Below are 144179 nucleotides of genomic sequence, written 5' to 3' on the forward strand. Positions count from 1 at the left end.
GACGAGCAGTGCATCAATGTGTGCCTGGGATCTGAACCTGCGAACCCTGGACTGCCAAAGCGGAGTGTGTGCACTTAACCACTATGCTACCGGGCCGGCCCCTTTTGCCCATTTTTAAATTGGATTATTATTATTATTTGTTATTGAGTTGTATGATTCCTTATGTATTTTGGATATTAACCCCTTATCAGATATATGGTTTACAAAGATTTTCTCCCATTCTGGATGTTGCCTTTTCGTTTTGTTGATTGTTTCCTTGCTGTGCAAAAACTGTTTAGTTTGATGTAGTCCCACTTGTTTATTTTTGCTTTTGTTGCCTGTGCTTTCGGTGTCATCAAAAAAAATCATTGCCAAGACCAATGTCAAAGAGCTTATTCCCTATATTTTCTTCTAGAAGTTTTTACAGTTTCAGGTCTTATGTTTCAGTCTTTAATATATTTTGAGTATGGTGTAAGATAAGTGTCCAATTTCCTTTTTTTGTATATGGATATCCAGTTTTCTCAATCCATTTATTGAAGAGACCAACCATCCTTTTCCCATTGTATATTCTTGGCTCCTTTGTTAAAAATTAATTGACCATATATGTGTGGCTTTTTTTCTGGGCTCTTTATTATGTCCTATTGGTCTATGTGTCTGTTCTTATCCCACTACCATATTGTTTTGATTGCTATAGATTTGTAATATAGTTTGAAATCAGGAAGTGTGATGCCTCGAGCTTTGTTCTCCTTTCTCAAGATTGCTTTGACTGTTTGGGGTCTTTTGTGGTTCCATACAAATTTTAGAATTTTTTTTATTTCTGAGAAAAATGCCATTGGAATTTTGATAGGAATTACATTGAATCTATAGATGGCTTTGGTAGTATGAACATTTTAACAATATTAATTCTTCCAATCCATGAACATAGGATATCTTTCCATTTATTTGTGTCTTCTTCAATTTCTTTCATCACCTTGGTTAAATTTGTTCCTCAGGATTATATTCTTTTGTGTGTGTGTGTGTGAGGAAGATCGGCCCTGAGCTAACATCTGCCAATCCTCCTCTTTTTTTGCTGAGGAAGAATGGCCCTGGGCTAACATCCATGCCCATCTTCCTCAACTTTATATGGGGCGCTGCCACAGCATGGCTTGACAAGTGGTGTGTCAGTGCACACCCGGGATCCAAACTGGCGAACCCTGGGCTGCCGCAGCTGCGCGTGCGCACTTAACCGCTTGCGCCACCAGGCTGGCCCCAGGATTGTATTCTTTTTGATGCTGTTGTAAATGGGATTGTTTTCTCAATTTCTTTTTCAGATAGTGCCAGTACTCTCCCAGTACATTATTAGTTCTAACAGTTTTTGGTGGAGTCTTTAGGATTTTCTACATGTAAGATTATCCTATCTGCAAACAGACAATTTTACTTCTTCCTTACTGATTTGAATGCCTTTTCTTTCTTTCTTTTTTTTTTTTTTAAATTTTTTCCCCCCAAAGCCCCAGTAGATAGTTGTATGTCATAGCTGCACATCCTTCTAGTTGCTGTACATGGAACGGGGCCTCAGCATGGCCGGAGAAGCGGTGCGTCGGTGCGCGCCCGGGATCCGAACCGGGCCGCCAGCAGCGGAGCGCGTGCACTTAACCACTAAGCCACGGCCGGCCTGCCTTTTATTTCTTTTCTTTGCCTAATTGCTCTGGCTAGGACCCCCAGAACTATGTTGAATAAAAGTGGGCATCCTTGGGCCGGCCCCGTGGCTTAGCGGTTAAGTGCGCATGCTCCACTGCTGGCGGCCCGGGTTCGGATCCCGGGCGTGCACCAAGGCACTGCTTGCCTGGCCATGCTGAGGCCATGTCCCACATACAGCAACTAGAAAGATGTGCAGCTATGACATACAACTATCTACTGGGGCTCTGGGGGAAAAATAAATAAATAAAATTATAAAAAAAAAAAAAAAGTGGGCATCCTTGCCTTTTTCCTGATCTAAAAGTAGTGTTTTTAGCTTTTCACCATTGATTATGATGTTAGCTCTGGGCCTGTCGTATATGGCCTTTATTATGTTGAGGTACATTCCTTCTATACCCAATTTGTTGAGAGTTTTTATCATGAATGGATGTTGAATTTTGTCAATGCTTTTTCTGCATCTATTGAGGTTATTGTATGATTTTTATCCTTCGTTCTGTTGATGTAGTATATCATATTTATTGATTTGTGTATGTTGAACCATCCTTGCATCCTAGGGATAAATCCCACTTGATCATGATGTATGATTCCCCCCACTTTATTGAGATATAATTGACATATGTATGATCCTTTTAATGTGCTCTTAAATTTGGTTTTCTGGTATGCTGTTGAGGATTTTTGCATCTATGTTAATCAGGGATATTGGTTTGTAATTTTCTTTTCTTATAATATCCTTGTCTGGCTTTGGCATCATTTCTTAATATACAAAGAGCTCTTAGAAATAAGAAAAAGACAGTAGACTACAATAGAAAAATGAGTAAGGGAAATGTATGACTTGGAATGTTATTTAAAAAAGAAATATATATGGTCAATAAACCCATGAACAATGTTCAATTTTAGCAACAAGCAGAGAAATATAATTTTAAAGATAGATACTGTGTTTATCTATTAAACTAGAGAAGATGAAAAAATGATGAAACCCCATCCATGTTAGAGAGAGTTGAAGAAATGGGTACTCTCAGGTATTGTTGAAGGAGTGTAAAGTTACAACATTTTGGGGGGCAGTTCACATATTATAAACAACTTTAAAAAAAGAATAATCCTGAAAGACAAAAAATATCTACAAGAATGCTCATTGTAGCATTGTTATAATAGAGAAAAACTGGAGAAAACCTCCATGCCCAATAATCAGGAATCCATTCAATGGAATACCATGTCGTCATTGATAATAACGTAATAATAGTGTAAAAGGATACTTCACTTGGAAAAATGTTTACTGTTTATTCAGAGGAAAAAAATTCAAAATGTTATAGTAGTATCACATTTTTGTAAAAGAAAAAAATAAACATATGGTCACGAGTAGAAAAAAGACTATTTAAGTAAAGTTACCAAAGAGTTGATGGGATTAGCTCTGGTTGGGGGGATTGAGGGATGGACTATTTTCTCTTTGTATTTTTAAAAATTTCTAAAAGACACTGCTTTGTGATAAGAAAAGATTGTTATTTTAAAACTTCTGCAAAAGTGACCAGGTGTGACGTGCTCTCCCAGGTGTCTGCAATCTTGGCTCCTGGTCTCTGGGCCCCTTGCCCTCCTCTGTGGCTTCAGTCGTCTCATCTGTAAAATGTGGGTTGGATGAGTTTAGCCTCTCAGATGTCTGCAGTTCGAAGTTGCTGCAGCGGAAGCTGACGGGCCCTGTGAGGATTGGTGCCAAAACATTCGCTCATTCTTCTTATCCATTTATAGCTAGCAGCCTGCGCCTCACAAGTTTCTGACTGATAATTTACCTACAAAAGACTTAACATGTATGTTTCTTCCCTCACTGGGACTTTGCCCCAAGGTAAATACAAGGTAAAGAGGCGACAGGGCCCATTTCAGAGCCCAGCAAACTCAATTCCAGGGAGAGGGTCATCACTTGGGTTTGGTGCTTTCCTGCCCAGGGCCATGTTGATTGGACTCTGCTAACCCCAGGGCCTCTGTGCGTACAGGAAACCCAAAGCTCCTTTATTACTAGGTCACTGAGGAAACCTGGGCAGAGTCGGAAGGGGAGAAAAAAATCTGTGAGTGGCAGAAAGAAAAGCAGTTTTATCAAAGTAACAGCTAATTTTAAAAAGATAATTGGAAGTGGCTGCTGGGATAGAAAAGTCCCCAATCTCCTGGGGAGAGAAAGGATTCTTTTGCTGGTTGATCATCAGGGGATATCACTTCATTTCCTCCAGGTCTCAGTTTCTTTATCTGCGTTGGGTGCGGTGGAGGGGTTTGGACTACCTGACCCTTTCAGATGAAAAATTCCAAGACTTACGTGTTTGACAGGGATTTTTCAAGCCCTGCTGGGTGCGTCCACATTCTGCAAGGTGCAGGAGGAAGAAGGAACAGATGAAATAGAGTTGTGGTGACTCTGTCCATCTGCATAGCTCTTTACCGTGCCTTCTGGAACTTCTCAACTAGCACTGTCAGAGAGAATTATAATGCAAGCTAACATGTAATTATTCTAGTAGCCACATTTTAAAAAGTAAAAAGAAACAGGTGAAATTAATTTTAATAATGTATTTGATTTAACCCAATATATCAAAAATACTATTTCAACTTGTAATCAATACAAAAATTGTTGAGAGATTTTATATTTATTTTTTGGTGCTGGGTCTTTGATACCTGGTGTGTCTTTTACGTGTAGGGCACATCTCAATTCGCACTAGCCACACTTCAAGTTCTCAATAGCCACACGTGGCTCGTGGCTACCATATTGGACAGTGCAGCTCTAACTCTACAAAGTAGGCAGGGCTTTTATCCCCCCTTTTACAGATGGAAAAAGAGAGGCTCAGAGGGCCTGCAGGTGTCCCCAGCAGAGCAGGGACAGGACCCCAAGCCTTCTCTTTCTTCCTCAGCTGATCCTCGCATTACGCTGCACTCTCCTCCACAGCCCAAAGTGCAGTCCAGCCTCCTTGGAGCTCGCAGGCAAGCGGAGAGACAAAACCAATTCAGTTCTAGTGCAGCGACACCCTAGATAGTGCAGTGGGGTTCAGAGTAGGGAGGGGGCCCTGAGGGCTGGAGGAGACAGGTCAAGTTATCTCTCAGCAACAGGACGGCCTGGGCTGTGGGTCTAGGGTGGGTAGGTTTCCCTGATAAGCTACCCGGACAACAGATTCCAGGAGACCTTCTCGAGGACCCACCTGCCAATCTTCCATGACCTGTGGCGTTCATCTCTGCACAGCATTTCGCATTTCTGTGAGGCTCGGCCCCTCCAGAGAAGCTTAAAATGCCCAGTGGAAAGAAAAGAAAGCATCCATAAAAATAACGTTGATGCTATTAATATTATGCGATGATAGTTTGTGTGCACTTATGATATGATGATACGTATATCGTATCATATGATGATGATAGCAGTGTGTATCTACCCAGGGTAAAGTGGTCTGCCCCTGGGCAGTGCAGTATTTCCCCAGTGTCCCCGGCAGGCAGGTTGGATACACGTTATTCCCCGTGTTGGAGGCTTTCCTACTATTCCCAAGTCCCATGCTGACCTTTAGGGGGACTGCTCCCACACCAGGGTCCTGCTGTCCAGCTGGAGTCTGCAGGCTGTCTTTCCCTGGGTGTGGCCCCCAAGAGATTATTCGATGTGATCCGTGAATTTAGATGATTTTTCTACTGAAAACTTTATTACAATAAAAGTACCTACCTACCCAACATGAACTCTTATCTCTATAGACAAAAATGTAAGCCAGGGGACAGAGTGGGGCATGGGTTACACAGGAAGAGACTGTGCTGCCGGGTGAATGAGGGGGAGGACTGAGATGAAAAGACCATGTCTAACCTGGCCCTGCCACCCACCATAGAGACCTTCAAAGATGTCTCCATGAACATCGCAAAGATCCAAATAAAACTGGTCATTTTAATAACGTAGCCGATTCTACCTAACAATGTCAAACACTTATGTCAATGAATTAGATCTTCAAAGTGCATTTCTGAATTGATATAAAATTTTACAGCATGACCTTGAGCCTGGATAGTAATACATTTCCTGTCTTTCGAGTTGCTGTGAGGATCAAATGTAATAGTTCCGACGAAAGCGGCTGCAAATACATGTAGGTGGTTAATTGCGATTAATTATCATTATTAATTTTCTTTTAACTTCGCTGCAACTGATATTAATCTTTGGGGCTTCTGAGAATCTTATCATCAAAAAACTCTTGTAGTCTTAAATTCCTTGGATAAAAATATGAATTTGCCCTCAGCTCAGAGCCTACCTTCTCCTTCCGACACACGTAAATCCACCTCAGGCTGTCAGGAGTGGGCTGGAGCTTGAACTCGCTGTAATCTCTCCCTCTTGACTGCTCCGCTGTTTACAATCAGAGTAAGGAAGCCGTTCCTCACAGCCCTCCTGCCTTTTGAAGTCAGATAATGACAGTCCTGTTGGGCTGCCCTGCCTCTCACCCCAGCACCTGGAGATCAAGGATGCACAAGGACTGGGTGCAGGACTCCTGCTCTAGAGTGAAGAGCCAGCGAGTGAGTTGAGGGCAAAAGCTAGGGGTCCCCATGGCCTCTCTCCCCACCCCCAGAGCAGGGTCAGGCCGGTCACCCAGGCCTCTGACTGCACAGGGTGGAGGCACTCACTGGGTGAGTCACCCTGGGAGATGGAACATGGAGCCAAGTCAGGCCTTCACTGGTGTTACTTTCTTGGGTCTGCTTTTCGTGAAGTTGCCTGTCTCTTTCCCCACAGAGATGATTCAAGTTTTCAAATCTTGATAATACAATGGAAGCTCCAGCCTGCCCACACACCCGGTGCTTTCCTGACGAAGATGTCCCGAGCTCAGGGTTGGCCAAAGCCCTGGGCTGGGCAGCTGGCCCTGCTCAGAGTGGTGATCAAGAGAATGTCTCACCCTCCTTTCCTGCAGGGAGGGCAGGGAGTGGAGGGTTACTTGGCCTGCTCACCTTTGCCTGGTATCCCTTGGTGCCTGGACCGAGGATGTGGAGAGATGGATAGAGGCTCTGCTTGCTCTTCTGATGCTTGAGAACTCTGCCTCAGTCTAGTCGTGCCCTGAATCCAAATGGGCAACAGTGGCGGACGTACTCTTCCGTCATTGATTCACAAATACACCAAGCATACACGTGAGTCCATATAACCTAGCATATAAGGTTCTTACTCAAAACCTCCTCCTCTATTTTTTTTAAATCAACTTTATACTTTGCATGCAATAGAAATGCACCCATTTTAAGTATACAATATGGTGAGTTTTGACAAATGTAGACACCAATGTAAACATCAGCATAAAGTTAGAGAAAATGCCTATCAAAATGCCCTCTTGCCCCTTTGCTGTCAATCTCTTCCACTTCTGCTTTGTCATCACAGTTTTGCTTTTTCTAGAACTTCAAGTAAATTTAGTCAAGCAATGTGTATTCTTTTGTGTCTGGCTTTTTCTCTCAACGTAATATCTGTGAGAGTTTTGTACATTGCTGTGGGTATCAGTAGTATTTTTCTTTTTGTTGCTGAATAATATTCCATTGTATGGGGATACCACAATTTTTTAAGTGTTCTCTTGTTTTTGACTTTGCAAGAGATGGTCTTTTCAGTTCCTCCTCCCAATGAGGGTGACCCTCTGGGCCACTGGAGGTCTTCCGTGTATGTACTGGATTTGTTTTTTTGAAATATTACCATTTTATTTTATTTTTTATTATTTTATTGAGATCATATGGGTTTATAACTGTGTGATTTCAGGTGTACATTATTATGTATCAGTTTCTGTATAGACTGCATCATGCTCACCACCAATAGTCTAGTTTTTAGCTGTCACCATACACATGTGCCCCTTCACCCTTTTCCCCACCACCCCTTTCACCTCTGGTAACCACTAATCTGTTCTATTTATCCATGTGTTTATCTTCCACATATAAGTGAAATCATACAGTGTTCATCTTTCTCTGTCTGGCTTATTTCACTTAACATAATACCCTCAAGGTCCATCCATGTAGTTGCAAATGGAATGATTTTGTCTTTTTTATGGCAGAGTAGTATTCCATGGTATATATATACCACATCTTCTTTATCCATTCATCAGTTGATGGGCACTTGGGTTGTTTCCACTCTTCTGCTATTGTGAACAATGCTGCAATGAACATAGGGGTGTATAAATCTCTTGGTATTGTTGATCTCATGATCTTTGGATAAATATCCAGTAGTGGGATAGCTGGATTTTTATCTTCTACTTCTGCTTGCTAACCTGGGCCCTTTCTCTCCCCATCCCTGCCCACTCCTTTGCCTTAGGTCTGCTGCAGAGCAGAAATACTTTTCTGCTGATTGTTTGAGATTATGTTAAAAATAATCATTTATTGAACAAGTAATATAAAGTAACATCAAGAGATGCCAAATAGAAAACTAAAAAAAAAAAAGGTGTGCAGTTCTGACAGCCCACCAGATGAAGATTCAAAACTGACTCTAGCACTGCCTCACCAGCTGCTTCTGCAGAAGGCTACGCCTCTTGCCAGAATGCGTATTTTACTTTCTCTTTCTCTTATGTAGACACTCTGATATATTTGTAGATGTACCACATTTCTTTTAAAATAATTATTTCAAACTTAAAAAAATTTAAAATAGTATATGAATACAGGAAAACAAGATTCCAACAGTACAGAAGCATGTCAAATGAGAAGAAAAAGTCTTTCTCCCTATGTCATTTTCATTTCTCAGGGCAGCCACTGGGAACGGGTTGGTGAGAATCTCCTCCAACATGTACAATGTCCGATATGTATGTTGTATGTAACCCAAATAAAACCGGGCCTCCATGTTCCTGCCTTAGCACAGTGATATGTCAAAAGAAACATAAGTCTGGCTTCACTTTTGAAAATAGTCCAGGACTTTGCTAGGTCTTTACTGAAGGTCTCTTGAGAGCACTAAGGAGAGAGGCATACCGCACACATGTAAGTGTCTCAGTCAGAGTTCTTGGTTGTAAGCAACAGAAAATATGTTTTCTGTTAGACAATATTGGGTGCTCACATAATCTCTGGATAGCTCACAGCTGGGACGCTCTGCAGACAAGACCAATCCCCAAAATCATATCATAGTGTTGGTCTCATTAAAATATCACAACCACCGACAAGGGTGCTGGTGGCTGCAGCTTGCGACACTGCAATGCCCACTCCGGACCCTGGTTACTAGCTGCCAGGACTGCTACAACTGCTGCCCTGGAGAAGAATGTACTGCCGCCACTGCCGCCCTGCTGACTGAGTGGGTTTCACAGAGCACTTCATGTCACTAATTTCTGATTCTGACACTGGGTGAGTCATCTGATTGGTGGAGCCACGTGTCCATACCCTACCTGCAAGATGAACAGGGAAGGTGAAACTCAGGCATCTTCAGCTTCTATTGTGAGGGGGATTCTCTCTTCTAAAGAGGGGGTTCCCTTAACATAGACAGTGCTTCAGATGCTGGATGGCCCAAAAGAATGAAAATTGCCTTCTACGATACCACCCTAGCAAAACTCCTTGAAAATGTCTTATTTCATCTGTACCCCAAAGTATGTCTCTCTCTTTTTCTTCTAGACTCTGTCTTCTTGACTGTCAATCTCGCTCATCCCTCTTCTCCAACTGCCTTGTGGAGCTCTCTTCCTGCTTAGAGGGTGATGGGGAAACTCTGAATACTTATACTTTAATAATTTTGTCCTGGCCGTATATACTTGTGAGAGGGACCAAAATATGTGAGCATTTTTGACACAAGTGATGTCATACTCTGCACCATGTTTGGCATCTTGCTTTTTATAGCACAGATTGGAGATCATTCCATTTTAATACAGATAGAGAACTGCCTCATGCTTTCTGATGGTTGCATAGTGAATGAACCATGATTTATTTAATATGTCATCTCCCAATGAACATTAAGTTGTCAGTCTTTAGGAATTCAAATAATGCTGCATCCTTGTGCCTGTATATTACTCCTCTGTGTAGGTAGGAACATTGCTTGGTCCAGCTGGGGAAGAATTCTAGTCCTTCACACCCGTGGGTGTGAAGGGACAGTGGGCTGGGTGGGCCTCCCAGGGGCTGCTTCCAGAGAAGCCTGTGGGTGGGTATAGAAACTTGAGTGAGGCTTGGCAGGAAATCTACAGTGAGAAATGTCACAACCCAAACAGTAACTGTATACACAGAGCTTTACATTTATTTTTTTCACTACAACCAGCAGCCATTACTGGGAGCCATAAGACTTGATGAAATGCCCAGAAATGGTTAAATGAGAGGAAGTATTTGGGATTTGTTGGCAATTTGGTACAATATCTTTTGGACGTTTTTATAGCCACTGAGCAATTCAAATCATCATTTTTGGGATAGATTCAGAGGTTGGTCCTTCCACTCTCTGACTGGAATGGAGATTTTTGGTTGCTTGACCTCTCAGCCTTCAATCCTCTGGATCCAGCAGCCCTGTTTGCTTCCAGAGAAATATGAGTCCAAGTCAGGTGTTCTCTGGGGAAGCATCCCTCACCAGCCAGGTGTGAAGGCATGTGACCCCATCCAGGCCAATGAGAACCTCTCTCCTGGACTTTGACTCCTGTACTGAGTGAGACTGGAAACGTTACTGGAAACGTTGCTGATGCTGACTCATGCTGGAGGCATCCTGAGAGATGTCAGGTCAGTTCTAGGTCCCTTGGCCCCTGCAGCTGCCCTTTCTCCTGCCTGTCTGGCTTTAGTTTTTGCTGTTTCATTCTGTGATCCCACCTTCTCATCAATGCCTTTTTCCACTTAGGTTGCCCACGTCAGCTCTGTGGCTTAGAGCCCAGCAAGCCTGAACTTGACCTCTGGCTTCTGCAGGGAGGCAGCAACAGTAACCTCAGGAACCCCCTGCCCCAACTCCTCAGGGCCTGTGTCTGCCCAGCTTCTCTGCTTTGGTCCAGCAGGGTCTGCACTCCACCTCTGCTGCCCGCCCAGCCCCACCACTATCACAGCTTCTTCCTCCCCTTGGCGGGCCCTGCTTGACCGTCCCATACCTCCCTCCCTCCATCACCCAACCCGGGAGCTGCAGCCACGGCCAGCCTTGGCCTTTCTCCTGCGTCTCTCCCTGCTCAAACCCATCTTTGCTCTCCTGCCAGAGCCTCACTCAGATTAGATGCTGGTACCATCCAACTCCCAGAGATCGGGCTCAATTTCTCCTCAATCTTGTGACTTTTCCTCTGGTCGCCCTGAGGGCATGCGGGAGGGCCCTGGTGTCGTAGGGCTGGGTGGGGAGCTGATAAGCATGACTGAGAAGAGGGAAGGTCGAAGGAGGGAGAGTGAGTCATTGGGAGCCCCTGAGAAGGGAAATGAGTGCATCAGTGTGGGCCTAAGGCTCAGCTGGTGAGCACTGAGATTCTGTGATCCTAGGGTCCCAGGAAATTCTCCCTATTTAGCACTAGCTCTTTTACCAGCCTGGGTTAATATGGGATCTTTGGATCCCTTGTGAAATGAAAAGAGTGAAAGTTTGAACCCATTAAAATCCAGACACTGTCATTTGAATTTGTTTATAATTAAGACGTAGCAAAGAACAAGCACAAGAGGATGAGACACAGGTGTTTTAAGAAAAAAGAAAAACAAATCAGAAAATCTGGGTTTGAGACCAACCTCCCCACTTACTAGTGAGCAACATTACACAAGGTATTTGAACTTTCTGGACCTGGATCTTCTTATCTGTAAAGTATACTGTCGTAAATATCTTTATATGCCACATTAATTATCTTTTATATAGCTGTGGGACTATGTCTGTGGGTAAATTCCCAGAAAAAAGATTTCTGGTCAAAGGGCATGTGTGTTAAAAGTGTTGATAGATATTGCGAAATTGCCCTGCAAAAAGGGTGCACCAATTTACATTCCAACCAACGGGCTCATTGGCCTTCCCCCTTCCTCCTCCTCCTCCCTCCCTCCGTCCCTTCCTACTTTCCTTCCTTCTTCCTTTTTTTCCTTATACCTAACAAATAGGCAAGCAAAAACTTTACTTTTTCCATGTAACGTAACAGGAATAAAAATAAAATGTACATTACAATTTCTCATAGTTTGTCGGTTCAGGTGGTTCTCCGGCATCCAGCTACTGGGTGTATTCTTCATTTTCCTTTAATTCACATCACCTTATTACTCCAGCATTGTGACTTAAATTATCTCATGTTTGGGTCTTATGCACACTTTTTCTGTTGTCAATACCAAGTTAAAAATACATGTTTCGTTCTAAGGAATGACTGTTGTACTCAGGGTATAATTTTGGTTTTGGCTGTAATCACGCTTTCTTTATATGATGATTTCCCTGTAGTTTTTAATTTTTTGAATAAGTAAGACATTGACACGGCTCACAACCCAAAAATATGAACCAGAGTACTGTGAAAAGCCTCTCTCTTTCCCTTATTCCCCATCGCTAGTTCCTACCAACTTCCCTGTCCTCTGAAACGCTGTTTCTAGTTTCTTATATATTGTTCCAGAGTTTCTTTATGCAAATACAAGAAAATGCAAATATAGATTCTTATCCTTTTACACAGAATGTAGTGCACTATATTTGTTCTTCAACCTTTTTTTTTGGTATACCTTGGAGGTTTTTCCTTATGAGTAGCTGGAGAGCTTCCTCATTCTTTCTCATTGTTGCATATATATAAGATAGTCCATTATGGAGGGACATTGTTTATTGAACCAGCCCTCTATTGATGAGTATATAATATTTATTTTACTATTATAAACAATGTTGCAATGAGCATACTTGTACATGTGGTCATTTTATTTATTTATTTATTTTATTTTTTAAATTTTATTTATTTATTTTTCCCCCAAAGCCCCAGTAGATAGTTGTATGTCATAGTTGCACATCCTTCTAGTTGCTGTATGTGGGACGCAGCCTCAGCATGGCTGGGGAAGCAGTGCATCGGTGCACGCCCGGGATCCGAACCCGGGCCACCAGCAGCGGAGCACGTGCACTTAACCGCTAAGCCACGGGGCTGGCCCACATGTGGTCATTTTAGATGTACAAGTCAACATGAAGTATAAAAGTGAAATTGCTGGGTCAAAGGAATTATCTTAATTTTTTTTTTTTTTTTGCTGAGGAAGACTGGCCCTGGGCTAACATCCATGCCCATCCTCCTCCACTTTGTTTGGGACGCCGCCACAGCATGGCCTGACAAGCAGTGCGTCAGTGAGTGCCCAGGATCTGAACCGGTGAACCCCGGGCCGCCACAGCGGAGCGTGTGCACTTAACTGCTTGTGCCACCAGGCCGGCCCCAGAATTATCTTAATTTTGACAGATGCTGCCAAACCGCCTTCCCGAAGGGGTTGTACCAATTTACACGATCACAAAGAATGCGCAAAAGTTCCTCTTTCTCCATAGCCTCACCAACAGCGTGTGTTATAAACTTGTTGGATTTTTGCCAATCTGATAGGTGAAAATTGGTATCAGTAGTTTTAATTTGCACTTCTCTTATGAGTGAGTTTAATGATCTTTTTTATACATTTAGGAGCCATTTGTACTTCTTTCTTTGAATTTTTTGTTCTTTTTTTCTTATTGGGTTATTGATATTCATCTAGAAGCTCTTTATATATTATGGAGGTTTGACCTTTGTCTGTGACATGAGTTGCAAGCCTCCTTCCCTGCAGTTTGTCACAAGTCTTTTGGCTTTGCATGTTGTGTATTTCATTGTTGCTTTTTCATTGTCAAAGCTTTACAATTTTTTTAAAATTTTGAAATAATTTTAGACAAAGAAGTTACAAAGTTAGTAGAGAGTTCCCTTATATGCTTCTCCCAGCTTCCCCTAATGCTAATATCTTTCATATTCATAGTACAGTTACTGAAATCGGGAAATTAATATTGACTGAGTACTGTTAGCTAATCTATAGATTTTATTTGGGTTTCCCTAGTTTTTCACCTAATGTTCTTTTTCTGTTCCAGGATCCAATCCAGGATCCCATTTTGCATTTAGTTGTCATATCTTTTTTTAAAAAAATTATTTTATTGAAGTCACATTGGTTTACAACATTGTGTAAATTTCAGGTGTACGTTATTATATTTCAGTTGTCATATCTTCTTAATCTTCTCCCATCTGTGACAGTTTTTCAGTCTTCTCTTTTATGACCTTGACAATTTTTAACAGTAATGGTCAGGTATTTTGTAGAATGTCCCTCAATTTGAGAATATCTAAAGTTTTCTCATGATTAGATTAAAGTTATGGATTTTGGGGAAGTATAACCCAGAATTGACGTGCCTTTCTCAGTGCGTTATATGGAGTACGTGGTGTTAACTTTGATCATTTGGTTAAGATAGTGTCTGCCTGCTTTCTCCATTGCGAAGATACTGTTTCTCCTCTAGTAATTAACAAGTATTTGGGTGGAGATACTTTAAGGCTATGCAAATATCCTGTTTTTCCTTAAACTTTCACTCGCGAATATTAGCATTCTTCTGTGGATCTTGCCTGCAGCCAGGACCAGCTACATGATTTATGGGGCCGAGGGCAAAATGTAAATTCAGGGCCCCCTTTTCAAAAATTATTAAGAATTTCAAGATAGTGACAGCAGAGCATTAAACTAAGCATGGGACTTTAATTAGTACTGTGGAGTTCTAACGGTGATTTTTCTATTTCTCTCATTACTTCTGCTTTTCTTAATTGGAATTTTTCTGTAAGGAAGAGCTGTCCCTTCCCCCCCATTTATTTATTTATTTATTTATTTATTTATTGAGTCATTTATTTCTATCAATAGACATTCATGGATATTTATTTTATTCTTTGGGTTGTAAGCCAATGCTATTGTTTATTTTGCTGCTCAAATTGTTTCAGCGTTGGCCATTGGGCACCCTTTCGGATTGTCTCTTGTGTTCTTTTAATATGCCCCCACGGCCCCATCACGTGTGTGTGTTTTTTTAGAACTTTCTTACTTTCTAGTAACACAAGGTGCTCCAGGCTTGTCTGTCCTTTCTCTGTCTCAACCCTGGAATCAACCACTCTCTGAGGATCCCTGATTTGTTTTATTGGAGAATGGTATTAGAAAGCAAGATCTGGATGCTGGGGTGTGTCGTTGCTTCTAGACCCTCTTGATGGATGGAGCTAGGAAATACTAACTCATATACATATAGACATATTCTATTTCTGTATCTATTTGTCTATCTGTTAACAAAAATGAGTTCAGGGGGCTGGCCCCGTGGCGCAGCGGCTAAGTGCACGTGCTCCACTGTGGCGGCCTGGGGTTCAGATCCCGGGCGTGCACCGATGTACCGCTTGTCAAGCCATGCTGTGGCGGCGTCCCATATAAAGTGGAGGAAGATGGGCACGGATGTTAGCCCAGAGCCAGTCGCCCTCAGCGAAAAAGAGGAGGATTGGCGACAGATGTTAGCTCAGGGCTAATCTTCCTTACAAAAAAAAAAAATGAGTTCACACTGATAACTCTGAAGGCAATCCAACATCACAGGTTCATTCTTGCCTTCCCTCTTGCTTATTTGTAACTTCTTTCCTGAGACATTGCTTTTTAAAAAACTTATTATTAAGGAAAATTTCAAAAAGACACAAAAGTATAAAGAATAGTATAAAGAACCCCGTGTTCTTATTACACAACTTTAACAACTATCATTTTGGCAATAATTTTGCCATTATTCCATCTGTCACCTAGAGTTTTGTTTTGTTTTTCTGGAGTACTTTAAAACAAACTCCAGACATCATCATATTATTTCACCTAGAAATTTTTCAAATATCATTGCTTTAAAAAAATTAATACACTATTTTTGGAGCAGTTTTAGGTTCACAGCAAAATTGAGCACCGTCTCATATACTCCCTGCCCCCCACACATGCAGAGCCTCCCCCACTATTAACATCCGCCACCAGAGTGGTACATTTGTGACAATTGGGGGACCTACATTGACACATCATTATCACCTAAAGTCCATAGTTTACATCAAGCTTGACTCTTGATGTGGTACATTCTATGGGTTTTGACAAATGTATAATGATGTGTATCCACTATTGCAGTATTATACAGAATAGTTTCACTGCCCTAAAAACCCTCTGTGCTTTACCTGTTCATCCCTTCCTTCCCCCTTAACCCCTGGCAACCAGCGGTCTTTTTATTTTCTCCATGCCTTTTCCAGAATGTCTTTAGTTGGAATTATACAGTCTGTAGCCTTTTCAGATTGGCTTCTTTTACTTAATATATGCATTCCTCCAAGTATTTTCATGGTTTGATAATGCATTTCTTTTTTTTTTTAAATAATTTTATTTATTTATTTATTTTTTCCCCCAAAGCCCCAGTAGATAGTTGTATGTCATAGCTGCACATCCTTCTAGTTGCTGTATGTGGGATGCGGCCTCAGCATGGCCAGAGAAGCGGTGCGTCGGTGCGCGCCCGGGATCCGAACCAGGGCCGCCAGCAGCGGAGTGCGCACACTTAACTGCTAAGCCACGGGGCCGGCCCCGATAATGCATTTCTTTTGAGCACTGAATATTATTTCATTGTCTGGATGTACCACAGTTTGCCTATCCATTCACCTACTGAAGGACATCCTGGGTGGTTCCAAGTTTTGGCAATTATGAATAAAGCTGCTATAAACATCTGTGTGCAGGTTTTTGTGTGGACATAGTTTTCACTTCATTGGGGCAAATACCAAGGAGCGTGATTGTTGCATTGTATGGTAAGAGTATGTTAGTTTTATAAGAAACTGACAAATTGTCTTCCAAAGTGGCAGTACCACTTTGCATTTCCACCAGCAATGAGTGAGAATTCCTGCTGCTCCACATCTGCACCAGCATTTGGTGTTGTCAGTGTTTTGGATTTTGGCCATTCTAATTGGTGTGTAGTGGCATCTCATTGTTGTTTTAATTTGCAATTCCCTAATGACATATGATGTTGAGCATCTTTTCATATGCTTACCTGCCATCGTATATCCTCTTTGGTGAGGTGTCTGTTCAGGTCTTTTGCCCATTTTTAACTGGGTTTCTTGTTTTCTTATTGTTGAGTTTTTTTTGTTTTGCTGAGGAAGATTCGCCCTGAGCTAACATCTGTGCCAATCTTCCTCTATTTTGTATGTGAGCTGCCGTCACAGCATGGCCACTGACAAGTGATGTAGGTCCCTGCCCAGAAACTGAACCCGGGCAGCCAAAGCAGAGTGCACCGAACTTAACCACTAGGCCACCAGGGCTGGCCCTTATTGTTGAGTTTTAAAAGAGTTCTTTGTGTATTTTAGATAACAGTGCTTTATCAAATGTGTCTTTTGCATATATTTCCTCTTAGTCTGTGGCTTATCTTGTCCTTCTCTTGATGTTGTTTTTCAATATCATTGCTTTTTAATTCATCACTTTAAAACTCCACAGAAGTGTTTTTAACTTCATTTTTAAAAGCTTGAACCTGGTTTTTCCTTGTTCTTGAGCAGATCGTCAGTCTCTGCCTTCTTTCCTCCTATAGCTGCTGTCTCCACCTTCTCACAGCTTGCTTCATTTAATGAACGTTTAATGAGGACCTCCTATGTGGCTGTCACTGTAGACTCAGTGCAGACAGTATTGAACGAGACAGATAAGATCCATGCTCTCTTGAGTCCACCTGAAGGGTCAAATCCACTATATATGTATAAATTTTAAAAGAAATACATGTTTGTTATTTTAAAAAAGAACAAAATGGAAGTGTATAAAGTAGGATGTGAATATTCTCCCCCACCCTAATCCCACTCCTCTTCGATCGCTACAGTTAACAGGTTGAGGTGTAGACTCTGATGGTACCTTTGGCTAAGCCAAACCTGCGTGGTGTGCAGGGCTCAGGATGTGTGTGGGCAAACCTGGCCAAAGTATTTCCAGATGGAAATTGGCACTGGATGGAGTGTAATAACCAAGTCAAAGCATCCCTGTTCCAAAAAGTTCTGCCTTCGATAGGCCTGCCTGACTGCTGTCTGCTGACCTTGGAGGTACTTGAGGCTACATTTCCCAAAGTGTGTTCCTTGGAACTCTGGTCTGGGATACCGTTCTGAAATAAAAGATTCCATGGTCGAAGGAGTTTGAGAAACACTCTCTACTGTATTTCCCCCTTGGGGGCTCATTATACATATCAGAACATTAAAGCTCTGAGAAGCCCTGCAATCACAAATCCTCTTTATTCCAGTGTGTCTCAAATTTATTTAATTATGTCTCTTTTGCTCCCTAGTAACCCTAGTAACACGTTGTTGATCTTAGGTTCTGTGGGACACACCAGAGAGCCCAGGAGCTTGTGCTAGTCCAGCTGGATGTGGCTCCTGCACCAAGAGCTTAAGCAGGTAACCAAGGAAAAGTGTCCCAGGTCAGTGACTCAGTGACACAGTGTCCTGTGCAAATGTGCTGTAAATACAGCACTTCTCCGGGGCCTTTTGGGTCTTGCCAGGGGAGAAGGCCTCCGAGAATGTGAGCTTCCCCTAACCATCCCGGCAGCAGGTTCCAGATGGTGTAGACCACCCTCACTTAGGCAGGGCTGTTCTGTATTCAGCACCTTTGCTTGTGTCACACAATGATCTTTGTGGGCTCCAGGCTTATCTAGACATAAGTTGGTTTGAACTCCAAATCTCATGCCTCTAGAAATCTGAGGTACTCCCCTAGATCCCCACCATTTCCCAGGGGATGGTGTTCTCATGTCATCTGTGACTTCAGCTCCTGCTCCCCCGGGTGCTGTCCTCGGTCCATGCGTCCGGATGGTAAATGCCAGCCCTTTAGGTTTCTACAGGGGGACCTGCTCACACCAAGCATGTGGGGTATGGGAGGCTTTCTGAAGATTTGGAGCAGACGTGGGGATGTGAGGAAGGCAGGGGTGGCGACTCGTCAGCCCGTGGCAGAGGGGGCGGCTCCATCTTTAGCGTGCCCTATCTTGGTCATGTTGCTGCTGTCCTTCTGTCTCCTCCTCTTCTTTTTTTCTCTTTCCTTTTTTTTTTTGAGGTCAGGAGTTGGTGTCTCCTCCTTTTCTCCCCATCTCTCCACTTCCCTCACAGGAGCAAGACTCCTGACTCATGCAAGAGAAGTTCAGCTCTGTCTTTTGATCTCACCTTCCTTGAAGGGGCTTATCTGGCGGGCGGTAACAGGCATGAACTGCACAACCATACGCAATGGCCTGGCCTGCTGGAGCATGAGATTATTATTTTTTTTCTTTTTTGCTTTGTAACTGTTGCTGTTTGTTCTTCTTGGGTTTTTCAGTGCCTTCTGGAAACTCTGCTTTCTCGGGCTTTGGTGTGGGAGTCAGGGCATGTCCCGATGTGGGAGCAGTGGCGGAAGAATAGAAAGGGAGACTGTGACATGAGTGAGAAAGGACAATTTGAAAATTTTTTAATTAAAAAAAATTTTTTGGAGAAGGCAATATAAACACAAGGAAAAAAAATTCAAACTGTGAAAAAAAGAGTATGGAGTGAAAAGCAAGCCTCTCCCCTCCACCATCAGTCTCTCAGTTCGCGTTCCTAAAATAACCGCTGTTACCAGCTTCTTACTGATTTTTTGGAAATACTTTATGCATATATAAGCATAAATTATATGTATTATGTATATGTATTCTGTCTCTTTTAAAAATAAATGGTGGCCTGTTATACGTAAGGCTTTTCTTTTTTAAAATTTAACAATGTATCTTTACTATTTTAATGGGGCTATTTATAAACGTATATACATAAATACACACGCACACACACAAACATATTTATTTTTTCTTGTATTTGCACAAAAGGCAAACCCAGGTGATCCCCTTCATCAGCTACCGGGGAAGGCGTCAAGGGCAGGGGAATTTCCAAGATGAGGAGGGATTCTGGTTGCCGAACATTCCTGATGTCAGGTTCAGTACTGGGATGTGATGATGAACACTAAGCATTGTTTCTGAGGGCTCATAGCTGTGGTCGGTTATATTCTTGTTCCCAGTTATTTGCTGTCCACTCTGTAGAGGGGTCTCAACCCCCGGATGTGACCTGCAGTGCGTCCCTGTGGACGGAGTGTACTCCCTCCCCTCACTGGCATCAGGCTTGGCCACATGACCTCCCTGGGCTGACAGAAGTGAGTGGGAGTGACACCTGCCATGTCCAAGTCACAGCCAGGGTGGGCTTCTGCTCTGTCTCTTTGTCCTTGGCCATGAGAATGGAGACAGGGGTTGTTCCTTCAGCCTGGGTCCCAGAACAAGAAGACATTTGGAATAAAGCCACAGTTGACCCACATGTTAAGAGTAGTGGCTGAGAGGTAAACCTTGCTTGTTGTAAGGCCCTAATATTCTAAAATTGTTTGTTACAGCAGCCTAACCCAGTGAAAGCTGACTAATGTTGGGGCTATGCTTACTCACAAAGTCCCGGATGGCTCTGAGGAATGGTGCCTGCTAACAGTGGCCTCTGTGTTTGATCTGGACCTACCACCAATTGATAAAGAAGTTCTAGTTGTTATTACAGGAATCAAGATATACCACGGGTACTATGATACCCCATGCTTTGCTAGTTAGTGGCAGTCCCAATTGCTTTGAACGTTCAGAAAGCCATTTGGCAATGTATATTAAGGGTCCCAAATAATGTTTACTTCTAGAAATCTAGCCCAAGAAAATAATCAGGGATATACAGGGAGGTTCATTGTAGAGTTATTTGAAAAGTTGGAAACACCATAAATGCCCTATCACAGGGAAATAGTTACACATTATTCTCTATGATGGATACTATGCAGCCATCCAAAATCAAGTCGATGGATATTTAATGAGATGAGGGAGATGTTTGTGTTTTAACACTGAGTGAAATAAACAAGATACAGAGCTATATCCATATGGCAAATCTAATTTCTATAACAAATTTGTGATTGGGCTGTTCATAATTTTGTGTCTTTTTTCACTTACATTATGTGAATAAGCATTTCCCTTGAGTGTCAAACATGTAAATATGTGTAAAAAAAGACCGTGAGGAAATAAGCAAAAATAATGGTTATCTCTGGGTAGCATTTTCTTTTCTGTACTTTCTACATTTTCCAAACATTCTGTGATGAATATGTACTACTTTTATAATCAGAAGTAAGTAATTGCTGTTTAAAAATAAGAATTATGCCGGTCACCTCCAGGGCTGTGCCTTTGCGCTGCGGCTGCCGAGGGGCCTTGATTGGGGCTCCTTGTCTGAGAATAAGCCTGTGTGTTTAATTAGGTCACTCTCCTGCCGACCTAGAATCTTAGCACAGGGCTTGGCTTGTGCTGCCCAGAACCCCCAGGAGACAAGCTTTGTCTGGAGCTCTGAGCCTCCCGGGCCGGCCCTGCGCTTCTGCCTACATTTAGCTTAGTCTGAATTTGAGAAATGTGTGAACAGTCACCCTGACCGAGCTACTACCCTCGTGCCCTCTAACATATCTTTAAAAATTAATGTGGACCTAGCTAGCTATTTTATTGAAGAGAAAATGAACACTCATGAAGTAAACATTCTAACCATTTTTGGTTGATAATAATTTTGGCTAATAATAGCTGCTACGCCAGGCAACTATTGTTCATTGTTCCCTGAGGCCTTCTCGTATGCTCTGTGTCATCTGAATGCAGGCCCTGAAGTGGCTGGCTAGCGGATGGGGGAGAGGCAGAATTCTCAGAAGACTCATTTGCATGAGAGCCGGAAGTCTCCTGGGAGAGAATTCAAACCCAAGGAAAAAGGAGCCCAGCACAACCAGCCTGACCCTAAACAGGGCCTCAGGTGTCAGCAGCCAGCAAGGGCCACTCCCCTCATATGGCTTCACTAAAACCTTTATCTGAGTTTGGCCCTGGGGAGGGTGTGTGGTGTGTGTGGTGTGGTGTGTGTGACCGAGTGGGGGATGGGCAGTGTCCCCAGTGTTGCCTAGTGGAAGCTGCAATAGAGTTGGGGGGCGGAATTGGGGACAGTCAGGAAGGGACAGCTGGGACTGGCAGCCTCCTTAGAACAGAGCCTGTGAATAAACTAGTACAACACCATCCACTTTCAAACACGGTTTTTGTAGCTGTTTTACAATCATCTGTGTCAACCATTGCATGACTTCCATGTCCATGGAGCACACGGGTCCCATCAACCTCTCTTGGATCCGCTTCAGCCCCACACTGCAAGGGGACACTTGACCTTGCCTTCCCTAGATTGCTCCACATCTGAAACCTTAAATTCCATCATCCTTAATTTTTTTTCTTGAGGTATAATGTACATGAATTCTTATGCTCAATATTCTGTCTGTAAGATTCACCCACGTTATTGTAGGTAGCAGAGTTCGTTCTTCTTCCTTGCTAATTCCATTGGATGGCTATGTCACCATTGATTTATCCATTCTGGTGCTGATGGACATGTGGGTTGTTTCCAGTTTGGGATTATTTCGAATAAAGATGCCACAAATATTCTTACACACGTCTTTTGGTGGACGCACATCATCTCTTTAACCCACTTTCCTTCCTTCACCTTCTTTGTCACTCACTGAGACCCCCGGTCCTGCAGTCCTGCCATGTTTTCTTGCTTCTCAACCTGGCTACTGTAGCCCAATCTCATTTCTTTTTTGGCGAAGACTCCTGCAAGGGGAGTCTTTCACATGCTGCTCCCACTTCCCTGCCCTCTGCTCCCACTTGACTGCTGCCCCACCCTGCCACCGACATCCCACTGTCAAGGTCTCTATGACCTATCTGTTGCCATATGCAGGGCCTTCTCTGACTTGGCCTTTCTGCAGCATTGTCCCTTCTCACGGCTTCCTCTTTCTTCCCATGCCTTTGAGGACAGCCCTTTCTTTAACTTCTCTCCTGCAAATCTGGCCGCTTCCTCTTAGCCTCCTCTGCTGGATCCTCTCCTGTCTCTGTCCCCACTTGGTTGTTTCTAGGGCTGCGTTCTCAGCTGTCTTCTGCTCCTGTCCCTCTGAAGGGCCCTCCTACTGCTGGATCTTCAGCTACCGCAGAAGCTGATGCAACATTCCCCATCCTCAATCCCAGATCCCAAAACCGAAGGGATTTTCCAAACTCATTTGGTGGCAAGCCTTGATGGCCCTGACACGAGGTTGTTTATTGTCTCTATGTACCCGCTTCGTGTGAATGAATATTCATGTGTTGGCTGCAGGAATGTCAATGTGTTTGCTTATGGGCTGTTGCCCCAGACCTCACCAAGGGTGTGACCATGCATATATACAGTAAATCATGTATTGCCTTCTTAAACTTAGAAAATACTGAATTCTGAAATATATCTGGCCCCAAGGGTTTCAGGTTAGGGATTGTGGAGCTGGAATTCTCTCCCCAGCTCATGAATGGTGCCTTTGCCCTCCCAACAAGCCCCTTCCCTTCGGCTCGCATCTCTGGGGTTGGTGAGCCCATACTCCTCCGGCGTGTCAGCATCTCAGCCTCATTCCTCTCCAGCTCGCCTCTGGTTAATCAGTCGCCAGGCCCTGGTTAACCCAATGGCTCTGGCCAGCCCTCCCTCTCCATGTCCCATTAATTCAAGCACTCGACAGCTCCTGCCTGGGCTGCTGCAGTAACTTCTCAGCAGCTTTAGAAACAAGATGGATCGCATCCTCATCCTGCTCAAAATGCTGCCAGGGTTCCCCGCCACCTGCAGGGTCAAGTAGGACGCAGGAGCCTTTCCTGATCGGCCTTGCTCCCCTCTCTCACCTCCTGTGGGTCCCCTGGGAACAGTTGTGGGCTCATTACACCCCTTCTTCCCTTCACACCTGTGTGGTTGCTCTGCCAGGAATTCTTCTCCACGTGGTCGGCCCAGGGAGAGCCCAAAAGAGGCTGGTGGGCGTCACCTTCTTCTGGAACTGCCGTCACCCCAACAGATGCGCTCCCCTGTCGCTCTGGCTGGCTGTCTCTGGACCTCATGGGCAGGCCCGTGCTGTGCTCAGGACATGGGTGCCAGGTACCGGTTTATGCAGTGGGTGGTACAGTCAGTGCTGAGGGGCTCATCCCTTAATGCCCGGCACCCGGCTCCGGGCGGGCACTCCTGAAATGCTAAAAAAAGTTTTATTACAAAAATGAATATTAATGTATATATCATTTTGTATTCTGCTATTCTTATTTAGTATAAACATTTCTTAAAGTTTCTATGGCATTTGATGTACTTTAATTTTCGTTATTGAACCACATGTCAGAAAACTTAGATACTGAAGTCAAGAAATTATTATTATTATAATTTTTTAATAATTTTATTTATTTATTTTTTCCCCCAAAGCCCCAGTTGTATGTCATAGCTGCACATCCTTCTAGTTGTTGTATGTGGCACGTGGCCTCAGCATGGCCAGAGAAGCGGTGCGTAGGTGCGCGCCCGGGATCCGAACCCGGGCTGCCAGCAGCGGAGCGCGCGCACTTAACCGCTAAGCCACGAGGCCAGCCCCGACAAGAAATTAAATATAATCTTTCATTTTAACCAGAGCCCTGGGTGATTCATACGCACATTAAGCTGCTGTTTATTTTGAGTTATTTTCTCTAGTTCTTTTGTGTAAATGGTTGACATGCTAGTGCAAATACAATTTTGTGTTCTGCTTTTTTTTCCCCCACGTGGCATTGTATCTTAAGCAGTTTTTGAGTTCATCTTCCTAGCCGCAATTAGCAAAGTTTGTATAATGGTTTAAAAATAACAGATTTGCTCTTTTCTAGTTGGACATTGAAGTGCCCTATGCTTTTTCATGAATCATCTTCCTGCATTTAGCTTTTTCTATTTTCTATATTACTTCTTTAAGGATGGATTCTCAGAACTGGATGGTTCAAAGGAAATGGACATTTGCATGACTGGATCTGCACGAGCCAATTGGTTTTCTAAACGGAAGCCTCACTCCCCTTGGGGGAGTCGCTGATGACTGCAAACTCTGTGTTTGGGGAGGAGATGGTCATTCTAGGAACGTGGCCCCTAGGACAGGCCCAGGTCCCATCCGCTCTGATCCTCTTTGACAAATCCTACCTGATTCAACAAGAGACGTGGGGCCTGGCCAGTCTTGCAGAGGATCTACAAACCCAACAAAAACATCTGGATGCTAACCCTCCCCTCTTGCTCTCCACTCATTCGTACCTTGGGCTGAGCTCCTGGCCCACTGCAGCTGCTGGGAATTTCTGTTCTTACCCCTGCCCTCCATCTGGCTACTGAGCCAAGTGGAAGAGGGACCAACGACCCCAGAAAGGAGGTGACTGTCTCCCTCCGCTGTCTCCCTCCGCCCCCATAAACTGGGATGGGGTGGGTGACTGAGACCCCAGGGCAGACTGCAGGGAAAACAGCAGGAAGGAGATGTTTCCCCGCTGACTCACCCTGGGAAGATGGTGGTGGAATTGTTTGTGGTGGTGGCAGGGCTTTCTGAGGAGGGGCAGTGAAAGGAAAGGTGAAGACCCCAGGGAGTGACAGAGTATTCTAGAGCACGTCCTAACCCAGCTCAGCCTGCGTTTCCTTCTCTAGCAAGAGAAGACGATGATAATACTAGTAATAATGTCCTCACCACAGGGCCAAGATGAGACTCAAATGAGCAAATGAATTAAGGACACAGTCAGATCTCAGTTAATGCTGAATGTTTCCAGGAAAGAGAAGATTCCCAAGGCCTGGGATAGGGTGAGCCTCATTCTCCACGAGCACCCACTAGACCTAGTGCAGGCTTGATTTTTCACACGTCTTTTTAAAGCAAATGTCCTGAAATTTTCGTGTACACTAGAATCACCCAGGGGGCAAAAAAATGCCCAATGCCTAGGTCCCACTCTGCACTGGCCATGGCCCTCCTCCGCTTGAATGCCCCCCCACCCCACCTGCACTTGCCTGATTCTCACTCACCAGGAGGTTTCACAGCACCCCAGGTGGTTCAGTGTGCGGACTATCGCTCCACTCTTGCCACTCACACGTGGTGCCGACTGGCATCCTGCCCCTGATGATGTGGGCACTTGTTAGAAATGCCGAATATCAGGTTCCACCCCAGACCTGCTGAATCAGAGGTTGCATTTTAGCCACAGCCCCCGGGTGATTCACGTGCACATTGAAGTTTGAGAAGCTCTGACCAGGACACTGCCCTGTGAGCGTTTGTGGGTCTGGGAGATACAGATTCCAAGCAGGTGCAAGTTCCTGGCCCGCTGGAATTCAGGTTCTAGGGCCCATCAGGTACCTCCCTCATGGAGTTTGGAGGCTCCACGGCTGTGGCCTTTGAGGCGCCTCCTCCTGGGGCCTCAGGCCCGATATGCCATTAATCCACCCATGGTGTCACCAGGAGAGCACACGGAGGCAGCCACACCCACACGTGGCCACCAGGGGAAGAGCTATCTCTGGAAGCCCAGAAGCCCAAGGTCACTGGCAGGGGAAAGGCTGCCCTGGCTGAGCTAGTTCCGAGTCTGCACAGCCAACACAGATGTGGGCTACATGTCCTGTTTGGTTTCATAGTTCCTGTGGTTGACTGGGATTTTCACTGCAGTAGTGCTGAGGGCAAGAACAGTCCCTGTCCCTACAAAGGTCTGTCCGTGGGGAAATACAACTCTCCTGTTGTCCTGCTTCTAAATTTTGCTCCCAAAGCCCCAGGTCTGTGATAGAATAGTCTAGTAGGAGCTGAACGTCCTCTGTCAGTGTCTCTTCACCTGAGCCCCGTGGGAGTGACATCTTCCTGCCCTCCACACTTCTTCCCTGCCACCCAACACTGCTCCCAGAGCCTGGGTTAGTTCACTCTTGTCCTTACAACAGTGTCACTGTCCTATCCTAGAATTATTGATTGAGCTTGCGTCCAGTACAGCTTCCCAGGCTCTGTCACCCCTTCTCATCCAAGCTCACACCCGCAATTCATGAATCTCATCTCCAGTCCTGGCTTGAAGCCTGTTTATCTGACGGCCTCTCAGTCTCCTCCATCTCACCTTCTGTGTCCCAAGTAAGACCTCCTCCTCCTCCTCTGCTCCGCCCCAGGAGTGGTACCGCCATGCCTCGGCATGGACAAACGGGGCTCCATGCCTAATGCTTCCTCGCCCTCATCACTGATCGGTCACAAGCTGATCTGGTTTATTTCCTAAATATTTCTCCAACCTCTCCCTCACCAGCATCATTCCCACCGAGGGCTGGTTTGGCGCTCAGCAACCCTTGCCTGAATCACTGCACCAGGCTTGGAGCTGGCCTCTGCCTCCCAACCAACCTCTCCAACACGTCCTCCTCTGCCCTGGGCCAGGGAGATCGACCCTCTGGTGCACACAGGACCAGGTCACTCTTCTCCTACAACCCTTCAAATGTGACCCATCACCTCCCGGTATGCCCCTTCACTGCACTCCCGGCCACGCGCTTGCCCCTCAGCCAGGCCCGTCTGCCTATGACTCCCGCACACTCACCAGGCTGCCTCTCAGGACCATGGTGGCGGCCCTTGCCTGGCTGAATCTGACTCACTCTTTAAGGCTTCCTCCTCCAGGAAGACTTCCCTGACGTCCCTGGGTTCTCAAGGGCATGGATCTTACTTTTCACGGTTTCCTACTAATGCATGGTGTCTGTCTCCTTGGACTGTGAGCAACTTAAGGCAGGTAATATGTCTTCTTCATAGTTTTAAACCCAGCTTCTAGCATAGGCTTGGTATGAGGCAATGCTTAATGAATGCATGGTGTCTGACTAGATAGATTTATGTTCAGGGGGCGACTGAAATACGCACGATTTCTGACTCCTGTGCAGCTAGCCTTCGCCCCGGGACCCTCTGCTCTGGCCTGTCCTCGTCTTGCCCAGACCCTGGTATGTAGCTGCCCATCCCCTCCTGACTCTTACGGTTGCAGCAAGGGGAGTTGTGGGATCCTGTCAGGGGAGATACTGCCCCCCCAGCTTTGGCTCTCAGGCCCTCCCCTGGCCAGGCCCCAGTGGGAGCTGAGTGGGTTTAGCCGGCCTCGGATGACTTTTGTCCCTGCGCCAGATCTCCTGTAGCTCCCGCCCTCTGCCCGACTAGAGTGCCTTCCCCACGGCGTCTGCCACAGTCCTCAGGGACAGGACAGAACTGCCTCCCATGCTTCCTGCACCCTCCAACTCCTGCCATCCTCAGATTCTTCCGCGGGGTCCCATGGCCCGCCAGAGCTGCACGGCTGCTTAGCTGGGGAGCCCCTGGTCTTCCAGTTTAGGAGTAAATGAGGCCTTACCCCCTCAGGGGCTGATTTTACCTAAAAGAGGATCCCCAACGAGCCTTGCATTGATGTCACGTGGGGGAGCCTTGGCCCCTGACCTCCCCTGCCCCCAACCTGTGCTCTGGCAGGACGGGCAGGACGGGCTGTGTGGGCAGCATTTCTGCCCTGCCCCCGTCCCACCCTCCCAGGAGCTGCAGGCTCCCAAGTGCTCCACCCTGAGCTTGGGCATCACTGACTAGCACGCCCGCTGCCAGGCCCTGGTCCCAGCATGCCGGCACACTCACATACACACTCAAACTCGCGCACACATGCACACACGCTCACACATGCACACACCCACCCACAAGCACATACACACTCACCACACCCCACAAACTCCCAGCAACTTCCCTTATTTTGATGGAAGGAGAGACAGGTTCTCGGAAGTTTCCCAACCTGTCACCCCAAATCTGTCCCTCCATGGTCCCCCACCCATGGAGGGGACCAGCCTTTGCCCTGGGTGAGGCAGAATTGTGTCTGGGCCTTGGTGCCCATTGGCCCTGACTCAGCCCCAGGTCTTTCTAGCAAGTGGAGTTCACCCTCTGGTCTCAGTCCCTCTCCATCCACCCATGGCCATTGGCAGTGCAGCCACATCAGAGGGGACGAGACGGCTGCGGGCTCTGATGGCCACTGCCTCGGGACAGCTCCCAGCCTTTGCTGTCCCCTGGGGGCCAGTTGCCTTTCTGCCCCTCAGCTCTGGGCTCATTGCTGGCTGCATGAAATTCCTTTTTCTTCTAAATTATTAAAAATCCTACATTTCCCTAAAGACCTCATCCAAAACTCCCCTCTGTTAAAAAGCTCCTGTCCCCGCCACAATCCCTCTGAACCAGCCACCCCCATGCTAGGGAGCCCCAGTCTAGGACAAGTTTCTGGTGGCGTCAAGAGGGTTTCTCCAGGCTCAGGGGAATGGAAGTCCCCTCAAGTACCAGGCCACAGGTCCCGTGTTGCTAAGGCAGCTGTGGACCAGCTGTGGTGATCTCATATGGTCCGAATGAATGGAGGAATGCCTCCAACTGAAGGTGGAGGGTGAAGGGTGAGGGGTGACACGCGCACCCCATGCCTGGCCCTGGCCCTCCAGACACCGCTGATCTGCCCACCTCTCTGAGTGTCACGCAGCCACGGGGACAAAACCAGCACGTGCTGGGCCTGGACACATTTTAAACAGACACAGTCGAGGTGTAAGAATCAAGAGGAATGCTGGCCCGCTGGTCCTGTTTCCCCTCCACCCCTCAGCGAATGGGTGGGAGGAGAAGACAGCGCTCTAGGAGGGTCACCTGGGGGCCCTGGGACACAGACCCTCTATTTAAAAAAGATTTAAGTTGGAAATAATTTCAAATTTATGAAAAGTTGCAGAAATAAAACAGTACAAAGAACATCCTTATACCCCTGACCAGGATTGACTTATTGTTACCATCTTACTCCATTTGCTTTGTCACGGGTCCCACTCAGAATGTACACACCCACACACGTATGTACGTATGTGTACGTGCATCATTTTTTTCCTGAACCATTTGAAGGTAAGTTACACACATCATGGCCTTTGCACTAAACACTTCAGTATTTTCCAAGAATCGAGTTTTCTTACATTACCCACAGCACAGTATCAGCTTCATAGATTACACCGAGGCAGCACTTTAATCTACTCTCCATCATCCTGTCTTATTTGTTGACCTAATAACGTCCTCAGCATTACATCTTCCTTCCTGATTCAATATGCACACGCAGATGTTCCATTCGCTTGTCATGTCTCTTCAGCCTCCTTTAATCTGGAACATTTCCTCGGCCTTTCTTTGTCTTTTATGACATTGAAAAGTCTAGGGACTTTCTGAGGGACCTTGGGCAGAGGCGGTTTCACTCAGTGGTGGAGAGTACACACGTTGACACCTGGCCTCTGGGTTCAGTCCCTGCTCTGCCATTTATTAGATTTGTAACAGTGGGTGAGATGCTTAACTCTTTGGTGCCTCAGTTTTGTCATCTGTAAATTCAGAATAATAGTAGGCCTACCTCATGGGGTTATTATGAGGCCTGGCACACGGTAAAAGCAAGGCAAGGATTTGTTTATTGTTTCTATGACAAATCTTCTCTTCCTGAAGGGGCCTCACAAGTGTTCCAGTGGCAGAGAGGTCCAGGCCCAGAGGGCCGTTTGACAGCCTGAGGTCCTCCCTGGCTGGACCTGCAGTTAGCCAAGGGCTCTGGGGTCTGGACAAGTGGCCGTATGCTGGGATGGCAGCAGAGACTGACCAGCTGAAGATGCAATGAGGATGTGGCCACCTTAGCAGACAAAAACATAAAAGTGCTGGCCCCCCAGACATGCCAGTGCAGGTCACACCAGGCCCCACCAAGAAGTGATGGGCAACTACCAGCTACTAACTACCAGCATGGCTGAGCAAAGACCCTACGTTCTTCAGTCCACCCCAGGAGATGGCTGGGCGTGTACCTGGAGAAGACCTGAGAAATCACTGAAGTGATCATTCCTGAACGTTGCTGGGTGACTTCCTTGTCCTCAGGTGGAAGGGAAGCTGAGGCTAGACCCCCCAGGTTCAGCTATAGGAAAAGCAAGCTACATGTTTGCACACTTGCCATGTGAACCCCCAATGGGAGAGCTCAGGAACTTCCCCGTGATTTCCCAGAGCCAGGTGTTTCTCCTCCTTCTCTCTCCCTGACCTAGAGAGGAACCATGCAATATGGGAAAGAGTACTTTTTAAAAGGTTTCCCTGAGATGAGCAGAAAGCACAGAATCATGGGTGAGAGGAACTTTGGAAATCCTCCTGATTTCTGAAGCTTGATTCTTATCTGACACTCTCAATAAAGGCTGCCATTTATAGTTCATCTGTCTGTCCCACTAATTGTCCGTCTGTCCATCCATCCATTCATCCACCCACCCACCCACTCTTCCATCCAACCATCCAACCATCCATCCATCCAACCATCTGTCTGTTCATCCATCCGTCATCCATCAATCCACAGATCCATTGATCCATCCATTAATCCATTGGTTGATCCATCCATCCATCCATCCATCCATCCATCCATCCATCCATCTATCCATCCATCCACCCCTCTGTCTATCCATCCATCCATCCATCCACCCACCCACCCACCCATCCCTCTGTCCATCCATCCATCCATCCATCCATCCATCCATCCATCCATCCATCCATCCATTCAATGAAGGAATGCAGCAGCCTCCACACTCTTGCCTCATCATCCTAATAGTTGCTCCTCTGGCATTGTCAAGGAAAGAACTACTCCATTGAAATACTTTTTTCTCACATAATTTTTATCCCTTCAAGAGTGCTTAACTTCATTTAGTTTAGCCATTTTGGAGAGGAAGTTTTCTAAAATGCATCATAAACTTGTCTTCCTTTTTAAAAGAGGACACTCCACATCTTGTAAATCTTTCTGAATGATCCAGGTCAAAGCTTTGAATGAAAGTCATAGTGCTTTGTTGTAAAACCAGCACTGTGGGCCCTCAGGGGCTATTGACAGCTCTATACTAAATAGTCCTGATTGCTCTACTTTTGGATACTCACTTTTGTACTTTTTTCCTGATTCTGAGATTCTAGTCATTTGCCACTTCTTATAGCTCTTGGCATGCTTCTAAGCAATTACTTCTTTAAATGGCCCAGTGCTGGGAAAATTGATAACCAAGTGTGTTAGAACTGTGTGTAAAGCAAGAGTCCTGAGTTCTTTATGTATTTATTAAAGACGCTTTCATTTTTAAAGTACATGAGTCTCCTACCCTGTTTTCTTCATTCTGGGTTCTGTGCTACACTTCTAGGTGGTGGAGGTCCTTGGATGCATAAGCCCTAGAAATGGAAGTGGCTAATATAGATGAATTGTTCCTCTTTGATCGTAACTGCTTTCTTTCTGGAAGAAGGGCGAGGGTATCAGAGACTGATCTGGCTGACTCCTCCCCCAAAGGAGGAGGAGATGGAGGCCCAGGGTGGGGCCAGCTGGGTCAGTGGTGTCTGAAGTGTTTGAGGGAGAGGAGAGCTGCTGGGCCCCACTGATAGTGTGCAGGTGGCTGGGGAAGTGACCATTGCCTCCTCCTCACTCTTGGCGGCAATGGACAGTATGGAGCCCAGAGGGAAGCCACGGGGCCTGGTTTCTTCTCAAGACCCGGAGCAGGACTGGCACCAGTGGTGAGATGGGCACTTGGGTGGGGGATCTCAGCCTGTATACACCCCCTTTCTTGACATACCCCACATAACACAGCAGCCCCGAGAGTGACTCTTTTAAATACACAGATATAGTGACACTCACAACATAGACAAGCACCTGTGCTTGCAAGGGGACATTGTTCTATAGGTGGGCAGTGACCTGTCAGGTGGAGACACTGACAATATACACTGGCAGGGAGGGAGTGCCCTTCACTTCCCTCCCATACGGTGACATGTGCTGCCCATTTGTGACAAATGCGTCATTCCTGAGCTTGGACACGGTGATTCCACTCAGGAGAGCAACAACCTGCCACTGGCAATCACACATCCTCACTCACAAGGACGCCCCAGCACACTCTGGCACTCTGAGACAGTGAGCTCCTGCTCCTCTGCAGCTCCTGGCACACACTCACGCGCTCACTTGCATGGGCTCAGACACACTCAGACCCAAGGAGGCCCTGGGTCTTGGAGTTTAGGCGGTTGGTGGGCTGGTCCCAACATCCTCCTCCTCTTCCCAGGATTTTTGTCAACCGCAGCCTGGCGCTGGGGAAGATTCGCTGCTTTGGCTTTGACATGGACTACACTCTGGCTGGTAGGGAGGGAGGGAGCGCATGGGGTTTGGGTCTGAGCGGGAGGTGAGGGCGCAGGGAGTGGGCACCAACGGGCCTGGGTCTGCTTGGCCCCTGCAGCCTACAAGTCCCCGGCCTATGAGGCACTGGCCTTCGAGCTGCTGCTGGAGCGCCTGGTGTGCATCGGGTACCCGCACGAGATCCTGCGCTACACCTACGACCCTGCCTTCCCCACTAGGTGCGGGGGCTCGCTGGGGTGGGAGGCTGCGGCTGGGTCACCAGCGCTGGCACCTCCGTCCTCTGCGCTCTCTCCCCAGGGGGCTGGTGTTTGATGCGCTCTATGGGAACCTGCTGAAGGTGGACGCCCATGGGAACGTGCTGCTGGGCACACACGGCTTCACCTTCCTCTCAGAGTAAGGGACAATGGTGTCTGGCAAGGACGCTGGAGGAAAGAAGGGAGGGAGGAGTGACTCAGGCACACAGCAGAGGCTCAGCAATGCCAGCTGGATAAAGGAGGGAGGCAAGGGATGGTGGAGGCAGGAAGGAATGGCAGGGCCTGGACCGGCCTTTGGGAGGCACTGGGGAGGGGGCATTGGCAGCACCCAGCCCACCCCCTCCCCAGGGCGGAGATCTGGAGTTTCTACCCCAGCAAGTTCATTCAGAGGGACAATCTGCAGCGGTTCCACATCCTCAACACACTCTTCAACCTGCCTGGTGAGGGCTGGATGCGGGTGTGGGAAGGTGGTCCTCAGGGGCCCACTCTGGCCAGTGGGGTCACTGTCTGGATCCCTGGGCCAGTGACTGACTGGCCTCTCCACCCCAGAAACCTACCTCTATGCCTGCCTGGTGGACTTCTTCTCCGGCTGCTCCCGTTATACCAAGTGAGTCCTGTGCCTTGCCCAGCCCTGGGTGACCACAGGACACTGCCACTGCCTAGGCTAAGCCCTGAAGTGGGCCCCTCCCGAGGGGTTTGAAGGGCTCCAGGAGCTCAGTGGCAATGCCTTCACTGCAGGGGGACCCCCAACCTTGGAACCAGTGCCCCCCAAGGGATGACCCTCAACACAGGGTGACACTCCTCCCAGGATGGCTGGGACATAAGCCTAGTGTGGCTGGAAGAGTCACTCTGGTAAGGGCTCCAGGGTTGGTGGTCACCTTAGGCCCCCTTATCAGCCTCCCCTGTCCCCCCTTGGCCTGCTCCAGCTGTGACACCGGCTATCAGCATGGGAACCTCTTCATGTCCTTCCGAAGCCTCTTCCAGGATGTGACTGAAGCCATGGATAACGTCCACCATTCGGTGAGTGGCCCAGGCCCCCTGGCCTGTCTGCCCTCGGCTCTCTTGGGCCAACTACCAGGCCTCCAGCCCCCCGAGTTTCCGCTCCTCTTCCTGCTGAGGACTGTGGTCCGGGCTCCCCCTCTCTTGGATGCAGGCATATGGCAGGTGTGCACACACATGCGCACATACACACAGCTCTGCTCCCTCCTGCAGGGCTGTCTCAAGGAGAAGACCCTGGAGGACTTGGAGAAGTACGTGGAGAAGGACGTGAGTGTCTACAGACCAGGGTCATGACCAGGCCTGTCCCTTTGTCCTGCTCCTCCCCAGGGCAGTGGCCTGCTCCCCTTCCCTGGCCTCCCTCAAGACTTGGTCAGAGCTTTGTAGCCTGGCCTGGTCCATGGACACTCCTGCACGGCCTAGAGCTGCCTGCGGGGAGGCTGAGGCCTGAGGAGGGGATCTCAGGGCAGCTCTGGGAGCCCACCCCTGGAAATTGCTCCTATCCCACCCCAGGCGCGAATCCCCATCCTGCTGGGCAAGATGAAGGAGGTTGGGAAAGTGTTTCTGGCCACCAACAGCAGCTACAACTACACCGACGTGAGTGTGTGTATGGAGGGATGGGGCCCTCGATCTCCGAGCCCAGAGAACTGCCTCCTTCCAGGCCCTGGGGAGACTGAGGCCTTCTAGGAAACAACGAGGGAGTGGGGAGGAGCCAAGACCCTATTACCCCCACCTTCTGGTTGGCATTTTGGATTCCATTTCTTGGCCTTTTCACCTCTCAGGGAAATGAGCAATTTTCTCACCATTTTGCTCCTGTGGTCCCCAGCGTGTCCTGCGGGGTGAGGGCAGAGGCAGGCAGTGGCCTCTGGCTCAGCCCAGCCAGCTGCTCTGACCCTTGCCCTGTCCCTGCCAGGCCATCATGACCTACCTGTTTGGCGTTGGTGAGGTGAGTGCCCTGTGCCTGGCTGGGGTGAGCTGTGCCTAGGGCAGGGAGGGCCAGGGTCTCTCCCATGTCAGCCCTCCCCTCGAGGAAGAAGCAAGTGTGTAGGAGGGGTCGTTTCACATGGGTGGGCCTCGCTGGAACCTCCTTAGTGAGTGGGAGGCCAGTGACCTCAGCCAGGCCATGGGAGGAACCTGGGGGGATTGGGAAGGCCACTTATGGCCTTGGCCATGACGTGTTTGGGGCGGGGCTCCACGTGTGACCAGGTGTCACAGGGCAGGTGAGTGAGTGAGTGAGCAGAGCTCTAACTCAGTCACTGTGCTTGTGTCACGTGTCCCTGGGTCTCTGACTTGCCCTGAGGAGCTCCGGAGGCTGACACGGAGCCCTCACGATATCCTACACTGGCCTCCACAAATACCTGCGAGCGGTTCCTTGTGCCAGCGTGGTCCAGGATGCTAGGCAGACAGACCCCCTGGTTCTGGAGCCCGGCGATGGCTCGTCTGGCTGGGATGCAGGCCCAGGGCACCCGGGTTGGCTCGAGACTGGTTGGCAAGCTCTCCCCAGTGCAGAGCTTGGCTGAGCTTGGGCTGGCGCCAGGGGCAGGGGGCGGGTGACCTGGCTGAGGACCTGCGAGCTGCGTCAGGGTCAGATTTTCCAGACTCGGTGAGTGTGTCTGCACATGCTCCCCCACGCCTGCCCCACAGGCCGAGGCCTCAGCCAGGCCCTGGAGGTCCTACTTCGACCTGATTGTGGTGGACACGCACAAGCCCCGCTTCTTTGCGGAGGGAACCGTGCTGAGACAGGTCAACACGGTAATGGCAGGGGCTGGACCATGTCGTGGGGAGGGAGGCTGCCTCTCAGGCTTGACCTGCCTGGGGCAGCTGCTGCTGTGCGGGTCTATCTGTCCCTGGAGGCAGGGAGCCAGGGACTCCTTCGGGGCCGGTGCTGCCTTCTGCCTCCCACGCCCCATGGTTCCCCCTGCCACTCCCAGGCTACTGCCCTCCCTGACCAGGGCATCCCTTTGTCCCCTCCAGGACTCGGGCAAGCTCCGCGTGGGCACCTACACGGGGCCGCACCAGCACTGTGCTGTCTACTCTGGAGGTAGACACCACCCCGACCCTCCGCAGGCACCCTCCCACGACCAGGAGCCCACGTCCCCAACCTGCCTGCCAGGACAGGAAGGGCTGTGAGCGAGCCTGTCCTTCCGTGGTGGGGCAGGCTCGTCGGATGTGGTGTGCCAGCTGCTCGGGGTGCGGGGGAAGGACATCCTGTACATCGGGGACCACGTCTTTGGGGACATCCTCAAGTCCAAGAAGCAACAGGGCTGGCGGACTTGCCTGGTGGTTCCTGAGCTGTCCTGGGAGCTGGACATCTGGGCCCGAGAGAAGGGTGAGCTGCGGGGCGGGGGGCAGGGGGTCAGGGATGGGCAGGGGGGCACCGGCCAGCAGCGCAGAGGACGGCCCCATTGTCATCCTCCCCTCTTTCCTGTGGGGGGTTAGCAGTGACCATGGTAATACTGTCCACTCTGTGATTTATGAGAGTGGGGCTCTTTTACACATGAGGAAACAGAGACCCAGAGAGGTTAAGCAGCTTGCCCAAAGTCACACAGCCGGAAGGGACAAAGCTGAGACTCAAATCCCCATCTCCTGACTCCAGAGTCCTGTGGTGTTTGTAGTCTGAGGCTTCCTTCCTCACTTGACCCCACCCTCCCCACCCGCCCCGAGAACCTTTACTGAGCAGAAGGTACGTTCCCCCGCCTGGGAATGACTTGAAGTATCGTCAGGGTCAGGAGTTGCTATGAGCCCAAACAATTCGAGTTTGTGCTGAGAGCTGGGTGTGAGTCATTGCCGTGTGACCTTGGGTGGGTCACCTGACTCCCTGGCCAGTTTCCTCACCTGTCCCACAGGCTCTGCTGTCCCTGTTTTGCTCTGGGCAGAGTCTCACTTGGTGTAAGGAAGGGGCCAAGGATGTTATGCACATAGCTGGGGGGTGCAGACCCTTGGTGACTGCTCTATCCTCACCACGTGGCTGAAGGTGGCCTGAGGCAAAGGTGGGCAAGGCTGTCACTCACCCCTGCTGTCCCTTGTCCATTTTGCAGAGCGGATGGCGGAGCTGAAAAGGCTGGACATGCACCTGGCCGAGTTATACCAGTGAGACCCCCGGCCTGTGGCCCCTACCGGGGAGGAGAGAGGGATGGACGGTGGCGGCCTACGCCCAGGCCCGGCAGGGAAGACCTGGCCAGGGTGGCCAGGAAATCAAGATCTGTTTCAGGCTGGGCTTCCCTAGTCAACTGGACTTTGGGACCCCTCAGACCCCCTTGGGACCACTCACACTGTGCCCTCTAGGCCCTTCCTCCTGACCACACAGCATGGACTTGGGGCACCTACCCTCTCGCACACACGCACACACCCAGCCCCGTGCCCTCACTGGGTGCCCGTGGAGTGCCCCCTAACCCCCATGGTGTCTAGAGGGGTTGTGCCTGGAGCTTGGAGGCCAGGCTCCTCTCCTGCGTGATGTGGCCATTTTTGTACCAGGCACATGGATGGGAGCAGTTGTGGGCTGCAAGTCATCAACTCCACCAAGAGGGAGATTCAGGTAAGAGTGGGGTGCCGAGTGAGGAGGGGAAGGGCTCAGCGGGGGCCAGGGGGCGGGTGTATGCCTCTGGGCTGCATACCAGAATTTGGGCTGCCTGCACAGATCTGCTCTGTTCCCAGTCCCTGGAGCCCGGTTATCTAATTCCTGGCGGAGCTCCTCCTGTCCCTGTCAGCCAGCGCCCTCTGCTGGTCCATGTTCCAAATGACAGCAGTGTGCTCGCTGTTGAGGAACGGCTGAGTTCAGCCTGTGGGGTGACTTGCGGAGCTTGGCCGCTGTCCCTCAATCTCCACCATTAACCCTTCTTGAGAAGTGCCTGCCTGCCGGGTTGGGTCTTCATGTGACTGACTAGTCGGCTGTGATCAGCTTCTGGGGTCAGCCAGTCAAAGGGCCTGAGAAGATGAGATTTAGGGCTGGTGAGCTGATGTGTCCTGGGAAAAAAAGAAAGGAAAACGTCCCCTTGTGGCACGTCCTGTCAAAGGGATTCAGGCCACCTGGCAATCCCAGGGCCAGCTGGGACCAATAATGAAGGATTTTGCAGAGTATAAAGCCCTGTGTGCTGTTTGATCCTTCCACAGCCTGGAGAGGTGGGCTGGGCAGGGATTGTCATCTTTATTTTACAGATGAGGAAACTGAGGCTCAGAGAGGGAAAATAGCATGCTGGGAGTAAATGTCCAGAGCAGTTCTCTAGCCTCTAAAAGCAGGGCCTGGGATGAGGTGGGGGCCTGCTGGGATGGGTGTGGGGCAGAGTGGGCCTGGGTGTGCCGGCCTCTGCAAAGCCCTCTGTGGGGGCACCAGAAGGTACGTGATGCTGAGGGTTCAGTGCCGGGTAGTTACTCTCCAGGACCAAGCAGGTGATTGTGAGGATTCCATGGCAAGGTGGAGAGCTGCCCCACCTCCCAAAGCCCCGTGCTGGCCGAATAACACGTGTGCGGCCCCTGGGTTTAAATTCCTTTAAATTCCTTCCCTACGGTGGGCAAAGGCCTCAACGTGCCCAGGTGACAGACAGAGGGAGGGCAGAGCTGGGCCTGGCCCCAGCAGGGCAGGATCGCCTGTGGGTGATGCAGGTCCCGGGGGGATAGGATCTCGATTCGGTGTGCTTCCTCTCTGCCAGAGAGTCACCCGGGAGCTGGACATGTGCTACAGCACGATGGGCAGCCTGTTCCGCTGTGGTTTCCGCCAGACGCTCTTCTCCAGCCAGCTGACGCGCTACGCCGACCTCTACACTGCCACCTGCCTCAACTTCCTGCACTACCCGCTCAGCTCGCTGTTTCGGGCCGCCCCGGAGCTGGTGGGTCCCCGCGAACCTCCCCGGCATCCCTGACCCTCTGCCCCGGAAGGACACACCGGTCCCCAGCCCTGCCAAGAGCTCTGGAGGTCACCAGACCCAATCTCCCACCTCCAGACACCAGTGGGTCACAGCCTTGCAGATAACTGTCCGCACCGTAAAAAACGCACGCGAGGAGTTACCGTGACATAGGATGCTGGGGAAGTTTTCCCCATGACCAACCTTAACTCCTCCTTTAAAGTGAGACCACGTTCTCTCATTATTTCCTTAGTACAAATGATACCAGTTGTAAGGAGGAAGGCTGCAGTCCCTCTACTCTGAGTAAACAGACCGTGACTCCAGAGGAAGTAGACGCTCCAGGAGCTGGTTTTCCTCTGGAGGACCTGGAGCTGCTCCCGGGTTAAGAGCAGGGAAGTTGAGGCAGCAGTGACGCCCCTGGGTTGGCGGAGCCGTGGGACTGACCAGGGCAGAGCTTTCCTGAGCACGCACGTCCGTTCTCCCAATGAAGCTCATTATTTCCGTCTTGTCAGATGTAGAGTCTGAAGTCAAGTATCTGAACTTGAAACTAGTTCTCCGGGGCTCCCTGTCCTCTGATTTCCTTGCCACTCTCAGCTGTGTTCCAGGTGTTTGAGAGGGGAAAAACCGTTTTCTGAGTGTCTCCTATGTTTCCTGCACTGGAGACAGTGCAGGAAAACTTTTTTTTTTTTTTTAACTGATTTTGCTTAATGCTCAATATAACCCAGCATAGTAGGTTTTCTTATCCTCATTTTACCATTGGCTAAATGGAAGTGCAGAGAACCTAAGTAACTTGTTGTCGCACTGCGCGCAGACTGCAGAGCCGGGATTTGAACGCTGTGCTGTTGATCTCCAGGGCACACCCTCTGCCCCCTGCACCACACTGACACACGCTAGGTGAACTGAGCTCTCACTGTGCAGCCTCATTTCATCTCTGGGCTTTTAGATGAGCAGGGATGGAGAATTCCTGTTGGCAAGGCCGGGGGTCCAAGGCACAGTTTTCTGCGCTGTTAGACATCACTGCTAAATTAGAGACCAGACAGATGAAGAAAAAGCACCCCTGGGCGCCCAGGTGAAACATTTGAAGAAATCTGACCTTCCCGACCATGCTGGCCTGGGAGTTCTGAGGAAGTGAAGTCCGTTTGCCGGAACCTTCCTTCTCCAGCTGACCCTCCTGGGCTCCCTCTTCTGCAGCATCATTGGGCAGGAAGCTGGCAGCTGTGGGCAGAGGGTGGAGTGTGTGTGGGCGTCTGTGCATAACTGAGGACTCCTGGAAGGCCTTACCACTGATGGAGTTACTCCATCTCCCCCGGGGTTTGACCCTACAGATGCCCCATGAGTTAGTTGTGGAGCAAGAACGGACCAGTCTGGATTCTGCCTTCTGCCTCCTCTCCTGCAGCCAGAAGGTGAGTTGTTAGGTGGTGTCCGGTCGATTCTCTCCACAGCAGAGCTGGGAGGAGCCACCTGGCTGTGGCCAAGGAGCTCAGTGACTTGGGGCTACCATCATGTAATCATTCCTGGGTATTTGAAATTTTTAAAATTATAGAGATAATAATTATATTATCTATGAATTTCAATTCAGGATAGAAAAGAGGACATTGAAATATTTGCTTTTACAATGGGGCATTGGGTCCGATAGGGACAAGAACCGCGGGCTCTACGCCCAGACTCATGGGTTAGCTGACTGTACAGGCGCCTTGTACTTCTGCAGACTACTTTTGGCTGATTCATCTGACAAACCCATTCCCACTCTGGGAGAGGTTGCAGAACACATGCTCTCCCAAGCCAGGTTCCTCTCCAGACAGCCTTTATAAACACAATGAGTAGGGGCTCCTGGTTCCACCCCTGTCACTTTGTGCTGCCTGATCCCCCTTTGAGCTTTCATGAGCGGCAGACGCAGCTCCTAGCCTGGTTCTGCATCTCTGAACCCTGCATGAGGGTTCTTGTTTCTACCCTGGGGCTCAATTTTTAAAATGTCCATCTCACAGCTTCCCTTTAGCTGGGTGGTTCCAGGCTCAGAGCATTCTTTCAACCAATGTTTACTGAGTGCCTCTTGCGTGCCCGACAATGTGGGAACCGAATCATAAGCTACTTTACTCCTGCCTAAGAGCTCAAAATTCAAGTACATCAATAATCTTTAATCAGTGGTTTGCAACTATTTTTCCGTCCAAACCCATCAGAGGGCTGAGCACACTCCCATCAGTAACTGCGGGCTCTCTGGGGATGTGTGTGATTTGACCTCTTTACTCCCTCATCTCCATCCCAGCCCAGACGAGGGCATTGTGACACATTTTCTAACCCTGGTTGGGAGTCACGTGTGAGCTTGGGAAGAAAGTTTCCATAATCAGCTTCTTTTGTTTCTTATATGGCTGAGGGCAGAGAGACGAGGACCAGAAGGGCTGCATCGAGGCTGACTGAATCCTGGATTGTGGGCCAGCATCATGGGTCATCTTCTCCTTGAGATATTTTTCAGATAACAGGAAAAGTATGGAAGAGAGAAAAAGCATCCATATTGAAATCTCCTAAATGTAACAGATTTGGAGCTTCTTTTAGGGAGGAGGAAGGAATATTGCCATTGCCCTAGAAGGCATCTCCCATGGCCTTTTAGCTATTTGGAAATGTGTGTAACAAGTGGAATTATTTTACCCGGTTCCCCCGAGCTACCTTATATTTCATGTCCAATTTTACTTCTATATATTTCTTTTCAAAAATAGTATTTCTGTGCATTTTTGATTCTCTTACTAGTAATACCTTATTGGCTATAGATGACCTCATTAACTGTTCCTTCATTCCAGGTCACTATGCAAGACAGTAAATGAGAGAGCCCAAATGTCTTTGAACTTGCCGTATACATCCATCAAAACATATAAAAAGTCATACTCATGATTTAAAAACTTGATTCTTGAGCCAGCTCTGATGGCCTAGTGGTTAAAATTCGGCACTCTCCTCTTTGGCGGCCCAGGTTCGTTTCCCAGTTGCAGAACTGCACCACCCATCTGTCAGTTGCCATGCTGTGGTGACGGCTCACACAGAAGAACTATAACGACTTACAACTAGGATATACAACCATGCGCTGGGGTTTGGGGGAGGGAAAAAAAAAAGAGGAAGATTGGCAACAGACGTTATCTCAGGGCAAATCTTTCCCTGCAACAAAACAGACAAAAATTTGACTCTTTATTGTGGCAGGAGCTGCTCTGTGGTATTAAGCCCTGGCCCTTCATTGTTCTGATGTCACTGATTTGAATTCACTCCTATAGTTCACTTTTTGTCTGTTAGCGGTCTCATCTGGCATTATATGGAGGCTTAGAATGACTGTATCTACATGTTTGAAATGAAAAAACAAACTCTTGAAGGAATAATTCTGTGACATAGTTCACTAGTTCATTTTCCGTGGATAAACAAGGGAAACATTTGGAATATCTGAGGATAAATAAGGGACAACAGGCCGTGTGCTCAGAGTTCACAGTCATTTTTTCACATCTCCTGTGCATTTCAGGAGGTTCCAGGTCTGGCACTGCTAAAGGCCTTTCATTCTTCCTGGATTGACTTTTGGGCCACAAAGTCACAAGGGCAGGTTCTCCAGGCAATGACCAGATATCCCTGGCCTTGTTTTTAAACATTAGATTCTTATTCAAGGGCCAGAGGGTAGTATTTTGTCAGGAAAACTGCTCAGACCCTAGGACCCATGATCTTCTGGAAAGGTGCTGAAATATAGTACGCTAGCTAATACGACAAAAATCAACCCTTACAATTTCTTCCTAGGGTAGAGAGGATGCAGAAAGGGCCTGGGGGATAAATAGTTGGGCAGAAGATCCTTATGGGTTCTGAAGAAGAAAGAGTGAGGGAGAGAGAGGGGACAAAAGGGAGAGAGACCCTGTAAAAGGAAGGGAAGAAGTGAACACAGGGCCTTTGCCATGCTTTTCCTTCTGCCTGGAGCAGATCCTTTAATGTATGACCCCACTAGATTCTTGGCTCCATGGGGTCAGGTCATTTGGTTCATCATTGTATCTCTGGCACCCACAGTGTCCTGTATGTTTTATTGAGTGAACCATGTCACCTGGTGTTATTATTACTCTGGGTCTGCTTGTAGAATTGCAGGGGAAAGGGTAGGGCAAAAGGTATCAAAAGAGAGTGTAAGACAAGAGGAAGTGGGGAAAGGCTACAAAGCTTTGGATTAGAACTCTTCCTAAACCCTTAGGAACTCATCTGGGGCGATGTAGGGTGGGAGATACTTCTATCTGGGGGCTGTTCATTTGATGCAATTTTTTTTTTTTAAACCTGATGTCACTTCTATACTTGTTTACCTACATCTTAGTGAGAGATGTACTCCGTTACTAAGATTGTGGTAGACACTGAGAAGTCATACCCCATTTCTGGAAGAATTTTTAGTTGGGCCCGTGGCCACACAAAAGACTTTTCCCAGCCTTCTTTGAAGATGAGTGGGGGCAAGTGATGAAGTTCTGGCCCCTCTATCCTAAGCAGAAATAATGCATCCAACTTTCAAGATATGACCTTAAAAGCAGAAGGTGTGCCTTCCACTTCCCCCCTTCCCCTTTCCCACTGGCTGGAATATGAAATTGGTTGGGAGCCATCCTTGGCCATATGGATGAGGCTGCACCCTAGGGATGGCAGAGCCATGACACAGACGTGGCCTGGGCCGGGCACCATATGAGCTCTGGACTGTGTCACTTGGACTGCTGATGTGAGAGATGCATTTCCATTTGGGACTAGTTATGGCAGCTGAATCAATACCCTAATTCCAGCATCCAGTCCTGAGCAGTAGAAATGGAGAGAACAGAAGCATCATCCCTGGGGTAGTGACCTTGTGGTAAAAATGTGATGAAGTCACCTCATCTGTAGAACAAATGGCAGTACTTTGGCTATCACAGAAATTCCTGTTTGGTAAACCGGGAATAGTTTAAGAATTTCTTTCTGAGATTTGCTCTTTCCTCATCACCATCCTAGTCCTCATGTCCCTACTTTAAATAGAAATAGGAGTGAAAAGCTCTGGTCTTAGGGGCTGGCCCGGTGGCGCAAGTGGTTAAGTGTGCGTGCCCCGCTGTGGTGGCCCAGGGTTTGCCGGTTCGGATCCCGGGCGTGCACCGACTCACCACTTGTCAAGCCGTGCTGTGGCGGCATCCCACATAGAGTGGAGGAAGATGGGGATGGATGTTAGCCCAGGGCCAGTCTTCCTCAGCAAAAAAAAAAAAAAAAAAAAAAGAGGAGGATTGGCAGATGTTAGCTCAGGGCCGATCTTCCTCACACACACACAAAAAAGCTCTGGTCTTAAAGCCAGACAGCCCTGAGTTTGAAATTTTAGCCCTGTCACTTACTGTCTAACTACTGTTTCCATACCTATGTCATAAAGCTATTGTGGGGAGGTAGTGAGATAATATGCATGGGACATGGCCAGAGTCAGCATAATTCCATAAACATACTACTGGATGTGTGTGTACTAGTCAGGAGTTTTCCCCTAGCAACTGACAGAAACCTAAATGAAACTGGCTTAAGAGAAAGAGCATTTATCGTCTCATCATTGAAAAGTCCAGGGCTTGACTGGCTCCAGGCTTTGGCCAGGGGACCAAATGATGTCATTGGACAAAACCTCAGTCTCTCCAGCTCTCACGTTTATTCTGTGTTGGTGCCATTCTCTGGCAGATTTTTTTCCACATGGTTATAAGACGGCTTACAGACTTTCATTTTCTCTGTTCGGCAACTCCACCACTAAAGTCTGGGAAATGAGTCTCACTGGTTTTGACCGAGACATGACCCCACCCTCCAATCAATACCACTGGCCAGGAGACGCTGGGCTTTGGTGGACTAAGCCTGGGTCACAGCTCACCCCTGGGTGGGGTCCTCTGCTCTTACACCCGTGGACCGTGAGTGGGAAAGAGGTGGTCCTGAGGAAACCGGGTGCTCTTATTGGAAGGACTACATGCTGGGTAGGCAACAACAGATGCCTTCTGTAGCTCGAGTACCTGGTACCTAGCAAACAGTGATAAATGTGGACTGTCATGCCTCTCCTCCCTGTCTTCCGGTTCACGGTCATCTTGCACAGGGATGCCAGTATACAACTATCCTTGTTGATCTTCCCTTAAACCCAGCTTTACACTCACTTCCTCCAAGCAGCTGTCCTTAAACAGCATGAGACTTGATTTCTGTCAAGGCCCGTATTTCCATTGCAATTCCCTATGACTCCTTCTTCCAAGTGATTAGGGGCCTGCCTTCTTTCCTCCCCTCTCTCCCTCCCTCCTGTTCCTGGTTTCTAGGAACAGCTATTTACTAAACAAGAGGGTTATTGAGAATCTACAAAGAGCTTTAGAATTAGGGTACAGTTTTCTACAGTTGATGTGCCACCCACAATCATTTCCACATCCTTTTATATCCTGAGGATGCTATTTAGTCTAATCAGGCTGTTCAAAACCTCCAATTTGTCACTTTGAAAACTATACATTATTAGACGCCAACAGTTCAACCTACACTGTTATTAGTACTCAGAGTGATACTGTGAGACATCCTGCAAGGAACTGGCAATAAAGAAAATAAAGTTGCTCTTTTGAGAACTGAGCTGTAATATTAAGACAATGGTCCTGAGGAGGGACCTGTAAAATCATCATAAAGAGACAAGTGATTCCCAGGCCTGGGTGGGCGTAGGCAATGGGTGGCAAGGATGAACCATTCTAAAGCCAAAGGAAAGGTGACTGCACAAAAGATAGCGGTACAGGTCCAATCACAAGGACTTGGTCAACGGACGTAAGAGGCAGGGTCTGAGGTCTGCGGCGAGGACATTCCTAACATGGAGGGACTGGCTTCAGATTCTTTTAGTCCGGTGATTTTGAACATTTGATTTCTCTAAGTCCCATTTTCAGATTTTGTGATCTCTCAGCAACCCCCGAGTATTATTTGGCCTCACAGGTAAAGCATGTCTGTCTAAAGGAAGGAAAGGGCTGGCTGTGTGGATTCCTGCATTTTGGTGGTGGTGACAACCTATTTCTTATTGCAAGTTAGTCTATTAGCACTATGGTTTTACAGCTCAGTTTTATGAACCTCATTATTATAAATCTGACCTGGAGAGATGGATCTGCTTCCCTCACAATGAAAAAATCCAGTTCCCGGGTGAGGCTGATGGTCAGACCCTTGATCAAGGTGAGCTCTCCATGGTAATGAATGCTCCCTGTGAGGCCTCTTGGGATAGCCTATGGTGTTTCTCCACATAAACTCCTAATTCTCTAAGTCAAGCTATCATCACTGTTTTCTATAATAAATAAGATAAACAAGCACGAATGAACAAAATTTAATGTTTTTTCTTGTTTTAGATAATACTTAAGAAAGCTAAAATTTTAAATATGTTGACTAGGTTTTTCTATACATTATATTTACACAATGATTCTGGTTTTACCTTCCATAAGCAGTTGCCCAGGAGGAAGGAAAGGCAACCTGTAAGTCTCTGGGGCTTGTACTGTCTTCTCAGGCCAGGTGTCCCTCAGCAGAGCAAAGAATTGCAGTGAAAAAGCAAGCGTCCCCTCCCCACCCCTCTGCCCTGCTCCCTTTTGTTTTTATTTGAAGCATTTCTGAATAACAAATGCAAAATTAGATTTAGATATAAAAAGCTAGATGAGCATCCCAATTCAGGATTGTGGTTCATTAGAGGAGACCTGGCACAGAAATCGCGTGAATTACTCCTCATCTACAGGGATACCGTGAGTTAAGTCAAAGATCACACCTAAAAGTCATTTGCCACCTCTGTGCAAAGGCATCGCTAGTATAAACCCATCTGTAAAATGAGGGCATTTGCCCAGATAGTCTGTCATGTCCTGTATAGCTAGGAAGGCTAGTTTCTAAACTCAGATCTTCTATGCTGGGAGGACTTGCCCTCTCTGCTAAGGTGGATGCAAGAGGGAAGGTCTATCACATTGTGGCACCCACCTTCTGATACAAAAAATAACTATGTTGGGATTCAAGCAGATCAATAAAGAGCAAATTTTTACCATACTTGTGGGGTAAATTACTATTCAATAGTTTGAAATCTATGTATGCTATAAATCTGTGGCCAACTACAGCCTTTAAAAACTAAACCTCTCCTGTGGGATATAAAATTTGAGAGTCAGCCCAGTGAATTACTTTCTAAGTCCTGAGAGCCCATCATCTACATCCATGATGCCTTTCCATTATATAGTTTCTTCCAGGTCATCTGGACACGGGCATTTCTTGTCTCATGGAGGCTTTTTTTTAAAAAAAAAAAAAAAAAAAGCATCAAGTAATTATGATTCAAGGATTTGAAACCCTAATGTTATAGGCAAAGCCTCATTTTTACGGAATATAAAACACTCTGTTTCTTCCACTTCTAAGAGCTCATTAAGAGAAGCCACTACTAAGTCGTGTTCCTGCAGCATTTCCGGATAGCGGGACACCGCTTGCTCGATCCTTGCTGAACGCCGAACAGGAGTGATAAGCTTCATGTCTTGCACTTCTGGCATTCCGTGTATTCTGCGAGACAGAAAGAGAGGCATTCAAAACCTTATAACTTCTTCTGAAATTATACTTACTATTCTTTATTTTTTTCTTATTCTATGATAAAACATGATAGACATATCAATGTAGGTTGATACGAGACATGTCTGGAGCAGCTCTTGTCCTAAGATGGCTTTTCTTTGATTGTCAGAATGAATTGGGTGGTGTTCATCTGCTCTTGGATAGTGGAAGCATAAGGATTTATTGAATGAGGCATTGTGTGCTTTTATTTGAAGTCAACCACTAGTTAGTTGGTCTTTGTTTACTCCATAAACTTTCAAAGAGTTGACATGTTTTGAGGAAATTGGGCCTAACACCAAATGGGGTTGGACTAATGAATTCTAAGATTCTTTCTAGTGTTGACAGTCAAGTATTCAAAAAAACATCTTTTAAGATGGTAGACGAAACCACAAATTGAAACTGGAACAAACTGGGCATCTTCTTTGTAAACTTTAATGCATTCTAATAAAAAGTAGCCTGGAGGATAGGTTGCAGAGACCTTTCCATGTCATAAATCTTGTCTACACTTCACAAAACAACTGATTACATTAGCCTAAGCAATACTAGCAGGCCAGTCTGCTAACAACTCTCATAATAAATGCCAGAGCCAGCAAAAGTTGGTTTGCGGATCAACTGCTTGCCTTCATCCATCCATGAGCTGCCTGTAGTGGGGAAATGACATGTCTGGGAGAGGAGTTGAGGACTGGAAGAGGCCCAGCTGTGCTTTCCAGGGAATAAAATATGGACCTGCAGTCCTGGTGCTTTTGTTTGGAAAAATCCTTTCAAGATCACAAACAGAGATTGATGTTACATTAATGTTTTAGAAAATGACATTGATACCCTGACACGCTTCCTTAAATTAATCCGGATTCTGCCTTAAACTTATGCTTGTTAAAAAAAACACACACTTTTGATACTGTGAGCAGCCTCTAACTAGTACAACCTGACTTCCCTCTGTTCTCACAGGGCCATTCACTGCTCCTTCTTACTGCAGCTACAGAGCTTGCCCCTGCTGGGCACTTTGTGCTTCCCCCTGCTGCCCCTACCCTGGGGCTGGCAGGAAAGGTAGGTGGGATCTGCAAGTGCAGGACAAATGAGGGTAAAGAGGGAGGACCGATTCCAGGAGGGAGGAGGTGAATTCATCCCATCCCTCCTGACTGCAGCAGCACCTTCCACATTGCAGGGCAGGTCTCTTTAGGGGTCGTGTGAAGGGGAAAGGTGTGTGTGCAGAGAAAGGACACAGATCTTCCTGTCAATGGTTCCAACCCCCCCCTCACCCTTGGCTCCCTCCCTTAACACCAAAGATGGATTAGACTGCCTGGTCCTCATATGAAGCAGAAGGTATCAATAAATTGCAGGTATTCTGGAGCTGTAGAGGAGAAACTGGGAACTGGACTTGAATTAGACCTGTGAACACAAAGCCTGCCTTAGAGTTTGCTTACCTAGGAATTGAGGCGATCTGTAATTTGATACCAGGATGATTATCCTGTTCTGTCTTGGTTATTTGGGGTGTTGCTGTAACCTTTCCCCTCTCTTTTGGAGAAAGACAAGACTTTTCAGATTCCATCTTCTTGGTCAGCTCTTCTATTGACGTTATATTAGTTTCAGCAACTAAAGTGTCAGAGGTAATTCCTGTGTATACAAGATCAAGAAGGAAAGTAAAACTTAGCAATTTAATACTGAAGCTAAAAATCAATGAAATGAAAAAGCATTATATACAATGATTTCCCAGGGTCCTCATGTACTCCACATATTAAATAAAGAGTAACTGATTTGAAGTGGGACTTATAACTCGTTTTCCCTGCTGAGGCCTGTAGTAATGCCCTGCTACATCAGGCCATCCTCCTAACCAGCCCTCCAGACAGCCTTTGGGCCTCCTTGCCACCTGAGGATGGATCCTTGATACCCTTTCAACATTCTGAACACATCCCCAATCTCTTATTCACTCTCCAGAGAGCTCCCTTAGGGACTAATCATTGGCCTTTTACCCTTACACCATACCTTGCATCAATTTACTTAATCACTAGGGTTAACACACTTGACCTCCTGATCCCCTCCCTATCCAGGGAAGACCAGAGGGCTATCACCTTGGACAGTGGGTGAAAAAATGTCTTGTGTTAATACAATTTAAATGATAGGCCAACCACAACAACCAAAAGGAAGGGAAGGAAATTAGACTGAGACAGGCAGATATTGTGGCTGGAGGCTGAGACCTCAAGAGAGGTCAACAGGGGCCAACAAGTGGGAAAGGCATGGATTCCTGACTCCTCTTTTTATCTCTTTGAAGAACACTCACTGCCATATATTATAAACAAATGTCTGAATTGTAGCACAATTCCCAGCAAGAGTACCATTGAGTATATCTACTCTATGACCTATTCACAAAAGTAATGGATTAGTTAGCAATAATTTCACATTACTTGATTGTTCCCCAAAGTTCAATCTACTCTTAAAGGAAAATGATTTGTCACCTTCTAAGATAATAAAAATAATCTGTTTTATTTTCTCATGGTAGCATGTTTTCTTTCCATTCATATAACAAATATTATAAGCAATTATAATGTGCTACTCACTGTATTTGGCACAATATTTTTCAGAGAATAGTTCTCTAAAGGTTCTGACCGATGACAGCAATGGTTAACTAAGTGAAAAGATTCCTGAGATGGCTATTTTTAAAGGTATAACATGAATTTGGATGTATAAGTTTTGGTGGGTTTGCTATGATTAAACATGTAACTTAAACCCAGGCATTTCTCCCTTTTGCCTCAGTCTTTTCTGATAAAGAGCCACTTGTCTTCTCCTACCTAGGACTCCAGGGAAGCAAGACACTCTAGTCTAGGCTCCTCTGGTGGAAACAACCTTTGTTCGCTGTTGGGCAGTACATTTGCTTGTAATAATAGAAATAAATCAGCTGCTGATGATGGCTGAAAAGGCCAGGGTATGGAAACCAAGAAGTGAGAGGCACTTCAGGGGATTTATAATTCTTCTCTTTTTTCCCTATGTGTTCCTTGATGACTTTTACTTGAGCGGCTGGAGGGAATGAATCTAAAAATAGTACCTTCTGTGATTCTGTTTGGGTCTTGCAAAATATTAAGAACAACTTCTCGCAACTCTTGTATTGGCTGGAAGGAAGGAAGGAAATACATGAACAGTATTAAAAATATTCACGGAAAAAATGATCTAAGGAACTTTGTGTAACATCAATTGAACTTCTTTTTATAATAAAAATGTTTCCTTTCTTACCTCTTGTCTAACTATAAATAACATTTAAAAAATTTCAGATATATAGGAATAGATCTATAGATTTACGGGAAAAATGAAGGAACAAAGAAAATGGTTAAATGCTGCCATGCTTTACTTTAATGAAGAGATATGTTTATAGAAAGTTGTCTATAATAAAATTTCTACAAATCAAATTAATTTTATTATCGATTTATATTATCCCATTGAAGACGTGTTGCCACATAATGATTCTGGCCCAAAGATGTAAAGCTAGCCATACAGAAAATGTGGCATACATTTTTAGTGTTGTCTTAACTGAATTTTTGTTTTTATCATAAAAATCATATACCTCATTACAGTAAAACTGAGCAAAAAGTCAAACATGAAAAAGGAAATCACCCATAATCCCATCACCCAAATACAATCTTTAGTTGGCATTTTGGGCAATTTTTAAGTGAAAAGAGTTATAAAACTTTTTTATCTTTGTGAAGATTAGTCCTGAGCTAACATCTGTTGCCAATCCTCCTCTTTTTGCTGAGGAAGATTGGCCCTGGGCTAACATCCATGACCATCTTCCTCTACTTTATATGGGATACCGCCACAGCTTGGATTGATAGGCGGTGCGTTGGTCCATGCCTGGGATCCGAACCCGTGAACCCCGGCTGCCGAAGTGGAGTGCACGAATTTAACCGCTACACCACCGGGCCGGCCCCTAAAACTTTTTGCTACAGTCTTTGTTTAGAAAAAATTATATAGAGATAGTGGTTTTACTAGGTTTTAGAGTTAAGTTATTTCGTGCAACGGCTCTGAATTATTGATTATGGATAGTGATGTGTTGGGTTTAATATATTTTTAGGTTCTTTAAGGGAGGTATGATTTTGTAAGTATTGGATATTGATGTTATAACTTTCTATACTATTACTTTTGATAAGTGCATATTTCTACAATGAGTGTAAAGTGAGACACAATCACTTGACAAGAAAAGCAATTCTACTGGTTTACATGTAACACAACTTTCTACAAAATAAATATTTTAATTAAAATGTTCATAAAGGACATATTGTACTTCATATTCTGTGTATGACTTTATGAAATGAATTAGAAGTTTAACATTACATTATATAACTGCCATATTGCAAACAACAGAGAACTGACATGAAAGAGAATTTTCAAGAAGTCACCCACCCAACACAGATACTTACTGTTGCCCCCTTTCGTATAGCCTCTTCATAAAGCCCAATAACATCAAAGGTGCCTTTACTTGCCAACAATTTTGCTTTGCAGATCCAGAATTTAGCAAATTTTTCAGCCTCGGGAATACTGGACAATATGGTAAATATTTCATTAGAATGTACACCCTGGAAAGAAGAAAATACCCAGAGGTAATTATTACCATCTCACTGTTACTCTCTCATCTCCTAATATTTATCATAGCAGGTATGCAGAAATCAGTCTGATCAATAATTTTTTTGAATTTTTAAAAAATTTCAATTTTACTGAGGTACAGTTTACATATAATAAAATGCACCCATTTCAATAGTACATTCCAATGAGTTTTACATTAATCATTAAATTTTAAGAGTTACGTGAGACCAAATAGACAGAAAAATGTTTATCATAGCTGAAGGTAAGGAATATGCTCTCCATTTTTATGAAAAACCAAAACCAAACCAAATCAAACCAAACCAAACCCTAGAGTAATCAACATTCACATATTTCTTACATATTTATAATAACGTGAACACTGAATAGTGAGTAGAATTTCTATGACTCTAACAGAAGTATGAAGGATGGCACAAGCATGCAAAGGTCCTAGGGGTGTATATATGCGTGTGTTGGGGATCCATGCAGATGTATATAATGAGGGTAAAATCCAACAAAAAGGAACTTTAAAATGGCTTCATTGATTTGGTTCCCTTCTGGCTTGTACCCAGAACAGGGTAGTGACACAGATCAGGAAGAATATGGGGAACTACCATGCCCAGAAACCCAGGTACTGGTGCACTCAACTAAGCAGCGCCTCCTACTCCTCCTGAGATGGGGGAGACACAAAGGTAAGCTCACAATCAAGAATCCCCAGTGTTTGAGAAAACCAACACTACATGAAAGAGGCATAAAACTCAACAACCAGAAGAATGAACACTGGAGCAAACAACTGAAGGAGCAAAGAGGAATAAATTTTAAGAGTACTGCAGTTAGTATCTTCTGAGTGATAAGAGACTATTGCTGTCATAAAACCAGAGCAGACTGTTATGAAAAAGAATTAGTAGAAGGGCAGAGCAGTGGCACAGACACTACTGAAGAATAAATCAGTGGGCTGCAAATTCGGCTGTGGAATTCTCCCAGAACCCAGTGCAAGAGAACAAAGAGATGAAGAATATGCAAGAAAAGTTAAGAGTTCTGGAGAATACATCTATTACTCAGGAATTCCAATATCCATCTAAGAGAATTTCTAGAAGGAAAAATAGAGAACAAAGCTGAAGACACACCCAAAGGAGTTGTAGAAGGAAATTTCCAAGGCCTGAACAAAGAAGCAAGTGTTCAGAGGGAAAGATCCCCAGAGACCCGGGCACGACGAATGAAAAAAGAACCATACTTAGAAAACCCAGGATAAAAAGAAAATCTTAAATGCTTCCAGAGATGGGAAAAAAGGGATTACCTACAGAGGACTGAGAATTAGATTGACATGAGACTTTAATAAGTCAACAACTCCAGATGCAAGGAAGAAAATGAAACAGTAACTTCAAATTTTCTAGGGAAAACAATTTGAATTTAGAAACTTCCCCCAGCCAAACTGTGATTCCAGCATGAGGGTGAAATAATGACATTTTCATGCATAAGGACTCAGAAAATTTACCATTCAAAACCCATAAAGTTACTAGTGAATAAACTTTAGAATTCAAGTGGAAGACTTGAAACAAGAAGACTATCATATATAATTTGCATGCCATGTTTGAACTTACACTTAGTACTTTCTCTTCTTTTTTTTTTTTTTTTGTGAGGAGATCAGCCCTGTGCTAACATCTGCCAATCCTCCTCTTTTTTTGCTGAGGAAGACTGGCCCTGGGCTAACATCCGTGCCCATCTTCCTTCACTTTATATGGGACGCCGCCACAGCATGGCTTGCCAAGCAGTGCATCAGTGCGCGCCCAGGATCCGAACTGGCGAACCCCGGGCCGCCGCAGCAGAGCATGCGCGCTTAACTGCTTGCGCCACCAGGCCAGCCCATACACTTACTACTTTCTTTTGTGATTTCAATTTGTATGCTTTCTTTATGGAATAAAGCAAACTGGATCAAACAGAAATGAGGGAAAAAAACCCAAAAGAATTCATGTAAATTGAACTACAAAACATAATGGCAGGGATATGTTTAAACATATGTGTAATTATAATAAATGTGTATGGGCTAAATTTGCTTTTTAAAAGCAGAGTTTCAGATTTTGTCAAAAAAATTTACCTGTATGTGTTCATATGAGACATGGAAGGGATGGAAAGACATAAAGGGATGGAAAAAGATTTACCAGACAAACTGTAACAAGGCAGATGTGGCAAGATTAACATCAGACAAAAGAGAAATCAAAGCAAGTCATGAATCTTTATGTACTTAATAATATAACTTTGAAAAATAGAGACTAAAAGTTGACAGAAATACAAACAGAAATTATCAATCACTAATCAGTGCCAGTGAGAGACTTTGGAATATTTCTTTCAGAAAGCAACAGCTCAAGTAAACAAGAAATAATTGCACTATTTAGATTTTCTAAGTTTGTTCTAATGGATATCCACGTAGAATTTTCTATTCAACGGAGAATACATATTCTTTTCAAATACTTTTGGAACATTTGCCAAGACTGATCAGACATTAAGACCAGAAAGAAAATTTCAACAAGTTTCATCAAGCAGAACACATACAGGCTACATTCACCAACCACAGTGCAGTACAATTAAAAACTGCCAGAAAGTTAGCCAGAAAAAAACCCCCAAAACAAAAAAACATATCTGGAAGTTAAAAGATATTTTTCTAAGATAACTTTTGGGTTAAAGAAGAATTCAAAAGGGAAATCTCAAACTATTTTGAACAATATGAACAACAATGAGAACATGTCAGTTATTAATCGATGGTCTCTTAGCTCCAAACCTACCTTTTATCCTCTGCTTGGTGATGCTGGGGCTGGAATTCTGTAAATCACTTTACGCTTTGACAGCAGCTCCCTGCTGGGTTCTGCCAGTAGGGGGCACTAGAGGGAGACTGCAGGGCTGGAGAAGATAGGGGACTTCCTCTTTCCTATTTTGCTTTCATCACCCCAGCAATTGTCCTTCACTCTGGCAGCAGCAGTTGGTTCTAGCCTTCACCTTTTTACCCTGGCATTGCAGATCCTGCCTCACTGTGCTCCTTCAGAGGCAAGAGCACCAACCGGATGACATCCTTTTCTCAAGGTCTGAGCCCCAGCCCTGCAGGGCCCCTCCTCCAGCTCCTGTGGTACCAGCATCTGCTGGGTAGAATGCCCTTCTTAGAGCTGGAGTCCCATTTCCACCAGAATTTGTCTCTCCTAGCTTCTAGGTTCTGATATTCCCAACCTCTCTTTGTTCCCCTAGACCCAGCGGAGGCTAGAACCAACCGCTGCTTCCTGAAGTTATTGCCACTGTTACCTCAGATTCCCTTTTGCTGTCAGTCCTGTGTGTAGCATCCATGTCCCCTCTGATGATCCCTTCACCATTTTTGTGCACACAGGGTCACAAAGTACTTTCATGTCCAACAGCCAGCATCTGCACCTCTTTGTACGTGTCCAGAGAGTCAGAAGTGCCTGGGAATTTCTGTCCCCCCAGGAGCAGCAATTAATCAATGACCGTGGAAGTATTAATATTACAGCTCTCTTGCCCCAGATCAGGGTGACTCCGAGAAGCGTGGCCCACATTGTCTCCAAAGCTCCCCTGTGGGATTGTGCCACAGTTACCCTCCATGGACTTTGTTTGACACCACACCCTGCTTGGCCTCCTTTCCTTCCTCGTCCCATATCCCCACTCCCCTTCCAATTTTCCCTGGGAGCCTCTTCCTAATAAATTCCTTTTTCACATAAGACACTGTGAAACCAATCCTCACACTACATTGAGGTACCTATCTATTGAGATACCTGGTGAGATTTCTGTTTTTCTGACTTGACTCTGACTGATACAGAACATTACCTAGTCAAACCTGAAGGATATGACCAAAGCTAAACTCAGAGGCAAATTTATAGCATTAAATGTGGTTTTAAGAAAATAAGAAAGACTGACATAAATGATCTAAGCTTTCAACTAAAAAAGCTAGAAAAAAACCAATAAACATAAAAATAGATACAGACATTGATATGAGAAAAAAATAGTCAATAAAACCCAAAAGATGGCCTTTTAAAAAGATTAATGAATAGAGAAATCTTCAGCAAGTCTGATTTAAATAAAAGCCAAGAAATTGACTATAACTGGCTTAAGAAACACAAAACCTAAATAGACCAATGACCATGGAAAAAATTGAAACAATATACACAAAACCATCCCCCACAGTGCAGATGATTTTATGGGCAAGTTCTTACCAAACCTTCAAAGAACAAAATAATTCTCATGTCATATAAAGTATCTTCAGAGTATAGGAAAAAAGGAAAATACCCAACTCATTTGACAAAGCCAGCATAATACTGATACTAGGAATACACAAGAAAAGACAACCAAAGTACATAAAAATCTGAAAATAACTGCAACTCACAAAACAAAATTAGATACTTCATTTCCCTATGCACCTATATTGTATGCACATGCATAAAAACTATCTGGAAAGATAAGTGGCAACAGTGGCCACCTCCAGGGAGAAGCCTGGGATGCATAACAACGTGTGTGTGTGTCTGTCTGTATGTGTGCCTTTTTTTGCTTCATATCCAAATGTCAAATGTTTACTCTTTGGACCTTAAAACTTAAAAGAAGGCAAAGTTCCTTTTGGAGCCCTCTGGAGCCAGACTGCTTGGGTTAGTGTCCCAACTTCTCTATGCCTCAGTTTCATTTGTAAAGTGGGCATAGTAATAGTTGTTATGATAATTGTATGAGATAATATAGGTGCTTAGAACAGTGCCTGGTATACAAGAGCCATTATTCAAGTACATGTTACTACTATTATTGCTATTATTATTCTTCTCCTACATTAAAAAGAGTAGCTACCTTTCTGCATAGACAGAGGTTATCTCCCCTACACAATATTTAAGAAAAATGTTTAAAGACTCTAAGATTCCGGGCCAAAGCCTTGGGAGATCATCTTCCTCACTCACCCCTTCAATGAGCTGCAGACATTCTGTCAGAGTATTGTTAATTTTATTGGACAGTTCAAGTTGTGCTTTCTTTTCTTCCTCTTCCTTTTCCATACTCTTCCAGAATGAAATATTCATTTCCTCTATTATTTTTCTTTTTGTTTTAAGTTCCATTGGTGGCCGTTTATAGATTTTTCCCTTAGATTTCTGCCATTCTTCCAGTTGTTTCCTGTTATGCAATTAAAGGGAGGGAATGGTTTAGGGTTTTTTTTGTACATAGTCAAGCTTCTAAAGTACATGATATGCATAGATTATCACTAAACACCTTCAACTACAGACAAAGTCAGGAGAATACAATTAAAAACAATTTACAAATGGGTAATGGCAGCACTGGTTGCCTCCAACCCTTAAGAAGGCAGATGCCAAAGGGATTATTAGGATTACGGGTGGCTAGCATCTCAGCCTTTAAATTTCTTGACCTCATGATTATTCTTCATTATTTTTCTCTGAAAATTTTCATTTCATCTGTATGGACCTCTGATACTTGCTTTCCTAAGACATCCCTCCACCTCTGAGATCACTAATTCAGTATTCCATTTCTCTCACCATAAGCTTTCTATCTGCCACTCAATCAGACCCACCAAACCTGCATTCTGCCCTCAACAGGGTCTTGGCCACTCAAAGTGACCCACTTTGCCCAGGTCCTTAGCCCTCTCCTAACCACACATGACGCCCTTTTTTCCTAAACAAGATCAATACTTTCATGGCTCTTTTCTTAAGTAGCAGGCTGCTGACGGTGTCAAGTCCTAATCCTCGCTCTCCACACTATTCACATTCTTCACTCCTGCTACTACGTAGTCAACAGACTACTGTTGGAGAAGACACCAAGACATGTAGACCCAAGCGTTTGGACGTAGGATCTTTAGCTTCTTTAAATTACAACTACACATTTGTGACTCACAAATGTAGATTTCAGCCCAGATCTCTCCCTAGAGTCCCAAACTTTGTAAAATCCACTGCCTAGCTGATATCTCTTATTTGAGGTCTGGCAGACATTTCAAATTTAATATTGTCCAAAACAAAGCTCTTGATTCTCACCTTCATATCTCTTCCCAAACAGCCTTCCCTACACTGGTAAATAGTACCCTAATCTACCCAGTTGCTAGGACCTAAAACTAGGAGTTGTCTTTGAGTAGTCCTTTCTTTCTCCTACATCTGACACATCACTGTATAGTCAGTATTACTTCTATCTCCACTACGACCATCCTAGTCCATATCATTTCACCTTCTGCCTGAAATGCCACAGCAACCTCCTAACTCATCTCCTTGCTTCCACTCAAACCCTTATCAAATTCAACCTGTGCACAGTAGCTAGAGCGATCTTTAAAATGTAAGCCAGACTGAGTCACCGCCAGGAATTTCCCATGGCTCTTGGAATAAAATTCAAAATGTTTTCTATGGCCAAAAAGTGCAGTGTAATTTGGCTCCTGCCTCCCTCTCCAACCTTATGTCATACGCTCTCCCCCTCACTCGCTACCCTCCAGGAGCTCTAACATTCGTTCAGTTACTTGACCCAAGCTCATTCCTGCCTCAGGGTCTTGCATTATCAGTCTTCAGTCCTCTGCTCAAATGACACCTCCTTGAAGAGGTAATTATCCATAATTATTCTTTCCTATTTAATCAATGTGTTAATTTTCTGTCTTCTCCACTAGAAGGCAAGCTCTATGAAGGCAGAAACCCTAGAAGTCCCAGTGCCTAGCAGTGTCTGGAACACAGAAGTGTTCAATAACAGAGTAAAATTCACTTTTTCAGTATACAGTTCTGTGAGTTTTGACAAAAGCATGAAGTCATGTAACCATAACTATAATCAAGATATAACATCCTCAAAAATTCCCTCACGCTCCTTGGTAGTCAACCCCGCCCCCATCCCTAGCTCCTGGCAATCACCACCGATCTGTTTTCTGTCCTTATAGTTTTGCTTTTTCCAGAATGTTAACAACTGATTAACTCTATTGTTTCTCTCCTTGACTCCAGAGCACAATCCATACAGTACTTATTTCAGCTCCAACTGCTCCCCTTCACCTTCACTCTAACCACCTGTTTAATGATAGAAGTAGAGACGTCTGGCATGTGTTTCTTCTATGTTCCTGGCATTCTTCCTATCTCCTCAGCCTTCCTCCTAATCATAAATGAAGAGGGAACTTGCCTTTGCTAAAGTCAACTTATTCCTAGGACTTCAAGGCCATGATTTTACTATTCTCACACTTTCCATAGATACACCAGAGAAAAAGTTCCATAAGGTTAGACACTGTGTCGGTGTGCTCACCACTCTATCTCCCAGCGCCTGGCACACTGTAGGTGCTGCAGGAACACTCGAGGATGAGTGAGGGATAGATCACTCTATCCCTCTCCACAGACTCCTTCTCTTTTGTAATCAAACATGGCCAACACTCCACACACTATCTTAAGATCCATCATCTGTTATCTGGTCTAGACTATGAGCTCCAGGGTAGAGACTCTGACTTCCTCATTCACCAGCTCATGGTCTTTGCACTCAGTTTCTTTTGCTCAGAAGCTTCATCCTTCTTCTTGACACTGTCCTTTTCTCAGCCCAGACGTCATTGTTGAAAGTACTTCCCCTGACCTTTCTATCTGAAGAAGTCATCCCAGCCTCACTCTCTTAGTCACATCACCCTGAATTAAGTTGTTAATTTTTTTTGTCTCTTCAGGAGGGCAGAGCTTGTTGGTGGTGCTCAGGGCTGTATTCAGAGAATAAATCCTGCCCTCACTTCACCCTGCTACACCTTTTAGCTACTATCTAATTTTAAATTTCATTCACCCTTGTCAGGAGTCTCATTTTCTACTCCAACCAAGTGTACATAGGTGTTTCTCCTGGGAGGTTCACCACAGTATGAGACTGTTTGATCCTGTGCAGAAAGTGTACGAAATCCTTTGGCTCAGTTTCAAGCATTATGTATGTTAATGTTAATCCCCAGCAACATGAGATCCTGATTTCTACCATCTGAACTCTGTATATGGACTGATTGCTCCTTTCTGCCTCAGCTTACTTTCCAAAACTTGGCCTGCTCAGACTCATGGAAGCTTCCTGTTTCTTCTTCGCTGATAACTTTTCTGGATTTAACCACTGGTCTGCTTGACAGGGGACTACCATCTCCCTGCTTCCTAACTATGTAAACTCACTACTCGGGCTCCTCCTGCCCTGTCCTCTTCTATTGATGTTCAGTTTCCTGAGGGTACTTCTCAAATGAATACTCTACATCTGCAACCCCTATTTCTCACTCAACCATTTTGTTTCAGTTTCTTCTTAAAAAATAAATCATTTCAAACATACAGAAAATTACAGAGAATAATTATAACAAACGTATATACCACCCAGCTCTATCGAGTCTTAATATTTGTTATATTTGCTTTGAATCTTTTTTTCAGGATTGTGGCTAAAAATTACTCAGGAGCCATTATCTATAGCCTATTTCCTGACCGAGTATTCCTGATGGACAATTTGCCTGATCCTCTTAAATTACAAAATTTTGGAATTAAAGCAAAGTACCTTCGATCCTCTGCTGTGGTCTTCTTCTTAATATGTGGATTCGTTTGGGTCCCATTTGGGACTCCTTTTCCACGTGTGGTTGTGTCGCCAGCTTGAGTTTTGGGAGCTGTCTTGGTTAGAAAATGGTTCTGGGGAAGAGCCTTTTTCAACTTGGAGTCCAAAGTCCATGCTTTTTGTTGACAGCTGTTGTTGCGTTTATTCCCATTGGTTCCATTTGCTCTTAGGCTAGGGGTACTTGGAAGCACTGCATTAAAGCTGCCAACTGTCAAATCAGGCCTTTGGCTTGTGGCTTTCGATTTTTGCAGTACACATGATGTCCGAGGTCTAAAACAAGGCTGAGTGGATTTAGGATCTTGCTTAGTGTTTGGATGTCTGTTGTTATTTCCTCCCTGAAGCACACTGGGGTATGTCCTGGGTTTAGCGTGTTTTACTTTCTCTTCAGTAACAGCGTATGATTGTAACTTAGTTTCATTTGGTCTTTCGTATTTACTCCTATTAACCTTTACATCCCTGACCACTGGTTTCTTTGATGCTTGAATCCTACTAAGGGTCTGAACAAAGTGAGAGGAAACCGTCTTTGGAGGTCTTTCTCTTGGTCTTACAAGATCTGCTCCTCTAGAGAGTTGCTTTGACTTTATTGGTGGAATCTTGATTTGTCTTTCTCCAACACCCTGCTTATTAACTCTGTCTTTCAGAACAATACTATTTACTGAACTTTTGCCCACGGCTAGTTTAGGAGCCAAACTGCTCTTGGTTTGATTATACGAGTTAGTCTTTGGCTTACTTTTGGTCTGTAATTCAGGATTTGGCTTCCTCTCAGAGTCTGGCAGGGTTTGGGGCAAGTTCTCTTTGTTCTCTTCTTTTAGAAAGCTATCCAAGGATTCCTTTTCAACATGGGCATTGTCCACAGAGTCCGTACATTTAGCATTTGCTTGATCTGTTACCTGCTGCTTTGTAGTTTTCAATTCCTGTGTATTAAGTGACCCCACGGTTCTTCTTGACAGTTCTCCAGTGGAGGAGGATCCAGCTTCATGCTGTTGTTGACTACTGCTAGAAGGCCGAGAGTTTGGGTTAGACGAAACACATCCTGAAGTCAGCCTTTTGCCCAGAAGTTTTGGTGGCTCCATCTTTGACTTCTGGGACCCTGTGATACTGGTAGGTCTGGGCTGAAGTTTACTGCTGATGGGTCTTGTAGCTTTGACAGGCAAAGCAACATGGTTGGTAACATCCTTTTTGGGTCTAATAGTCTAAAAAGAGAAAGAAAAATATCAAAAAAGTAAATTCATAAGAATAGCTTACTGTTTTATAAAATAAAAAAATTAGTTATTTGGAATTTCACTTAAGAAAGTCGAATCCTGAAAAAATAAAGAAAGGCTCGCTAATAGATTTTTTTGGTGAGGAAGACTGTCCCTGAACTAACATCTATACCAATCTTCCTCTATTTTGTAGATGCTGCCACAGCATGGTTTGATGAGCAGTGTGTAGGTCCATGCCCAAGATCTGAATCCACGAACTCGGGGCTGCTGAAGCAGAGGGTGTGAACTTGACCACTATACCACCAGGCCTGCCCCACAAATAGATAATTTTTATAACTTGAATTTTTTTTTCTTTTTTTGTGAGGAAGATCAGCCCTGAGCTAACACCTGTTGCCAATCCTCCTCTTTTTTGCTGAGGAAAATTGGCTCTGGGCTAACATCTGTGCCCATCTTCCTCTACTTTATGTGGGACGCCTGCCACAGGTGTGGCTTGATGAGTGGTGCGTAGGTCCACGCCCAGGATCCGAACCTGAGAACCCCAGCTGCCAGAAGCGGAGTGTGCAAACTTAACCTCTACGCCACTGGGCCAACCCCATAACGAGTTTCTATCAGAAATATATCAGAATCTTTTAGCTTGATAGAATTAAGGAGAGATGCAATGAGGATACAAAAATTATAAACAAATTTTTCTCAATTGAATAAGTATTTGCTGAATGCGCATTATGTCCCAATCAAGTGTCCTTCTAGGCACTCTGGAAAGATACACACGTAATAAATGTGTTATGTTAGGTGACCTCCCAAGTTCTTCCCAGTGCTTTGTATTGATACACTAATTTTTTTAAAACAACATTGCCTTTCTAAGGGTCACAGTTTCAGTGAAGAACCTTTGTCTCATCCTTGGACATCAGTGGCAAGGGTAGATGCTGGGAAGCCTCAGGTGCTTTGGAACAGCTCTCAATAAGCTTCTAACATCTCAGGAGAAAGTCATATTCGTGAAGTCAGGACAGGATTTTAAGGTTAGATTCTGTTATTAATAACTAAATGTTTCAGTGATGTGATTTAATTTTGGATAAGAAGGGTAGGACTAGGCTACAGAGAACTTTAAAAACTAGGGAAGGGAGTTTAGAATTGATATGGTAAATAATAAGAGCAAGCCACTGTGGATTCCAGAGCATCTGCACTGAAAGCAATTTCTCAGAGGGGAGAATTTGGCAGTGATTTGTAGAATATATGTCTCCAGGAGAAGATATGGGAGTGCTCGAGTTACTACTCTCTATTTTTGATTTGATAATACTGCTAAGAATTACTAAGTAAACTTTGTAAGTGTGTAAAGGAAGTCAGTGACCAGAACCACTTGGCATTAAGGGCGAAGAGATGTCCATCCTAGAATAGTATGATGGTGTGTGGTGTTGCTAGGGGTGGGATAAGGGGGGGTTGGGAATGGGAGGCAGAGAGATGGATGGTATACCCATATGGCTATAGCTGGGTTACCCCTAGACCCCCAACATTTACATCGACCTCTGATCTCTCCATCACTGCTTACTGAAGAGGGAGTGGTGTTGGTGGGAAAATTTCCAAACATGTGCTATTCCTTAGTTGTTCTTTTCTGTACATTTAAAAAAATTGACATATAATTTGCACCCCATAAAATTCACCATTTTAACACAAGTGGGTTTTAGTATATTCACTAGGTTGACAACCATTGCCACTACCTAATTCCACATTTTCATCACCCCAGAAAGAAATCTCATACTTGTTAGAAGTCACTCCCCATATCTCTCTCCCTGCAGACCTTGGCACCCATTAATCTACTTTCTATAGATTTGCCTATTCTGGACATTTCATATAAATGGAATCATACAATATGTGGCCTTTTGTATCTGCTGTCTTTCACTCAGCATAATGTTTTCAAGATTCACTCACGTTGTAGCGTGTATCAGTATATCATTATTTTTTAATTAATAAACTTTATTTTTTAGAGCAGTTTGAGGTTCAAAGCAAAACTGAGAGAAAAGTACAGACAGTTCCCATATACTCCTTGTCCCCACACACGTACTTCGTTACTTTTTATGGCTGAACAAATATTCCATTGTCGGATACACCACGTTTTAGTTATCCATTTATCAATTGAAGGACACTTCAGCTGATTCCACTTTTTGGCTATTATGAATGATGTTGCTATGAACGTTTGTTATAAGTTTTTGTGAGAGCATCTATTTTCAGTTCTCTTGGGTATATACCTAGGAGTGGAAGGGCTGGGTCATATGGTAAACCTATGTTTAACTTTTGAGGAATTGCTGTTTTCCAAAGTGGCTGCACCATTTTACATTCCCACCAGCAATGTACAAGGGTTCTAAATTCTACACATCCTCCCCGACACTTATTATCTGTCTTTTTGATTATCACCATCCTAAGGGGTGTGAAGCAGTATCTCATTGTGGTTTTATTTGCATTTTCCTGATGGCTAATGATGTTTTCATGTCCCTATTGGCCCTTTGTAGATCTTCTTTGAAGAAATGTCTATTTAGATCCTTTGTCCATTTTAAAATTGGGTTAGCTGTCTTTTAATTCTCGAATTCTGAGAGTTCTTTATATATCCTGGATAGTAGACCCTTATCATATACATGATTTGTAAACATTTTCTCTCTTGTACAGTTTTTATGTCTTTATTTTAGATCAGCCTGACTGTACTAACTTATTGTAGGTGGTAGAACTCATCACGCAGTTTCAAGCATTTCATTGAGAGAGGAAAACTGGGCTGAGAAGAGTCATCAAGCCAGTGGAAAAGCCTGCAATCAATATGAAATCAGACCAGTGGAGCTGGAAGGGGTTTTAGAGATCATTAAGTTGACCCCTTCCATTTGAGAAGGAAAGAGAGCTGCCCAAGGTTAGGCAGGGCATTAGAGGCAGGGTTGGAGCTAGAACTTCAGTCTCACTGTTGGTCTCTGACAACTCACCCCAGAATTGATGGATCAATTTAACTAAAAAAGAAAAAAAGAATGTACAAGGAGGAACGATTGATTCAAATTGGATTTGGTCACTTCATTCTGGATATATGAAGCCAGAGAAGGGAGAAAATTCACAAAGGAAATAACTGGGTTTAAATCGAGAGAGATTCACTGAATGTATACTAGGTACTGTGCTGACTCTAAGGGGATATAAAGGGGATCTAAAGATGAGAGGAGATGACATCTGCCCCTGAGGAGCCCTAATAGAAAAGACACAGACTCAAAAAAATCATGATATGATGAAATAGGGGCTATAACAGAGCTGGGAGGGATTGAAGAGCTCATCTTATCAGTGGTTTTCAAGTGTTTTTGTTCATATACTCCCAAAGTACTTTTTAAAGTTAGCATCTAACATTTTTCATTGTTAGTTTAAATAGTTGCAAAAGATGTAATTTCAGGCACACTGTCAATATTGACATTTTAAGATAAAATGAAATTTGATATCCACTATAATCCACTTAAAAAACTATATAAACATACTCTCCTTTAACAATTGAAAATATAACCTTACCCTTTTCTCCTTGGTCTACTTTCGTTCCAGTTCACCACAAAATTTTTATCCCAGATTATAGTTCATTACCCTATCATACTTCTCAACAAATACATGTATATAAATTTATCTTAATTTGTATTTATCATAACTATAAATAATTCAGCAAAAGAAGATAAATGTTACCAATTTTGATCAATAATTATTAAACATAAAAAGTAAAATATTTTTTCATAAAAACATAGAAATATATCTCTTAATGAGTTGGTTGGAGCTTTCCCCCCACTATTAGTTCATGTATTCACTGGGAGACCTTATATTTTCTATTGATAACAAATTTTATACATTTTTAAATTTGAGGTCTGCATCAATGTTATCCATTTTCTTTTTAAATAAAAACACTGAGAGACATCATCATGGCAGTGTGAGAGGTTCCCTTTGTCTCTTTCCTTCAACCTATAGCAAGTAAAACATCCATAACCCAACGAAGGCTACATTGCCCAACACACCAGGATACCAGAGAGATCCACACATCGGTACGTATGAAAGTGGGTGGATTGGAGCACATAGAGGAGGCAAAACGGGGGAATGGCAGAGGCAGTGCCCAGGACCCTGAGCCAGTCTCCCCTAGCTCCAGAGAATCCGGTGGGAAGCAGCAGAGGTGCACATAGGACTCTGGCCAGCTAGCTGTGGTGGCACCTGTGGCCATGGGGAGCAAAGCAGCAGCAGAGGCAGAGCCCCATGATTCTAGGCCCCTGGCCACGACTCAGAGCCTGGAGCTGCACACATGGCTCTGACATCCCAACTATAGCGGCGCCTGTGGCCACAAGGTAATGGATAACAGCAGAGGCGGTGCCCCACGAACCTGGCTCCCTCCCCCTGCCAGGGTGGCAGAGCTTCTGACCCAGGTGATTCCAGAAGCAGCAGAACCATCAGCCATCCCTGAAGCCCTGGTGGTGAAGCCGGCAACTGCAGCAGCAACAGCAAGGCATCAGTGACCCCCAGAGGTGCAGGCAGCAACAACGAGTACCAGTGACACTCCGAGTAGAGGGGGTGGAGGGTGGAACTTCTCAATCCTCAAATATAACCAGAAGCAGGTTGGGTAAGAGCAACCAAAAACTAGCGCTATAGTGCCACCTACTGAAAAACAAAGAAAGGCCTCTAATCTCCAACTGGCTGAAAAGTTTAAATCAAAACAAAGCTATACCTAAATAGGAATTGCTATGACAAATGCACCAGTAGAGGAATAACTCAGCAAGTATCACAAAAAGCCACGATAACACAGCATCACAAAAAGAAAATAGTTCTCCAGAAACTAAACATAAAGTCATGGAAGATCTAACTGATAAAGAATTCAAAACAGCTGCCATAAAGAAGTTCAATGAGCTACAAGAAAACTCAGAAAGGCAGTTCAATGAGCTCAGGAATGAAACCAATGAACAGAAGGAATACTTTACCAAAGAGATTGAAATTCTGAAGGAGAACCAAATAGAAACTCTGGAGCTGAAGAACTCAATAAATGAGATGAAGTATGCATTAGAAAGCACTGGAAATAGAGCAGACCATATGGAAGACAGAATTAGCGAGCTTGAAGATAGAAACCTAGAAATGATGCAGGTAGAAGAGGAGAGAGAACTAAGATTTTTAAGAAATGCAGAAATGCTATGAGAATTATCTGACTCCATTAGAAAGGGTAATATAAGGATAACAGGTATCCCAGAAAGAGAAGAGAAAGAGAAGGGAGCAGAGAGCTTATTTAAAGAAATAATAGCTGAGAACTTCAGGGGAAGGAACTGGATACACAAACCCATGAAGCTAACAGAACACTCCATTATCTCAATGCAAAAAGACCTCCAAGACACATGATAATAAAACTGTCAAAAGTCAATGACAAGCACCATGTCTGACCGGGCAAGAGAAACAATAGAAAAAATAAACAAATGGGACTACATCAAACTAAAAAGCTTCTGCACAGCAAAGGAAACCATCAACAAAACGAAAAGACAACCTAACAATTGGGAGAAGATATTTGCAAACCATACATCGGATAAGGGGTTAATCTCCAAAATGTATAAAGAACTCATGCATCTCAACAACAAAAACACTAACAACCCAATTAAAAAATGGGCAAAAGACCTCAACAGACATTTCTCCAAAGAAGATATACAGACGGCCAACAGACACATGAAAAGATGTCCAAAATCATTAACTATCAGGGAAATGCAAATCAAAACTACAATGAGATATCTCCTCACGCCCGTCAGAATGGCTATAATTAACAAGACAGGAAACAAGTGTTGGAGAGGATGTGGAGAAAAGGGAACTCTCACACACTGCTGGTGGGAGTGCAAACTGGTGGAGTCACTATGGAAAACAGTATGGAGACTCCTCAAAAAATCAAGGATAGAACTACCATATGATCCAGCTATTCCACTGCTGGGTATTTATCCAAAGAACTTGAAAACACCAATGCAGAAAGATACATGTGCCCCTGTGTTCACTGCAGCATTATTCACAATAGCCAAGACTTGGAAGCAACCTAAGTGCCCATCAAGGGACGAATAGATAAAGAAGCTGTGGTATATATACACAATAGAATACTACTCAGCCATAAGAAACGATGAAATCCAGCCATTTGTGACAACATGGATGGACACTGAGGGTATAATGCAAAGTGAAATAAGTCAGAGGGAGAAGGTCAAATACCGTATGATTTCCTTCATTAAGTAGTAGATAATAACAACAACAAACAAACACATAGAGACAGAGATTGGATTGGTGGTTACCAGAGGGGAAGGGGGAAGGAGGAGGGCAAAAGGGATAATTGGGCACATGTGTGTGGTGATGGGTTGTCATTAGTATTTGGGCGGTGAACATGATGTAATCTATGCAGAAATAGAAGTATAATGATGTACATCTGAAATTTATACAATGCTATAAACCAATGTTACTGCAATAAACAAAAAGTTAAAAAAACAAAAAAGTCAATGACAAAAAAGTGTATTAAAGGCAGTCAGGGGAAAAAAACCCAATAACCTACAAGAGAACCCTCATTAGGTCATCAGCAGATTTCTCAGCAGAAACTCTACAGGACAGGGGAGAGTGGAATGATACATTCAAAGTACTGAAAGATAAAACTGTCAGCCAAGAATACCCTATCCAGCAAAAGATATGTTGCAGATATGAAGGAGAAATAAAGGCTTTCTCAGACAAGCAAAAGTGGAGGGAGTTCACCACCACTAGACCTGCCTTACAAGAAATGTTGAAAAGGGCTCTCCTACCTGAAGTGAAAAGACAAAGGTACGCAAAGCTTTCAGCAAGGTGATAGACAGACAGAATCAAAAAACAGCAACTCTAGATTAGAATAGGTTAGTAAACACTTAAATATAACATAAAGGCTAAAGGGAAAGGAAGCATTAAAAATAACCATGACCATTGCAATCTGGTAACAAACTCATAATACAAAAAGGGATAATTTTTTTAATTGATGTCTTAATAGTTTATAACATTGTGAAATTTTGGTTGTACATTATTGTTTGTCAGTCACCATAGAAATGCCTCCCTTCACCCCTTGTGCCCACCACCCCCCTTGCCCCTGGTAACCACCATACAGTTCTCTCTGGCTGTGTGTTGATTTATATGCCACATATGAGTGATATCATGTGGTGTTTGTCTCTCTCTCTGGCTTATTTCACTGAACATAATACCCTCCAGGTCCATCCTGTTGTTGCAAAAGGGACAATTTTGTCTTTTTTATGGCTGAGTAGTATTCCATTGTATATATATATACCATATCTTCTTTATCCAGTCATCAGTCAAGGGACACTTGGGTTGCTTCCACTTCTTGGCTATAGTGAATAATGCTGCAATGAACACAGGGGTGCATAAGCCTCTTTGGATTGCTGATTTCAGGTTTGTTGGATAGATTCCCAGCAGTGGGATAGCTGGCTCATATGGTGACAGATAAAGGATAAAGAAGATGTGGAATACAATGGAATACTACTCAGCCATAAAAAAGGTGAAACCTTGCCATTTGTGAGAACACGGATGGACCTTGAGAGTATGATGCTAAGCGAAATAAGTCAAATGGAGAAAGACAAGTACTGTATGATTTCACTCATATGTGGAAGACAAAAACGACAACCACATAGATACAGAGAACAGACTGGTGGTTACCAGAGAGGAAGGGCATTGGGGAGGGCATTTGTACTGTGACAGATGGAAACTAGACTTTTGGTGGTGAACACGATGTAGTGTATAAAGCAACTGAAATACAATGATGCTTACCTGAAATTTATATAATGTTATAAACCAATGTTACCTCAATTAAAAAAAGAACTGAGAAAATTTGTTCACATTAATAAGTAGACGGGAATAGGAAATGTTTTGTTATAGCAGTAACAGTCAATTCTTCTCATCCAGAGGCATATGCTAAAAATGACATAGTGGGCCAGCCCTGGTGGTGCTCTGCTTCCGTGGCCTGGGTTTGGTTCCTGGGCGCAGACCTACACCACTCTTCCGTTAGTGGCCATGCTGTGGTGGCGGCCCAAATATAAAAAGAGGAAGATTTGGGCCGGCCCAGTGGCTTAGTGGTTGAGTGTGTGCGCTCTGCTGCTGACGGCCCGGGTTCGGATCCGGGAGCGCACCGACGCACTGCTTCTCCAGCCATGCTGAGGCCGCGTCCCACACGCAGCAACTAGAGGGATGTGCAGCTATGACATACGGCTATCTACTGGGGCTTTGGGGGAAAAAATAAATAAATAAAAAAAAAAAAGAGGAAGATTGGCAGCAGATGTTAGCTCAGGGCGAATCTTCCTCAGCAAAAAATAAAAAACAAAACAAAAAAAATAAAAATCACATAGTGATCTCTCAGCAAAAAATTATTTTTAATGTTCTACCAGATGACAACATTGAATGCAAAGAACTGGAAGCTACCTGAACTGTAAAAGGCTTTTTCAACATCAACACCAGTATTCCAAATTGCCCCTTGGTTTTGTACCTTGGAGGTATTTCCATTCCAGGGCCAAGTACCATATTAAGATTAGGGATGGGATGGGTGAGTGGTTTGTTTAAAATAAGCAGAGAAAGAAAGAACTGAAGAAGGATGGAAAAGGTAGGAGACAGAGGACAGTGCCAAGAGAAGTGGGAAAGGAGAAACTGTAGGTGAGGCGCATGCTACAACAAATCAATTTTAGGCAAAAGCACATACGGAAGCTGCAGATCTGGAAGATCTGGAAAATTGATTCTGTTAAAATGCCTAACCGTTGGACATCATTTACGTACTGCCAGAGGGACACATATACCAATCTGCGGACATTTCTAGATGTATTTCAATATGCGTCAACTCAATTCTTTCAAACAACTCTATGAGATATCTCCTTTATTCCCATTTTACAGATAAAAGTTAGGGGCTGGCTGGGCCGTCCCCGTGGCTTAGTGGTTAAGTGTGCGCGCTCCGCTACTGGTGGCCCGGGTTCGGATCCGGGGCGCACACCGACGCACCGCTTCTCCGGCCATGCTGAGGCCGCGTCCCACATGCAGCAACTAGAAGAATGTGAGGCTATGACATACAACTATCTACTGGGGTTTTGAGGGGGGGGAAAAAAAAAAGGAGGAGGATTGGCAATAGATGTTAGCTCAGAGCCGGCCTTCCTCAGCAAAAAGAGGAGGATTGGCATGGATGTTAGCTCAGGGCTGATCTTCCTCACAAAAAAAAAAAAAAAAAAGTCAGGGGCTGGCCTGGTGGCGTAGTGGTTAAGTTTGTGTGCTTCTGGCAGCACGGGGTTTGCAGGTTCGGATCTCAGGCGCGGACCTACGCACCACTCATCAAGCCATGCTGTGGCGGCATTCCACATAAAGTAGAGGAAGATGGGCATGGATGTTATTCCAGGGCCAATCTTCCTCAGCAAAAAAGAGGAGGATTGGCAACAGGTGTTAGCTCAGGGCTAATCTTCCTCACCAAAAAAAAAAAAAAAAGTTAAGTAACTTGCCCAAGTCACTTAGTTAGAAAATGAAGGAGTTAGGATTTAGACCTAGGCAGTTTTTAACTATTATACATTACTATTTCTCTATAAATTTAAGAGCATGGCTCCAAGGAATCTTTTCAAATCTTGGTTCAATATGTTAAAACTCCTGTATAGGAACAGAAAATGAAAAACTTTCTGTGTTCTTTTGAGTAGTAACACCACAGGCAGAGTACATCAGAAAAGCTTTATTCAAATCCTGGGTCTGACCCTTACTGGATGTATAATTTTGGCCAAGTACTTAATCTCCTTGAGCCTCAGTCCTCTTATTTGTAAAATGGGAATAATAATGATAATGATAATGATATCCATCTACTAGGAAAGGTGCCATAACGTTCTGGTTTTCACAAGATAGTTTTGATTTATGCCTGTTGGCCAACATAATTATTAACAACACCTCCTTTTACTCTCAAAGGTATCTGGACATTAAATCATATGGCCACCCTTCTCACAGGGTTGTCTTGAATATTAATGGTGGTATTGTGTGTAAAAGTGTCTTGCCGAGTACCTGGATGATAATAAACACTCAAATGTTAGCTATTACAGTTAGGTATAAAAAATGTTTTACAAACTATAAAACAGTAAACAGTTGTTTTTTACAATTGTAAATTGCATGATGCTTTATAAAAATGATTTATAAATCGTAAAGCACTAAACAATTGTAATGATGACTATTATTTGCCTAGTCCTTTTAGTTTCTCCTAAGTTCCATAATTGCCTTCCCCACTTCATTTTTATCTTTGCAACTGTGTGAAACAGATAAGGCAGGTATCACCTCATTTAAGAGATGATTTACTGAAATCAGTATTGTCAGCTTCTAGAGAAGCCTCTGGGAACTCTGAATGAGGGCCTTTTCCAGCAGATTATTCCTTTAAGACTTGCATGCTGCACTAGTTCACTCTGCATAAAGTAGAAGTATAACCCAATGATTCCCCTGTTCACATCATTATGCACCAATTTTGCCTTGTATACATCCTCCGTAGTGTCTAATGATGTCATGTGTACACATAACATATATAGTCCATATATGACATATACATGCCTATGCAGATAGGTGTATATGAATATATGTATATGTGTGTTTGCGTGTGTGTTTAGTGACTGAATCATTAAAACATTAAAACTGGCACCAATGTCTCACTTTGGGCATCATTATGTCAGTTATACTTTAGAACTTAGATAAAACTATGATTCTAAAGATTAAAGGTAGGATTTTTATTATTTTATTGCAGATGAAGAATTTGTCCCACTTTCAGAAGGCTAATTTCTCCCATTTAAACCTTAAGTATGTTAGGATTCTTTACCATTCTACCTACAACCTAGCCAAACTGAACTGATTAGGAAACATATTCTTGTTAAGTAGTGTGGAAGACCCAACACAGGTATTCTCTTTTAATGACTACTGAGCTATGTAACTTCATGGCAGCATACCAAAGTGGTTAAGACCACAAGCTCTCAGCTCTGTCACTTAATAGCTATGTGACCTTGGGAATTTACTTAACCATTCTGTGACTCAGTTCCCTCACCTGTAAAATAGGGCTACTAATAGTACCTACCTCATAAGGTTGTAAGGACTCAATGAGTTAATGCAAGTCAGAAAAGTGCCAGACATATAGTAAGTATTCAATATATGTTAGCTATTAAGAGGACCAAAGTGCACTTAAGGATTTTTTTTTGGTTCACAAAACTGAACTACAATATGTTGTACTTTTCAAAAATGATTCTGTCTCTTACCAACCAAATTTTTCTTAAAAATTTAGGAGAAATATCTTTGCAAAACATGTTCTTTAGGTTGCTAATATCTTTATTATTTTTATTACTAATCATCTAAAACAGATATTTTTTAAAAGACTAATTTCTACTTACAGATTTAGAAGGTGGAGGATTCGGGCAATTATTCTTGGCTTTTAGATAAGGCCTATAAAAGACAAAATAAGATTAATTCTTAGTACAGAAGGATCAGCAAGGCTTGGGAATTATAGTGATTAAAAATTATTATCATTAGAATTTTAAATCTTTAGAATTTCTGTATACGGTAAAATAATTCAAAACTATATTCAATAAAAAGTTTCCTTATCATCCCTTCCTTGGTCCTGTTACGCTATTCCTCGGAGACTACAACCGCTCTTATTCATTTTTTTTTGTGCTTCTTTCAGAGATGTCCTATGCGTAAATATAGCATTCTAACAATATTAATGAAATATATGTATTTTCTTCATATTTGCATAATCTTAGTCATTCAGACATCATTCTCTGAACACTGCAACGTGCCAGGCACTAGAGATACAATGCCAAATATGATAACTAATTGCTTCTTTAAAAAATTTTCTTGTTTTAAGTATCTTCAAATAGTGAATTCTCAGGGGGAGAAGAGTGACATAATTTAAAAAACAGGCACATATGAAATCTAGCTAGTGAGACCGAAAATGCAGAAAAATAGGAAAGTAGAGGAGAATTTAGAAGGATTCAATCTCCATGGATCAAAAACAATTGCCAGACTAATAGGGACTTTGATCCTGACTTGATGTTTGTCTCTCCCATCTTGAACGTAAGCCCTGGGAGGGCAAGGACTTCTCTGTCTTCTTAAGCACCATATCTCGAGAACCAAGAGTGACTGATATACTATAGGTAGCAAATAAATATTTGTGGAATAAATGAATTAGGTTTACGTAATCAAAGAACCAGAGTTGAGTAAAAACTCAAAGTAAAAAGAAACTAAAACAAACGGTGAAAGTTAACTTTGTAAAAATTCACTTTCAAATAAAAACTTAGCAACATGGTGGGGGGAAAATATATCGATGCTAAACAAGAGGGATAAATAACACCACTAAGATGGCAAGATGTGGACAAAAGACAAAAGCGAGGCAGTCATATTCTGTCCACCTCAAGAGTAAGTGCTAAGAGAATGACCAAAGAGCACTGTCAGGCTAGAGGATGCCGCTGTGCAGCTGTGGAGGACGGATTGCAACCAACTCTCCTGCTTTAGCAGGACACACCAGAACCAGGGTCATTCAACTCCCTGACCAAACACTACCTTCACGAGATCACTGCCCCAGGAAAAAAAGCAGAGAGAAAAAGTTTCCAGCATTGTAGGTGATGTTGTAGACCCTCCCCTCCTTCCTTTGGAGACTGTCACAAAATGCTTAAATAACGCTTAGATCTTTGCCCAGGGCTTTTTGTTATACCTGGATTGAAACACCCTTTTTCTCATAGGATCCCATCACAGACTGAGTAGACTGCAAACAAAAGAGCTGTGGTTTTGAAAAGGCTTTAAATTGCCATTAGCAACCAGGGCAACAAAACTCACGTAACTGTGGGAGATAAACTCACTTGGTGTTTTGGCACTTCAGTTTTCCCTTGGCTGCTAGGTACTCCTGGAGCTTTCTCTGTCGCTCTTCTGCAAAATAGGCAAGCAAACACACAACAGAACTTCAGCTTGATTTTCACCAGTTCATTTATATTCTAAAAGATGACACTTTTCTGTAATGATTTGGGCTTTGGATCATAATGTGATCAAGTCCCTAGCCCTAAACATGTGCCTCTAGGTTAATATCAACATCATTTATATGCCATGTCCTATACTAAGCTCTTCACACTTACATTGCTTTCCTTACCGCACAACAATCATATGAGTTATTTTAGAGTCTGAAATCTAATGAGGGTAAAGGACATGCCCAACGCTACTCAGCTCATATATGGCAAAGCCAAGATGTGAAACTAGGTTTTTTTTGTTTTTCTTTGCTGAAGAAGAGTCGCCCTGAGCTAATATCTGTTGCCAATCTTCCTCTTTTTTTTTGCTTGAAGAAGATTCGCCCTAAGCTAACACCTCTGCTAATCTTCCTCCACTTTGTATGTGGGTCGCTGCCACTGCATGGCTGACGGAGAGGTGTAGGTCCGTCTCCAGGATCCGAACCCGTGAACCCCGGACCACCACGGAAGCCGACCACGCGAATTCAACCGCTGAGCCACCGGGCCGGCCCCAGAAATGGCCCCTCCTTAAGGGTTCTTATGTAAAGCGTCTAAGACAGTGGCCAGGACCTAGCAGACGGTCAAGGGGCAGCACTACTGAAACCATCGGAGCACCGCGTGCATCTTGGCGCAGGCGGCATCTGAGCAGGAGCACTCTCAAAGGCGGCAAAGGGCTCCAGGCACATGCAAGGGGTCGGGGAGCCCAGGACCCCGAGCCCTCGGTGCAGAAGAACCCCACCAGCTTCCCGCGCGCGCAGGCTCGGGGGACGGCCAGGAGGAGGGCCCCGCGCTGGGGTGGGGTGCTGCATCTTGGCAGCTGTCAAGCTCGGGCGGCGCAGCACAGAGGGGCCCCCCGGGCTCTGCAACCTGGGTCGGAGAGCGCTTGGCCTCCTGCTGGACGTGCGACCCTGGGCAAGGGGCCTCGGCGTCTACACGAGGGGACAACGACCTCTTCCCGCAGAGCTGCCGCGGGAGCTGCCGGACGATGCCTGGGGGGCATGTGGCCCCGCGCACAGCCGCCCCACCCCCGCCCAGACGTCTCACGGGGGGCTCCCGTCAGCGCCCCCCGAATGGAGACGCCCAGCGGGGCACAGCGGCAGGCGGGCGACAGGACGGCAGCTGCGGCGGAGAGCGCTCACTGGAAGCCTCCCTCCTTCCCCACCCGTGCCGCAACGCCCGCAAGGCCCGGGGCTCACGGTCACACTCACCCGCGGCGGCGGAGGGCGCGGGCGCCACCATGACTCCTCGGCGACAGTTTTCCTTCAAGGGCCGCGCCCGCAGCTGAGCCGGCGCGCCGCGGCCGCCCGCCCGCCCGCTCTCATTGGCTGCCGTGGGTTTGAAACCGGCCAGTCGGAAGCAGGGGAGGGCGGGACGAAAGGAAACAGACGCTTGCGGTTGGCTCTGCCTCTCAAGCCCTTCCCGGCGGGCCCTTTGATTGGAGGAACGTGAAGCGCCGCCGGCGGACGCCGTGTGCCCGTCGGCCGGGGCGCCTCCGGGCTGCGGGGCCGGGCGGGTGCGGGGGGCGCTGCGCTGAAGCCCGCGGGGCTGGCGGCGGGGCGGCTCGGGGCCGTGTGGGCGGGGCCGCCGCGGGCCCCTCAGACCCTCAGGTTCGCAGGAGCTGTGCCAAAGTGGGCCCAAACCGCAGTGCGCTGAATTCGGCCGCTCCTGACGAGTATGTACCTCTTCCTTGCTCAGGGTCCCATGGATCGAAGGTCTCTCAGTCCTTGGTGCGGCAGGGTGGCTCCTTTCTCATTTTTCACTGTGGGAAAATGTACCTAAAATTTCCCACTTGAACCCTTGTTGGGTGCGCACGTCGGTGGCGTTCACTCCGTGCAGAACGTTGTACAACCCTCGCCACCGTCCATCCGCTGGACTTCCTTGTCCTCCCAGATAGAAACGCTGTGCCCGTTAAACACCGACTCCCCCCCGGCCCCCGCCCCGCAGGCCCTGGCGACCACCACTCTGCTTTCTGTCCACAATTTTGACGACCCTAGGAGCTTCCTGTGAGTGCAGCCGCCCGGTGTCTGACTTTTGGCGACTGGCTTGTTTCACTTAGCGTTGAATCTTCAAGCTTCCTCCCCGTTGTGGCCTGTGACACAATGTCCTTCCTTTCCAAGGCCGAATGGTGTTTCGTTTGACGTGTATGCCACCCTGCGTGCCCGCTGATCTGTCGTGGACACTCGTGTTGCTTCCAGCTTTTGGCTCCTGTGAGTGATGCTGCTGTGGACGCGCGTGTGCAACCATCTGTGGGGGGTCTCTGCCTTCCGCTCTTTGGAGCATATGCGTAGAAGCGGTGCTGTCCAGAATTGTATGCTGATTCTGCTTTTCTGAGGAACTGCCCTCCCGTTTTCAGGGTGGCTCGTTTTTAGTGTGCATTTCTTTCTTTTTTTTTTTTTTTTTAAGATTTTATTTATTTATTTATTTTCCCCCCAAAGCCCCAGCATGGCCGGAGAAGCGGTGCGTCGGTGCGCGCCCTGGATCCGAACCCGGGCTGCCAGCAGCAGAGCGCGTGCACCTAACCGCTAAGCCACGGGGCTGGCCCTAGTGTGCATTTCTGGTTTGAACTCATGGGCTTGGTGTTATGCCTGAAGGAGGAAGGGGTGATGGGGGCAGGCCTAGTCTTCCTGAGTCCGTAGACATCTCATTCCTCGTGCGCAGCCCTAAAACATTTTTTTTTTAAATTTTATTTATTTATTTATTTTTCCCCCAAAGCCCCAGTAGACAGTTGTGTGTCATAGCTGCACATCCCTCTAGTTGCTGTATGTGGGAGGCGGCGTCAGCATGGCGGGACAAGCGGTGCTTCAGTGCGCGCCTGGGATCCAAACCCCGGGCCGCTGCAGCGGAGCGCGCGCACTCAACCGCTAAGCCACGGGGCCGGCCCCTAAAACCTTTTCCTTGGAAGTTTGCCCCCTCTTTTGGCTGTTCCCCGGTTTCACGAAGGGGTCTGGGAAGTGCTTCTGGCACCCTGTGTATTAGAGTTCCTCTCCCCTGGGTGCTGGAGAGGTGGTGGGTGGAGAGGGGGCAGCTGTGTCTGGGCCCCTGTTGGCCAGGTTTGCGTCACCAGTTGGTACTCAGCCAGGCATGAAGCCATTGCTGCAGCTTTTCTCTTTGGCCCCAAGCCGGGAGTTTGACAGGGAACTCTGCTGAGGCTTCTGGATTTATGCATTTGGACATTGACATTAGTAGTATACAAATATGTTTAAAATAGGACAACTGATAATGATTTTAGTCAAAATTTTGGACTCTTTGTCTAGGACCATGAGTCCGTGCCTAATGGTTAAATCTAGCAGCTGGCAAGAGCCTTTTTTCGTTAATGAGTAACAAAGGGGCTTGTACAGATGGTTTCGGAAAAGTGGAGGGAGTTCTGTTGGTCTTTATAGAATCCCAGTGATTGAATGGGTTTCAGTTTTAGGATTCATCTCGTCTGATCTCCCACCCAGTGCCAGCGTATTTATAGATCTCGTGTAGGTATCACATCTTTGCAGGAATATTGCTGGTGTCAAGGAGCTGCCTGACCTGTCCTGTTATTGAAGAGCCCTGATTATTATGAAACTTTCTTTGAAATGGCACTCAAATAAGCCTCTTGCTCATTAATCTTAGTTCTTTGGAGCAACATAGGCCAGTTCTGCACCCTTTTCTACATTCTTTGGATATTTGAAAAACTATTTTGTAGGACACAAAGTGTGGGCAAAAAGCTAGGCAGTTTTAACAAATCTGAACTCATGGAGCAGAGTAGCTTCTGTAGCTCTCCTCGTGGCTTTAATGGCTTCCCATTGCTCTCAGGCTAAAGTCCTACAAGCCCCTGCCGGCCTGGCCTTTGCCTACTTCTTCAGCTGCAGCTCAAAGTACTCTCCCTTTGCTCATTGTAGTTCGGTCACACTGTTTTTTTCGTCCTTTCCTTTCAATACTTCTCACTGTCTGGGAGCTCAACCCTTCTTCCCCCCTTTTCCTAGTTTTTAAAAATTCTTGTTATTACTATAACAACTTTATTGAGGTATTCACGTACCATATAATTCATCTACTTAAAGTATTCAATTTTAGAACATTGTCGTCACTCCCTGGAGAAACCCCATATTCATTAGCAGTTACTCTCCATTCTTCCCTCTTTCTATTCCCTGGAAATCACCGATCTACTTCCTATCTCTATAGATTTGCCTGTTCTGGACATTTCGTATACGTGGAATCAGACAATATGTGGTCTATGATGGGCTTCTTTCACTTAGCATAATGTTTTCAAGGCTCATCCATGTTGTAGCATGTGTCAATACTTCATTCCTTTTTATGACTGGATAATATTCCACTGTGTGGGTATACCACATTTTATTTACCTGTTTATCAGTTGGTGGACATTTGGGTTGTTTCCACTTTTTGGATCTTATGAATAATGCTGCTATGAACATCCATGTACAAGTTTTTGTGTGGACATATGTTTTCAATACTCTTGGGTATATACCTTAGGAGTGGGATTACTAGGTCATAGAGTAACTCTATGTTTCACCATTTGAGGAACTGTCAGACTATTTTCCAAAAGTGGCTGCACCGTTTGACATTTGTACAAGCAGTATAGGAGGATTCCAATTTCTCTGCATCCTAACCAGTACTTGTTATTGTTCATGTTTTTTTTGTTTTTTTTTTACTTAGGAAGGTTAGCCCTGAGCTACCATCTATTGCCAATCTTCCTCTTTTTTTTTTTTTCCTTAGGAAGATTAGCCCTGAGCTAACATCTGTGCCAGTCTTCCTCTATTTTGTATATGGGTCATCACCACAGCATCGCTGACGAGTGGTGTAGGGGTCTGACCTGGGCTGCCAGAGCGGAGCATGCTGAACTTAACCACTGTGCCATGGGGCTGGCCCCTATTGTCCATCTTTTTAATTATAACGGTTCTAGTGGGTGTGAGGTGGTATCTCATTGTGGTTTCTATTTGTATCTCCCTGATGACTAATGATGTTGAATATCTTTTCAACTTATTGGCCATTTATATATCTTCTTTGGAAAAATGTCTGTTCAGATCCTTTGCCCATTTTTTAATTGGGTCATTTGTTTTTTTATAATTGTGTATCTCTTAGTTAACTCTCAATCATTTTTCAGTCTCAGGCAAGGCATCCTTTTCTCAAGGAAGCTTTCTTGAGTTTCACTTTGTGATTAGCTTGATTATTTATTTCTCTTTCTCTCTGCTAGTCTGTAAGATTTATGAGACTAGACCATTATGTCTGTTGTGTCTGGCACCAAATAGGAACTCAGTAAATATCTATTGAATGAATGAATAGAGCTTTCTCCCTTTAAAGACTTTCAATATAGTAACCACACTATGTGGAAGTAGCTGCAAGTCCACGCAGTAATCCTAGTGGCTGTTCCTGCCCTTATGTCTCCGTCTTGTCCACACTATATCATTAAAGACATTGCTAAATGCCATAAAAATCAAAATACAATATAACATAGAAGTTGGAAAGAAATGGGCGTGGGGAGGTTGAAGTCAACAAGGACAGCAGAATGGCTGTTCAAGAGACTTTACCTGATGGTGTGCAGGACGTTTCCCTTCACCTGGGGTCCAATCCTCAACTTTATGGGTTCAGGAACTTGATTTAATTGGTATCCTGATTGTGGATTGGTCTCTCAGGGACGTATTCAGTAGTAGAACTGATAACAGCTACTCTTAATGAATTGAACATTCTAAATCCCTGGTCATGTGCTAAGCTCTTTCTGTATTTCATCTCATTTAACACAACAAATCTTTGATGTAGTTATTACTGTCTCCATTTTTACAGGTAAGGAAACAGACTGAGAGATTAAAAGAAAGTTATAGTCCAAAATTATAGCTCAGAGTTATAAAGTAAATGAGATTTGAATCCAGTACTGATTGCAAAGTCTGTTCTCTTTTTCTTTATCGTATTCTAAATTTACAAGAGACTGAATTATTAGAGAGAGCTAATTTTAATTTACAACAGGGCTAGAATTGCAGAAGACACTTGACGTTCCCATCCTCTAGCCGGCACGTTCTCTTCCTTGAGGCAAATGTGCAGGAAACCAGGTTATAATTCCTGAAATGCCCTGGGTGAGTATGGATCAGAACAAGAGGAGGTATGTATCTGATTTAAATGTTTAATGACGTTAAGCCACAATACACCCATTGCCACAATAGAGATATACCCTCCGATGGCACCAAAGGTAATGCCAGCAAAAATGGAAATGAAATTTGTGGCATAAGTTGCTTCTAGAGAGCTCAGGCTGAGACCTTGCGACTGAAGCATTTTATTCTATGCACTCACAGAACATCTGTTGAATAATCTTTTCTAAATTATTGCAATCCGTTCATGTCAAGAATGCCTATCTGTTATCTCCAAAATTTTTTCCTTTAAAAAAATTAGTAACTGCATTTCTCTTCACAAGAGGAAGAACTGACTTCACCATCTATGAAGTAGTGAGTAGGAGCTGTGTGGAAGAAATTAGCTCTACTTAGTATGGGTTGGAGGGGAGTATTCTTCTGGAAATCAAGGCCTCTTGTTATGGTACTAAGAACCAAAGTCGGCTTTTGGGGTGCTAAGAGGTGAAAGGACAGTTCAGGGACAATCCACTCACAGTTTTCTTATTCCGTATTCCTCTCTCAATTGGGCAGAGCACTCCAGACTTTTGAAAGAGTGAATCCAGTGGCAAGAACTTACTTGCCAGGCCCCTCAGCTCCTTTGTGAATATAAATGTCTATATGAAATGGGTGGGCTACTTCTGCTGTTTAGTACCCTATTTCCTATTTGGGGGCATTGGTGTCCCGCAGCTGTAAGAAAGCCTCTGCTGAATTGATGGGACTTGTGTCTTCTCACCTCTTCTAACCATGAATTGACTTGCCCAACGAGGAGCCATGGTTAGTCCTCTGATAAAACCATCTTTGATTCTGGAAATACCTTCATTCAGTGAGTCTTAACCAGGGATAAACATGAGAATGACTGTCGGAGCTTTAAAAAAAATAAGACGTTCAAGGCGCCACTCCAGACTGACTGAATCAGAATCTCTAGAAGTGAGGCCTGCGCAGGTAAAGTTTTGAAAAACACAAATGTTAGAGAACTCCAGGCACTCCAGAGACCTCAGTTTAACACCTTTCAGGGCTTTAGCCTCTTTGCTTTTAAGACTGCATAAGACCCTTTATTGTCTGTCAGTCACTCTGATGGAAAAAGAGGTAAAATATAAGTTACTGAGAATTGGGAGCCAAGTGTCCTTGGCAAGTGAGAGAGGAACATAGGAGGAAGAATGAGGGGGAAAAGCAAACAATGTATCCACAAGAAAGAGAAACAACTTTGTAGAGCAATTTCAGATAAGTGAACATCTCAGGGCCAGAGTTGAGAGAGGGTACCAAAACAAAACAAAATAAAACAAAACCCATGCTGGTTACACAAAGAAAGAAATAGAATAAGGATACATTTTTGCCCTTGTAAATGAAAAAAACAAAACAAAGCTTTTTTATTGAGGCATACTTTACATACATTAACATTCATTTTATATATAGTTCAGTGAGATGTTTTTAAATAATACATTTTGAGATGAATAAAATAGGCAAATCATTAGCTAGACTTACCAGGAAAAAAGAGAGAGGACTCAAAATTGTAAGTGAAAGAGGAGACACTACAACTGATACCACAGAAATACAAAGGATCATAAGAGACTACTATGAACAATTACATACCAACAAATTGGGCAACCTAAAAGAAATGGATAAATTCCTAGAAATATATAACCTATCAAGACCGAATCATGAAGAAATAGAAAATCTGAACAGACCAATTACTAGTAAGGAGATTGAATAGGTAATCAAAAACCTCCACCAAAATAAAAGTCCAGGACCAGACGGCCTCACTGGTGAATTCTACAAAACATTTTAAAAAGTATTAGTCCCAATCCTTCTCAAACTCTTCCAAAAAGATAGAAGAGGAGGGAACACTTCCAAACTCATTTTATGAGGCCAACGTTACCCTGGTAACAAAATCAGACTACAAGAAAACAAAATTATAGGCCAATATTCCTGATAAATGTAGATGCAAAAATCCTCAACAAAATATTAGCAAACTGAATTCAATAGTTCACTAAAGGGATCATACACCATGATAAAGTGGGATTTATTCTGGGGATGCAAGGATGGTTCAGCATCTGCACATCAATCAATGTGATAAACCACATTAATGAAATGAAGGATAAAAATCATATGATCATCTCAATAGATACAGAAAAAACATTTAATAAAATTCAACATCCATTTATGATGAAAATTCTCAACAGACTGCGTAGGAAAGGAACGTACCCCAACATAATAAAGGCCATAAATGACAAGCCCACAGCTAACATCATACTCAGTGGGGAAAAGCTGAAAGCTTTTCCTCTAAGATCAGGAAGAAGACAAGGATGCCCCCTCTCACCATTTTCATTCAACATAGTACTGGAAGTCCTAGCCAGAACAATTAGGCATAAATAAAAGGCATCCAAATCAGAAAGGAAGAAGTAAAATTGTCTCTATTTGCAGATTACATGATATTATATATAGAAAACTCTAAAGACTCCACCAAAAAACCGTTAGAAATAATACACGAATTCAGTAAATTTGCAGGATGCAAAACCAATATACACAAATCATTGCATTTCTATACACTAACAACAAACTATCAGAAAGAGAAATTAAGAAAACAATCCCATTTACAATAGCATCAAAAAAATAAAATACTTAGGAATAAATTTAACTAAGGAAGTGAAAGATCTGTATATTGAAAACTATAAGACATTGATGAAAGAAATTGAAGAAGACACAAATGGAAAGATATCCTGTGCTCACAGATGGGAAGAATTAATGTTGTTAAAATGTCCATACTACCCAAAGCAATCTACAGATTCAGTGGAACCCCTATCAAAATTCCAAGGGCACTTTTCCCAGAAATAGAAAAAACAATCCTAAAATGTGTATGAAGCCACAATAGACCCCAAATAGCCAAAGCAATCTTGAGAAAGAACAAAGCTGGAGGCATCACACTTCCTGATTTCAGACTATATTACAAAGCATGGTAATCAACACAGTATTATATTGGCATGAAAACAGACACATAGACCAATAGAACAGGTTAGAGAGCCCAGAAATAAATCTATGCATATATAGCCAGTTAATTTTCAACAAAGGAGCAAAGAATGTACAATGGGGAAAGGATAGTCTCTTCAATAAATGGTGTTGGGAAAACTGGACCCCTATCTGACACCATACACAAAAATCAACTCAAAATGGATTTAAGACTTAAATTTAAGACCCAAAACTATAAAAATCCTAGAAGAAAATGGGGGTTTGCTCCTTGACATCGGTCTTGGCAATGAGTTTTTGGATTTGACACTAAGGCAAAGGCAATAAAAGCAAAAATAAACAAGTGAGACTACATCAAACTAAAAGGCTTCTGCACAGCTAAAGAAACCATCAGCAAAATGAAAAGGCAAACAACAGAATAGGAGAAAATACTTGTAAACCATCTTTCTGGTAAAGGGTTGATATCCAAAATATATAGAGAACTCATACAACTCAATAGCAAAAAAAACCAATCTGATTTAAAAATGGATGGAGGAACTCAATAGACATTTTTCCAAAGAAGATATATGTATGGCCAACAGGTACGTGAAAAGATACTCGACATCACTAATCATCAGGGAAATGCAAATCAACACCACAAAGAGATATCACCACACAACTGTTAGAATGGCTGTCATCAAAAAGACAAGAGAAAGCAAGTGCTGGCAAGAATATGGAGAAAAGGGAACTCTTGTGCACTGTCGATGGAAAACAGTATGGAGATTCCCCCAAAATTAAAAATAGGACTACCATATGATCCAGGATTTCCACTTCTTGCTATATATCAAAGGAAATGAAAACAGGATATTGAAGAGATATCTGCACTCTCACATTTATTGCAGCATTATTTACATTAGTCAAGCTATGGAAACAACCCATCTGTCCATCAAAGGATGAATAAATAAAATGTGGTGTGTGTGTGTATGTGTATATGTATATATGGGTACACACACACACACACACACACACACACACAATGGAATATTATTCAGCCATGAGAAAGAAGGAAATCCTGCTTTTTGCCACAATATTGATGGACCTTGAGGGCATTATGCTAAGTGAAATAAGCCAGACAGAGAAAGATAAATACTGATGGTATCACTTATATGTGGAATCTAAATAAAAAGTCAAACTCATAAAAATTTCTTTTGTGTAAATTGGTAATTTGTTGTGCAATCATACATTCATTTAAAAATTTAGAAAAATATATAACCAGAAAAATAAAACTTATAAATTAATCAATCACTCAGAGATAAGGATGGTTAACATTTTGGTGTATACCTTTCCATAATCATTTAAATAAAAATTGTAGATATTTTAAATAAAAACAGGATCACACTATAAAAATGTTTGTAACCTATTCTATATACTCTACAGTATACTATGAACAAAATAAAAATATGCTCACCAAATTAGAGCTGTCACAAAATTAAGAGTGTACAAAAAAAAAAAGAATCTGGAATAATCTAGAAAGATCTGGGGCAAAATTAACAAGATTAAATTTAACAGGGATACATTTAAAGTTTTGAACTTAGGTTGAGAACCTATAGGTCTTAGTTGCCTGCAGCACTATATGAATCAACAATGTCACTTTCTTTCAAAAAGCGAATGTCACTTTCTAACAAAAGCATGGTGTCTAAAATCGGAAGGACAAGATCCCACTCTAGTCTGTGCTGGTCTGACCATATCTTGAGTACTATACTCAATTCTCTGCAAAAAATTTTATGAAAGATATTGACTAGCCAACATTGGTCAAGACTCAAGAGGACAATTTTGACAAATGTATATAGTCATAAAACCACCACATAATCAAGGATTGGATATAGATACACAAGCATATTTTATATGCAGCACAATAATTATTGCTATTTCAGCTATTTTCGTCATCCCCAAAAGTTTGAGTGTAGGTATTTTTAAGTGTCAGGGGTGACTTAGTGGGAGAAGCTTTAGAGAAATATCCTTGGGATTTTTGCTTCTGTACCTTGGACTTAAAGGTCGAAATTTGGCTTTACTCTCATCAATTTGGAAACTGAGGAATAAGACTATAATAAAAGAAATAGAATCCAACAAGTTTAGTGCTAAGACTGTTGAACCTTATCAGGGTGACCTATTTACTGTTTAGGCAGTGGGAGAGTGGGGAGTAGAGAATATGCATGACTGGCCCTATCAGAATAACACTTTGAGGCCATTTCTAGAATGATTCAATATTTCACTATTAAAGACAGAGGAGCTATTATACTTTTTAAGATTTCTTGAATTGGTATTGCTTGCTCAATGGTTTGTATTTTTCTACTTCTTAAATATTAAGATACTTAGTCTTTCTCTAGCCAGACTTGGGGTACAGAAATCCTAGGAAAGTAGTGGCAGCTAGAAAGAATGGGGTAAAACAAACAAGAAACCAGGTTTCTTCCTTTTCTCTCTGTTCTTTCTGTGGTGCTCTGTACCAGGCTGAGTTTGGCTGTAAGTAACAACAAACCAAATGAAAATGGCTTAAAACCACAATAATGTTTCCTGTTTTCTTAAAGTCCGACCATAGGTTCTCAGTGCAATCGAGTCATCAGAGATGTTGGTTCTTTTTCTCCTTCCGTTCTGCCTCCCTCAGCATGTGGCTGTGTCTTCCTGGTGGTTGCAAGTTGGTTACTACAGTTCCACGCTCCACATCCTCATAGAACATATTTCATGCAGGAAGGAAGAAAAAAGACTTTCTTCTATATGGCTCTATTTTTTTTGTTGTTGACATCATAATAGTTTATAATATTGTGTAATTTAAGTTGTACATTATTATTTGTCCGTCACCATATATATGTGCCCCTTTACCCCTTATGCCCACCCCCCAACTCCCTTCCCCTTTGGTGACCACTAATCTGTTCTCTTTGTCCGTGTGTTTGTTTATCTTCCACCTATAAGTGAAATCATATGGTGTTTGTCTTTCTCTGTCTGGCTTGTTTCGCTTAACCTGTTACCCTCAAGGTCCATCCATGTTGTTGCAAGTGGCAAGATTTCATCTTTTTTTATGGCTGAGTAGTATTCCATCATGTATATATACAACATCTTCTGTATCCATTTGTCCCTGCATGGGCACCTAGGTTGCTTCCAAATCTTGGCTATTGTGAATAATGCTGCAATGAACATAGGGGTGCATATATTTTTATGCATTCATGTTTTCATGTTCTTTGGATAAATACCCAGCAGTGGAATAGCTGGATCATAGGATAGTTCTATTCTTAATTTTTAAAGGAATCTCCTTACAGTTTTCCGTAGTGGAGGTACCAGTTTGCATTCCCACCAGCAGTGTATGAGAGTTCCTTTTTCTCCACATCCTCTCCAACATTTGTTATTTTTTGTCTTGGTGATTATAGCCATTCTCATGGGTGTAAGGTGATACCTCAGTGTAGTTTTGATTTGCATTTACTTGATGATTAGTGATGTTGAACGTCTTTTTATGTGCCTATTGGCCACCTGTATATCTTGGGAAAAATGTCTGTATCCTCTGCCCATTTTTTGATCAGGTTGTTTGTTGTTGTTGAGTTGTGTGAGTTCTTTGTATATTTTGGAGATTAACCCTTTGTTGGATATATGATGTGCAAATATTTTCTCCCAAGTGGTGGGTTGTCTTTTTGTTTTGTTCCTAGTTTCCTTTGCCTTGCAGAAGCTCTTTAGTCTGATGAAGTCCCATTTGCTTATTTTTTCTTTTGTTTCTTTTGCCCAAGTATACATCGTATTCAAAAAGATCCTTCTAGGACCAATGTCAAAGAGTGTACTGCCTATATTTTCTTCTAGGAGTTTTATGGTTTCATGTCTTACCTTCAAGTCTTGAATCCATTTTCAGTTAATTTTTGTGTATGGCAAAAGGTAATGGTCTACTTTCATTCTTTTGCATGTAGCTTTCTGGTTTTCACAACACCATTTATTGAAGAGAGTTTCCTTTCTCCATTGTATGTTCTTGGCTCCTTTGTCAATGATTAGCTGTCTGTAGATGTGTGGTTTTATTTCTGGGCTTTCAATTGTGTTCCATTGATCTGTGTGTCTGTTTTTGTACCAGTACCATACTGTTTTGATTACTATAGCTTTGTAGTATATTTTGAAGTCAGAGATTGTGATGCCTCCAGCTTTGTTCTTTTTTCTCAGGATTGCTTTAGCTATTTTGGGTCCTTTGTTGCCCCATATAAATTTTTGGATTTATATGTCTCTATTTTTCATCAGGGTAGAAGATCTGTCCCAGAAGTTGCTCTCAGCAGATTGATATCTCATTAGACAGGACTAATTCAACATGACTCAGTCATGTGAGGATAGAATGACCGTGAATCGCTTATATCAATTGGATTCATTCTTTGGGTCAAGACACATTTCCTTCTGAATGAAATCAGGGTTCTGTGAGTAAGGAGGAAGTGGAGATGGCGATTGCATTGTCAACCAATAGTGTTCACCATATGCTTCTCTTCTCTCTCTGATGTCATTTTAGGGCTTTTACCTGCTATAAACCTGCTGATGTCTTTCAAATCTATATCTAGTTCTAACTTGAGTTCCAGACACATTATCATCTGCCTATTATACATCTGCACTTGGGTGTCCTGCCAGTAGCTCAAATTATTACATGTCTAAAATGGTACTCATCCTACTTCATCCTGGGATTGAGAAGAACTCCATATTTCTACCAAAAGTACTGATTAAGGCACTGCCACTCACCCTCTCTCCAATACCAGGAAACTGAGAGTCGTCTTGGACTACGCCTTCCCAACTATTTCCTACATCTAATTCCAAGTTCCCTTGATTTTAACTTTTTCCAATTCAACATATCTTATATCCATGCTTTCCAAATGGATCCATTCGTTTTTAATGCTACTCTGTGTGTGTCAGTTTGTATGGATATATAAACACACATGTTGTACAAAAGTAATGTGACCTTTAAATGAACCTGGGAATCTTATCATTCTTAATGTCATTTATGCCTACTGGGAAGATAACAAAGGGGAGAGAATAACCATAAAATCTTGGTTTGGTTTTGTAAAGTAACACTAATTACAGTTGTTTATGTGAACTTTTGTCATTTGTTCCTAATTACCGTGCGGTAAAATAATGATTAAGACAACAAATAATTATGTGTTAGATTTACTTTTTTAAAAGTTTTATTCAATTATGACTGATAATAATGTTATTGTTGATAGTAATGTAACACTATGGTTTGATCACAACTTTTAGAATCTAGAAAGAACATTCTTATGTTCCAGAAAAGAAAGTTTAGGTAACAGTTGTCCCGTGGTTGCCCAAGTTCAGTTCATCCCATTTTAGCTAGTAGGACTTGATAGCAGGTGAAATGAATGACACAAGAATGCCAAAGTAAGTTTAAAGGCAGAGGAGTGAAAGATTTTGACCAATTACCAGCTCAAACAAACAAGATAATTAATATAAATTTATTACCAACACTTCCGGGCTCCCAGGTACTGGAATACAGAGTTCATGACAATGGAAAAGCACAACGGGGGACCAAAGTGCCTTAGTGTAACTCAATCAAACTCACTCAGCCTGGAAAACACTGTCTACTGGGGCTGAGGATACCCGGTCACACGAAATTGCAAGGAACTGCCATAAATATAATAATATAATTATCTTAACAATTTATTTATAAATTATATATAAATATATAAATAATAACTTAAAATAACATTTCACGCTTTGCCTTCTTCTTGAGGCTCAGCTTCAAGAAGCGTTTTACTAAAATGATCTCATTGATTGGCATAAAATATTGTTGAGGCAGGAAGGATATAGGTATCATTCCCTCCATTTTGAAGATGATCAAACTGAGGTCCCAGAAACGTACAGCATTTGATTAAGGGCCCATCAGCAACTTAAAAGCAGAAGGCAATCAGTTGGAATGAAATCCCAGGTCTATGGCTTCTCATTCCAACTGCTATTGTGGGTATTTCTTAGTTTTCTTATGCCTTAGTTAATCCATCTGTAATATGGGTAAAGTCTTTTTGGTAGCCATAGTCAGTAGCCTTGGTTCTCTCAAGGTTGTTATGAAGAATAATAATTAAAATGATTGGTACTTTGCAAAGTATAGGGTGTTCTTTAAACAACAGACAACATTATATGTTAGTGTTGGCTCCACTGGACTTTGCTCCCTCTCTTACAAAGAGAGTCAACATTCATTTAGAATTACAAAGGCACAGCACATGCTTAGCAAGTGACTAAGAGTAAAGGATTTGATTCCTTCATGTACATGGTACATACGGACTGTCAACACTTCACAAGTAAGTAGACTCCAGAGTCAAGGCTAGTTGTCCAATATCTGAAAGTCAGTGATAGAGGGTTGCCCCCTTGCCATGTGCACCAGTTTTCCTTGCTTTGTGGCGATAAACAACTCTGGATGGGCAACCGATCTGAAGTAGCTCTTAGTGCCGTAACGTTCCCAGAAGAAGAGGAGGTCGGTCTCATCTTTGATGGTTTTGGGTGTCTCAGGCATCTCCTATGATAGGAGGAATAGAGATCTGTTAGAGAACGAGAAGATGCTAGAAAAAGAACTGAAGCTCAACCTCTTGGCATTTGGCCTTTATGAGAAACATAAGCACTTTAGGACCGTGACTCTGTAATATGATGATATAGGTTCTTCATTCATATGTTCATTCAGCAGGTATTTATTACATGCCGATTAGATGTATGGCCCAGTCTATTCATAATAGTTGATTTCCTTAGTTAACTGGAGAAAAATCCAAATTATTCCTAAAGATTGCCAATGACACTAGTGTCTCACTGAATCCTGCCAGGTAGGGTGAAACATTGTTTTTGTCCTGCCTTCAACATAGGCATAAGGCATTTTGCATCAAATTTGAGCACTAGTAATTCTAAGACCTCTAAACATTTTGACCTTTAAGTGGGCAACTCATACTTTGAGAAAATAATTTAGAATTTATAGATGTTTATCTCTGTATTTAAGTCAACAATTGAGGGCTTAAAAAAACCTAAAACACACACACGTACACATACAGACACGCGCGTGCCCACACACACACACACCTTCCTAGGCAAATCAGCAGCTGAATCCTTTCAATGCGATTTTTGACAATTGTGATCTCTTTAGACTGTACTCTTCTTGTGAGTATGTATAGAATCTAACAATACTTTCATGGGAAAATAAAATTCAAATTCCAACTTGAGATGCTTCTTCTTTACTATTTTTAGTTTAAAACAACTAAATACCTTTTGAGGTTTCCTTAGGGTTTTCAATGTCAACAAGAATTTTATTTCCCAAACCTATTCCTCTTCTAGTTTTTCCTATCTCAGTAGAGTTTCTCCTCTTCCTCTTGTTGGTTCTCTCTCCAAAATATAACCAGATATAACCAGATCCTGTCTACTTCTTTCCACCTGTCTCACCACTCCCCACCTTCTAATTGTTATAACCTTCTAATTGGGCTCTCTGCTTTTTCTATTACCTTCCTTCTGATCTATTCTCCATTTTAGAAAATATAAGTAAAGTCAGGACACTTCCTTGTTTGAAGCCCTTTAATGGCTTTTCATTGTATCTCAAATGAAATCCAAATGCAAGGCTATCTGCAAACACTTGCTTCTGCTTATCTTTCCTCCTTCTCAAGAGTGCCCCAGCTCCTAGAGTGTTCCTTCTGATCTTTGAAGCTGGAGCTCTTGAAGCTCTAGGGCTGAGTGTACTTAGATCCCTCTATTTAGGATGCCCACACCACTCACCCCCTTGCATGGCATGCTCCCTCCTATCAGCAGCTCTCATCTCACAGGGAGCTCTGCTCTTGCCACTATATCTAAAGAGCACTCTCCCATTTTTCTCTATCTCAGCACCCTGTTCATTTGCTTTACAGCATCTTGCACTTTTTGCTGGTTGTTTGGCTTATCTATTGTCTGTATCCCCCAGAAGACTAAGTTCTATAAGGCTAGAGATTTTGGCTAACCACTGTCTACATAGCTGTTGGCACTATGCTTAAAAAATAGAAGGCTCTCAATAAATAACGCTTGTTGAATGAATTCATGAATGAAGGTACTGCCCTACTCTGTAGACATTACATCACTTTCCTCTACTTGATCCAGGTAGAGAAGCACATGCATCCACATAAATCCTAGTTGCAAGTGGGGAGGTTTGGATTATACATTTACTGAATAAGAGTCACCTATTTATCAGTGGTGAAAACATCTAAGGTTGCAGTGGTCGTGTGTATGTGTATCTGTATGTTTGAGGGGGAAGGTGGTGGTGAAGATGGGGCTGAGATGAGCGATAATACTTGTACCAATGAAGAGAGAGAGAGGCACTGGAGTCAGAAGGCCGGGGTTTGAGTCTTGGCTGCCAGCTTTTTGCCTGGTGCTGTTTGGCAGATGATGAATTCTCTCTGACCTCAGCTGACCAAGTTTCTTGGAGGCAGGCCCCATGGTCCTAATGCCTACTATCAGGTCAGATTATAGATGTCAGTAAAGATCGGAGATAGATGGAATAAGTGGATGCCCTGGGATGGGAGGTGAATAGGATCAGGCAGGGAAAGGAAAAGGAAAGAGGAAGGCAATTTACCTTTTATTCACTCTTGCTACCTCCATTTTACTCTCTCACAGATCCTGGCTAGAACTGCCTCTGGGGATAGGTGAGAAGTAGGATGGGGGGCAGGTGGGCAGGTGGGGACTGTGGTAGGAAGAGAAGAGAACTGTGCCACCCTGCTAGGGATGTCTGCCTATTGGGATCATTTACAAACATGTGGGATGTAAATGAAGCTGAGCTGGAGACTGAAGACAACTGACCTTTAGCAGTACGGGTTCGTCTTCATTTTGGGCACTCACAAACAGTTGAGTTTTTGAGATTCTTAGAGTCACGGGAAATTGAGAATCCTCTTCTGATGTATAAGCACCCATGTCAAATTTCACTGGCGAAGAGAAAAGCCAAAAAGAAAGTAAATCCATGGTATTTGTATAAAATCAAGTGTTTATGTAGCTACTGTGTGTGTGTGTGTGTGTGTGTGTGTGTGTGTATGTGTTTGTATAGTTAGGTCCCCAACTGTGGTGTAAGTACCTGGAGATTAGGAATGAAATTTTATACATCTTTGTGTCCTTCACAATGTCTGCCATATTTACTAGGCAGGTAATTACTTGGTTAATGTCTTTAGAATTTTCTGTGTTGAATGAATGATTGGGGGCTGAATATTTGTTGAATTTCTTGTAATTACATTAGTGAGATAAGACCCTGCAATTTGTGAGGTCATTAGTAAAATGGAGGGGTTTAGGGAAGCTGATACACTCATATGTTGCTAATGATACTGAAAAGTAGTTCAGTTTTCCTTAGAGAACAATGCTTAATAAAAGCTGTAAAGTTATTTATGCCTAGTAACCCAGGAGTTCCACTTTTGGGATATGCTCCAAAGAAATAACCTCCTAAGGAAAAAAATAATATATATAAACACATTTGCAACAAGGTTACTTAGAGCAAACCCAAAAGCATAGTAACATGATTGAATATTCTAGTGTCATTAAAAAAGCCTTATTTACAATAGCCAAGATATGGAAACAATCTAAGTGTCCATCAATGGATGAATAAAGAAAACATGGTATATATATGCAATGGAATATTATTCAGCCACAAGAAAGAAGGAAGTCCTGCGGTTTGCGACAACACAGATGGACTTTGAGGGCATTAGACTACGTGAAATAAGGCAGATGCAGAAAGACAAATACCATTTACTTTATGCTGCACCTAGTGCTCTCAAAGATAGGACACTTCTCTCTTGTGGAGCTCCTAGATTTGGCTGAAGCCCCTGTCCTTGCCTGATATTTTTACCAGAGGTGATGTGCTTCATCCTATTCTAGAAGAATAGTGCAAAGCCAAGAATCTAGAGAGGTTTATTCTTTGAAAGCAGAAAGTTTAAAAGAAATACAGAAATAAAAGGAAGGGAGGGTGACAGAGATGTCCCTTTACCTGCATCGTCCAGATTATTTAATGCAGCAGCCATGAGGTATTGACCCGATATATCTCGAATTATACTTTGATTGAGGGTGTCATTCAGGATGAATTGGTGGTTGATGATCCTCATAAAGCGGTATTTCACATTGCTCTGGAAGTTGTAAGCTACCGATTGGGGCTTGATGATCTCTAAAACCGTTATCACAAGCTCAGGTTAGTTTCTAGGTACAAACACAGGTGATATATCTGCTCTAATGCAACATAGAAAGTAGCTATGGAAGGGACATTAAGAATATTCCAATCTAGGTGAGGAAACTGAGAGAAGTGAAATCATCCAATCAGCAGTAGAATTGGTTCTAGGATTATCCCTGTGGTTATTTATTTGTTTTTTTAATAAACTTTGACTCCTCAGGCAATAGTTTTATTTTTTTAAGAGATTATTTGTGCAGCATTCTCATTTTTGGTTGTTTGGAGGTTTCTAAGTAACCAGGAAGACTCCTAGTATTCCTCATCTATATTTTTGAATGAATGCACTCTGAGAAAAAAAATGAATCCATTAAGAATTATGTATGTCACTGAGGGTGCAGGTCTAAATGTCTACCACCTTTCTGAACAGTGGTATGTATCAATATCTTCCCAAATCCTTGTGGCTCTGAGTAATTCTACATCTAGGAATCTATTCTAAGGAAATAAATGGTGATACAAATGAAGATTTATTGATATGAGTGTTCATTGTCATATTATTTATAATCATGAAAAATTGGCACTCTAAAATGCCCTTTATATATTGCTAAGTGAAAAAAGCTATATATAAAACTGTATATAGTATGACCCACATAATGTTAAAAAAATTTGTTCATGAGTGTGTATATATAGAAAAGACTTTAAGGAAAGTATAATAGTGCTGGCAGTGGTAAACTCTTGAGTGGTAGTGTGAGTGATTTTTATTTTCCCTTTTATGTTTTCTTGTATTTTGCCAATTTTCCAGGTGAACACGTATTAGTCTTTAGCTGTTATCTTAACAATATTGGATTTATGTTTCATGTAGAGGCTTGTAAAATGAAGGCGTGGGAGAAAAGTCATGATTTCTGTAGTCAGCAGGAACTGAATTTGGTTTGAGTCTCTACCACTTACACACTATGTGACTTTGGGCAGGTTACTATCTCACTGAACTTAGCTTCCTCATATATAAAATGAGAATGTAGGGTTGTTGTGAAGGTGAGAGATAATGCAGCCATTGATAAATGAGTAGTGTTGGCAGTATTAACAAAGATAGTAGTAGTAATAGTAATAATAACAACAATAATAACTAACATTTATTGGATATTTACTATGTGCCAGGCATTATTCTAGCCCAGAAGCTTGCGGCTATTAACTCATTTAATCTTCATGACAAGTAGGGGCTCTGATTATCTCCGTTTTATAGTAGAGGAAACTGAAGCACAGCAAGGTTAAGTAAGTTGCTCAAAGAGGCACAGTTAGTGTGTGGAGGAACATAGCATGTAAGTGGTCATCCACTCATAGTATATAACTACTTTCTGCCAAAAGGCTAAAAGTTACAAGACCTTTACAATATAGCCACGAAATGAGCATGTGAACAAGTATTCTAGACTCAGGCCACTGCTGCTCTCGTCCTGCTGGAAAGGATAGAAATCCATTTTCCTTCCTTATAGTTACCAGAGTAATACCTGGTTGCCATCTTGTTGCTCTCATTCTAGGTTTTATTTTCTCATATACTCTATTGTCCCCATTTGTTTAAAAATGGAAAACAAGGATATTATTGCATTTGACCCCTTACCTTCTTCTGGATCATTGGCAATGGCTTCCAGGTCACCATCAGTGAGGAAATGATTTAGACTCAACCGTCTCTTCTTCAGAGTCTTCCCGTTGGCTGCCACCAGCACCACACTCTCCTTGAAGATCAGCTTGGATGTCTTAGAGGTTTCAGAGGTACTCAGAGACAATTTATCCATGCAGTCCTCATGAAGTGGGTCATAGCTTGCATCATAGAAGGATTTCTGTGAAGAAGGAAAATGGAAACTGAGAGGCTGTCCGTGGCCATAGAATGAGATTCCTTTCAGTAGGAGTTTTTTCCAACAGACTTAATGAGAAGGATCTCCTTTTTGGTCTTGGGTAACCCAGGTTTCATCAGTCTTCCCTCTACCTCCCCTTCCTTTCAGGATTTTCCTGAAAGGATGTGATCTCTTGGTCATCCATTGGCAGACTCAAAAATGAGATGTGGTGTTTACAAGTGATCTTAGTGAGTGGAAGGCTACCGCCTTCCAGTTAGTTCCCCCTCAGGAGGTTAAACATCTACTTGACAGTGCTCAAATAATTTAGAAATACTCCTATGGGAACAGCTTTTAGAGCCAGTACTAAAAACACACAACGCAGTACTTATACTGCCTATTTTGTGGTCTCCTAGCAAAATAACACAGCTTGGTGAGTGGCTGCAGACTTCTCACTTTCAATTGGCGGGCTTCCTCCACCTCAGCTTCATGGGCTATTACATTTGGAGGGCTATCTCTAACCTGTGGTGCTGGTGTCAGAGTGGATGACCACAACATATCACTTTAGGAGACAGATCCCTAGTGAAGTGGCCTGAAGGGGCTGAGTCAGGATGGCATAACTAACATTCTGATGAAGTCTGATCCAGGAGACTCCAGTTCTTGGGGTTTCAGGATAGTTCTGCTCTGTTCTGGGAAAATCGGGTGAGCATGAAGAATGTCATCAACTGTTAGTGCAGAGAGGCAATTGGTCTCACTTATAATGAAGAAATGCACATCTCTGGATCTCTAGTGACGGTAAAACAAAAGCATCTAGGATTCAAGCCATTGCTGTTCTCTTCAGGTGGAAAAAATACTGTGTAAGAATGGCAGTCCCATAAGAATTATAGTCATTTGCTTACCTGATTCAGAGAGAGATGGTCAATTTCAGAACTATATTCTTCATTTTCACTGTCAAACAAGATGATGAGAATGTAATTCTGTTTGTTATATCACTACAGTCACTTGGCAACGTATTTTAAAGACCACGTTAGCTTTGGGTAACACACACACACGGCCATTATTGTCATCTTTGAAAATTAAGGACTTCTATACATACACATATATACAGTAAGTTGTACCTCATTAATTTGGAATTAGTAATTATCAGGATAGGTCTTGAATTTTACCTGTGCTTTATCTATAAAAACGTGGCTTGACTAACAAATTGAAGAGTTGTAATTGAATTTCAGGGAAAAATGTTAAGCTCCTCAAGAGAGAAGAAGTACTTTTGAAGCACCTCATTTTAATTTTAACCAAATAGATCATATGTTACACATTTCTTTCATGTATTCACTAAAACAGATTTAATAATTTATACTTGGCAAACTATCCAGGTAACATTTCAATAGCCTAGTTTGTGTTAGTGTATACTAATAGGTAATGGGAATGCCATGTTTGTTTAAAGTGTTCTATAATTTTAACTTTTTCTTCATTTACCTTTCTCCTATGTCTGAAGGAGGTTTGACTGTGAATGTGCATTTACATGCTCAAATTGTTGTGGAGCCATTTCCTATTCCAGATTGAGATCAAGGAGTTTTCCTGAGAATGGTTTCTCTCTCCGATAGTCCACTAAAGCCCATTACTCTCCATCACAGCATGTATCACTACAGAGAATGAACCCAACTGAGGCTGCGTCTAAGTAGATGTTGAAATTCACTAGGACTCAGCAGACCTTAAAAATAATTTTTCTAAAACGGCTGTCTCTGTGTCAATGTCATCTCAGTTTAACATGCTGGATGCTTAGTTCCCCTGGGTCTTGGCTGAACCTGCCCTGACTTCAGAGGTAGGACACATCTGTATAGCCTCTGCCAGTCTGGCCCCATGCCGGTCACTGTAACTCCTAGCTGGATTCTAATGTGCCTTGATCCCCTCATTAAATTACAAGAGATAGAATCTATTTCCTACCTGTAACAGTTGTTCAGGTCTTCAAAGAGGTCAGGGACTTTGGCCATCTTGACTTCTGCAACAGAGAACACCAGTGGCTGTCAGCCCAGCCAGCCTCTAAACCAGATGCCTGCAAGGGGAACCACCTCCGCTTTGTGCTTCTGGAGAAACTTGATGAATGACTTAGCCCACGCTCAGCATTTTCCCCATTCTTCTTTTCACTCCCTTCAATTATTCGCATATATAGATATCTGTCTCCTCTACTAGCTTGAAAACTTCTTTTAGAATCTTGGTATCCCTTATGTGCCCAACTCAATGCTCTACACATAGTAGGCATTCAATGAAAGTTTTAAAAAACTCCACAAAAATGCGGTATTTGCCTTACACAGATGCAAGAGAGAGACAGAGTTGGAAATTTCCAGTTTTCTCCTAATAGTTTTTGGTAGTAGAGATTCCCTCCAAGGGCAGGCTCGGCTGCACCCACCAATGCCCTCATATGAAACCAATTTCACTGTCCTCGCAGTTCCCCATCAGTAGAAAGAATCACTTTGTGAAATCTGACTGTGATTCTAACTCACACACCAAACCAAGGAGGGACAGGAAAGGAAGAAAGAGGCTTTAGCTTCAGAGAAGGCAGTTTGAGAGATAACAGCCAAGGAGAAAAACAAAAAATATTTTAAAAGCCGAAGACGTGATAAGGATGATACCTTTGCCGACTCAAGCGCCAATAAAATGACTCCGTCTGTGCCTGGAGACTTAACCCGAGTCAGGCTTCCACGCCTTTTATGTTTAGAGTAGGCGTGGCCACGAGTGCGTCATGGGGGATTTACAGGGAAAAATTCTGTTTTGTATTTTTTTATGTTCATTCAACCTTATACTGGCCAAAATAATCACAGATTATATACTTGATAATAGTGTTATTTGCAGAGATTCCAGTATTTTCTGTCTTGGCTCCTTTATTTATTGCTCTGCTCTAAACAATTATAAACATGTGGTCTTAGAAAAAGGGAAGAAGAGCAGGAAACTTATTAAGTTTCTAAAAATATGTGGTGAGAGAGGAAGGGAGAAGTCCTAAAATCAGAATTATGGATGGCTAGACTTGGAGAGGGGCTTAGGAGCTATAGTTTGTGTTTTGGCTTAATTTGTTTAGTGCACCCCAGAGCTGAGTATGAATTGATAGAATACTTGGCAGCCCCTGGCAGACAATACTTGGTGGCCCCTGAGGGAAGATGAGCCATCTTTTGTGAAGAGGGGGGTTTGCTTGAACAGGCATAAATCTCTCTGAGTATAGCGTGACAACCTCCTGGTTAGGGCAGGGTAGAGGAGAGAAAGGTAATATTCAACCGCAAAAGTCTTAATCCCCTTCTCCTCTGAATACTGTCAACCCATTCCCTACAGAGTGACAGAGCTTCAGGAGAGATCTCTCAGCCCTGGCCACGTTATAGCAAGGTGGCCCTGGTCTTCTCTAGGGTAAACCTGAGGTGTGTGAGGAAAGCTGCAGACTCAGGGAGGTATAGGCAAGGCACCAGCCGGAAGCCAGTGGCTGGATTCAAGAATGGAGATTGGGGGAAAGGAAGGGACTCTCATAAATGACACTGCATCAGTGTTGCCTGGCTGTTATCATCAAACACTTTTTCGGTACCTGAGGCTAGCCCAGTTCAGGTGGTAGAACACCAGACTCTTAGCAGATAACTGTTTCAGGCTTCCTGGTTGGAGTTTTAGCTGCATAAATTTTAAATAAAGAAAATGAATGGAAAAAGAGGGTAGAGGAGGGAAAAAACGGTAAAGAGAGAAAGACCAGGCACCACAACACAACATGGTATAAAAAAGCAAAAAATCTCAGAACTGGGAGTCAAGTGTGAGTTGGGTAAAGTATTCTTTCTGGTCTTGTTTAACTGTAAATAGTGGGGTTGGTTAGATGACCATTAACGTCTATCCTAGGTGCAAAATCTCTGGTTCTGATTCTATTGCCCGGTCCAATTCCTCCTGGCCCTAGACTTTGTGTTACAATAGTTATAAAAAAGAACCACAGAAATAACTGCCATCCTGGATATAGGCAGTGTAAATGGAGGACCAGATTAGGGCAGAGCTTGGGTGTCTCAGGGTGGATTCTTGTATGAACAGTGATGGTAGGCAATTCTCTGCATCTGTGGTTCCCCTTCAGGCAACACAGAAATGTTAATCCTGGTCACCCCCTCTGCCTCCCAGAGATCGTGTGAGAATTATTACCAACAAACAATTGCAAAGCACATTGTGAATGTGAGCTACTATGGAGATGCAACTAAACAAAAATAATAACAACACTAATGATGGCTTCTGTCACTTGGGAACCTATATAGTCATCATTGTAATGCCTTAGTTCACCAAAGAAAATATAGTTCTTATGAAAATATTGGTTTGAAAACTTCCACAGGGAGGATATTTTCAGGTGAAGGCCTCCATTGAAACCCTGAAGATATTTAGTTTCTGGGAGGAATATGTCGCGCCTCTTTGGTAATCCAGGAAAACACCCTTGGTTCCACCATTAGTGGCAACACCCATCCTGGCCTATGTCACTCCTCTGTTGTAGAGAATTCCCCAAATGTGGTTGGTTGAATTTCTCAAGGAGAGTTTGAATTTTTTCTAGACAGCGAACTCAGTTTGGGGTCTCACCTAAGATTTTTCTTCACATGACTTTCTTGGAAACTGGTTTTTAAAGGAAGAACAGCGTGGGTGAGGTTTAGAGAGTGAGAGATCTGTGCTTTGTTTTGGGGAGCCTACTTTTCTGTGAGTGTGAACCAAGGTTGCCTTGTATGTAAGCCTCATCACCAGACCACCTTTCTCTAGGGAACAGAGAGAGGAACATGCTAGGTAGAGTTCTACTGGATCCCCGAGGGTGTTTGGGGGCTGTCCTGTTTCAAGGACTTTGGGTGGCTTCTTGCACCTACCTCTTGACTCTGAGGAAGCCTCAAGAACTCTTCTATAGTCATTTTCACCTAAATCATTCAGAAAAAAATTGACTGTGCGCTTATTCTGTACCAGAGGTTTTGCTAGGCATCATTATTTTTCTGTCATGATTGACAAAATTAGTTATGCAAGATGAGATGATATATTTTAGTAGGTGAGTAGATATGCTTTATAAGCTTGAAGGTTGTGGGTCCAAAGAGTCAGAGTGATGTTTTTCATTTGAAAACTGTTTTATAGTTCACTAAGAGCTCTCACCTGCCCTGTCGCACTGGCTCCTCACTTTACCTACAAGAGGTAGTGATTGCTATCCCCTTTCGTAGCCGAGGACCCTTGAAGAGGTTAAGTGACCAAGTGATGGTCACAAAACTAGCAAAGCCAGCGCTTGAACTCAGGTTTCTGATTCCAAGTCCAATCTTCTCTTTCCACTGCATGTAGATACTCAAGTCTCTTATCACCACCAACACCAAGTGACAGGACTGAAATAGATCATCCTTAAAGGTCTTTCCTGCCTCAAACACGCTGTCATTCGGTGATTCTAGGATTCTTTGTTTAAAAAAAAAGATGGAAAAAGAAATGCTTTGAAACACCCACCCCCTCTTCTCCTCCAATGACATTTCATTTTATTCTGTGACACACAGGACAAGGGTGAAGGTGATCAACATAACTGAGTACATGGTCAGTAGTGGAGTCTGGATGTGGACTTTAGTCATGCTCTTGCCACTGTACCATGAAGAAAAGAAACATCTGTGAACATCTTTGGAACCAACTTTAAAATCATTGCATATAGTTGGATCTGACAGGATTGCTTGAGTGAAGAGAGAAACACAAGTCTTCACTGAGAATTTTCAGGGGATGCAGTTATTTCTTTTTAGGTGGTAGAAAGCATCTTCAGAGGAATAAAGTGTGCATAAACCATCACATGCAGAGACAATTGAGCCTTTTGTCTCAACCCAGGTGCTATTTAATTATATAATCTGCTTTTAAATTCCATGAAAGTTAGCGGGAAGGAGGAAAAGACCTAACATGTAAGTAGTCTTCCATGTTCCAGGTGTTATCTCACTTAATTATTAATCTCTCATTTAATTATTATCTCATTTAATCCTCTCATCAAACCTGTGAAGCAGGTATTCTTATCACATTTTACAGAAGAGGAAGTCAAGGCCCAGGGAGATTAAGCAATCTGTCCAAGATCGCAACGTCACCAAATTGCCAGAATGGGATTCAGACACCAGAGCCTAAGCTCACGAGGTCATCTCTTTTTCTTTTTTTTTTTTTTTTGGGGGGGGGAAGATCAGCCCTGAGCTAACATCCATGCCAATCCTCCTCTTTTTGCTGAGGAAGATTGGCCCTGGGCTAACATCTGTGCCCATCTTCCTTAACTTGATATGGGATGCCACCACAGCGTGGTCTGACAAGCAGTGCGTCGGTGCACACCCGGGATCCAAACCCGGGCCGCCAGCAGCAGAGTGCGCACACTTAACCGCTACGCGCCACGGGGCTGGCCCCATCTCTTTTTCTTAACTCTTCCTTTCCTTTACTCTTTTTAATTTCTAGTTTTTCTGCTTTGTCTTATTAGTCTATTGAAGGACCTAGAACGACACGTGGGAGAAGGATGCACTTCAGACACTATCTAGATTAAACTCTTCCCTCATAAAAGAGGAAGCAGACTCAGAGACGGGAAGTGCTAAGGTCCCAAGGTCACATGGAGAGTTCATATGAGAGTGGGAATGAAAATGAGAACTCACTCTTCCTTGATTCCTAGTTCAAATATCCTACTATCTAGTGGTACTGGCTCTTCAGTAACTAGGGGTAAGAGGAAGAAATAATCACTCCCATGGCTTCTTATCCATAAGTGAAAAAGGAGGTAAAAAGGATGCAACCCCATTCAGTGAGCAAAAACAGCTATGGTTGCTGCTGTCCTGGAAGCGGACAGTGAAGATGTTCATCAATAATCCCCTCAATGAGTAGATAAGTACTAACAACGTAAGTGTAGTGAAGGCGTCTAACAGAGAAGCTAGTCTTAAGACTGGGAGTGGGAAGTTCAATGGGGAGGGAAGAGGGAACATTCTAGGCTGAGCAAAGGCCATGGGGGTCAGATAAATGAAAGTAAGGCATTGAGGCTGGAGCCCAGAGAGGCTGGAACTGAGGGGGTGCGGAGATGAGGATGAGGAGAGAGGCAAGAGCCAGATGGACAGAGCCTTGTGTAGACCCCACTAAGGTCTTTATCCATTCAGTTTTGCGTAAACTTTGGGCAAGTGCTCTGGGAACTTGGAGAGCAGAGGGACGGCTTGGAGTGGATGGAGGAAGCCTGCAGCAGGAAGGGGCTGCTTCATGTTGAGCCAGCAAATCCCTGTTTAGCTGGGATCCCCTGTCTTCACCTTAGCTCTTTTTTCCCCTATTTATGTGCTTTTTTCTTTCTAAATTCCCTCTCCTCTTGAGATGGTGGTTAATAGGACTGTGCTGCCTCTTTGACTTTTTCCTTGGCTCTGTGCCCTTCTTTCTGTCTTTCTCAGACTTTAAAAATCAGAGTTCATCAGAGAGCTTCCTGTGTGGCAACAGTCATGTCTGTGCCCGTCTCTCACTTTTCTTCTTGCTGGCTAATTGTGATTCTCTAATCAGAAGTGCATTTTAAAGAAAGTCCTTTTCCTTTTGAGTCATTTTCCTCCTTGGAGTCATAGTTATCTGTGGTCTGAACTTGTTTCTCAATTTAAAAAATAACTTTGCATTACTTTTTTAGATTCTAAAATATGTTTATTAAATATTGCTAGGGAAATATAAAAAATATAAAGAAAAAATAAAACCCACAAACAATTAAATAACTAGAGGTATTCACTATTACTATTTTGGTGTATTTGCTTTTGGTCTTTCTTTTTTCAAGGTATATATAGATTTGTTTTTACACAAATGGGATACTCTAAGCATTTTGATATTTGCTTTCCTGGAATCTAGGGAACATATATGTGGTAGACCGGGCTCACTAGATATCCACTGGCTTATTTGTGGGATTACTTGATAAATATCTGTCTTCATTTCCTGGTCTCCCTTGCAGTTAGATTAGAAACACATGGTTTGTTCTGGCCAATGCACTGTGAACAGGAAGCGATACGTAATGTGTTACATTTCTAGGCTGATGCAATCAAGGGCTGGTGTGTGCCTCTGTCATCTCCAACTTCCTCTGATGCAATAAGTTTGGAAGTCACGTAGTCCAGATGGTGTGGGTACAAATGGATGAGGTGTGGCTGCAAAGGTACAAGGCGAGAACAATCTGTTTTAAACTTTGCATGAGTAAGAAACAGATCTTTAATTGTGTTAAGTCCTTGAGATCTCAAAGTTTATTACTGTGGTATAACCTAACCTATTCTGATTACTACTGTGTATGACTATTCTTCCCTTTTCTATCACAAACTTCAAGATGACATGCACTTTATCTCAAAATTCCTCTTTCACATAACTGATTCCTCTTTTGAAAGAATTGTTTCTAGATTAGTATTACTCTTGTCACATTCTCCACTCTCTGGGAGATGAATTTTCCAATAAGGCAAATTAAAAACCTAATAAGATGCCTTCATTTTGGCCAAATTCCAATTCCAAATATAAAGATATATTAGCTGTGACAATGGCAATAATAAAGTTGGTACTGTTGCGTTAACATCACGGATACAAATCATGTAATAATTAGACTAAAAATCTAACATTTATATGGTGCTTTATAGTTTTTCACAGCGTTATTTATAAACATCAATACAAGCATTCACTGTGATGTCAGGCTGACTTATTATGCATGCAAATAGTCGATAGCAAAGGTCCTATGCCCCTTTTCTCCTCCCTCATTTTGAAATGAACTGCTGGCTACTGGGGAGGATGGGCCCCTGATTAGAGCAATTGTGGCACAGGGCGGGGAGTGGCAGGTGTGGCATACAGTGTGGTTGGAGAGGCAAGAGAGTTGAATCTGGCTCTGACTTTAACCAGTTGTGTGACCTTTGGCAATTCCTGCACATCTCTGGGCTTTCCTTATCTATAAAGGGAGGAGGTTGGACTGGATGACTACTGGAGTTCTTCCGGCCCTGGCTGTCTGTTCTATATTTCATGACTACCCTGAACATGACCACGTTCTGCTTCATGGCACCTCTGTGCTCTTGAAATATATTTGGTTACATAGGGCCCACACTGGACTTATTCCTTACTATCCTTTTGTAGAATCTTTCTTTGTCACACATACAGTTGAGTCACAAATAGATACATGCTTTTTCATTACTTCAATGGCAAATTTAATTTGTCACTTAGAGTATAAATAGAAATAAGTTCCTTTTCTAGTACAGAAATATGTAACAGTTGCTAGTAAATTAGAAGGAAATAGCATTTTTACCCCATCTGTTCAGTGATGATGACTCAGTCTTGTTTTCTAGAAAGCTTGATATACATGAAGGACCATCTGGGCACTTTATTACCCTCAAGAAAAGGAAGTTTAGGTTTCTGAGTCTGAAAGGCTGGACATGTTTTAGAGTATTTTGATAAAAAAAAGAGAAACATCCTAGGAAAATTATGATCTTAACTTCGCCTTTTCTGCACTCTTACATCCATGGGGTCTTAACTGCTATTCTCAGTAGGTCATTATATCCTCTGCTGGGTTGCTCAAAGGCACTGTGGCTCCCTTTGGAGAGAAGGAGCAGACTGAGAGAGCCTGGACTCAGGAGGAGGACCCAGGGGCAGGGGGGAGCAGGTGTTCTTATAGAGCACAGTTCCACAAAATCTTCCTGAGGCCAGCTTGACAACCTCCTTCACAGTTCCATCGCGTGTAAGGCATTGTGTCAGAAGCCGTGGGGAAAGAGGTGGCAAAGAACTCCATTTGCCCTTAACAAGCTTAGAAGTTTTAGGGAAGACCTGTGCAGATGACTATAGTACAAGCAGAAGAAAGAAGTGTTGCAACAGAGACAGAAGCAGACAGATAGGAAGGGAGTGACTGAAGTGAATACAGAGAATTAGGGAAGATTTCATGGAGGCGGCGTTTTAGCTATATCTTGAAGAGTTAGATTTGAATAGTGGAGAACAGATATTCCAGGTTGAGGAAATAGGGCGAGTAAAGCCATAAGGCATAGCATTGCATGTCTGTGTCTCCTATTGTGTGGTCTTGGGCAAGTTACTTAACTTTTAGAGCTTTGGTTGCCTCATCTGTAAAACTAGGCTAATAATTCTTACTTCATAGGGTTTTGGAAGGATTAAATTAGATTGTGTTTGTGAGAGTGTTCAGTTTAGTGTTAGTTTCCTTTCTCATTTCCCCAAATGTCCAACATTCTTCCATTGCTATTTCTTTGCTCAGGCTGTGCCCCTTTTGGGGTTTATTCCCCTTCTCTATCCATGAAATTTAGACCTTTCTTTACTCTGCTAGTCCAGACCCCTCCTTGACATGGAATGGAAAGCAAAGATTTGCTGCAGGAAATGTGAAATGTGGCTAGCCAAAAGTCTGGTTATAGTTAAAGGAATTCTAAGTAGAATGCAAGCTTGTCTATAGTGGGCATAGTAGGCTGGAATAATTATTAAAGGTTATCAGTTCATGCATTCATTCATAGAAGATGGGGATCATGCTTGGAGCTGAGGACTGAGTAGTGATTAAGACAAACATGGTTCTGAACCTCATGGAGCATCTCTGCTAGCAGAAAAGCCATATCTTGCACATATGATCACAGTTGTGGTAGTTATTAAGAAAGGGTTAATAAGGGATGTTATGAGATCTGTGTGGGGGAAAGGAGAGAACCTAATCTAATCTGAAAGGTCATAGAGAGTGTCTCTAATAAGGCAACATAATGGATAGGAAGAGTAGGGTTTAGCCAGATGAAGGTGCAAGTCGATGTAGGGAAAGAGATTCATGTCTCAGGCAATGGGAGCAGCATGTGCATAGGCCCCGAAGCTAGAAGGACCGTGTTGTATTAGAGAAACTGAAAAAGGGCCAGTGTGGCAGAAGCCCAGAGAGTGAGGGGCAAAGTGACATGAGATGAGGCTGAAGAGATAGGCAGGGCCAGGTCATGGGCAGCCTTATAAACATGTTAAGAACATTATATTTATCATGAGGCAGTTTTGAGGTGTCTTAAGCAGGGGAGTGGCAAAATTAGGCTTATGTTTTTAAAAGATCTGTATGGATTTTAAAGGGGAGAGAGCAAATGTGGGAAGAAGGTTATTGAATCATCCAGGTGAGAGATGAGGATGGCTTGAAGTTGGGTATTGGCAGTGGAGACAGAGAGGAGGATGTATTTGAGTTATTAGAAGGTTGAATCATGGGCCAGCCCCGTGGCTTGGCAGTTGAGTGTGCGCGCTCCGCTACTGGCGGCCCGGGTTCAGATCCCGGCCGCGCACCGACACACCTCTTGTCTGGCCATGCTGGGGCCGCGTCCCACATGCAGCAGCTGGAAGGATGTGCAACTATGACATACAACTATCTACTGGGGCTTTGGGGGAAAAAATAAATAAATAAATAAAATTTAGAAGGTTGAATCAACACAACTTGGTGATTGGTTAGATGTGGGACATGAGGAAGATAGATGGCTCAAAGAAAAGTACTGACTTAGATGAGGTATTTGAATTATACATATTCTGGAAGGAGCAATGAGGGATACCAAAGCGCTATTTTCTGGGAGAAATGATGGCAGATTTGGAGAAAATGATGTGGATTGTGAGGAGCCTATGAGGCAAATCCAGTGGGAGTTGCATGTATGAGTTTAGAGCACAGAAGAGACAATGGGCTAGAACTAGTGATGTGGAATCCTTAGCAATGGAAGTGTTGGAGTGGGTGAGAGGGCCAGGGGAGGATGTGGAGTGGTGAGGCACACCCACCAGCCAGAGGGTGTGCACCCAGGAATGGGCAGGTAAGGGCAACTAAAAAGCAGAAGCCAGGGAGGTAGGGAGGAAACATGGAGTGTGTTGTTCTGGACGTCAAGGGAGCTGACAGCCCTGGTCCATCCACATGGAGATACAGTTGGTGTGTGGCACACTTCCCAGTACAGCGGAAATCATCGCCGGCTCACCTTTGGTGTTCCTCATTGCTCCTTCCAACTTTCTCTGACTTTGTTTCAGCACTCTCTTTCAGTCGCCCGGTGTCCTGTTCTGTTCCCAGCTCTTTCTTGACTTAGAGGAAAGTGGTCTGATAAAATCTCTGATGCAAAATTTCTAGGACCTAATATGGTACAACTCGCAGACATTTATGTCTTTTAAAAGAAGAGCTTGGAAAAAGCGAGGCCTTACTTTGGGCCTGGGAACTTTGCTTTTGTGAGGGCTACTGACCCACTGAGAAAAGTAAATACATGGGTATTAAGGTGTAACATAATTCAAAATTTTAAAAATTAAGATTAGGTATCATAATACTTTTTTCAGAACTTGAATAAATATCCCTAAATCCAGTTCAGACTAGAGGGCGAAGGGGAGAGAATGAACAAAATGTTTAAGAGATAGACAGAGAGCTGTGTCAGAGTAAGGAGAAAAGACTGGAGAGGTAGGTGGGGTGGGAGCAAATTGTGGTGGGCCTTGCTAAGTATAATATTTGGACTTTCATTTGTGAGCAATGAGTAACCCCTGGAGCATTTTGAGCAGGGCAATGATGTGATGCAGAAGATTCTGACAGTGATGAACTCAACAGATTAGCACAGGAAGTGAGTGAAGCTGGGAGAACAGTCTGCTCCTCCAGGTGAAAGGTGAGGAGAGCCTGGGCTGAGGGAAGCAGTGATGGGGCCAGATGGAGGGCAAGGTCCTTCCCCGTACAGGGAAGGAAGAAATGACGTGATGGGTCCTGCGTGTGCAGGAGAGCAGAAAGAGGACTCTAGGATGACATCAAGATCTTGAGTCTGGGCAATAGAAATAGAGAAGTCTGGAGGAGGAAATGGGGAGGAAAATGATGATTTAGGCTCCAGACAGTTTGAGTCACCATATAGGTTAGGTTTAACTGAATAGATAAGCCTTCCCCAGATTTCCCCATATTAGTTCTGCTTTCTCTGTGGGCCCTGGGAATTTCTATAGAGCTGAACCTGTGGCCTTGCAGAGTTTGGAAAGAAGGAGTTCATAGAAACAAAGTAGAAAGAGGGGAAGTGACATATTCATTGTCTCATAGGTTTGAGGGAGGAAATAGGATCATCTGACTTTCAGTCTAAGATTTCCTCAAATGTAGCCTGAAAGGCAGTGGATTACATGTCAAAGCCAAACTTCTGGTATTTAAAACCAGTGGGTGAAGCATGGATTAATTAATAATTGGTGTTTGGGAACCCAAAAATCATTTGGAAAAATAAAATACAAAACGGTTACATTTTCTTCTTCATATCAAATTAAAATCCAAATAAATTAAAAGCTTAAACATAAAACATGAAACCATAAAATTACCAGAAGAAAATAAAGGCAAATATTTATATAATTCTGGGGATAAATTTCCTCAGGATGAATTTCTAAAAGTGGAATTTAGAGTCCAAAGGTGTATGGTAGTTTATTGCCAAATTACCTTCTAGGAAGGTTGTGTCCCTTTATACTGCCACCAGCATTGTATGAGAGTGTCCACTTTCCTACAGTTTTCATCAGTGCTCACTATTTTCGCTTTAAAAAAATTTTATTAATTTCCTGTTAATGACTTTTACTCTTTTTTATTGAAGGTGTTCAACTTTTACTGTTAGCTTTTAAGAGCTCTTCATAAAATAATAATGTAAACTCATTGACACTGATGAAGTGAATATGTTTTTTTCCATTTTGGTCTGCATTTCAGTTACTGAGCAATATCTGTATTATGATTCCATTTTATAAAAACAAATAAGACTGGCTGGATATATACCAATATGTTCACAACAGTAATATTTTGGTGGTAGGATCACAGATGTTTTTAATTTTCTTCTTTGTACTTTTCTTTATTTTTAAAATATCTACAACAAATATATCTTACTTTTGTTATAACAAGAAAAATATTTAAAACACATGGTAAAAGAGTAAAAAGCATTTAAAACATTTAAAAAATGTCTTCCCCAATTGCTAATGAAAATTTTACAAAGAGATCTTCCTCTGGCGTTCAGTTCTTAGGAATATTCTCTTCTGGGCTCCTGAAGTGGTGTCTACTCCTCTCTTCTTTGGACACCTTGGTGGTTTTTTGGGTGGTAGACCCCTGTATAAAAGTCCTTCCAGTCTGTCCCTCTCCAGCTGAGCTGGACCCATGCTCAGCGTTACTGAATATTCCGGGAAATCTTCCTGCTTGGCCCTCACTACTATAATGGAGCCAGGCCCTAGAACTCGTTACTTTATTACCATCCGCGTGCATTGTCTTAATGCAAATCTCTATTCAAGTCTAATTCAGCATTTCCTGTCCCAACTCTTCAGTTTCATTAAACAAAGACTTTGGAAAACTCCTAGTATATGCCTATAACTTCTACCTTTTAGAATTTTGAGGTGTTTTTGCAGTCTAACCTCTTCCTTAGGGTAGGAGTAAGTACCTTCTGTTGCATTCCCGCAAAGATGAGGGTGATTCAAAAGATGGGACACCTATGACTTTGTGAAGCAGCCCATTCTACAGCTGGACAGCTCTGTTATTAGAATGTTCTGCTTTGTGGTGAACCAAAATCTGTGAGCTCCTCCCTGAGTTCCATCTTTTTATCCCAGGTGTGCCCTCAAAGATGCATGAAGTTCTCACCCCACAGGAGAGCCCTTCAGGAGGGTGATGACAACTCTTATGTGCCCTCCTGAGACTGCTCTAACTGCTCCTCACACAGCTTGTTTCTTAGACCCCTCATGGTGCTGGTCACTCTCCTCAGTGCAGGCTCAGTGTCTCCAGGGCCCTCCTGAAACATGGGTGACTCCTGAATATTCTGGTGTGAAGGACAGCGTGGCCTCTCTTTCTATGCCTCATGGAGTGGGTCTTAGTCGCTCTCCAGTGGAGCAGAGGTGAACCACATTTTTCTTCTAAGTCCTCGGCAACTTTGTCTCCTGAGGCAAGGCCTGGCCAAACCATTTGTGTTAAGAATTGTATTGAGGATAATTGAGGAGATTATTATGAAACTGCAACTTTATTCAGTTTGGGGGACAGAGTTCACATGTGCCGGGGCCCTAAGGAGTTAATACGTCTGTAGGGAACTAGTTGCTTCATTTCTCATTGTAGTAAGAAAAATCTGGGCTTTGCAGTCAGACAGATTGGAGTTTTCTCCAATCTTTCCTCATAAGATAGTTGTGAAAATCAAATAAAATGTGAATTTCCTGGTAAAATATAAAGACTCAAAAATATTCAAATTCCTTTCCTTTGCATCTGATGTAGTCCTTAAAATTTGGAAATTTGCATCTCTCATAGAAATGAAATTTCTGCAATGTATTATATAGCAATAACTTCTTCACTGATCTATGAAATTTTCACCACCCATAAACTCTGGCGAATCAGTTATTCCAATGTTCCCATTTTACAGATAAGAAAATTGAGCCCCTGGGAAGTTAAGTGAGTTGCCCATGGCTACTTAATTAATATTTTACTAAATCATAGGCCCAAATCCCCTCCTTACCAGTCTGTTTTCTGTGCCTCATTGCCTCTGTGTTTTTGTATGCACCCTTCAGCTAGGCACAGTTTAACCCAGTGAAACTACCAGTTTGTAACTCATTCTATTTAATGTAAAACATTGATCAATCAAGCAGCAAGTATTTCCTCTAGGCCTGGCACTGTTCTGGATGCCAAAGCAGATACCAATGTAACTCCAGACTCTGTGCCTCGTTAGACACCTATGAGAATGTCTGAAGTGAAAAAGACTGACCATATCAAGTGTTGATGAAGGTGTAGAATAGCTGGAATGTTTGTACACTGCTAGTGGGAATGTAAAATGATACAATCACTTTGGGAAACAATTTGGCAGTTTCTTAAAAATGCTACACATATATCTGCCATATGATCCAAGCTTTCCACTCCTAGGTCTTTATTTACTCAAGAGAAATGAAAGCATATGTTTATAGAAATACCCATATGAAAATATTCATAGCAACTTTATGTGTCATTGCTAAAAATTGAAACAACTCAATGTCATCAACAAGTGAATGGATAAACAAACTATGGTACATCCACATAGTGGAATACTACTCAGCAATAAAAAGGAATGTACTAATGATACATACAACAATATGGATGAATCTCAAAATAATTATGCTGAAAGAAGCCAGACATGAAAGAGTATGATTTCAGGGCCGGCCCCATGGCGTAGTGTGCACTCCGCTGCTGGCGGCCCGGGTTTGGATCCCAGGCGTGCACTGATGCACCGCTTGTCAGGCCATGCTGTGGCAGTGTCCCACATAAAGTAGAGGAAGATTGGCACGGATGTTAGCTCAGGGCCAGTTTTCCTCCGTAAAAAGAAGAGAATTGGCATGGATGTTAGCTCAGGGCTGATTTTCCTCACACACACACACAAAAAGTATGATTTCATGTATATAAAATGTATGATTTCATGTATGGTTTCATCTATATAAATTTCTAGAAAATGCAAACTAATCTATGGGGACAGAAAGCATGAGTACTTGTCTGGTATTGGGAGGCAGGGAGGGGGAGGGAGGTTTACACAGGGGCAAGAGGAAACTTTTTGGGGTAATGGATGTGTTCATTATCTTGATTGTGGTCAAATAGTTTCACTGGTGTATGCCTATGTCAAAATTATCAAATTATACGCTTTCAATTTGTGCATTTTTTTGAATGTGAGTTGTACCTCAGTAAAGCTGTTAAAAGACTATACACAGAAAAAACAAAGCAAGACTCCCTGGGCCTCACAACTGTGTGGGTGTAAAGGAAGTGTAGTAACAATATAATTCTAGTTTCCCTGGCTCCTGTTCCCTTCTGAGCAAGAACTCCGAGTCCCACCCAGCTTATCTTAGAGTCCTCTGAGGCTATCCCACATATAAATCAGCCTGGCAGCAAAAGTCCCTACATGGCACCACCCCTGCTGTTTCTGAGAGCTGCCTGTGATGCTTCGTGAGGGCACAGCACTGGCCTTGCTGCCAGGGAGCAACAGAGAAGGCTGATGTCCATGCCAGAGGCCTGTCTCTCCCAGAGGGGCTGTCCTCTGAGGACCTGTGTGTACAGGCACCAAGGCTATTCTGCATCAGTGCAGAAGAGGGAAGAACACGTCCCCACCCCGCTCCCTTTGTGTCCTGGACATTTTTATACCCATGTCTCATAGAGTCTGGTGAAATTAACTCCTCCAAGTGCCTTTTTCTGTGATTCCCTGTGCCCGAGCTGAAGCATCTACTAAAGAAGGATGCCATACTGTTTTCTCACAGCGATTCTTCTGTAGGTTCTCCCACCCCCACGTACAGATCAGCTCATGCCAATGAATGACTTCCACCTGCTTGCCCAGCCCAGTCACCTGACCTGCCTGGATACGTTGTATCCAAGCATGGCTGCCACCGAGGCCTCAGCCAGGCACCTCCGCCCCACAGGAGAGGCCTGGTTTGGCTGGCAAGCCCCAGGAATGGAAGATTTTCCCTGTTTTCCCACGGCCTCCTCCTAGGCTCCACATCAGGTTAGGAAGGAAGGACAGAAGAGGAAAGAGAAACTTTGAACTAGATGTGGGATTGGTGTTCTTCTTCCTGCCCTTCTCCCCCCGCCCCCCAATTCTCAACATGAAAATTTTCAGACCTTCAGACAAGTTTAAATAACAGCACATTGAATATTTTCATCCTCATCTTCCTAACCAGTAGTCCTCAATGTTTTGTTACATTTGCTTCACACACCCAGATACCCGCCCCCCCCCCCCCCCCCCCCCCCCCCCCCCCGTAGGCAAATGTTTCTTTTCTCTTTAATTGCTAATTTTCAGAGTAAGGAATTGGTGTAATGGTCACATGTGAGACTGAAGTTTTGAGTTGGAGTATAAGTTGGAAGTTTTGATTTTAACTGGGTAGACTAACCTGGAAGTGAGTTTTAGTTACTGAACTGAGACTGTCGAGATTGTTTTTCCTCTGCTTTTTAAATCTAGTTTTAAAAAATAGTACAGTTTTATTATTTTGTGTTTTTTTTTTTTAAATCAAAGTCCTGCATGTAAAGAGTCAAATAGTTCTATAAGATTTGTTACAAAAGATTCCCATCCTCTTCCCTCATTTCTCCCATTTGATGTTTAATCCTTGTTTTGTAATGGCATGCTTGTCTTATTACTTTTTGAACTTTGAGTTTTAGGCATTAACAATGATCTTCTCGCTTTGGAAAACGGGGATTTAGGTTCTTTGTCCTGCCCCAACCTCTACCATACACATCCACTTTTCCCACTTCCTGGTCCTCCTAATAGAGTTACATTTTAATTTTCTTAGATCAATAACCAGTGTTTATATTATTGTGAATATGTAAATGCTATCCAGAGCTGAGCCATTTAGTAAACTAGGTACCTTCCTTTCCCAATTCAACATTTTATTTTCCCTTGAGCTAATAATTGTTTAAGCCAATTTTTTCATTTGCTTATTTTTTATGTACTTATCACTAGGACTGGATACAATTTGTATTGGCAGCCCTCTTTAAGAAAACAAATATAAAATTACAAATACAAAATTAGGTACAGGGCCTTGGAAAGGGATCCTGCAAATGAAAGGTCCTGAAATTTAGGCTTGGTTAGCTTCACAGTAAATCCACCTCTGACTACCATTAATTCAACCCTAAACTTCCCACTAATTGTTAAAATATCGTCTTAGGACATTCAGAAGTATTAGGCAGTCTCTTTTGTGTTAGAAAAAGAATATTTCATAGAGCATTCTGACCTGCTCCAATTTGGACTGGTGGCTTTCCTTATTCCTGTGTACAGCCTCATCCTGAGATCTCCTACACCGTCAGGATTCCCTACACCTCAGTCCTGCACTGGAGCTCCTCCGTCTTGTTTCCCATGTTTTCTTCTGTCTTGGTTTATTCCCTTTAGTAGCTTTTTGGGAAAAGATGCCTTAGAAGTAAAAAAATTTTTAGGAATTGTGTGTCTGAGAAAGTCTTTATTGTACGCTGACATTTTGTTGATAGTTTGGTTGGATATAGAATTCTAGTTTGGAATTAGTTTTTCCTCATGATTTTGAAGGCATCACTCCATTTTCTTCTAGCTTCCAATATAGCTGTGGAGACGTCTGACACCATTCAAATGCCCAATTATTTCCATATGACTCTTGCTTTCTGTCTGGAATTTCATGGGATTATCTCTTTATCCTGAGTGTCCTGAAATTTCATGGTGTGGGTCTTTTTTCATTCATTATGCTAGGCACTCAATGGGTCATTTCAGTCTGGAAACTCATGTCCTTCAAGTTCTGGAAACTTTATTGATTGATTGTTTGATTAAGTGCCTTTCCTCTCTGTTTTTCCCTCTTGTCTTTTTCTCAGAACCTCTAGTATCAGCTTCGGAGTCTCCTGGATCTGTCCTCTAAAGGTTCCTATTGATTCTATCCTATTTTCTAAGTCTTTATCCTTTTTGCTTTACTTTTTGGGAGATTGCTTAACTTTATCTCCCAACTCTTTCATTGGGTTGTTATTTCTCTTATCGTATTTCCTTATTCTTTGAATATTGTGCTCCTTCTTCCTCCATATTTTGTTCTTGTTTCGTGGTCCTATCTTGTTATTCTGAGGATATTCATAATAGTCTGTTTAAAAATTTTTTTTTCTCTTTGCCTAGTCTCTTTCTTCTCTCTGCTTTTTTGGGTTGGTTTGTTTTGATATCCATCTTACTGGAAGCTTTCTGCAGATGTTTAGTAATCTTAGATTTTTGGCTTATATGTCAGAGTGGGTACTCAAAAGCTGATTGGAAGGTCTGAGTATATGGGTGAGGCTTGTTGGCTGTGAGCATCATCATCTGATGACCTGGCAGGGCCATTGGGTTGAAGAACCCCTAATATAAGTATTGGCCTGATGATTCCTCAGGGAAGGCTCTTCTAGTCTCCTGCCTGAAGGATAAAGGCCCGGCTATCAGCCTTCTGCAAGTGGTGTCAGGGAGAACGGCTGGGATTCTCAAGATCATGCTACATGCTTTCATTAATCACCCTGTTTTCAATACTTTCTCCCACCTTCAAATATGCCTGGTGGCCCCTAGTCCCAAAGACCCTTTATTTTACTGTCTACAGAATAAACTTGCTGTCTTCTGCCAGTGTGGGAAATGTGATCTGTAGATCTAACTATATATTTTTTCTCCTGTTAATGTCATTTTTATTATTACCCAGATGTTAAATTATTATCATGTTGTTCTTCAAAAAGACTGAACCAGTCAGCAGTAGATGAGAATTTCCTCAAAGCCCTGCGGCACTTTTAGAAAACAGCTTTATTGAGGTAAAACTGACATGTAATAAACTGCACATATTTAGATTGTGCAACTTGTATGTTTTGACGTACCCCTGTGAGACCATCACCACAATGAAGATAGCGAACATATTTATTACCTCATAAATTTCCTCAGGCCTCTTTGTAATCCCTTCTCCTCCTTTGCCTCATTCCCAAGCAGACACTGATCTGTTTTCTGTCACTATAGATTAGTTTCCATTTCTTAGAGTTTTATAAAAGTGGAATCATACAACATGTACTTTTCTTTGGTCTGTTTATCAGCTTTCAAATAATCTTCTGTAATTTACCCTCCACTCACACTCTCAGAGGCACTAGATGCTCCTTGGTTCTCAGCTTTTCCACTGTGCACTTAGGATCAGCCAACACTTGTGCAACTGCTTTCCAGCTTTCAAAAATTTTTTGGCTTAAAAAACTCCTGAGTGAGGCTGGGAACCCTTGAATTTTTGTTGTGAAGAGCATGCCAGGGAATTGCCTGATTGATCAAAAAAAATTCATTTCTCCCCCATTGTTACTATCTCCTTTCCTCTCTTCTCCATCCTTGTGGGTTTGTGCCTTTAAAGATTCCTTCAATGTTATTTTAATGGGGTTTGGGGAAAGGAACAGAATTAGCTGAAAGAGTTCATATCTGCCATCTTTATCTGGAATCTGAGACTGTTCATATATGAAGATTGTTTACCAGAGCGTGCTGCACTGGCCTGAGATGTCAGAGAAGTCTGACAGAGCACATGTGAAGCAGTTGCTAGAGGAAAATAAACCCATTTCTTCTTTGTAATTCGCTAAGTTCAGACTGCCTGATATATTGGTTATATCTGGTATTCAGTAAAAAGTAGTTTCTCCTCTTTCCTTCCCTTTGTCCCCCTCTCCCTCCTTTCCTCCTTCTACTTCAGCAGCTGCTGTGGGGAAACTTCTCATGTTTCTCTTCTCAGGGGGAGAATGTGCCAGCCCATGGGTAAGGGAGGTATCTTGCAAGGGTAACAGAGGTGCTGGAGCTCAGTTCAGAGTAGTGTGAAGGTCAGTGGAGGCATCTAAAGAATCAGTTAGGGAGGGGTGCTCCTGCCAAGGAAGAGGGGAGGGGGCAGGGGGGAAAGGAGTAAGGATGAGCCTCCGAGTATGAGGATTCCAGGGCCTGGAGCCGGGCAGAGACCTTTAGGAGGCCTGAGCCAGCAGGGCCTCGGCTGAGAAGGAGCAGCCTGAAGTCCAAGGAAGCCTTTTTTTTTGATCAGGTAAAAAGTTTCTACCTCATACAGGGAGATCAAGTGGCTGGTGAGCTAGGGGGCATGGAGAGAGATCCCTTGGACAAGTTTAGCAAATAGGCTTAAGTAGGACTACAAAGTTCTTATTGATAAGTCTTTTTCATCCCTAATCTTAGAAAATGGAGTCCAAGGCCTCCTGAGAGTGGAGGGCGGGTGGAAGGAGGAAGGGTAGCTGGGGCTTAGGTCCAGGGCAACCGCAGAGCCACTACCCAGCTGTCTTTCAGGGACTCTGCTGATGTCACTCCAAAGATGAGAGATTCTTCGACCTGCTGGATGGTATTGACCCAGGGAACCTACTTCCTTTTCTTTCGATGAAAGTTTAAAGGTCACCATTTCCTCTTGCAAAGGAAGTTCCACAAATATTCCATTTCCAGGCTTAAAAATAGCAAGACATCAAAATTATTGTAAACTCCTTGTTCTGGGGATTTCCCAAGGAAGCTGAGGCAGAGTCCTGGTGGAGACAACGTGAATTCAGAGTGATTACTCAGTAGCAGCAGCAGGGACCAGAATTTCCCTGCACGTGTCTCAGGCTCTCATTTGCCAACTCAGTCTCTAAGTATTTCTATTGACTGAAAAAAAAAAATAGCTGTGGGTGAAAGAATTCATTTTTCAAACATGAGCCTCCACTCTTTGTTTGCTTGGAGGACTGACTTACCTTTCTCTGGGATGGCAGATGCAAATATCCCTGATGTCATTATTGGGAAAGGGAAATGCGTGGGTAGCTATACTTGAGTTCCATCCACTTATAACAATAGACAGAGATGAATGTGTGTGTAGACATTCTACAGATTGTATTTGAGTCCCAACCTGCCACTTCTGAGGAGTTGGCCAGGAATGTAAATGGTTCCGGGCGTTCCCTCCCCTCTTTGGGGCAGATAATTCAAAGCTCACTTTCTATGGATGGAGGGTCAGTGGTCAAATGTGAGTGATGCAGCTGTACTGGAGCCCGGGAGTCCCATATGTTATTCATCATTTGTCCATGTGAATAGCTGTGGTGTCAGGTCCAAGTCTGAGGCTTTCCTACCGTCTCTGGGGGAACAAAATTCCCCTCCCAGCCCGTGATGCTTCTTTTATAGAGAGGCTTTTTTTTTGGACTAGTGTGTTATTTCCAGATACTTTGTTTTAAAAATGTAGACATCTTACTTAGGAGAGGTAGCATCGTGAGTCAGAGCAGGATTGGAGTCAGTGCAAGAAGAGGAGGGAAAAGTTCAGGGCACTGAGTACGACTGCATTTGGTGGGGGTAAAAGGGAGAAGGCTGACTAGGAAGGAGAAGTGGTTTTACCTTTGCCCACCCCCATGCCCAGCTGATGATAGTCACCTCGTTCTTTATTGAAACAACAAAAGCAATTGGGCTGGAACTCTTATCTTCCCACCACAAAACCAAATCTGCCTGGCTTCCCTTCTGTTATGGTGGCAGAGGTGTCCCTGAGGAATACCCTTGTCCTGAGTTCTGGCTTTTATCCCCCATTGCCTGCTCAAGACTCTTCTCTCAACTACATCATTGACTCTTCCCTCTCTCCTGGGTCGTTGCCATCGACTATGAACCTACCCAAGTGTCTGCCCTCATGAAGAAATCCTCCCTTGACCTCCTGTGCTTCTGCAGTCACCACCCTACTTCTTTGTGTTTCTTCACAGAGGGTTGTACTTTTATTTGCTGTTGCCACATCTGGAACACTCAATTCTTTCTTCATTCTGTTCCAGTGGGTCTTCTGTATCCACCATTCCTTTGAAACTCTCATGCCAAGGCACCATTGACTTCCATCTAGTGGCCACTTCTCTGTCCTCATCTTCCCCTATCTCTTGGCAGCACTGGATAGCACTGGACTGTGACCACTCCCTCCTTTTTGAAATTCTTCCTTGCTTTGGTTTTTGTGATACCTAGTTTTTCTCCCACATTTCCCCTGCCCCTGGGCAAGGCAGCCCTTTTCAGTCACCTTTGCTGACTCCTCCTCTCATACCGCTCAATGTTGGCATGTCCCAGGCTCAGCTCTGGGTCTGCCTTCTTCTTGGGAGATCCAGTTTAGTCGAGGGCTTCATTTACCTTCTGTTTGCTATTCATTCCTAAGTTTGTATCTCCAGTCTGTGTATTTTCTCTGAGCTTCAGACTTGTATGTCTATCTGACTCTTTGACATCTTCACTTTGAATATCTAATTGGTGTCTCAAACTACATATGTCCAAAAGAGAACCCTTAACTCACCACTTACTTTATTTTTTTTAATTTTATTTATTTATTTATTTTTCCCCCCAAAGCCCCAGTAGATAGTTGTATGTCGTAGTTGCACATCCTTCTAGTTGCTGTATGTGGGACGCGGCCTCAGCATGGCCGGAGAAGTGGTGCGTCGGTGCGCGCCCAGGATCCGAACCCCGGGCCACCAGCAGCAGAGCGTGCGCACTCAACCGCTAAGCCACGGGGCAGGCCCTCACCACTTATTTTAAAACTGTTCCTCTCCTAGTCTTCCTCAGTAAATGGCACCAAGATTTACCCAGTTACTCTTATGAAAAATCTAAAAGTTTTCTTTGATTCTTTTATTTTCCTCATTCCCACATCCAATCCACCAGGAAGACCGTTACTTCTACCTCTAAATTAGTACCCAAAATCTCTTTCTTTGTCCTCCACTAGAGAAGCTTGGATGCCTGATAGTCCAAGCCACTCTCATGCCTTGAAGGGCGCAGTAGCCTCCTAATTAGTCTCTCAGCTTCTGCTTCTCCTCCGGTACAGTCCATCCTCCACACAGTGGTTAGAGTAATATTTAAAAAACATAAATCTCATAATGTTACTTTTTGCTTAAAATCTTCCAGTGGTTTCCCAATGATCTTGTAATAAATCTGAATTCCTCAATATGGCTTACAAAACCTGGATTATGATGGCCCTGATTTGTCTCTTAATTTCATCTCATACCACTCTCAATGGTGTGCTGAAGACTCTCATACCTGCTCGTGAGAGCTGGCTGTGTGCATCTCTTGCCAACTTTGCGTTTAGTGATATCACGTTGGTAACTTGGTAGGTGGAAGTATTTGCACTTTGGAAATTGGTAAATGCTGCAAAACAAGACTTTTTGTTTTTTCTCAGACGGCCAGTTGTTAAAACACTTCCTAGCACATCGCTGATTCTCCCCTTTCTTGTTATGCTCCAGCCGCACTGGCTTTCTAGCCATTTCTTGAACTCATCTAGCTGGTTCCTGTTCTTCATATTTATAGTTCCCGGCTTTTATACTTATAGTTCTCTGTCTGGATTCTTCTTTCTTTCCATGGTTGAGGCTTTCTTATCATTTAAATCTTAATTCAAAGTCATTTCCTAGGAGAAGCCTTCCTTGGTGAGCTTATTCAAGAACCCCCTTCTCAACTCTATCACATCACTCTGTTTTATTGCTATCACAGCATTTACCTCTAATAGAAATAATTTATTTTCTTACTTGTTTATTGTCTGTCTCTCAGACAATGTTCCCTGCTGTGTCTCCAGCACCTGGCACATGGTTGGTCCTCACTAAACATTATTATAAGAATAAATGAACTTTGTTATATTGTTTATCCTCTCTGGGCCTCAATTTCCTTAACTAAAAATGGGATCATTGAGGTGACATCACTAAGATGGTAAAGTAGGAGACCCATCTTTCATCCTGCCACAAAGATCAACAGTTAGACAGAACAAACAACAGCTCTGGAGTACACTTAATAAACTTTAGCAACACAGTGGAGCAAAATCCTGAGAATAACCACACAAAAAGGGAAGGAAGAACAAGTTTATCCTACCTGCATCATTGCATCCCCCAAGCCAGCATTGCTCAACACCAGAAGGGAACTCCCCAGCTAGGAAGAGTTGCCCTAGCTGGGAAGGGGAAAGTGGGGTCAGCAACCAGCTTCTCCAGAAGGAGAAGGATCTGCTGTACAAAGGATCTGCTTCGGTTTCACCCCACCTAGAAAGCAGCAAAGCTAGATGCATAGAGACAGCTAGGAAAAAGGAAGAAAAGCAGGGGCTACCAGTGTCAGGCATGCAGTGGGAGTGACTCTGGTTCCCAATAACCTGCTCTGCAGAAGACCACAGCAGCTTTTGTGACTGAAGAAACCAACAGCCAGCACAACCACCGTGGACCCCCTGTAGATTTCACTGGTTTTTGCTCCACAGGTATTTGTGTTCCCAGCCACCAGTTACCTGAATCCCTCCCCACTTCCTCCCCCCACCCTCACCGGACCCTGGGACCTGCACTCACAGCCAGTCCAGTCCTCTGCAGCTGTGTGAGTGCAAGACACCAGCCTAGACCCCAGCAGCTGACCCCCACTGCTGTGCAAGCACTTGGGGCTAGCCCCTCCAGCTGTGCACTTGAATGCCAGTGGCTTGGCTCTCGCCACCAGCCTCTACTGCCATATGTGTGCCCATGGCAAGTTCCTGCAGCCACAGAGGTATATGCTGACAGCCAAGGCCCTTACAGCTGCTTGTAGGCTTGGATCTGGCCTCGTCTCTTGTCACTGGCCTGCACTACTGTGCTCACCTTCAGCTAGCCCTTTCAGCTCTGTATGCACACACCCATGGCCCAACTCCCATCCCTGGCATACACTTCTGTACACTTGTGGGGAGACCCTGCAGCCACAGAAGTCCATGCTGACGGCCAGGGTCCTGCAGCTGCTAGTGCACCTGCAGTTGGCCCAGGCCACTGCTGCTGACTCTGGCCCCCACTACTACATGTGTGTCTGCAATTGGCCCCTGCTTCTACATGGGGACCTCTATGTCCCCGCACTTGGTGCCCGGCACGACTAGACCTAGGTCACAGCATGCTCCAGCATGCCCCCACCTGCAGGCGAAGATCTTTCTTTATCAAAGCCAGTCCATAAGTCTGGAAGAAGTGACTGCTTCTTCAAATATGCAGATACCTACACAAAGCTACAGGGATCATGAAGAATCAGGGAAACATTACACCGCCAAAGGAACACAGTAAACTTCCAGTAACTGACCCCAAAGAAATGGAGATACAAGAATTGTCCAACAAAGAATTAAAAAATAATTGGTCTAAAAGTTCTCAGAGAGTTACAAGAGAATACAGATAAATAATTTAACAAAATCAGGAAAACAGTACAAGAACAAAATGAGAAGTTCAACAAAGAGATAGGTAACATAAAAAAGAACCAAACATAAATTTTGGAGCTGAAGAATACTATGACTCAACTGAAGAATTCACTAAAGAGCTTAAATATCACGCTAGACCAAGAAGAAGAGGAGTCAGTGAGATTGAAGACAGATCATTTGAAATTATCCAGTCAGAGAGGCAAATAGAAAAAAAAAATGAAAAAAAATGAAGAAAGCCTTCAGAGGACTCTATTAAGAGAAAAAAATCTATGCATCATTGGAGTCCAGAAGGAGAAGAGAGGGAGAAAGGGGCAGAAAGCTTATTTAAAGAAATAATGTCTGATAACTTCCCAAATCTGGGGAGAGATTTCATATCCAATTTCATGAAGCTAATAGGTCACCCCATAATTTGAATCCAAAATAATCTTCTCCAAGACACATTATAATAAAACTGTCTAAAATCAAAGACAAAGAGAGAATTTTAAAAGAAACGAGAGAGAGAGAGAAGTCAAGATGGCAGCAAAAGCTGACTCCGAACTCACCTCCTCCCACAGACACAGCCAATTTACAATTACTCGTGGAAAAATTACCCCTGAGAGAGAACTGAAAACTGGATAAGAGGAACTCCTACAACAACGGACAATGCTAATTGAGGTGGAAGAGGCAGAAACTCCCTTCTGGAGAGAAAAAATGCCACCTTCATGTGCTGCAGTGCTTCATGGCCACCCAGGAGCAGCCCAAAGGTATGCAGCCCTCTCTGGAGGAGCAGGGCCCTGAGCTGGGGAGTGCTCCTGCTGTATGCATTTTTTGGACCCAGCACAATCGAGATGAGTGGCATAATATCTGACTTTGCCTGCTACTAAAACATTGAGGAGTACTCCCAGAAAAGCTAGCTCACAAAGAAATTAAAACTGACTCTTAAAGGGCCCACACACAAATTCACCCATTTCAGAAAGCAACCTAAAATCACCAGAAAGAAAGGTGCACAGTGCTTTGGTGAAAAGAGACTCACCTGATAGGCTCTGAGTGCATCTCAGTGAGAGGTGAGACCTCTCCAGGGACTGGGACATTGGCGGTGGCCATTGTTGTGGCCTGGTGTGGGCGTGCTGACACAGACGCTGGCAGACACCTTTGGAGTTCTCCCTGGGGCCTGCTAGCCCAGGGTCTGCCCCACCCACTAGAGCACCGATTTAATCCAGCTCAGCCAGGGCAGGCAGCCCGCCCTAGGGACTGGCCCCACCCAACAACAAGCCCTCAGGCAACTTGTGCCCCTGCATAGATTGGTGACTGGATTCTCTGCAGCCTGGCAACTGGGCCCACTTCAGTGGGGCAGGGTGTGCGCAAGGAGCAGGTGGAGAGTGTGGGGCAGTGGTGGAGTGTATGGGGCTCCCACCATGGAGACACTGGGTCCACTTCAGGTGGTTGGGGCGTGCACACGGGGCAGGACTGTGTTGACTGTGTGTGTTGACCTATGGGTGGCGGGGCTTGTCAGCTGCAGAAGACTTTTGCTTCTCAAAGACCCAATAGGGAGTTTGCCCCACCTTCCATAGCCTGAAACAATTGGGTGCTCCCGTGCCTGAGGCCAGCCCCACCTGGCTACAATCCTCAGAGAGCTGACAAGAGACCTAAACGCTGGAGGCTTATAGGAATTGTAAGCCCCTGAGTCTAATAACCTGCCATGCTGGGGGCCTACTCACTTAAAAGAAATACTGCAACACAAATGTGCTGTTAGAACTTTCAGCCAACTGTGCTGGGGCTCCCCACACACAATAAAGAGACTGAAGGGCCCACAACAACTACAAGCACCTGAGCATTACAACAGCTGGCCAGGGACATAGCTCAGCCTCCCTGGGCACCTACAGGGAGAGTCACCACGCCACAACAGAAGGACACATGTAGCCCACATAGGGGTCAATCCTGGAACATTCAGAACTGAGGGAAGCACACTGCCGGGCCTCATAAGGCATCACTTATATAAGGTCACCTCTCCAAGAGCAAGAGACGTAGGTGACCTACCTAATACATAGACACAAGTGCAGGAAAAGAGGCAAAATGAGGAGGCAAAGGAATACGTTCCAAGTAAGGGAATAGGACAAAAACCCCAGAAAAGGAACTAAGTGAAACAGAAATGAGCAAACTACCTGACAGAGAGTTCAAACAAAGAGTGTTAAGGATGCTCAATGATCTGGGGAGAAGAATGGATGAACCCAGTGAGAATGTCAACAAAGAAATAAAAGATATAAAAAAGAACCAATCAGAAATGAAGAATACAATACTGGAAATGAAAAATTCACTAGAGGGACTCAAAAGCAGAGTAGACGATACAGAAGAATGGATCTGCAAGCTGGATGAAAGACTAGAAGAAATCACCCAAGCTGAACAGGTAAAAGAGAAAAGAATTAAAAAGAGTGAGGACAGCCTAAGGGACCTCTGGGACAACATCAAGTGAACTAACACCCATGTTATAGGTGTCCCAGAAGGAGAAGAACGAGACAAAGGGGCAGAGAGTCTATTTGAAGAAATAATAGATGAAAACTTCCCTAATCTAAGGAAGGAAACAGACATCCAGGTACAGGAAACACAGAGAGCAGCAAATAAGATAAACCCAAAGAGGCCCACACCAAGACACATCATAATTAAAATGTCCAGAATTAAAGATAAAGAGAGAATCCTAAAAGCTGCAAGAGAAAGACAAGTTACATACAAAGGAAATCCAATAAGGCTATCAGTTGACTTCTCAGCAGAAATCTTACAGGCTAGAAGAGAGTGGCACAATATATTTAAAGTGCTAAAAGGAAAAAACCTACAGCCAAGAATACTCTACCTGGCAAGGTTATCATTCAAAATGGAAGGAGAGATAAAAAATTTCCCAGACAAGCAAAAATTAAAGGAGTTTGTCACCAAGAAACCAGTACTACAAGAAATGCTAAAGGGATTCATTTAAGGGGAAAAGAGAAGACCACAAGTAGGAAAAATTACCTGTTTCCATGATAAGAGGGTAGTGGATACAAATGCACAAAAAAGAGGTTAGATATGATATCAAAAACATAAAATGTGGGAGGAGGGGAGTTAAAGAGTAGAGCTTTCAGATAGAGGTCAAACTAAAGAGACCATCAATTCTGTATACGGACCCCATGGTAATCACAAACCAGAAACCTATAATAAATACACAAAAACCTAAGAGAAAGGAATGCAAACATAATACTAAAGAAAGCCATCAAACCACAAGGGAAGAGAGTAAGAGAAGAAGAAAGGAACAGAGAAGGACTACTAAAACCCTGAGGAAAAAAAAAACTTAAAAAATTGCAGTAAGTACATACTTATCAATAGCTACTTTAAACGTCAATGGACTAAATGCTCCAATTAAAAGACATAGGGTGGCTGATTAGATATAAAAAACAAGACCCATATATATGCCACATACAAGAGACACACTTCAGACCTAAAGATGCTCACAAAGTTAAAGTGAAGGGATGGAAAAAGATACTCCATGCAAATGGCAATGAAAAGAAAGCTGGGGTAGCAATACTCATATCAGACAAAATAGACTTTAAAATAAAAACTGTAAAACGAGACAAAGAAGGGCATTACATAATGGTCAAGGGAACAATCCAACAACAAGATATGACACTTGTAAATATCTATGCACCCAACATAGGAGCACCTAAATATATAAAGCAATTATTAACAGACTTTAAAAGAGAAATAGACAGTAACACAATAATAGTAGGGGACTTTAACACTCCACTTACACCAACGGATAGATCATCCAAACAAAAGATCAATAAGGAAACATTGGCCTTAAATGACACACTAGAACAGATGGACCTAGTAGATATATACAGAACATTCCATCCAAAAACTGAAGAATACACATTCTTTTCAAATGCACATGGAACATTCTCCAGGATTGATCACATATTAGGCCAAAAAACAAGTCTACATAAAATTAAGAAGATTGAAATAATACCAAGCATCTTTTCTGACCACAAGGGTATGAAACTAGAAATCAACTATAGGAAGAAATTCAGAAAAGCCACAAATATGTGGAGATTAAACAAAATGCTACTGAACAACGATTGGGTCAACAAAGAAATCAAAGGAAAAAAAAATACCTGGAGACAAATATAAAATGAAAATACCACATGCCAGAATTTATGGGATACAGCAAAATTGGTTCTAAGAGGGAAGTTTATAGCAGTACAGGCCTATCTCAACAAACAAGAAAAATCTCAAATAAATAATCTAATAATGCACCTAAAGGAACTGGAAAAAGATGAACAAACAAAGCCCCCAAATCAGTAGAAGAAGGGAAATAATAAAAATCAGAGCAGAAATAAATGAAATAGAGACTAAAAAAAAATAGAAAAAATTAATAAAACCAAGAGGTGGTTCTTTGAAAAGACAAACAAAATTGACAAACCTTTAGCTAGACTCACTAAGAATAAAAGAGAGAAGGCTCAAATAAGTAAAATCAGAAATGAAAGAGGAGAAATTACAACAGACACCTCAGAAATACAAAAGATTATAAGAGAATACTGTGAAAAGCTATATGCCAACAAATTAGAAAATCTGGAAGAAATGGATAAATTCTTAGAATCATACAACCTTCGAAAACTGGATCAAGAAGAAGTAGAGAATTGAATAGACCAATCTCCAGTAAGGAGATCAAAACAGTAATCAAAAACCTCCCCAAAAATAAAAGTCCAGGACCAGATGGCTTCCCTGGTGAATTATACCAAACATTCAAAGAAGACTTAATACCTATCCTTCTCAAACTCTTCCAAAAAATTGAAGAGGGGGGGAAGCTCCCTAACTCATTCTACAAAGCCGACATTACCCTGATACCAAAACCAGACAAGGACAACACAAAAAAAAGAAAATTACAGGCCAATATCACTGATGAACATCGATGCAAAAATCCTCAACAAAATATTAGCAAATTATGTACAATAATACATTAAAAAGATTATACACGTTGATCAAGTGGGATTTATTCCAGGTATGCAGGGATGGTTCAACATTCGCAAATCAATCAATGTGATACACCACATTAACAACATGAAGAATAAAAATCACACAATCATCTCAATAGATGCAGAGAAAGCGTTTGACAAGATACAGCATCCATTTATGATAACAACTCTGAATAAACTGGGTATAGAAGGAAAGTACCTCAACATAATAAAGGCCATAGATGAGAAACCCACAGCTAATATCAAACTCAATGGAGAAAAACTGAAAGCTATCCCTCTAAGAACAGGAACCAGAAAAGCATTCCCACTTTCGCCACTAGTATTTAACATATTATTGGAAGTCCTAGCCAGAGCAATCAGGCAACAAAAAAGTAAAAGAGATCCAAATTGGAAAGGAAGAAGTAAACCTGTCACTATTTGCAGATGACATAATTTTAATTACAGAAAATCCTAAAGAATCCACCAAAAAACTTTTAGAAGTAATAAATGAATATGGTAAAGTTGGAGGATACAAAATCAACATACAAAAATCAGTTGTGTTTCTATACACTAACAAAGAAGTAGAAGAAAGAAATTAAGAATACCATCACATTTACAACTGCAACAAAAAGAATGAAGTACCTAGGAATAAACTTAACCAAAGAGGTGAAAGACCTGTACACTGAAAACTATAAGACATTGTTGAAAGAAATTGAAGAAGACACCAAAAAATGGAAAAAATATTCTATGCTCTTGGATTAGAAGAATTAACATAGTTAAAATGTCCATACTTCCTAAAGCAGTCTATAGATTCAATGCAATCCCTATCAAAGTTGCAATGGAGTTTTTCACAGAAAGATAACAAAGAATCCTAAAATTTATATGGAACAATGAAAGACCCCAAATAGCCAAAGGAATCCTGAGAAAAAAGAACAAAGCTGGAGGTATCACACTCCCTGATTTCAAAATATACTACTAAGTGAGAGTAATCAAAACGGCATAGTACAGGCACAAAAACAGACACATGATCAATGGAACAGAATTGAGAGCCCAGAAATAAACTTGCATTTATGGACAGCTAATTTTCAATAAAGGAGCCAAGAACATACTATGAAGAAAGGAAAGTCTCTTCAATAAATGGTGTTGGTAAAACTGGACAGCCACATGCAAAAGAATGAGTAGACAATTATCTTACACCATACACAAAAATTAACTCAAAATGGATTAAAGACTTGAATGTAAGACCTGAAACCATAAAACCTCTAGAAGAAAACATAGGTGTTATGCTCTTCGACATCGGTCTTATCAGCATATTTTCAAATACCATGTCTGATCAGGCAAGGGAAACAATAGAAAAAATAAATAGGACTACATCAAACTAAAAAAGCTTCTGCACTGCAAAGGAAACCATCAACAAAATGAACAGACAACCTAACATTTGGGAGAAGATATTTGCAAACCATATATGTGATAAGGGGTTAGTATCCAAAATATATAAAGAACTCGTATATCTCAACAACAAAAAAACTAACAACCCAATTAAAAAATGGGCAAAAGATCTGAACAGACATGTCTCCAAAGAAGATATACAGATGCCAACAGGCACATGAAAAGATGTCCAACATCACTAATTATTAGGGAAATGCAAATCAAAACTAGAATGAGATATCACCTCATGCCTGTCAGATTGGCTATAATTAACAAGACAGGAAATAACAAGTGTTGGAGAGGATGTGGAGAAAAGGGAACGCTCATACACTGCTGGTGAGAGTGCAAAGTGGTGCAGCCACTATGGAAAACAGTATGGAGATTCCTTAAAAAATTAAGAATAGAACTACCATATGATCCAGCTATTCCATTGCTGGGTATTTACCCAAAGACCATGAAAACACAAAAGTGTAAAGATATGTGCACCCCTGTGTTCATTGCAGCATTATTCACAGTAGCCAAGACTTGGAAGCAACCTAAGTGCCCATCAAGGGACGAATGGATAAAGAAGATGTGGTATATATACACAACAGAATACTACTCAGACATAAAAAAGATGATATCTTGCCATTTGTGGCAACATGGATGGATCTTGAGGGTATTATGTTAAGTGAAATAAGTCAGAGGGAGAAAGTCAAATCCCCTATGATCTCACTCATAAATAGAAGATAAAAACAACAACAAACTAACACATAGAGACAGAGATTGGGTTGGTGGTTACCTGAGGGGAAGGGGGGAAGGAGGAAAGGGAGGCAAAAAGGGCAATAAGGCATATGTGTATGGTGATGGATGGTAATTAGTCTTTGGGTAGTGAACATGATGTAATCTACACAGAAATCAAAATATAATGATGTACACCTGAAATTTATATAATGTTTTAAGTCAATGTTACCTCAATAAAAAAAAAAAAGAGAGGCTGGCCTGGTGGTGTAGCAGTTAAGTGCGTGTGCTCCACGTCAGTGACCTGGGGTTCACGGGTTCTGATCCTGGGCGTGCACCGAGGCACTGCTTGTCAAGCCATGCTGTGGTGGCATCCCGTATAAAGTACAGGAAGATGGGCACAGATGTTAGCCCAGGGCCAATCTTCCTCAGCAAAAAGAGGAGGATTCGCATCGGATGTTAGCTCAGGGCTAATCTTCCTCACACACACAAAAAAAGAAATGAAAGGAGAAGTTATAACCAACACCACAGAAATACCAAGGATCATGAGATTACTATGAACAATGATACGCCAACAAATTGGACAACCTAGAAGAAATGGATAAATTCCTAGAAATATGTAATTTTCCAAGACTGAATCAGGAAGAAATAGAAAATCTGAACAGATTACTAGTAACGAAATTGAATCAGTAATCCAAAAACTTGCAACAGACAAAATTCTAGGACCAGACAGCTTCTCAGGTGAATTCTACCAAACATTTAAAGAAAAGTTAATAACTATTCAAAAAAAGTGAAGAGAAAGGATCACTCCCAAACTCATTCTACAAGGCCAGCATTACCCTGATACTAAAACCAGACAAAGACATTACAAAAAAAAAAGAAAATTACAGGCCGATATTCCCGATGAACATAGCTGCAAAAATCCTCAACAAAATGTTAGCAAACGAAATTCAACAGCATGTTAAAAGGATCATACACCATAATCAAGTGGGATTTATTCCAGGATACAAGGATGGTTCATTATCCATGAATCAATCAATGTGATACACCACATTAACAAAACAAAGCATAAAAATCACATGATCATCTCAATAGATGTAGAAAAAGCATTTGACAAAATTCAACGTCCATTTGTTAAAAACCTCAAGAAAGTGGGTATAGAGGGAACAGACTTCAACACTATGAAACCCACATATGACAAACACACAGCTAACATCTTACTTAATGGTGAAAAGCTGAAAGATTTTCCTCTAAGATCAGGAAAAAGACAAGAATGCCCACTTTTTTTTTATTTTTTATTTTTATTGATGTTTTAATGGTTTCTAACATTGTGAAATTTTGGGTTGTACATTTTTGTTTGTCCATCACCCCATATATGACTCCCTTCACCCCTTGTGCCCACCCCCCACCCCCACTGCCCGGGTACCTACAGTCCAGTTTTCTCTGTCCATGTGTTGGTTTATATTCCACATATGAGTGAGATCATACAGTGTTTGTCTTTCTCTAAGAATGCCCACTTTTACCACTCTTATTCAACATAGTGTTGGAAGTACTAGCTACAGCAATCAGACAGGAAAAAGAAATAAAAGGCATCCAAATTGGAAAGGAAGAAGTAAAACTGTCACTATTTGCAGACGATGTGATACTGCAAATAGTATCGTAGAAAACCCCCATGACTCCACCAAAAAACGGATAGAACTGATAGAACAGGTTAGAACTGATAAATAAATTCAGTAAAGTTGAGGATACAAAATAAATATACAGAAATTAGTTGCATTTCTATACACTAACAACAAACTATCAGAAAGAGAAATTAAGAAAACAATCCCATTTGTAATTACATCAAAAACAATAAATACCTAGGAATAAATTTAACCAAGGAGGTGAAAGACCTATGCACTGAAAACTATAAGACATTGATGAAAAAAATTGAAGATGATACAAATAAATGGAAAGATATTGGGTTGGAATAATTAATATTATTATGGATTGTAAGAATTAATATTATTAAAATATCCATACTACCCAAAGCAATCTACAGATTCAATGCAAGCCCTACTAAAATACCAATGGCATTTTTCACAGAACTAGAACAAATAATCCTAAAGTTTATATGGAACCACAAAAGACCCTGAATAGCCAAAACAATCTTGAGGATGAAGAAATCTTGAGAAGAAGAAAGCTGGAGATATCACAGTCCGTGATTTCAAACTATACTACAAAGCTATAGTAATCAAAACAGTCTGGTACTGGCATAAAAACAGACACATAGACCAATGGAATAGAACAGAGATCCCAGAAATAAACCCATGCCTATGTGGTCAATTAATCTATGACAGAGGAGACAAGAATATTGAGTGGGGAAAAGATAGCCTCTTCCATAAATAGTGGTGGAAAAACTGGATAGATATATGCAAAAGAATAAAACTGGACCACTTTCTTATACAATATACAAAAAAATCCCCTCAAAATGGATTGAAATGTAAGGTCTGAAACCATAAAACTCCTAGAGGAAAATATAGGTAGTAAACTCTTTGACATCAGTCTTAGCAATATTTTTTTGGATATGTCTCCTTAGGCAAAGGCAACAAAAAGAAAAATAAACAAATGGGGATACATCAAACTAAAAAGCTTTTGCATGGTGAAGGAAACCATCGATAAAACACAAAAGCAATCTACTGAATGGGAGAATATATTTCCAAATGATATATCTAAGAGGATAATATCCAAAATATAAAAATAACTCATACAACTCAATATCAAAATAAATAATCTGATTAAAAATTGGGCAGAAGACCTGAATAGATATTTTTCCAAAGGAGATATACAGATAGCCAACAGACACATGAAAAGATGCTCATCACTAATCATCAGGGAAATGCAAATCAAAACCATGATGAGAGATCATCTCACATCTGTCAGAATGGCTACTAGCAAAAAGACAGCAAATACTAAGTGTTGGCAAGGGTGTGAAAAAAATGGAACCCTCACACACTGTTGGTGGGAATGTAAAGTAGTGAAACCACTTTGGAAAACAGTATGGAGCTTCCTCGAAAAATTAAAAATAGAACTACCATATGATCCAGCAATTCCACTTCTGGATATTCATTCAAAGAAAATGAAAACACTAATACAAAAAGATATATGCACCCCTATGTTCATTGCAGCATTATGTACAGAAGCCAAGATATGAAAGCAACCTAAGTGTCCATTGATGGATGAATAAAGAAGATGTGGTATATACATATATACACAATGGAATATTACTCAGACATAAAAAGGAATGAAATCCTGCCATTTGTGACAACATAGATGGATCTAGAGGATATTATGCTAAGTGAAATAAGTCAGACAGAGAAAGAAGAATACCATATGATTTCACTTATATGTGGAATTTAAAAAAACAAAACAAATGAACAAACAAAGTAAAACAGTAACAGACTCATACATACAGAGAACAAATTGGTGGTTACCAGAGTGGAGAGGGATGGGGGGAAGGGCAAAACAGATGAAGGAGATTAAGAGATACAAACTTTTAGTCATAAAATAAATCATGGGGATGTAATGTACAGTATAGGGAATATAGTTAACAATATTCTTGTGGTGACAAATGGTTACTAGTCTTATCAGGGTGATCATTTCATAATGTGTATAAATGTTGAATCACCGTGTTGTACTTCTGAAGCAAATACACTATTTTATGTCAACTATACATCAATAAAAAAAATTTTTTTAGAAGAGCATAGAGTGGCTGAATAGGTAAAAAATAAGACCCAATTATATGCTGCCCACAAGAGATTCACTTCAGCTTCAAGGACATACATAAGCTCAAAGTGAAGAGATGGAAAAGATATTCCATCTTAGAAACCAAAAGAGAGCAAGGGTAGCTATACTTATATCAGACAAAATAGACTTTAAGTCAAGAGCTGTAAAAAGACACAAAGAAGGTGATTATATAATAATAAGGGCATCAATTCATCAAGAGGATATAACAGTCGTAAATATATATGCACCAAACATTGGAACACTTAAATATATTAAGCAAATACTAACAGACCTGAAGGAGGTAATAAAAAAGAGTACAATTATAGCTGGAGACTTCAGTATCCCACTTTCAACAATGGATAGATTATCCAAACAGAAAATTCATAAGGAAATATTGGACTTGAACTATACTTTAGACCAAATGGACCTAAGAGACATATACAGGTCATTCTATCCAACAGCAGCAGGATACAGATTCTTCTCAAGCACTCAGGGAACATTCTCCAGGATAAATCATATGTTAGGTCACAAAACAAGTCTTAGCAAATTTAAAAAGATCTAAATCATGCCCAGTATCATTTCAGACCACAATGGTATGAAACCAGAAATCAATAACAGGAGGAAAACTGGAAAATTCACAAATATGTGGAAATTAAGCAACACACTCCTGAACAACCAATGGGTCAAAGATGAAATCAAAAAAGAAATAAAAAAATCTTGAAACAAATGAAAATGGAAACACAGCATGCCAAAACTTATGAGATGCAGCAAAAGCCTGCTAAGATGAAAGTGTATCATGATAAAAGCCTGCGTTAAAAGAAAAGAAAGATCTCAAATAAACAACCTGACTTTACACCTCAAGGAAGTAGGAATAGGAGAACAAACTAAGTCTAAAGTTAGCAGAAGGGAGGAGATAACAAAGATCAGAGCAGAAATAAATGAAATAGAGAATAGAAAAACAATAGAAAAGATTTACAAAACTAAGAGTTGTGTTTTCAAAAGATAAACCTTTAGCTAGACTTACCAAGAAAAAAGAATCAATAAATACAATTATAAATGAAAGAGGAGACAATTACAACCGATATCACAGAAATACAAAGGACCATAAGAGACTACTTTGAACAATTATATGCCAACAAATTGGACAGTTAGAAAAATGGATAAATTCCTAGAAACATACAATCTACCAAGTCTGAATCACGAAGAAATAGAAGATCTGAACTGACCAATAACAAATGAGATTGAATCAGTCATCAAAAATCTCCCAACATAGAAAAGCCCAGCATCAAATGGCTTCACTGGTGAATTCTACCAAACATTTAAAGAAGAATTAATACCAATTCTTCTCAAACTCTTCCAAAAAATAGAAGAGGAGGGAATACTTCCACACTCATTTTATGAGGCTAGCATTACCCTGACACTATAGCCGTATAAGAATACTACAATAAAAGAAAACTACAGGTCAATATCCCTGATGAATATAGATGTAAAAATTCTCAACAAAATATGAGCAAACTGAATTCAACAGCTCATTAAAAGGATCATACACTATGATTGAGTGGGATTTATCCCTGTGATATAAGGATGTTTCAACATACATAAATCAGCAAATGTGAAACACCATATTAATAGAATGAAAGACAATCATAGGATTGTCTCAATAGATGCAGAAAAAGCATTTGATAAAAATCAACATTCTTTCATGATAAAACTCTCAACAAACTGGGTGTAGAAGGAACGTACCTCAACATAATAAAGGCCATATATGACACGCCCGTAGTTAAAGTCATACTCAACAGTGAAAGATTGAAAGCTTTCCCTTTACAGTCAGGAATAAGATAAGGCTGCCTACTCTCACCACTGCTATTCAACGTAGTGTTGGAAGTCCTAACCACAGCAATTAGTCAAGAAAAAGAAATAAAAGTCATCCAAATCAGGAAGGAAAAAGTAAAATTGTCTCTGTTTGCTGATGACATGATCTTGTACATAGAAAATCCTAAAGACTCCACCAAAAAACTATTAGAACTAATAAATGAATTCAGTAAAGTTTCAGGATATAAAACAAACATACAAAAATCAGTTGCATTTTTATGCACCAACAATAGAGTATCTGAAAAAAAGTAAAGAAAACAATTCCATTTACAATAGCATCAAAAACAATAAAATACTTAGGAATAAATTTAGTCAAGGAAGTGCAAGATCTATGTACCAAAAAACTGCAAGACATGGCTGAAAGACATTGAAGAAGACACAAGTAAATGGAAAGATACCCTTTGTTCATGGGTCAGAAGAATAAATATTGTTAAAATGTTCATACTTCTCAAAGCAATCTATAGATTCAATGCAATCCCTATCAAAATTCCAATGGCATTTTCCCAGACATAGAAAAAACAATCCTACAATTTATGTAGAAGCACGAAACACCTTGAATAGCTAAAGCAATCTTGAGAATGAAAAAAGCTGGAGGCATCACACTTCCTGATTTTAAACTGTATTACAAAACTATTGCAATCAAAACAGTATGGTACTGCCATAAAAACAGACACATAGACCGGTGGAACAGAATCAAGTGCCCAGAAATAAACCCATGCATATATGGTCAGTAGTGTTTGACAAGGAAGCCAAGAATACTCAATGGGGAAAGGATAGTCTCTTCAATAAATGGTGTTGGGAAAACTGGATATTCACATGCAAAAGAATAAAATTAGACCCCTCTCTTACACCACTCACAAAAATTAACTTGAAATTGATTAAGAACTTAAATGTAAGACCTGAAACCGTGAAACTCCTTGAAGAAAACATATGGAGAAAGCTCTTTGCATTGGTCTTGGCAATAATTGTTTTGGATATGACACCAAAAGCACAAGCAACGAAAGCAAAAATAAACAAGTGAGATCACATCAAACTAAAAAGCTTCTGCACAGCAGAAGAAACAATCAACAAAATGAAAAGGCAACCTATGGAATGGGAGAAAATATTTGCCAACTATCTATATGGTAAGGGGTTAATATCCAAAAAATAAGGAAATCCTACAAGTCAATAGGAAAAAATGAAACGATGCAATTAAAAAATGGGCAGAGAACTTGAATAGATATTTTTCCAAAGAAGACATACAAATGGTCAACAAGTACATGAAATGGTGCTCAACATCACTAATCATCAGGAAAATATAAATGAAAACCACAATGAGCTATCACCTCACACCTGTTAGAATGGCTGTTATCAAAAAGACAAGAGATAACAAAATTCTGGCAAAGACGTGGAGAGAAGGGAACACTGTCTGGTACACTGTCTGTAGGAATGTAAATTCGTACAGCCACTATGGAAAACAATAGTAAGCTTCCTTGAAAAGAAGTAAAAATAGAACTACCATATGATCCAGCAATACCACTTCTAGGTGTACGTCCAAAGGAAATGAAATCACTGTTTCGAAGAGATATCTGCGCTGTTGTATATGTTGCAGCTTTATTCACAATAGCCAAGAGCAACAACTTAAGTGTCAGTCAATGGATGAATGGATAAAGAAAATGGTATATATGCATACAATTATTCAGCCATAAAAAGAAGGAAGTCCTGGAATTTGTAACAACATGCATGGACCTTGAAGGCATTATGCTAAGTGAATAAGTCAGACAGAGAAAGACAAATACTGTATGATCTTGCATGTGGAATCTAAAAACATTGACCTCATAGAAACAGAGAGTAGAATGGTGGTTGCTAGGGGCTGGAGGTGGGGGAAATGGGAGATGTTTGTCAAAGGGTACAAACACACAGTTATAAAATGAATAAGTCCCAGGGATGTAAGGTACAGCATGGTGAATATAGTTAACAATACTGTATTGTGTACTTAAACGTTACTATGAGAGTAGAGTTTTAATGTTCTCATCATAACAACAACAACAACAACAGCAACAACGAAATTGTAATTATGTGAGGTTAAGGATACATTAGTTAACTTTATTGTGGTAAACATTTCACAATATAAACATGTATCAAATCATAACATTGTATGCCTTAAACTTACACAATATTATATGTCAATTATATCTCAAAGCTGGAAAAAAAGGCACACAGACAAAAAAGAGGTCATTTTTTTCATTCAACATTTATTACGCTCTTGTTCTGGACACTGTGCCAGATGCTGGACTGAAGATTAAACTCACCCGCATGAATTGTTCTGAAGACTAAAATGTGAAGTTGTGAAAATAACAGGAGAGTGTTATACAAATGCAGCTCTTCAATGACTGTGGGGGCATTATGGGGGATTTTTATTTTCTTTTTCTTTACCTTCTCTTCAGTGAGAATATTTTTCTTGTGTAATAAAAAAGAATTGACAGTGTGGGTTTTTAATATTATCATCATTATAATTGGTCTGCTTCACTTGCTTTTTTATTGCCTCTAGGCCATTCCACGTCTGTTATGTGGACACTTATCACCTAAATAACTAAGGAGATAAAGCACTTTCTTAAGAGAGGAGTGAAGGATCAGTACTGGTTTCTTCTAGGAAAAGGGGCTGGAGGAAGCAGAGATAAGAAAGGAATTGGCAAAGAGGAATTTACTTTTATAAAATAGCAAAGTTAAACACAAGACAGGGCACTAGTACCATTTGTTTTTATAATTGGAAAGGACCTCAGATACCATCTGGTTCAAACAAGTCCACTTTACAAGTGGGAAAAATAGAGTGGAGAAGTTGAGTGAGTGGTCATGGGTCAATCAACGAGTTTGTTTAAAAGCTGGGAATCCCAGCCCAGTGCTCTTACCACTGTGCCTCACAGCTAACATTGGGCATTTCTTTTGGAAGCTGAAGCTCTGATATTGGTGAAGAACGTCACCCTCAAGATAGTTTCCAGTGGCGAAACAATGAAGCAATGAGGGGAGCCAAGTGAGTATACTTGGGTGTGAAGTTTGGTCCTGGTTTTGTGTGTGAAAGCCTTCTTCTCCGTGCCTTAGCCTCCTTTTTCTTCTTAAGAGAGAGGGAATGGTGGGGTGAAAGTGGACATTCCACAAATGTCTTGGAGTCATGTCACAAGGGTTGGGGGGTGACCAATTGGCCATATCGCCCACAGAATTAAATCCAAACTGTACTGTGACATTCAGTTTCTTCCAAACACCAGTCTTATCTCCTTCTACACTAGCCGTGCCCCGCCCTGCTCCGTCACATCTATCTTTGCCCCCTGCACTTTCCCCCCTCTTTATCTTTGCTTCTGTTTCTCCTACCCCAAATCTGTTAATAGAAATTCTTCTCATTTTTCAAGGCCTAGCTTAAATTCCACTTCTTCTATGAAAACTTTCTTGAAACTCACCCCTGTTCCCACCCATCCTTTCCCCACCCCACCTCAAACCAGTTAATGTTTATTTCCTTTTGTAGCCAAAAGACTGGGTTTGTATATCTCTCTTGGTATTTAACCAAATGTCCTTAGACTTCACCAGCCACAGAGATAAACATCTATGGTATGTGGGCTCTGGCCTGGACTTGCTGATGCAGGGCCTCTGCCTTCTCCCCAAGTCTCTCTCACTACTTCAGGATTTCCCACGGTCATGGTACAGCTCCTGAAGTCAGCGGCAAGTCCACACACGATTTTGCTTCCTCACCTCTGCAGATGGCTTCCTTAAGCTCTGGAGGGTCCCCAGACTGCTCCACAGTCTGTAAGATGAGTGAAGAGGGGCTTTCAACAGCTGTGCTGCCCTTTGTCTTCCCCCAACACAGCATGAAGCACAAAGACCCTCAACAAATAGCTGCCTTGCTCTCTTGTCCTAAACTGTCCCTCCCTTGAGGGCTCAAAACCAGGCTGAGCAGGAGCATAGATGTAACGTACCTTCACCATCATATTTGTCTAATTTTTCTGCTCTCTAGAGCAGATGTTAAATATATAGTATGTATTATATAATATATATTACATACAACATATACATTATACTATAGATTATATATTTGTGTGTATATTATAATACATGTTATATGTAGATAAGCATATAATTATAATTGTATATACATTATATATATATAGTCATCAAAATTGGAATCAAATAGTTTATTTTGTGATTTACTTTTATTTTCATCTAACACTAAAATGAACATTTATCCATGCCATAAGATGGTCTACTTCAATGTGATTTTTAATGGCTGCATAATATTTTATAATGTGGAGATACCAAAAATTATTTAAACAGTCCGCAATTGGATGATTAGGTTATTTCTAACTTTTTAAAAACTATTTTAATAATGCTCTAGTCAACATCTATAAAATATATAAAATTTGTTGCACATCCCTATTTTTTCTTATTAGTAGAATTTCTGGGCCAAAGGAAAGGCATTTTGAGGACTTCAGATACCTATTGCCCTTGCACTCTTCTATTCAAGGTTTACTGCATGTTCGTGGTGAAGCGTGACTCAGGCTTTGGGGAGTAGAGGAAGAGGTGGAGACAGCGGTTCCCTCCCTATCCCCACAGACCTTCCTGGGTGAGGTCAGCGAGTCAGGACAGGTGGAGCTTGCTCCGTAGATCCTGCTTGCTGCACTTCCTCTGAATCCACTCAGCTCAGTCTCACTGTCCAAGCCTCTTTTTAACTCCAGGAGCCTCAGCGTTGAGGATGGGTCCCGGCTGGAGGAAAGGCTGCAAAGTCTCCAAGGCCTGGGGAATGGTGGGGCAGTCTGGTCCCGGTCAACCCAAGTGATTTTGGTTCCAAAGGGACAGGAAAAAAACTATGGACATAGAAGTTATCAAAGTATAACTTTTAAGATGTTAAAAATATAACTCTTGGGCCGCACCGTGGCTTAGCGGTTGAGTGCGTGCGCTCCGCTGCTGGTGGCCCGGGTTCGGATCCCGGCGCGCACGGACGCACCGCTTCTCCGGCCATGCTGAGGCCGCGTCCCACATACAGCAACTAGAAGGATGTGCAGTCTATGGCATACAGCTATCTACTGGGGCTTTGGGGGAAAAATAAAATTATAAAAAAAAATATATATAACTCATATAGTAAATGTGTCAAAAACGTATTTAACTCAGTATTGGGGCAACTATATAGATATAGTTATCCATAGATAGACAGATATAAACACAGATATATATATATATACATAAAATACCTAAAATCTGGAATAAAGAATGCTAGAATAAGACAGCAGAGTTAGGTACGAACCAGGGCAATAACATAACTGTTGGGTTCGCTGTTTCTCCCAGATAGAAATAATTTGCTGTTCCACTGGACAAAAATTACTCATCGCTCATCAATCTTCAAGTTAACATCTAACTCTGCAGTGTCTGGGTCTTGCTCAATAGTAAATAGTTAAACAAAGGTACTCTCCTCTAGAGAAAGGGTCAGCAAACTATCCCATGGGCTTAATCAGCCTCCTGCTGGTTTTTGTAACAAAAAGGTACTGGAACACAGCCCATCCATTTGTTACAGGTGGCCAATAGCTGCTTAATGCTATAACAGCAGTGTTGAATAGTTGTGACAAAGACCTTACGGCCCTCAGGCCTAGAAGATTTGCTATCCGGCCTCTTACAGAAAACGTTTTGTGGACTCCTGCCCTACAGCATCTGATGCCTTTTCGGTGGGCTAGTTAGACATTGAAAAGGCACGAATAGTCTTTTTGCCTTTTCCCCATGTTTTGGATAATTTTTCTTAACACTAGGTGTTTTAGCCTTTTCCCTCTTATCCCTGTCCTCAAAGGGGCAGTTCTGCCTTAGCCAGTCCAGTTGTTTGGACTTTAGTGATGTCAAATCTGTAAAGAGCAAGGGGTCTAGGACATGGGGTAGGGATTTGAACAGGCAGTTGGGGAGAGAAAGGGTGGAGACAGCTGTGAGAGAAATGGATGTGAGAGAAAAAGAGAATTCTAAGAAATGTTGCTTGGGCTATGTATACTTTTCATGGGGTTCGTGGAAATAAGCAGAGAACCTGAATTATTTTAAAATTGCCTTTTTGTTGCATCAGTATGCGTGTGTGTGTGTGGGGGGGGGTGGTGTGTGCGTGTGTGTGGTGGGTGGATGTTTTCCCTACTGGGACTCAGTGCTGAGATTGGGCAGCATAGATGCCCAACGTCAGGGATTCAAAGGGACCAATGAAGGTGAAGTACTAAATGACTGCTACCGTGTTGGGAAGGGGGAAGACAGGCACAGCTTCTTGAAGATCACTTGGGGAGGGGCCTCTCTCTGTGATCTTCTGACTTGGAGAGCTGCAGAGGCACATTGACTTCCTGTGGTGTCAGTTAACTTTTTTTTTTTAAGGTTCACGAGTTGCTTGTGTGCATAGAAAAGACATTTACAGTTACCTGAGCCTAAATTTATATAATTAACTTTAATACAATTATACATTTAAAAACTAAAATTTTCTTAACGTTTTAAGTTCAACTTACAAATCTTGCTATTCTATTTATAAGGCCATTTTTTTGGTATAACAATGAGAAAAACTACTTTCACTTTTTAAATTAACGCTCAGTTATTTCATTGCTTAATATAGTAAATCTCGCTAAATATTTAACTCCCTTTTCTAGCATAGTTAGTTGCATTCCCTTAAATATTTTTAAACTACAAATTTAATATATCTGCAAATTTAATATATGACTCTTTCAAAGACTCCAAATGCCTGCCAGGGCAGACTTAAAAATCTAATGAGCAAAATCTTTCTAAGCACCTAAGTTAATTCTTGTGACTCCAAAAAAAGCAAATGAAAAAAAATGTAAATCAGGTTCTAAAAATTCAAACACTTTTTACAAACATAATCAAATTGTTTTCTACCCTTCAAATTAAAATCAGAAGTCTAATGTCAATTACACATTTTAAATTGAAATTCTTTAATGTTTCAGTTTCCTTAATTGTTTCAAACACATTAAGTAACAAAGACACATTACCACAAGAATCCTAAAATTTATTTCTAAATGTAACACAGAAGTGTTAAAGCTATGGGTTTCATTTACATTATTAGCTCTATACTTTCTTTTTTTTTTTTCCTTTAACTACTTTCCTGGTGTTGTAAAGCCACTTAACACACAGGCACAGATCACAGATCAACCATCTCAGATGGTTCCTAGGTCAAAGATTCTGACCCTGAGGTTCCTGGTTCAAAGATTCAGGAACTTGATTTGGGCTACTGGCTTGAGAATCTGAAACAGGGTCATTGGTCTCTTCTCCAATAACTTGACGCAAACCACAGGGTAGCAGACTCAGTCAATTCTTAGGGTTGAGGTCAGGCTGCTAAGTCAGTGGGAGGTCTTAATCCAGGGTTTTTAGCTGTGAGTTGATTTCACAACAAGCCCCATGGACATCTTTCAAATGGCAGCCTTACACAATTTTTATCTTAACTGCTTTCAACTTTTCCCACTTGATGTGGATAGATAAAATCTCGCCTCTTATCTGGGTTGTTGTTAATGTGTTTCGTTGCTTTGTCAGATTCAACTAATTTCTCTGGTACCTGACTTTTTCTCAATGTTTGCTGGTAACTACAATTCTATACTCATTATATTGATTAATGGGTGCTTTAAAATCTCAGCATTCTTATGCATTTATTGCCTGTGATTACATAAATTCTTATGCATGTATTGCCTGTGATGGCGGCTGCTCAAAGCTGCCATGTAATAATGAGAGAGGGAGATGGCTCTCAGACTCTTCTAGAAGCCAGTAGGACCTTAAGGGGGTTGAAGGTAAAGCACAACAACCTTTGGAGTTTGGCAGAGGATGACTCCAAGAGAATGTGCCAGTGGCCAGGGCAGCTCAGGCTGTTTGGTCTGAGATTAAGAGCTAAGCAGTGGAAACCATGCTGCTTAGGTAGCCAGGAGAGGAGAACCCAGTCATTGCAGGGATAACCATCACAAGGATCTGAACAGCTAGCATTACTGAGCACACTCTATGTGCTAACTCATTCATAAGACAGGAGCAGTCAGGAAAAAGCTGCGTTGTATTTCTACCCCAGGAATAACTGATCTACTTGCATATGTACCCATGTACATCACCTCCCTTCATCACCTCCTCTATGGGCTACTCAAGGCTTTGGCTCCTGTAATCCTCCTTTTTCTCTCCTGCATTGTTTCTCTCTTCCTCCTCCTGACTGATTCTTATGAATCTACCAATGTACTATAACAACTCCCATCTTAAACATAAAAATCCTCTTTAATCCCACAGCCCCCTCTAGCTACCACGGCATTTCTCTGTACCCCTTTCTCTCACTTATATTTTACAGCAAAACTAATCAAAGGAGTCTTGTCTACTCGCTGGCTCCACTTGCTTGCCTTTCATTCTCTCCCAAACCCGTTCCAATCAGGCTTTTGTCCTCATGCTCTGTCCTCACTTTTGTTATGGCCACCTGCAACCTCTTTCTCAGGGAATCCAATGACCTCCTCACGTATTGAACCTCTCAGCATCATTGGATCTGGTGGACCTCCTTCTCCTCTACCCACTTTCTCCTCTTGTCCTCTCCCCTCTCCTGATTTTTCTCTTACCTCACTGGGTACTCCTCTTCAGTCTCCTTTGATGGCTCCATTTCTCCCTTTCAGCCTTTCTGTGTTGTGCCTAGGGCTCAGTCTTTGGCCATTCTCTCTTTCTAGCTACATACTCTTGTTAGGTAGTCTCATGTTATATGCCTTCTACCTGCCAGTTACTCTGGAATCTGAATCTCAAGAGAGATTAGGATTTTATATTGTTGTGGATATCCAATAGGTATCTCAAATATAACTTGGCCCAAATAGAACTTTGGTCCCCTCTCCCCCCAACATGATACCTGTTCTCTCCTGAGCCTTCCCCATTCCCTTTAATACCCCCATTTACCCAGTTACTCAGTTCTCAAACATGTGAGTCCTCCTTGATTTCTCTCTTTCCCTCATCTCCCACATTTACTCAATCAGCCAGTTCTGTTGTCTCTGTGCTCAGAATATATCCTTCACCACCTTCTCTCCTATTACTCTAGTCCCAAGATACCATTATCTCCTGTGTAGTCCATTGCTATAGCCTCCTAACTGGTCTTTCTTCTTCTATTCTTGACACCCTCTCCTCCTGCCCGCAGGGTCCATTCTTCACACAACAGCAAGAGTGATAAAACAGAGATCATCCCTTCTGTGTTTAAGAACCTCCATTGGCCTTGCATGACGCACTAAGTCCAAACTCCTTACAGAGAGACCTGTCCCTTGCCTACCTCCCTCTTGCTCACTCTGCTTCAGCCGCATTGGCCTTCTTACTGTGCTTCATTCATACCAAGCCCACTTCTGACCTTGGGGCCTTTCCAGTGTAAGCTTCCATCCTCTTGGCATGCTGTTCCCCCAGAACTCTGCAAGATTAGTATCTTCCCTACATTCAGGTCTCTGCTCAAGCCTCCTTCTCAAAGGGGCCTTCCCTGACCACCTTACCTAAAATAGTACCTCTTATTGCACCAACCACTCTATCCTGTTGCCCTGCTTACTTATTTTCCTGTCACTGATAGCGAACTGAACCACAGATGCTAGAGGTGATTACCTGACCTTGTACCCCATCCCACATTATTATGAGGAAGAAAAGAGGTCAGAATAAGAGTGAGCCAGGCCTCCACTCTAACCTTCTCCCCCTAACTGTGCAGCAGAGCTCGATTAGGTGTTGTCACTGCGGTCACCTGACACCCTGACATCAGCTGTGGTCCCTCTTGGCA

At 42.7% G+C, this 144179-nt stretch overlaps 3 protein-coding genes across 4 annotated transcripts; 1 reads left to right on the top strand and 2 right to left on the bottom strand.

The window, feature by feature from the left end:
- The first annotated feature begins 31675 nt into the window (after window positions 1–31675).
- On the top strand, window positions 31676–39867 carry NT5DC4 (5'-nucleotidase domain containing 4). Its single transcript, XM_058534664.1, has 16 exons — window positions 31676–31752; window positions 32289–32362; window positions 32460–32577; window positions 32657–32752; window positions 32947–33053; window positions 33163–33220; window positions 33540–33633; window positions 33826–33879; window positions 34123–34206; window positions 34523–34555; window positions 35254–35377; window positions 35582–35650; window positions 35768–35938; window positions 36648–36699; window positions 37084–37144; window positions 39773–39867. Exons 1-16 carry the CDS (start codon window positions 31676–31678, stop codon window positions 39860–39862), a joined length of 1362 nt encoding a protein of 453 aa, XP_058390647.1. The 3' UTR covers window positions 39863–39867.
- A 5855-nt stretch (window positions 39868–45722) lies between these two features.
- CKAP2L (cytoskeleton associated protein 2 like) lies at window positions 45723–75531 on the bottom strand. 2 transcript variants are annotated; one of them, XM_058534625.1, is made up of 9 exons: window positions 75471–75531; window positions 74125–74191; window positions 72661–72712; window positions 60018–61264; window positions 56471–56678; window positions 51380–51535; window positions 50014–50077; window positions 48398–48587; window positions 45723–46931 (listed from the first exon to the last, which is right to left on the bottom strand). In XM_058534625.1, exons 1-9 carry the CDS (start codon window positions 75499–75501, stop codon window positions 46706–46708), a joined length of 2241 nt encoding a protein of 746 aa, XP_058390608.1. In that variant the 5' UTR covers window positions 75502–75531; the 3' UTR covers window positions 45723–46705. The 2 variants fall into 2 exon arrangements, with proteins under 2 accessions (XP_058390608.1, XP_058390609.1); XM_058534626.1 differs by lacking the exons at window positions 56471–56678; window positions 60018–61264.
- A 14056-nt stretch (window positions 75532–89587) lies between these two features.
- On the bottom strand, window positions 89588–97246 carry IL1A (interleukin 1 alpha). The gene is made up of 6 exons (XM_058534665.1): window positions 97200–97246; window positions 96155–96203; window positions 95045–95264; window positions 93262–93435; window positions 92094–92215; window positions 89588–89811 (listed from the first exon to the last, which is right to left on the bottom strand). The coding sequence occupies exons 1-6, from the start codon at window positions 97244–97246 to the stop codon at window positions 89620–89622; spliced, it is 804 nt and encodes a 267-aa protein (XP_058390648.1). The 3' UTR covers window positions 89588–89619.
- Between the last annotated feature and the right edge of the window lie 46933 nt (window positions 97247–144179).

This window comes from Diceros bicornis, chromosome 40 (assembly GCF_020826845.1).
Source record: "Diceros bicornis minor isolate mBicDic1 chromosome 40, mDicBic1.mat.cur, whole genome shotgun sequence".
In the NCBI taxonomy this organism is placed as follows: Eukaryota; Metazoa; Chordata; class Mammalia; order Perissodactyla; family Rhinocerotidae; genus Diceros; species Diceros bicornis.

Coding starts and splice junctions, on each gene's coding strand:
- NT5DC4 (XM_058534664.1), top strand. CDS start 31,676: ATGGACAGTATGGAGCCCAGAGGGAAGCCACGGGGCCTGGTTTCTTCT. Junction 33,221..33,539: donor GGCTGCTCCCGTTATACCAA/GTGAGTCCTGTG, acceptor GGCCTGCTCCAG/CTGTGACACCGGCTATCAGC. Junction 35,651..35,767: donor CTGTGCTGTCTACTCTGGAG/GTAGACACCACC, acceptor GTGGTGGGGCAG/GCTCGTCGGATGTGGTGTGC.
- CKAP2L (XM_058534625.1), bottom strand. CDS start 75,501: ATGGTGGCGCCCGCGCCCTCCGCCGCCGCGG. Junction 72,713..74,124: donor CTGAAGTGCCAAAACACCAA/GTGAGTTTATCT, acceptor TGTCTTTTATAG/GCCTTATCTAAAAGCCAAGA. Junction 48,588..50,013: donor CCCAAACAGAATCACAGAAG/GTACTATTTTTA, acceptor TTGTATACACAG/GAATTACCTCTGACACTTTA.
- IL1A (XM_058534665.1), bottom strand. CDS start 97,246: ATGGCCAAAGTCCCTGACCTCTTTGAAGACCTGAACAACTGTTACAG. Junction 95,265..96,154: donor ACCATCTCTCTCTGAATCAG/GTAAGCAAATGA, acceptor CCTTCTTCACAG/AAATCCTTCTATGATGCAAG. Junction 89,812..92,093: donor ACGAACCCGTACTGCTAAAG/GTCAGTTGTCTT, acceptor CTCCTATCATAG/GAGATGCCTGAGACACCCAA.